The sequence below is a fragment of the Dromiciops gliroides genome, chromosome 1, assembly GCF_019393635.1.
Source record: "Dromiciops gliroides isolate mDroGli1 chromosome 1, mDroGli1.pri, whole genome shotgun sequence".
NCBI lineage: Eukaryota > Metazoa > Chordata > Mammalia > Microbiotheria > Microbiotheriidae > Dromiciops > Dromiciops gliroides.
The window spans coordinates 413,213,372-413,357,550 of record NC_057861.1 but is presented as its reverse complement, the minus strand read 5'-3'; positions in this window follow the sequence as shown (position 1 = coordinate 413,357,550).

Sequence of the window (144,179 nt, the reverse complement as noted above, 5' to 3'; positions counted from 1 at the left end):
ATGCCGCCCCCTCCCCCCAGCCGTGGCTTTCAGGTGATATCAGTTAGCCAAACAGACTTCATTAGCTTTCAAAAAAGAATATTTCCAAAGGTGGTGTAGTAAAAACAGTTAGTACAAAGCATCCTTCCTAAAACTTTGTGACATACACTTTCACAAGTATACACAGGCATACATCATTTTATTGCACTTCACTTTATTGTACTTTGCAGATATTGCATTTTTTACAAATCGAAGGTTTGGGACAACCCTGTGTCAAACAAGTCTGTTGGCACCATTTTTCCAAAAGCATGTGCTCATATTGTGACTCTGTGTTACATTTTGGTAACTCTCACAATATTTCAAACTTTTTCATTATTATATCTGTTATGGTGATCTGTGATCAGTGATCTTTGATGTTACTATTGTAATTGTTTTGTAGTGTTATGAACTGTGAACTTAATCAATAAATGTTGTCTATGTTCTGACTGCTCCATGGGTCCGCTGTTCCTCGTGTCTCTCCCTCTCCTCAGGCCTTCCTATTCCCTAAGACACAATATTAAAGTTAGGCCAATTAGTAACCCTACAATGGCCTCTGAGTATTCAAGTGAAAGGAAGTATTAATCAATGTGGCAAACTTCATTGTTGTCTTACTTTAAAAAACTGTTACAGCCAGCCCAACCTTCAGGAGCCACCACCCTGATCCGTCAGCAGCCATCAACATCAAGGAAAGATCCTCTGCCATCAAAAAGAGGAGGCTCAAATGATGGTTAGTATTTTTTAGCACTAAAATATTTTAATTAATGTATATAAATGTTTTAGATTTTATGCTATTATATACTTAATAGACTATCATATATTATAAATATAACTTTTATATGTACCGGGAAACCAAACAGCTCATGTGACTCACTTTATTGTGGTGGTCTGGAACTGAACCCAAAATATCTCCAAGGTATACTTGTACAGAGTCAGGGGAAAGTGGGCTCAAGCTTAGAAAGTAGATATGGCAAAGGGATAACTCACAACTCCTGGGAGGTTTTTTTGTGTTTGTTTTTTGCTTGAATCTTCAAGGTGTTCTCTTGCAAATTGAGATCTACAAAGAGCCTTGAGAATTCCATTCCTTCTTCTGTCCAGTCTTTTCCTCAGCTCCCAATGAAGACTCTGCCATCAGCTATTAGGGCAACTTTGAGGCATTCCATATCTTTTAGAACTTCACAATGCTCTCCTCCAGCTTAAGGATCTGGGGCAGCAAGAAAGGCAGCTGACTGAGACTAGGTTTGTGTCTCTTCTCCTCTCACCAAGTGTTTCTTTCTTAGAGGCTTGCCTTAAAGGTCTCTCCCTGAGATACCAGAAACTTGAATCTCTGATTCCAAATTAACTTGATGGTTTTATACAACGCCCCGCCCCCAGAGTAATTAAGTCCCTCAATTGATACAAACAGGCTTCTTGTTGACATCTAGTTAAAATGTCTGACAACTTTCCTCTACTTTCAGTGTCTTCAACAAGAACCACTCCAGTATGATAATATAATTGGCAGGTTTTTGTGAGGGAGCCATCTGACTTCCATTTATTGAGTTACTTCTTGAACCCAAGACTAATTGCTTTACTAGATTAACTTAGGCTTCTTGGTTTGGCAAAGTCAGATACAAACTCAATGGTGAGAAAAAGAGGTTAAGACCCTTTTCTGAGACTAAACTCACAGAGTTTTGCTTACTTCAGCTACAAGTCTGAGATTTTTTTCTTTGGGTCTTCTATTCAGGTCAAGCTAAAGCATAATGTATCAGTGTTTTAGACTTCTTTAGAACTCCAAAACACTTTAAAGAGAGCCTCTTTCTACCCTTACACTTTCACACTCAAGAGATGTCAAAGATGAAGGAACAAAACAGTAGACTGTCAAAAGTGCAAGGTCACCTTCTGTGTGAGTGAAGAGGGAACAGTGAGAAGGTGAAATAATATACCCAAGGCAAAAGCAATTCTCTACCCAATAGAATCCCTGGCACAATGGCTGTCTTTGTTTAGCCTTGTGTGGGCTTATGCTATGGCAACAGCCTATCCTTAAGTTCTTGGAAGCAAAACTCCTATAATGTACCTTCACATCGCCTTGGTGCTCATCCAAAATCATACTACAGTTTCAAAGGGGAACATTATGTTCAGCATATGAACACTTGGATCCCAGGAAATAAATGCCAAAGATGGGGGGGCGGGGAGGGAAGGAGGGAGGGAAAGAGAGAGCAAGGGAAGGAAGGAAGGAAGGAAGGAAGGAAGGAAGGAAGGAAGGAAGGAAGGAAGGAAGGAAGGAAGGAAGGAAGGAAGGAAGGAAGGACATTATAAGAATAACAACAATAAAAATACTGAGGTAATACACTCAAGTTGATTATAGCCTGACCATCATCTCCCTTAACACAGCTTAAGATCACTTTAGGTTTCTGGCTGCCCATCACTTTGCTGAATCATATTTAACTTAAAATCTACCCAAAACCCCAGGCTTTTTTCTTACAGACTTTTATCTAGACACATATTTTCCATGCCACACTTATATAGTTTTGGTTTTTTTGGTTGTTGAACCAACCTCAAGACTACATTTATCCCTAATAGGGTTCATCTATTAGATTCAACCCCTTATTCAAAACTGTAAACATTTTTTTGGATCCTAAATCTGTCATCATTGTTCATAACAGTGGCTTGTGTCCCCTAGAAATTCTGCTAAATAGTATTTGTTCTATTAAGACCCAATCATAAGGAGAGGTCCCTTGGAAGGGTCAGGGGTCAAGGGACGGGCATTCTTTATGTGCCCTTACTTTCTACCAGTTAGGTTCATGGTATCATGCTCACCCAGCTGGAGGTGAGGCTGCAAGTTAATTTAGTCCTAGCCTTAGTACACTAATTTATGCTATAAGTAAGGACTTCAAAACAGTCACTGGTTGGGTCAACGTGAATAATGGTGGTTCTTTGGATACTGGCCAGGAAAGCTCATGCTGGCAGCAAGTGGGAAATAATGCATCAATCATACTTTAATAAGGCACAGAGAGTGCAGAGGCAGACAGAGTAGGCATGGCATGGGGAATGGCCTGGGAAAGAGAGACAGCATGGAAGAGAGGCAGGGGAGGGAGAGAGGCATATAGAGTCACATAACTACAGATCAGAGTTGGGAGCACACAGGGCAGCATGGACCCATGAGCAGTGGAGAAGTGTTCAAGGGGCAGGGTTTGGGGGTCCCATTCTTCTAGGCTTCTAGTAGGGGGGCAATGGCCTAACTCTTATTCATACCATAACCTTGGGGTTAGCTCATCAACATATCGCTATCATCTCAAAATTACCAGGACCAGCTTAGTGTTCCCCAATGAGTATAATGTTTCTCTGGTTTTACTGCACATGCCTTCAGACTGAAGGGCAGTTATTGGGCCCAGATGGCTTCTCCTCTAGCAAAAGTCTTTGGATATGGCCTTAATTTAGGAGCTATTTTTTTTTTTTAGCAAATGTCTTCTATGCTCCCCTTCACACTCAATTCCTATTTTGTATTTATTGTTGTTACCTTTACCCTAGCCACTTATATTTTGTTATTGCTGTTCAGTCATTTCAGTCATGTCCAAATCTTCATGACCCCTTCATTTGGGGTTTTCTTGGCAAAAATACTGGAGTGATTTGCCATTTGCTTCTCCAGCTGATTGCCCAGGGTCACATAACTAGTAAATGTCTGAGTCTGGATTTAAAATCAGGTCTTCCTGACTCCAGGCTGGGCACTCCACTGTACCACTTAGCTACTCTGACTTCTTATACACCTACTTATACTTATACTTATACACCTACTTACTGTGCAAACTAGTAAGGTAGTCTGGGGGGACCATAACAAGATACAATTTCAATACAGTAGAAGCAAATTGAAAAAAAATGTTTAATGTTTTAAAGTAGCAAAAAAGAAGAAACCTGATTCTGAAACTAGTTCATACCCTAAGTTCAATGCTACATAATATGCTTAGAGGTTTTTGGTTAGCCATAAAGCTCTTCTGAAATATTCTGCCTTCCTGCCCTTCCCCTGAACTTTCAACTCTAATAATTACCTACACTAAAGAATTGCCTTGATGTCAATCAATTGAGTAATGGCTATAGAAGCTAAAGTATATGATCATGATGGAATATTATTGTGCTATAAGAAATGATGAGCTGGATGATTTCAGAAAGGCCTGGAAAGACTTGTATGAACTGAGGTATAGTGAAGTGAGCAGAACCAGGAGAACATTGTACACAGTAACAACAATATTATATGATGATCAACTGTGAATGATTTAGCTATTCTCAACAAGACAATGATGTAAGACAATCCTGAAGAACTCATGATGAAAAATGCTGTGTACCTCCAGAGAAAGAACCAATGGAGTCTGAATGCAGATCAAAGCATACATTTTTTAAAATTTATTTGTTGGGGGGGGGTGGATTGTGTTTTCTTTCATAATATGACTACTGCAAAAGTGTGTTCTGCATGATTGCACATGTATAACCTATATCAAGTTGCTTGCCTTCTCACTGAGGGGGAAGAGGAAAGAGAAAGGGAGAGAATTTGGAGCTCAAAATATTGAAAAATAATGTTTTTAAAATTGCATGTAATTGGAAAAAAATAAATTATTTGAAAAAGAAAAAAGAAATAAAGGAAACCCACCACATTGGGGAGAGGACTAGCCAAGGAGTAGAGAAAACCTGATTTCAGGTCATGCATCTAACCCAAACCAGCTGGGCAATCATAAAAGTCACTAATATCTCAGCACTCCAGGCAATAAGCAACTCTCTAAAATTTTAACTTACAGAAGAAGGTGACGTTTCCACACCCACAGTTCTCTTTAGAGAAAAAAATCAGATCCAAACCCCAAAAAAGTCCATACAAAGATTAAAATGTGGATTTATGTCCTTTTTAAAAATAATAACTTTGCTAAGTTACAACTTCCTTCTAAGTATCAAGACTCCTGTCAGAGTTTAAATAAAAGGCTGGTGTGGCTATGTAAACATCATAAATATTCCTCCAGTATTAATATTGTAAGATAAGTATGATAATAAGACAAGTGACTGCTTATGAAATTCAGACTAATTGAAGCATGTGAGTTCCAAATGGAGACAGCCATGTTTACCTTCAATAATTTGTCCTGGGGGAAAAAAAGATGATTATTTCAAAACCAATGTGCAGTTACCATGATAATATTGTATATTCAATTCCTTCCATTTGAGTTCTGATGGCAAAAGTTATTAGCCCCATTTTCTTAAAGTATACAAATTCACTCAGAGAAGGAACATAGATTTAGAAATGGAAGGGACCAGGAAAACCATCTAGTCTAATCCCCTTAGTTTATTGATAAGGAACCTGAGACCCAGAGATAAGTAACTTACTTCATGTCATACAACTAAGGAGGGTCTGAGGCAGAATTTACATTCAGGGTCTGACTAAATATCCAGGGTTCTTTTCCAGGGTACCTTTCTGTACCACTCATGTGGAACCTATACTCCATAGGACAAAGTCTTAGTGTTGTAGGCAAGCCCTATATCCCACACTCGCTTAGTTCAGGTTTGAGGTTAGGGTAAAAGGAGGCACTCACAAGGCAATGAACATTTAATAAAGGAGGAGGTTAATTTTGCCTGCATTCCACAAGGACACAGTGGTGCTTGGTTTCTCCGACTGCAGTCCCCATCTTCTCCATCTGGAATTTAGTCTGATCAGTCAGGGAATAATGATTCCAATAGTCTCAGGCACCCAGAAAGTCCACATGGCTTGAGCTTTTGACCAGCCCTAGGCTAGGAAGCTATGTAAGAGAAGCTGAACCCAATCAGGTTCCCTGAGAGAAGCAAGCTTCACCAGGGGAGCTACTAGGAAAGCTGTGGCTGAGACAACTTGTATGATGGGTTGTGTTTGGGGTGAAACCTACGTCAGAATAAGGGGAGTTGTGTCAGGAAACTGTTATCTTTCCATACTTCCGGATAGTAGGTATTTAATAAATGTTTGTTGAATGAATGTTGATGGCATCCAAAAGCATATGCAGCATTCCATACCCATCTGTCTCCTTCACCTCTCCAACAAAATGAGGGCAGCTCCTGATGCCACGTGCTCCTTGTACTACCTTATACATCTTCCTAGGGCAGCTGAGTGGCACAGTGCATAGTGTGCCAGGCCTGGAGTCAGTAAGCCTCGAGTTCAAATCTGGCCTCAGACACTTACTAGCCGTGTGACCGTGAGCAAATCACTTAACCCTGTGTACCTCCGTTTCCTCATCTGGAAAAGGAAATGTCAAAACACTCTAGTATCTTTGGAAAGAAAACCTCAAATGGGGGTCACAAAGAGTTAGACATGACTGAAAATGCCTGAACAACAACATACATGTTCCTATGAGTTTTAGTTCCCTGGATATGCCAGATCAGATGTAAACCATTCCCATATTGCTGTTGACTGGATTCCTCACCATTTTATACATAACTGGGGGAGGTTGGGAAAGAGTAACTTCCAGCTCCCAAATCCCTAAATAAGACATTATCCCTGAATGCCCCCAGTGAAATGAAACATCTCTCTTTGGTGACAAGACTTAATTTTTCTGAGAATCACCTTTCTCCTCCTGAGATAATAAAATACTTCCCTGAGAGGATTGTCATGAGGATAAGAAAGCATAAAGTATTTCAACGTGATTCAAAAACTACAAAATGCCTCACAAAGGTCAAAAGTGATTTTTCTCCCTGAAGGATAAAGTGCTAGGGGAGTTCCAATCATTTATTATGTGGTATCCTTACCACCCTGCCCAGGATGCCTGTTGAAATTCTGCTGAAACGTTGAAAAACACTTTGTTTACTTGATTCTTCTCCAGAGAGTGTTGTGTTCTGTGTCTCACAGCTATACAACACCACAGATAGAATGCCTGGTATTAAAAAGACAGGCCTTTTGTAAAAAAAAAAAAAAATTATTATTATTATTCGCTAGCTAATCTAATCTTGAAAAATGTATATAATTGGACTTATGAAAAATTATAAATATATGAAAAATTATAGGTTCAGAAATATTATAATTGGGCCATAAGTCCTGCCGCGGTCACCATTCAAATGAAAAAATATTTTGACTGATTTGCCTAATTTGGGGGGACTAATCTATGGAGTACTAATCTGGGGACTTTTGACTATTTGGCTATCTGACTATCTGACTGCTAATAATTTAATGTGGGCCATTTATAAAGCTCCACCACACTGCTCCACTCCCAAAATTGATAAGCAAAAGATTAAGAAGCCTCTTAACTAAATAATCAAAGCAGAGTTTATTTATGAGATGAGATTTAAATTAAGAATACAGGGAAATAAAACGTACAACCTGACTGCATTCCAGGGGTCTCTTTCCACCTGCTGGGCCTGGAACTTTTTTAATACAATAAGGACCTTAGCTGCCTCTTGCTTTAGGGTATTTTCCACTCAGGTGCTTTATTCTAACTCTAAGCCCCTTTCACTTTGTAAATCCCCCTGCTTCTAACTTTCCTCTCCTTACTGCCACCACTGAACCCCTGTGTTTCTCTCTCACTGACCTCTCCTTCCATTCTCCTAGTGTTCCAGTCTTTCTGCTCTCTTAATCTCGTCAGCCTCCCTCAGTCTTGTCTGCTGGTCTCCTAATCTTGTCCTTCGGCCTCCTTTTCTCCTGATCCTTTAGCCTTCTCCTGTGTCCTTGTAGCCCCCCATTTATTCTAAACCCCTGGTCTATATATATATATATATATATATATATATATATATATATATATATATATATATATATATATATATCTTTCTTATCTCCACTCAAATCTTGGGGTTCTTTTGCACCCCCACAGACCAAGCTAATCCACCAGCCAGAGCTGCATCTGGGACTGGGGGGACACTCAAGCATCACGTGACTCAGCACAGGCTACACCAGAGCCCAGCCTGGATGAGCCCAGGATCTCTCAGATAGCTCCACTCAGCTGTCTGACCTGGTGTCTTGTACAGCCCACAGGGCTTTTTGGCTCAGCTGAAGCAGAGGGGGAGGGGCACCAGCACCTCCCACACAGAAGAGACCCTGAGGGCCTAAGGCTTTCTAATCTCAGCCTAAAGGTAGGGTCCGGAAATCAAAATAAATGTCCACACTTTGTTTCTGAGAGAATCTCAGCATCATCAAAGGAACCTTATTGTTTCCTGCAGGCAATTCACCCTCCTCTCCTCCTTCTGTTTTATTCTGGCTCATTGTATCCCAGATATACAAACTGATAGACAATATAGATACACATACAAATATATATATAATCTCTATACATGTGTGCATATATATGTATACATATACATGTGCATAGGTTGCCTATTCAGCTACATATAATAATATGAGCATTAGACATTCTTCATCCACTTGGTCTTTCTTTTATGGATTGTAAGACCAAATTTCTTTGAGTGGTTATTAATCTCTTACAAGAGATTCTGCATTCTGGGGCCTGACACAACTATCATTATGCCACCCACAAGAAGCACCTAGAGAACCTCTCCATCCACAAGGAATTCCCCCTTCAACTTGGACTCTGTTTTAGATGTCCTGCATCATAATGGCAAATGTCTCTGGAGAGCACACGTCTCTCTGTTTTATGCCTTACCTTATGATGAGGATCAAAGGATAGTTGAATAGGAATAGTGTTGTTTTATTGCTGTAAGACATGAAAAACAACTGTCATTGAAGATTTAATAATGAATATCACTCAAAGGATAACAAAAAGTGGGAGTGAGTAGGCTATAATTTAGAAACAGAGAAGAACTATATAAAGAAAGGCAATATAAGATGTTATCAGGGAAGTGTGTGAAAGGAAGAAAAGATGGACTGGTCAAATGGTTAGGACAAAGAATGACAAGTAGACAGCATGAGTAAGTCATTAATACCCTCAAATGTCAGGAGAGAGCATGAAAGGCCTCTAGTACATTAGGTTGACTTCCTGTAATGAACTTATGGGAAGGTATAACCAGAGTGACACAGAATGGATTACTTGCTATATGAATTGTCACAGGGAATGCTCAAATCAGTGAAATCACACTTATTAGAAGACTTAAGTAATTTGGTTTCTTAGTTTAAAAAATTAGAAGGGCATCTCTATAAAATACTATTTTTCCTCTAATTTACAAATGAGATGGTCTTCTAAATCATCCCTGGACAATTCACTTTATGATCTCATTATAAAAGGGTTACAGGACATTCCAACACAGTAATTTAAAACTGTGCTTCTTTTGGTGAACATAACGAGTTCTAGGAAATTGAAAGCCATTTGGGTAACAGAGTCAGTTTTGGAAACATTAAGTGAAGCAGGTGGATGAGAGCAATCATGCATGATTGGTCAGGAGATCAAGCTTAAGTTGTTTTTGTTCAGACTGATTAAATTTGATGACCTTCCAAGTGGTATTTTCAAGGGATATGAGTTAAAGATACAAGGCTTGTTTCTCATTTCATTCTTATATTTTTTGATAAAATTGTAAATTTCTTCCTTATGTGTACAATATAATTATACTTGTGAGCATTGCTTTCTTATTCCTCTTTCTGTTGATGCCTTTTGTTTTTACATCAGTCATTTCTGAATACATTCATTTTTCCTCCCTTAAAAAGAGAACTCTCAATCAATCAACAAGTATTTATCAAATATTTATCATAATACAGGCACTATGCCTGGTATGGGGATAAAAATACAGATAATGAAGCAATCCTTACAATGACTGTATATTCTAATTAGAAAGAAAACCACATGCAAAAAAAAAAACAAAATAAAACAAAAAAAAAATCTTCCTTTGTAAAAATGAGGGAAAAGAAGTTTAAGCAAAACCAACTGAAACTGACCAGATCTAAACGTGTATACAACATTCCAGACCCATAGTCCTCCACATCACCAATGAAAGGAGTCTGATATATTTCCTTATTTTGGCTTCAGGACCAAGATGAATCATTATATTACATGAAATCAACTTCATTTTATTATCATTCTTTTCATTTATCTTCTTGTGATCATCATGTACAATGTTTTTATGATTTTCTTTACTTTGCACTATGTCATTTCGTTCCCTTCTTCCAATCATCATTTCTTATGTCATAATTTTTCTAGGTTTTTTTTTCATTTTTTAAAATGATAAATAGGTAAATTGTTGTAAAAAGGAAAGAAAAGAAAAGAAAAGAAAAGAAAAGAAAAGAAAAGAAAAGAAAAGAAAAGAAAAGAAAAGAAAAGAAAAGAAAAGAAAAGAAAAGAAAAGAAAAGAAAAGAAAAGAAAAGAAAAGAAAAGAAAGGAAAAGAAAAAAATATTTAATGACCATGAATCATACCACAGCTCTACCCAGGCCTTTATATCCTTTGATACTCAGATTAGAATCTTTCCTTTCTCCTGCTCCCTGCCTCCATCCCACTGTATTCCCATCCCTCCTACAGGCATGCTCAAATGATATCTAGAGGAACAGAAACAGGGAACAGAACAGGGAACAGAAAAGTAGAGATGATAAAAAGGCTTGGAAACGGGCCTCATGAAGAAGTTGTTGCTGTTGTTGCTTTTGTTGTTGTTCATCCTTCATTACTCAAAGAAGACAAATGATTGACTTGCTTGTAAATTGGATTTAGGTGAGGCAGAGCTGCACAAAGTCAGCAGCCTCACTCTCTCCTCCAGAATCATCACAGTCCAGTAGCAAGGCAAAAGTCAAGATGACTAGCAATGGCCTAGGATGCAGCAGGTTACCTTAGTCTTTCTAAATTAAGGTCTTTTCCCGCCCTCAGTTTCTCTGAGGCAATGCCCATTCAATGACTAAGGGCTAACTAAGAATTGAGACCTGGAGATGGCGTAATTTACCATAAAAAAAATCTCCAAGCCAAAAGAATAAAGCATTGAAATAATAATATTTTTAAAATGAAAATAGTGGATCTCCTGATATTTGAAGATATAAAGGTGATGGTGATCAGTTGAAGTTCTACCATTTCCAATAGCAGGACAATGTTTACTATAGATGGGGTGGGGAGCCTATGTGAGCTATTAGAGTGTATATACAGACCATTCCAGTCGTTTGGCACAATTGCAATACAGAATGAATCATGTATGATCTCAAGGTGTTTAGGATAGCAGGCCTTTCAGAAGACAGTTTAAATCAAATTCTCTCTGAAAACAGGAAAAAAAAAAAAAAACAAGTGACAACCCTTCTAAACTAGCGGTATGATGGTTCGTTGAATTCAGTAGAAGTGAAGCTTCTTGAATGCAGGGACTGTTTCATTTTTGTCCAACCCTAGCTTACATAAAGTAGGCACTTAATAAATGCTTGCTGACTTGAATGGAAACTTTAAAACAAACATCTAGGGTCACATGACAAGCTCTTGTTTAACCATTCACTTCTTGTACACACTTGTGTTATCCTACAGCCATTGTTCCTTCTTGCCCTGCCAATACCCCTTAGGCATTTAACCAAAACTTTATGGAACCATGAAGAACATGAGAACCAAAATCATAATGGATAGCTCTCAAGAGTAGACTTTTGGGGGCCAACTAGGTGGTGCAGTGGATAAAGCACTGGCCCTGGATTCAAGAGGACCTGAGTTCAAATCCAGCCTCAGACACTTGACACTTACTAGCTGTGTGACCCTGGGTAAGTCACTTAACCCTCATTGCCCCCCCCCAAAAAAAAAGAGTAGACATTTTCCTCCGTCTTAAATGCCTTCAATGAAACGATCTTTCTTTCAAATGTGATAGTAAGACTACACAGTAAAGTTGATCTCACAAATCCTCAGAATCTCCCTTGATACAACTTCCAGGAAACATCTTCCCACACATTGAAAAGTCCTTCAAAGAAAGTCAATGCTATAACCCCATGCTCATAGTACAATGAAGTAGAATACATATCAGCATGACTTTCAGAGCAGAGAAAACATTACTTTTGCTTTGTGGAAAGATAGCTAGTTCTGCAGTAACTTCCCTGATGTTGGGCAAGTTGCTTTAACTTCCTTGGACCTCAGTTTCCTCATCTGCAAAATGAAAGGGTTGGACTAGATAGGCCCTCAACAGTCCTTTCAAGTTCTAAATCTGGGGCAGCTAGGTGGTGCAGTGGATAGAGCACCGGCCCTGGAGTCAGGAGTACCTGAGTTCAAATCCAGCCTCAGACACTTAACACTTACTAGCTGTGTGACCCTGGGCAAGTCACTTAACCCCAATTGCCTTACCGAAAACAAAAACAAAAAAACACACAAAAGTTCTAAATCTACAGTACCATGATCCTATCCTATCCTGTGATATCCAGATATGCAAATTAAAAGTTGTTTACCTTTCTAGATACACGCTTTGCTACAATACAAGATGGTACTGTAACCAACCTGCCCCAAACAAACTGGGAACAGTTACTGTGAGGTTCATTCTATAATGACATCGAACTTTTCCTGAGAGAAACCATCATGCTCCTCTCTCCTTCTCCTAAACCACCACTTTCTTCTCATACTCATTTCCATTCCAGAAAAGGCCCTTAGGAGATACCAAGCCAGCAAAACCTAAATCTTCCTTTAAAGGGTTCCCCTAGGGGCCAGCTAGGTGGCACAGTGGATTAAGCACTGACCCTGGATTCAGGAGGACCTGAGTTCAAATTCAACCTCAGACACTTTACTCTTACTAGCTGTGTGATCCTGGGTAAGTCACTTAACCCTCATTGCCCCACTATAAAGAAATATAAAAATGAATTAATTAATTAATAAGTGAATAAATTAATGAATGAACAAAAGAACAAATGAATAAATAAATTCCCACACTAAACTGTGAAGTCCACAAAATATTTTCACACCCCTCAGCTACAATTTGGGAATATTCTACCATCACCTCTCCATGAGCAGTGCTGCCTGGTGTTGACCTGCTTCCAAATTCTGTACTCCCCTGACAGAATCCCTTGCTTCCATCCTTTTCCTTCCTACCCTTCTTCTCTCTGCAATCTGCTTTCCCTGTGCTGTGTTAGATATATACTCTGTCCTTGGGGCTGTTATATGTCACTTAATATGAGTGAAGTTAGATTGAAATATTACTGAGTCATTGCTCCCAAATTCCATATTTATGATTTAAAAGAAAATATCCAATGCCTAAACCCCAAAACTGACCATAATGATGGGCATTTCAGGTATAAGGGTAGGATGGAGGGTAATAATATTTGGGGACATAAAGGCCTTTCAGCCTTATAAGTGGCTTACTAAGCATAGGGTCTATCTTTACCTTCAACTTTTTAACATGGAACTGGAGCAGGGTAGATGTGGCACTTAGGGTGCAGGATAGTTAAGAAAACATTGTGTAGCCTACACAGCATTTCCAAAGTTAGGTGCTACAATGTATAATATGCCAGGTCTGGAGTCAGGAAGTCTCATCTTCCTAAGTTCAAATATGACCTCAGACACTTACTAGCTGTGTGACCCTGGGCAAATCACTTAACCCTGTTTGCCTCAGTTTCCTTCATCTATAAAATGAACTAGAGAAGGAGATGACAAACCACTCCAGTATCTTTACCAAGATAACCCCAAATGGGGTCATGAAGAGCCAGACATTGTTGAAACAACTGAACATTAGAACACATAGCATTCATTTCAGATTCTTTTCCCATTAGCATAGACTAATGAAAAGTTAAATTAAAAGGTTTTCTGGTTATCTAGTCCAATGAGGAAACCAAGGCGCAAAGAGATGAAGACCAAGTCACAGAATTCCATGACTACATGGAGCCTGACCTCAGACATATTGATTCTCCATCCACTACTCTTTCCACTGCCCCATGCAGCCTCAATCAGTATAATTACTATTAAATTTCCTAGTGCCTATTCACATCCACCCTTCAAGTACTCCAGCAGTACCACTAAGCCATTTAAATGGAACAATGAAAACACAGACTAGAATGAACTGGCCCTTCTTGCTAATTGCTTGGTTTCACATGGGTTTTTGTTGTTGTTATTTTGTGTCCCACCACTGCCACCACCATCAATCATTCAATTCTCCTCAACAATAACATCAAATACCACCAGGCTATTTTCTTCTAACTTGACAGCAATATCCCCTCACAAACCCTGGAGAGATTGCAAATGGTCATGGCTCAGTGTCATTTAATTTCCTGGACAGAGGAAGCAAAAAAATGTAGGAGACTTTGGTATATACACAGTTATTTTCAATTTCCTATTTGCCCTTATAAGTGGGTTTTACTGATGTTGTTTTTTAAACTATAATGAGACTTATATAACATATTTTTGCATTGTTTCTTTTTTAAATTTTATTCTGTGAAATAAGTATAAATATTTATAATTATCCATGAAGATAAGGCCAACAACTTTTGTCAGATGAATTTTCTTTTATTCTTTAAAAAGTGAAAATATCAGTTAAGACTGATTTCTCTCCCTGTGACATGCATTCAAATGTTAAGCATATGGGGAAGAAGGGAGATTTTCACCTAAAGTCCCTCTGAATGGTTTATTAATCATGTTCGAGGGTTAAAGAACAAGATGAAGGGTCCAGTGGGTGCTTTAGATTTTTCCATATTTGACAAAAGAAATCTTGCTTGGGCATTTCTAATAGTTAGCCTTTAACCTAAACCCAAAAAACATTTTTGACTCTCAAATTTTTCATGCTCATTAATAGCCCTGAAGTAACTCAGCCCTTTGACCAACCTACAAATAATGCTCATCATCTGTTTCTCAATCTACCCACTGCATGGAGAAATGAATGTTTGGCTGAGGTAGCCACAGCAAGTGAGGAGAAAAGCACAGCTATGACAGAGAAGTACCTTGTCTTAAATTTGGAGTAAAAAAAAAAAAAAAGGCTGTGAGGATAATGGAAGCATAATCCCTTCCCAGGGTGACCTGCTGAGTCTGCTCACCCCATTCTGCAAAAAATTGGCCAAGGCCCCAACGTGATTAAAAGTCTTTGACCCCAACCAAATAAGGAAGGCCTTAAGAAGAACCAAGTCTCTTGGTTTCTAGTTCCTATCAGATCCCGAGTTCCATGCATTCATGCCGAGTCTCATGTCCAGAGATTTTTTTGCTTCTCCTGCTGATAACCAGTCCTGCTAGAAGTGTGAGTCAAACATTCTCTAAAAACTATGTTGTTTATATTCTTTTGACTCCTCACAAAGGGCACAAATGTGGGGAACTAATAAACTCAAAAGAAGTATGTCTTAGAGCTCCTGTGTCCAAATCAATCCTATGCCTGAAAGGACTTCCAAGTTTCAGAAAAGGTGGATGGACTCAAGGCCACTGGAGAGGTGTTTTATTGTGTTATGAACTGTGTTGTTTTTAAGTACTGTTTATTTGTTTATAGCATTTATGCTGAGAAAAAAATCATGTAGCTATCAAGCTTGCGTGCCTGAATCTATGAGAAAATAAAATCTATTGGTCAGGTGACTAGTACTCACTAAAATGTGATGAGATCAAAAGAAGGAAGTGGAATCTCACCAGTGGGAGGGGGAAGGTTCAGAGTTCATTCTGAATAAATCCACAAATCCATCCATCTTTTGACAATGAGGCAGCACAGCCATGTAGACATAGGTAGTGGAAGAGGACTGCCACCCCAGTGGAGCATCCAAACCTCCACAGTGAGCATAGGTTAAGCCCAACCCCCAGTTCTGCTAGAAGTTATACTGATTTAACAACCAGGTGGCATTGATATCTCATCAGGCTCTGGGAAACAGTGTCTTTAGTAGACAAAGCATTGATTTTGGAGGGGGAAGACCTGAGTGTAAATCCTAGCTTTACAACTTGCTATCTGTGTGATTTCAAACAAGTCACTTTATCGCTGTGGCTTCAATTTCATCCCCACAAAATGAGAGGTTTGGAGTAGATGATCTCTAAAGTCCCTTTCGGCTCTAAACAGCTGATCTTTTCTACCAAGAATGCAGAGCACGTGACTTCAGCGGGGAATTTTCTCACCCTGGACTGATCTACCTATCACATTGAATGTACCCCTGGAGTAGATTTTCCAGGGAGCAATGGCAGACTTGAATTTTGCCTATCCATTCTTTTCAATAACTGCTTTTACAAAGAAAAAACAATCTCACTCAGTCATTGCTCTTCATGATTCGCCTTCTGCCTGTGGCCCTTTTCCTCAGATCATTTCCCCTCCGACGTTTTTGCAGGATTCATTTTTAATCCTCCGTAAACCCTTAAGCTGCTGTTTTGTGGGATGGGCCTTGTTCCTCAGGTTTCTTTTGTGATTTTCTTTTCCCATCAAGCCTAATTTGCTGCAGTCTATTTTGGTTTGTCCTAATTCACTTGAGGGGAAAACAGGTGTGTTGGGTGGCACCCTTAGTGAAGTCATTACCAAAATCCAAAATTACCTAAAATGACCTAACCCCGGCCCATTTCACTTTGCCCCCTTAGTTAAATCTGTGGTGGCTGATAACTCCTGGCATCATGATTAAGTTCTTCCAAATTTAAAGACAATCACATATAGTAAGCCCTAAAAAAAGGACTTGCCTCTTGTAAAAGATATGTGCATAGAACCAGATTTAAAACAGAATACCTGCTTTCAAACCTACCTGGGGCCCACCCACTAACTGTGTGGCTATGGGCAAGTTATCTCACCTCTCTGGGCCTTAGCTTCTGAATCTGTAAAATGGGGGTGTTAATAATACCTACAGTGACTACCTTAAAAGGTTGTTGGGGAACTCAAATGAGGTTATGATCTATGTAAAGCACTTTGCAAACTGCAAAATACTTGATAATCTTGTAATAATCTTGATAATAGGATCATAGATTTAGATCTTAAATGCTATTACATCCCTTACTTTATGGATACAGAAACTGAGGCACAAATAGGTTAGTTAATTTGCCCAGGTTCACTGAGCTAGTAAGTGTATAAGGTAGAATTTGAACCCAGATCTTCCTGATTCTAAGTCTAATGAGTAGACTATACCATATTGCCAATTATGATGACGATGACAATGACGACAATGATGATAAATCCATCAAAAAGTATCTATTGCCTATTAGATACATAGCAGCGCACTAGGTATTATTCTGTCAGTTCCTTGGTAATTATTTACTAAGCAGCAGGCACCATGCCAAGCAATAGGGATACAAAGGAAGGCAAAAGAAAGAGCTCACCTTCAGCAAACTCATAGTCTACTGGGGGAGACAACATGCCAACAACTATGCACAAACAAGATGCATACAAGAAAAATCAGAGTCAACAGAGGGATGTCACTAGCAGTAAGGGGATTTGGGAATGGCATCTTGTTGAAGATAGTATTTTATCTGGCACTTGGAGGCAGCCAGGAAAGTCAGGAAATGGAGATGAAGAGAGAGAGCATTCCAAACATGGAAGACAGACAGTGAGAGCGCATGGAGTCAAGACATGGAGGGTCTTGTGTGAGGAACAGCAAGCAGGCCAGTATCACTGGTGAGTAAGGTATAAGAATCTTGGAAATGTAGGAGTGGGCCAGGTTATAAACTGCTTTGATGGGCAGGATTTTACATTTGATCCTACAGTCACTGGAGTTTATTGAATGTGGCAGTGAGATTGACATAATATGATCTATATTTTAGGAATATCAGTTTTATAGCTGAGTAGAGGATGGACTTGATGGGAGAGAGACTGGTAGCAGAAAAAAAACAACCAGCAGGCTATTGCAATAGTCTAAGTATGGGGTCATCAACATGGCAAAGTGCATAAAGCATTGGCCTTGGAGTCAGGAGGACCTGAGTTCAAATCCAGCCTCAGACACTTACTTGCTATGTGACCCTGGGCAAGTCATTTACCCTGATTGCCTCCAAAAAAAAAGCAAACAAATGAACAAACAAACCAATAATCTAAGTATGTGGTGATGAGGACCTAAGCAAAGTTGTTCAGTATCAGAGGAGAAAGGGGGATATATGCAAGAGATGGTATGAAGGTAAAATCAACTGAACTTAGAAACTGATTAGACATGAAAAATGAGAGTCAGGACTTGAGGTTCCCTCAACAATAAACAGATAATTAGGAAGAGAGGAGTTTATGGAGAAAATATTATGTGTTTTGGACAAATACAGTTTAAAATGTCTATGGTGTATGTATATATATATATATATTTATATTTATATTTCAAAATGTCAAATTGATGATTGGAGATTGGAGGGCAAGAAAGAGGTGAGATCTGGACAACTAGATCTGAGATTCATTGGTATATGGATAATAAATTGAATCCATGGGAGCTAATGAAATCAGCAAATGAAATAGTTCAGAGGGAAAAGAGAATAGGGCTCAAGACAGACTTAGGAGACTCCTACTGTTAGTGGATGTAGCCCGGATGAAGACTGAGAAACAGGGATAGAATGACAAAAATGGAGTAGTCCTTTTCTTCAAGGAGCTTTTTGTTGTTCAATCGTGTCCAACTCTTCATGACCCCATTTGGGATTTTCTTGGCAAAGATATTGGAGTGGTTTGCCATTTCCTTCTCCAACTCATTTTATAAATAAGGAAACTGAAGCAAACAGAGTTAAGTGACTTGCCCAGAGTCACACAGCTAGTAAGTGTCTAAGGCCAGATTTGAACTCAGGAAGATGAATCTTCATGACCCCAGACCTGTGCATTATCAACTGCAGCACCCATCTGCCCTATCTTTTAAAAAATAATAATAATAATAAACATTTTTATTTAAAGTTTTGAGTTCCAAATTCTATCCCTCCTTCCCTCCCTCCCCTCCCTTCTCCCTGAGATGGCAAGCAATCAGATATGGGTAATACATGTACAATTTTGTAAAACTACCATATTAGTCATTTTGTATAAGAAAATAAAAAATGGATGAAAATGAAAAATAGCATGCTTCACTCTGTGTTCAATCAATATCAGTTCTTTCTTTGGAGGTGGATAGTATGCTTCATTATCAGTCCTTGGATCATTGTATTGTTGAGAATAGTTAAGTCATTCACAGTTCATCAAACAATGTTGCTGTTTCTGTGCACAATATTCTCTTGGTTCTCTTCACTTCACTATACCTCAATTCATACATGTCTTTCCAGGCCTTTCTGAAGTCATCCTGCTTGTCATTTCTTATAGCACAATAATATTCCATCACTGTCATATACCACAGATTGTTTAGCCGTTCCCCAATTTTGGGGCATTCCTTTGATTTCCAATTCGTAGTCACCACAAAAAGAGCTGAAATAAATATGTTTATACAAATAAGTCTTTTTTCTCTTTTTTGGTATGTCTTTGAGATATAAACCTACCAGTAATATTGCTAGATCAAAGGATATGCAGAGTTTTATAGCCCTTTGGGCATAGTTCCAGAATGACTGAATCCATTCACAACTCCACCAACAATGGCTGTATCTCTGTTTTCCCAGATCCCCTCCAACATCTAGTATTTCCCTTTGGTGTTATATTTGCCACTCTTATAGGTGTGAGGTAATACCTCAGAGTTATTTTAATTTGCATTTCTTTGATCAATAGTGATCGAGAGCATTTTATCATATAACGATAGATACTAGCTGCCCTTTCAAAGAATTTACAATTTATCAGATAACCATTATAGTGAATTTTATGGTGACATAATGATAATAGGATCATCCCTAGAAAAGAGTCCCTCAAAAGCAGTCTGATCAGTCCCAACTGAAAAAGCAAAGCCATAGATGTAGATGTAAAACTTCTCAATCCCTACAATGACAGTAAGGTCTACCTGTCACCTCAAGTGTAGCCCATTGTATACAGACAACACCATTCACAAGGAGTAAGCTTCTGATGTCTCAGTACTACTGGACAGGTGAAACTAAACAAACACCAATGCAGAAGATAAGGAGACTTCAAGGAATAGAGAAATTTATGTTCATCGTAAAACATTAGCTCAAATACAAAGTCAATCATTGCTCAGCATTCTGGAAAATATTCTCTTACCAACATGTCCAAAGCCAGAACCAGAGAATATTCTCCCCTCTTACAATTTAGTGATAAAAGGGACTGAGAAAGAGCTGCCTCTTGTGGGAAGGAAAATGTGGTAGAAACTAAGTAGCTTCAAAACGGCTTACATTTATATAGCATTTACTATGTGCTAGGCACTGTAGTAATCACTTTGCAATTATTATCTCATTTGATCTTCACAACAGCCCTGGGAGGGAAGTGCTCTTATGGTCTCAATTTTACAGATGAAGGAACTGAAGCAAACAGAAGTTAACTGACTTGCCCAGGATCACACAATTAGTTAAGTGTTTGAATCTACATTTGAACTCAGGTTTTCCTGGTTCCAGGTTTAACATTCTATCCACTGAGTCACCTACAGGCCCTCATTAAATACACAGTAGTTAGGGAGGGAGAACTCTAGCATTTCAGGTAATCAGAAGAGGTGTCATGCAGAAAATGGGGCTTGAGCTGTTGCTTAAAGGAAGAGAGTGCCTATATGTATAAGGAAGGGATACATTCCAGGCATGGGGAACAGGTAGTGTAAAGGGACAGAGGCAAGTGATGGAGTGGTGTGTGTGAACAATAGGGAGGCCAGTTTGCCTGCATCACAGGAGATGGAGTCATGTCTAATGAGGCAGGAACAAGAGACGAGGCAGGGTTGTGAAGGGTTTCAAAGTCTAAACAGAGAAGTTTATATTTTATTCTAGAGACTATAGGAAGCCACTGGAGTTGACTGAAGTAGTAGTATCATGTAGCCAAATCAGTGCTTGCCTAAGGAGAATTGCTTTGGCCATAGTGTGTAGGATGCACAGAAGTGGGAGAGAACTGAGGCAGGGAGACCAATTAGGAGACTGCTGCAATAATCCAGGGGAGAGGTGACAAGGGCCTGGATTTAGATGAAAATCCAAGGTCAATGCTCTTTCCATCATTTCCTTACTGCCTCAATTTGAAAGCCTAGGTTCTCATCCTAGTTAGATCACTAACCATATAACCTTGAGAAAGCCACTTCATGGGATTTCAAAATCATAGACACAGAATGGGAATGGGTTCTTAGGGATCAATTATTCCAAACTCTTCCTTTTGCAGTTGAGGACACTGAGGTACAGAGAAATGAAGTGACTTATCCATAGTCACATAACTAGAGAGGAGCAGCACCAAGGTCAAGTTCTCTAAGAATAGACCCAGAATTTTTAAAAAGTTGTTTATAAAGTAATATTACCTTTACTCTATACAATGTTCTCTTGGTTCTGTTTATTTCATTCTTCATTATTTCATGCAAGTCTTTCCATGCTGTTCTGTTTTATAGCAGAGTTCATCCCATTCACATTCATTATTACTAATTGTCTATTCCCCTTCATTCTATTTACCCCCTTTGTACTTCTTCCCCCTTCTTTCACCCTATTCCTCCTCACCGATGTTTTGCTTCTTACCCCTGCCTCCCCCAATCTGCCCTCCCTTTTTATCACCCCCCTCCCTTTTCTTTACCCTTTTCTCCCTTGCTTTTGTCCTTCCTTCTATCAGTCCCCCCCTTTCCCTTCCCCTTTTACTTCCCTAAAGAATGAGCTAAGTTTCTTTATCCCAATGAACATAAATGTTATTCCCTCTTTGAATCAAATCTAATGAGAGTAGGGTTGAAACAATGTTCACCCTTCCTTTCTTTCCCTCTATTGTAATAGGTTTTTTTTCACCTCTTCATATGATATAATTCATCCCATTCTACCTCCCCTTTCCTCTCTTCCCCATAGACTCCCTTTTTAACCCCTTAATTTTCTTTGTATCATCATATCAAAGACAATTTATATTTATACCCTCTGTGTAAAGTCCTTCTCTCTGCCCAAATACATTTAAAATTCTTAAGAGTTATGAGTATTATCTTCCCTTGTAGGGATGTAAACAGTTTAACCTAATTGAATAACTTTTTTTTCCTCTGTTTATTTTTTTAAACTTCTCTTGAGTCTTGTATGTTAAGATCGAATTTTCTATTCAGTTCTGGTCTTTTCATCAGAAAACATTGAAAGTCCTCAATGTCACTGAATGTCCATCTTTTCCTCTGAAAGAGAATGACCATTTTTGCTGGGTAATAGATTCTTGGCTGCAATCCAACCTCCTTTGCCTTCCAGAATATCATATTCCAAGCCTTGCGGTCCTTTAATTTTGAAGCTTCCAGGTCCTGAGCAATCCTGACTGTGGCTCCATGATATTTAAATTGCTTCTTTCTGGCTGCTTGGAGTATTTTCTCCTTCATCTGATAATTCTGGAATTTGGCTACAATATTCCTTGGAGTTTTCCTTTTGGGGTCTCTTTCAGGAAGTGATCAGTAGATTCTTTCAATGATGATTTTATCTTCTGATTGTATAATATCAGGGCAGTTCTCCTTAATAATTTCCTGGAATATGGTGTCTAGATTCTTTTTCTGATCATGGCTTTCAGGCAGTCCAATGATTCTCAAATTGTCTCTCCTGGATCTGTTTTACAGATCAGTTGTCTTTTCAATGAGGTATTTCACATTTTCTTCTATTTTTTCATTCTTTTGATTCTGCTTGACTGATTCCTGGTGTCTCATGGATTCCTTATCTTCCAACTGTCCAATTTTAATTTTTAAGGCATTGTTTTCTTCAATGAGATTATGCACCTTTTTTTTCATTTGGCCAGATGAATTTTTTAAGGCATTGTTTTCTTCAATGAGATTATGTGCCTTTTTTTCCATTTGGCCAGATGAATTTTTTAAGGAATTGTTTTCTGCAGTCAATCTTTGTGCGTCCTTTTCCAAGCTGCTGATTCTTTTTTCATAGTTTTCTTGTTTTGCTTTCATTTCTCTCCCCATTTTTTCTTCTACCTCTCTCAATTGATTTTTAAAATCCTTTTTGAGCTCCTCCAGGAAGGCTTTTTGTTCTTGAGACCAATTCACTTTCCCTCATGAGGCTTCACATGTAGGCAATTTGAGGGTATTGTCCTCATCTGAATTTGTGTTTGCTTCTTCCCTGTTGATACAGAAGCTCTCAATGGAGAGGGCTCTTTTTTGCTTCTTACTCATTATTACAGCTTATTTATTTATTTTTTAAGTTGAGGTCTGCTCTGGGAGAAGCAGGGTCCCTGTTTTGGGCTTCTTATGCAGGGGTATAGGTGCGGTGTGAGGCCTTTATAGTGTGTACAGTCCCCCCCCACACTTCCTGTCTGAGCGGGCTAGGATCAGTGGGCCTAGTCGCGCATATCCTGTTTGTGGCCCTCCAGCTGGCAACTTGCCCTCTCGGCTGGTGCAGGTAGGTTTTTCCACTGTCCTGCTGGGCCACCAGATTTTTGAGCCTGGATCCAGGGGCCTCAGTTGTTCAGCTGTGGCCCGCAGCTTCCTGCTGACTTGCCCTGACCCCCTCGGCCCTGGGCTGCTGCCCTGCGCCACGCCTCCCTTTTGCCTGAGTCAGACCGACCTTTTTCTGAAGTCTTCTAAATTATCTCTGGTTGGAAGACTGTGTCTCTCTGTCTCTTTGCAGGTTCTATAGTTTCAGAATCTGTCCAGAGGCTTGATTTAATGTTCTTTTTGAGGGAACAGAAGGAGAGCTCAGGCAGCTTCCTGATTCCTCTCTGCCATCTTGGCTCCACCGCCCCCCACCCCATGCTTTTCTAAGATCATTTGAGCTCATTATTTTTATAATACAATAATATTCCATCACCATCATATGCCACAACTTGTTTGGCCATTCCCCAATTGATGTACATCCCTGAAATTTCCAGTTCTTTGCCACCACAAAAAGAGCTGCTATAACAATTATAGAATATATAGGGTTTTTTTTTCCTTTTTCCCTAATCATCTTTAGAAATAGAAGTCATAGTGGCATTGCTGGGTCAAGGGGTATAGGCAATATGGGCATAATTCCAAACACTCTCCAAAATGGTTGGATCAATTCACAATTCCACCCAGAATGAGTTAGTGTCCTAGTTCAGGATTCCTTCCATATGGTGCACTACCTCTCACCTCTCTGGACCCCAGCTTCTTCATCTTTAAAATGAAAGATGTGGACCCAATAATTTCCAAAATGTAATGTTTAACTCATTAGACATAGCTCATAGACATAGTCATTAGACATAGCATAGCTCACCAAATGAAAAAGCCAGGACCTGTGATATATGCTGATGGGAATCCAGAAACAGAGGGCTAGATGCTTATGAGGGGTCAGTGGAGCAGTAAAACAACCAGTCAATTATCAGTGAGCATCTGTTAAGCTCCTGCTATGTGTCAAATACAGAGAGACACAACTTAACCATGGACATTTGTGGCCATGATGGTGAAGGCACTTCCTGAGCAAAAGTGGAACAGTCACTTCATATAGTCACTACAAGTCCAGATATTTGGCTATTTGGGTACCTTTAAATCCTGCTTTTGATATTTTCCTGTAAAAGTTCCTTTGGTAGACTATACCTATCTCTGCAATGTAAAAACGTGTGGAAGACTTTCTACTCCCCTGGCAGACCAGAACAAAAGAAGAGCTAGAAAGGCTGTCTGGGGAAAGAAATTCAGAGAACAGACTCCATTACTAGATGTTCTCTTCTGATGCAAAGGGGGGATTAGGAGAATTGGGGGTGAATGGAGGAAGACAAAGTGGAAAAATACTTTTGTGTGATCTGGGGGGAAAATTCAAGAGAAGATGTGAAGTGAGTGAAATGACATCCTGGCAAATTGACAAGAGATATATCTCTTTTTTTTTTTTTTTAATTTTTTTTTTTGTGGGGCAATGAGGGTTAAGTGACTTGCCCAAGGTCACACAGCTAGTAAGTGTCAAGTGTCTGAGACTGGATTTGAACTCAGGTCCTCCTGAATCCAAGGCCAGTGCTTTATCCACTGCGCCACCTAGCTGCCCCCAAGAGATATATCTCTTGCCTAAGTATTGCCTAGAAGTTCTGGCCCATAATAATAATTATAGCAGCCAGCATTTATATGTTATTTCATCTGATCCTCACAACGACCCCAAAAGAGAGGAAGGTGCTATTATGATCCCCATTTGAAAGAGGAGGAAACTGAGGCAGACAGAAGTGAAGTGAGTTGCCAAGGGTCACACAGCTAGTTAGTGTCTGAGGACAGATTTAAACTCAGTTCTTCCTGACTCCAGTTGCAGCACTCAATCCACCATACCACCTAGCTGTGTTCTTTATCCAAGAAAAAGAAATGCCAAATTGATTACCTCCAGTATTCGGAGGGAAGGTATTGTTTTCTATTACTGTTTGGAAGGGCTCAGAGCTCCAAAGTGGACATGAGACTAGGAGGTCTCCTTTGTAGTTATATACCCTTTTACATGGAAGGGAAGATTGGAGCTGAGACTGGCATCTCTCTATCTGGGCTTAAACTTCACAGAAAGAGCCACCAACTTGGACAAAGAGATGGAATTTCTGGGCTGCATTTTTGTCAGCACAACATTTAATCAAATCTAGGCAAGATTTTTAAAACCACAACTGATCTTAAATCCTAACACGATACAAAACAATTTAGATACTTTGGTTTATGGTCACAGAGTTAGCTATATGTGGCTTGGACTTGTCCACTCCCCTACTGCCCTGTTAATACCCCATAAATTAGTTGCTATACATTTCCAGGGTATAATTATGAGGTCAGACCATGGCAAGGTATTTGGGTCAGCCTTCACAGAAGCTTGGCATTGGAAAGAAAAATCAGGATCTTTAGTCCAATTCATAGCTTAGCAGAAAATCAATCTACAACATCTCCTAAAAGGGTCCTACCAGTCTCCCCTTGATGTCTTCTAGCAGGAATCAACCCACTGCTTCCTAAGGCAGTCCATTTCATCTTGGGCTATATCTAATTTTTAAGTTTTTTCTCACACTGAGATAAAAAATACCTGCCTGCAATTTCCACCTGCTGATCCGAGTTCTACCACTTGCGGCCAAGCACCACAAGCCTAAATCCTTTTCCTTTTAGTAATTCTTCAAAGACTTGAGGACATCAGTATCACATGTAAATCTACATCATGAATCCCTTCTTCTCTAAGCTACACATTATGAATCCCTTCAAGTGATCTTCATACAGCATAGTATAGAGGCCTTGATCACCCTGGTCACTATTCCTCTGGGCAGAGTTCAGCTTATCCATTTCTTTCTTAAATTTTAGGGCATAGAACATAATAGTCTTAGTTGAGGGTCTCAGAAGAGCAAAGTAAAGCAGAACTATCACTTCCTTCTTCTGAACACTAAGCTTCTCTTCAAGTAGTCTAAGATCACATTATGGGTCCATCCATCTATCCATCCATTTTACAGTGGATATATATAGTGTAAGGCCTGGAGTCAGGAAGACTCATCTTCCTGAGTTCAAATCTGGCCTCAGACACTTACTAGCTGTGTGACTCTGGGCAAGTCACTTAACCCTGTTTGCCTCAGTTTCAGCATCTGTAAAATGAGGTGGAGAAGGAAAGGGCAAACCACTCCAGTATCTATGCTAAGAAAGCCCCAAATAATGTTTTACATAATCATACATGTATAACCCATATCTGATTGTTCGGTACCTCAGGGAGGGGGGAGGGCAGGGAGGGAAAGAGGAATAAAAACTGGAACCCAAAACTATAAAAAAAAAGTTTATTATTTAAAAAAAGAAAACGCCAAATGGGATTGTGAAGAGTTGAACATGACTGAACAACAGCAAGACTACATTAGCTTTTGTGCTAGCCATGTTACCAGTGACATGTGTTAGCTTCACATTCTATTAAAACCCCAGTTCACAAGGACTCCTAGCCAACCATATCATACCTCCATACTGTACTTGTGAAGTTCATTTTTGAGGATACCTTTATGACTTTATATTTGTCACTACTTAATTTAATCTTATTAGATTCAACCCATAATTTTAGGCTAAGATATTTTTGGATGCTGATTCGATCACAATGTGCTGGTTCTGTGTCCCAGCTTCATGTTATTGGCATTTTTCATAAACAAATATACTACATCTTCATCAATAAAATTAACAAACAATAGAAGACTTAGGGCAGATACCTTGGACACTCCACTGAAGACTTCCCTCCAAGTTGACACCAAGTCACTAATAACTGATAATTAGATTCTAGAATTCAATCAATTCTGAATTAACCTAACTCCCCATCCCACCCCTTACTTCTCCATTTTAACCAAAGTGAAAGCATGAGAGACATTGTCACACATACATTTCATGTATTTCTTTTTTTCTTTGTTTGTGGTTTTTTTGCAGGACAATGAGGGTTAAGTGACTTGCCCAAGGTCACACAGCTAGTAAGTGTCAAGTGTCTGAAACCAGATTTGAACTCAGGCCCTCCTGAATCCAGGGTTGGTGCTTTATCCACTGCACCACGTAGCTGCCCCCAATTTCATGTATTTCTATGGCATTTCCCTGATTAACCAGTGTGCTTTTTATTATCCCACCAGGCTTCACTCCTTTGGATTTCTCAGTCATGCCCCCACAATTTTCATCAACCTGAAAGATCACATCAGCCCTGGTACTCACACAGGGCTCCTCCGAGTTCTCAAGATTTTCAATTAAGGAGGGTGGTTGAACCAACCATCTCTTTATTTTCTGCCTGGCTACACTTCTTTGGACTTCTCAGGTACTTTTCCTCTTCCTTTTCCTTTCAGCTTCCTTTTGTATATTGTCTTCTCCCATTAGAGTATAAACTCCTTGAAGGCAGGGACTTTTTTTTTGTATACCTAACACCTTAGGATAGTGCCTAGCACATAATAGATAATGTTTATTGATTGATTGACAAACTGACTTGATAAAGTCATTCTCACTTTTGGTGATCATTGCTTCCTTTTTTGAAAGCTTGTAAATAATATATTCTAGAATTTTCTCAGAAATCAAACTCACTTAGCTATTGTTTTCAGACTCTATCCTCTTCCTTTAAAAGAAAGGCAATAGTTGTCCTTTTTCAGTCCTGGAGGATCTCTCCCATTCTCCATATTTCAAAGATAGAGGCTCAGTAATCACGTACAGCAAGAGACCTGGCTCCTCTCAATAGGATGTCTGAACAGATACAGATAGGTTGATTTTTATACTTATTTGGATAGAAGCACAGTCCAGGGCAATGCCAGAGAGACTTTAAAATGAAGGCTACCTATATGAATGGCTAAGCTTAGTCTCCTGAACAATTTCTTCCTACTACCTGAAATTACGTTATTTGTCATATTTGGGGGTCCAGATGGCATTTATTTTTGAATTTCAAAAGTTCCCTATCAAAATAGAAATGTTCCTCGAAGAGGTAACTTACTGAGCCTTATTTGGGATGAGTTAACAACTAGCTAAGAAAAAAAACCTGCAAAATTGAGATACAAGGTAAATGTCAAGTGTGTGAGATGGGAAGGGAGACAGAGAGCAGCATCCGAAAAATGGTATTCATCACTTTTTTAATCAGAATCCTTTAAACTCTTCCCTGACCCTAAATGCCTTATGTTCCTGATTCAACAGAAAGAATCCAAAGTTCCTTTTTCAATGTCAACATCTACTGATATATACACTAAAGATTAACCCCAAAACAATGCACATTCTGGGGAAGAAACTGCTGATTTTCAAGGACCTTTTCCTCAGCCCAAGGAATATTGATTACAATCTAGTCACATAAGATGAGGACCAGGCCCATTCTTCTTCAAGTGGCTCTCTTATTAAAATGTATATTAGAGAAGGATGACCAGATTATATTAGAAACATAGACAGACAAATCAGATACTGCTAAGGCAAGAGGATAGCTAGGGAAATTCCAGGATCTCTTGATTTATGGTTAGTGATCCTGAATTCTAAGAACCTCAGGTAGTGGTTTAGATGGGGATTCCACCAAGGACACTGAGAATTACAATAGTTCTGGAAGAGATAGATAGCTTCAGTTTAAGATTTTCAGGAAAATGGTTCAATGTCATTTCTATGGGCACAAATGAAGTTAGAGGAGAAAGCCATTTAAGAGGACCAAATTTCCAGGCTTCTCTTAGCAGAGATTTGAAACACTATGAGAAACACTTTTGGATTATACTGACTACTTTTGTTGGCTTGGAATTTATGGCTACCATCTACAGAGAAACTACCTAGATCAAAAGAAAGAGTTCTGACAAGTCAAGGAACCTGGTTGGAATCATAACTTTGACCCGTACTACCTGTGTGACCATGAAAAAGTTAATAAACTTCTTTAAGCTTCAGCTTCCTCATATGTAAACTGGGGAGATTGGTTTAGATGGATCTCCCTCCTTGTTCTAGCTGTTGTTGTGTTGTTTTTGTTGTTTACTTGCTTTCAGTTGTGTTCTACTCTTTATGACCCAATTTGCAGTTTTCTGGGCAAAGCTACTAGAGTGGTTTGCCAGTTCCTCCTCAACCTCATTTTACAGATGAGGAAACTAGGCAAACAAGGTTAAGTGACTTACCCAAGGTCACAAAGCTAGGAAGTATCTGAAGCCAGAGTTGAATTCAGGACAAGTCATCCTAACTGCAGGTCCAGCATTCTATCCACTGGGCCACCTATCTGGCTTGCAGTTCTAGCTACATGATTGTGTAATTTGTTATTGCAAACAATCCCATCATCAGTGTATTGTAATTAAAAGACCTCTGGATTTTAGTCCAGTGGACTTGAGTCCCTATTCCTACTCAGTGATTTACTCCCTACTTGTGAGACCTTGAGCAAAGATTTTCCATCTAAGTGGGAGAGACAAAATTCAATAACTCTTCCAAATCTAAGTCCTTTGAACTTAAATGATCTAATGTCATCACAAGATCTGGACTATTTCATTTCTTCCTAATTGGAGAACCACAGGTTTTACCTCTAGCAATTTGAACATAGTTGCAAAGGGTATTTGACTTTGGGCATACGGCCATCTGTCTCAAATACCAACAAGCAAAAGCAAAGCTTTTAGTTTCCAACTGCTTAAAAGAATATTTAAATGAGAGGCCCCATGGTTAATGTCTTGTAACCCTCACATGTTCAGTCCATACAAAGCACAACCTCAGATAACTTTTACTGCTGAGAAGGCTAAAGTAAAAGGAGAAGGAGTGCCTATACACCCTAATTTTGTCACAAAACCAGAAACCAATTGCTTTCTTCTATTTGAAGAATTTTGAGGTTCCTGTTTGCCAGAAGAAATGTAACAACAAACTGATAACCACAGCCTTGCGTGATTCTATTTAAAAATTAAAAAAAAAAAATCAAGGAAGTCCCCTGCCCATGTTGAAAATGGTGGCAACATCTCTAGACAGCCATGACTCACAGCAATATCATTTGCTAACTAACAGTCCTGACCACCAAAGGAAGTGTGTTAAAGAGCATATGCCATGAAGGAAGAAAATCCAAACCCAAGAGGGCACATGAAAGTTTGCAGCTCTTGTGTCAGGGTGTGGCCCAGGTTAACAAGGGAAGGGGGGAAACCAGAGTTACTAAAGTTACCTAGACAGTGAAGAGTAAAAACAGTCAGGTCAGTGGGTGACCAAAGTATTGAATTTTTCTGGAACACAGTTTTTAATGAGAAAATAGAAGGAAAAAAAGGATAGTCTCCCTGGATTTTCTATAGTACTTTTCATTAAAAGAAAACATCAATAACAGCAATGCCTCAATCGCTTTTTGCACCATTCAGTGTTCTTAAATGTGCACGCCAATAGAGGATTTTATTATACAGATTTTTCTTGTAGTTGTTGCCTAGAAGCAGCCTAATTCTCTTTTTCCTGGGACTGCAAAACCTCTGAAGTTTCTGGAACAAAAAAGAATGCCTACTTTCCACTTCTGTGGTAGGAGAAACCCAATTTTCTCATTGCACATAAAATTTCAGAGGTTTCCCTTCTGGTGGTTTACCTGTCTCTGGTTCTAAACGGTAGGACAGCGAGTGGGGCTGAAATAAAGAAAAAGAAGTAACACTTTAGGCAAAAGAATCAAAGCCCCAACTATATGTCCCCTCATGGCAAACTAGAGAAAAATAGGAGGGAAAAGAGGCCCAAAGCCTAGATCAGCAGATTATTGCTTTCCTTGGCAGCCTTTAACCTAGTTGAGGTGGAGTGAATCAGATTGTTGTTTTTCCCCCCATCTTGAAAAATAGGTACATCAATTAGCTTCTATTATGCATATATGTCCTGATGCAAATGAGAATCTAGGTTTGGGAGTTCAAAACTAACCTGTAGTACTACCATTGAAGTCATGCCAACAGGGGGAGGAGCCTTATGAAAGTGACTCAGTTTCTGGAAAAGGCTCACATAAATGCAAAGCCCTACTCCCACCCTCCTTGCCAGGACCTGACTTCTTCCTCTCCTTGGCCTCGACCTCTGAAAATAGTCCAGATACCATGGACTAGAGCATCCGAAAAAGCAGGTGAAGAGTCAGAGCAGGAAGGAAAGAAGACCACTAAGTGTGACAAAGGCACTTTCCTCCTTCAACTAAGGAGAAATCCAGATGAGAGATTGGAGTTAGGAGCAGAGTGAGAACTGTAAAACTGGGTTTTGGTTTTGGATTCTTTTTTTCCTCTGAAATTGCCAGTCAGAAAATACCTGATGCCAGCTCAATTGTGTTACCACTTAAAAATTGGATTTAAAAATGCCATTCTACATATTCACTGATTAGAAATAGAAAAAGAAAAAAATGTGGAAGAAATCATAGCCACTGAGCTGCAAGGGACCTTAGAGGTCATCAGAAATTGAGGCCCAAAGATGTGTTATTACTTGTCCAAGGTCACCTGGTTAAAAAATTCCTTATTAGCCTGTTTCCAGATGCACATGGACCTCACTTTATGCAGTTCAAATACAACCAAAACAGAATGTACAAATGAAATCATATGTAATTTTTTTTAATTATTGGAAAACAGACTTTTTAAAGGAATCGGTGCTTAGTACAATGTCTGGCAGAGAGTACGCACTTATTAAAAACTTATTACTTATTGACTAATTGACAGAATCCTATAGTCAATTTTCTTATAAAGCAATGAATTCTTCTGTAAAGCCAATAATCCCTCCCCCCTCGATTTTGTTATTATAATAAAATTACAAAATTTTGAGGTCATCAAATTTGCTTAAGGGAGGCCAAAACTGTATAAAAGAAAATAGGTTGTTTTTTTTTTTTAACAAACAATAAATGCAGTCCTTATTTCTAATTTCTACCTTGCCTAAAAGTAGGTGGTGTTATCAGGACCAGTATAGGCTTTGAGAATTGAAAAAGCAAGAGCTTACTGATTTCCTACAATGTGGAAGAGAGAACAGAACAAACAGAAAGAGGAGGACTTAGAAACTTCACTTTCTTCATAGTTTTGCTAATGACTAACAATGACACAATATTCACACTACCCTAAGTGGAGGAGCCTTGGTAGGTACAGGATGAATACAATTGGCCAGAGTTTAAGGACCATGGAAAAGAGAGTATCTAAGCACTGAATCAGTAATTGTTTCCATTTATTTTAGTTTATTTTGTTTTTTACTCCTTCTATACCAAACAGCTATTCATTTCCCTTATCACAAAAAAAAATGCTTAAAATAGTAAAGAATCATGAGCATTCACTGACAAATACTTAAAACATGAAGAGTTAACTCCTAATTCCTTGTACATGGAAAGAATCCCAAGAGACTTATGGCACTGCTTAAACAGATATTTCACATTCACCTCAGATCTGTACTGGCTAAGCAAGAATTCACGATCCCTAGAGTCTAGCCAATTAGCCATACATGGTTCGTACTTCTGGAGGTGGTCATGTTTTGCTCCAAGAAAAGTATAGTTATAAAGGGAACCTACCATCACTGCCAGTCAATAACCAGAAACTCCCAACCTCTCTAACTCATGGTCATCAGAAGTAGCCTCTGTATGTGCCCATCCCCTTGGAAAGTGCCTCAATCCAGACCCCTAATACATGACACTAAATACTCCCATTTTTGTGGTATGAAAGTTTTTGTTGTAAAATGCGTCTTAGAATAACAATAGTGGAAATCAGGGCAGAGCCAAGATGATGGAGCATAGTTAGCAGCCCAGCTGAACTCTCCCAACATTCCTTTTCTAAACAACTCTTAAACGATGCCCAAATTAAATTCTAGAGTGGCAGAACCAATAAAAAGTTAGGGTAAGATGTTTTTCCAGCCCAAGATAACTTAGGAGGTTGAAAGGAGAGGAGTGTGACACTAGTTTAGGGGCCAACACTGAGTGCATGTGGTTGCAACACCAGCAGCAGGCCTTGAAGGTGGCTATGACAGCAGCCACAGGAAATAGCCAGGAGATAGTAAGGGGATCATACAGCTGATAAGAAAGATGTTATAGGAGACCCTTTGCTGGCATTGGGTGCCAGACCCTGTTGCATTGCCCATACTCATTTCCACACTGAAGATCCAGAGAAAAGAACATTAGTACTTGTAGCTGCCAGAGAACAGAGGCCCTAGATATAGTCCCAGGGTGGAGACTATTTACAAAAATATAAATTGTCCAGATTAACAGGAGAGGAAATAGAATGTTTAAACAAGCATATTTTTTAGGGGGAAAAAATATACAAGCCATGAATGAACTTCCTAAGAAAAAGTCCCCAGTAACACATGAATTCACAAGTGAATTTTATCAAACATTTAAAGAACAATTAATTCCAATTCTACATGAACCATTTGGAAAAGTAGGAATCTTTCCAAATTTCTTTTATGACACAAATATGGTTTTGACACTTAAACAAAAAAGAGCAAAAATGGAAAAAAATACAGCACCATAGATCAATTTCCCTAAATAATATGGAGCAAAAATTTTAAATAAGATACTAGCAAGATTACAGTAATACAACACAAAGATCATATACTATGATCAGGTGAGATTTATACCAGGAATGCAAGGCTGGCTCAATGTTAGAAAAACTATCAGCATAAATGACCATATCAATTACAAAAATCAAATTGAAAAAGATTTAGACAAAAGAAAATACGTATATCTATTAAAAACATTAGAGCATAGGAATAAATGGAGCTTTCCTTAAAATGATAAGTAGTATCTATCTAAATTCATCAGCAAGCATTTTCTGTAATGAGGATTAGCTAGAAACCTTCCCAATAAGATTAGGGGTAAAACAAGGATATCCATTATCACCACTATTTTTCAATATTGTTCTAAAAATGCTAGCTATAGCAATAAGACAAGAAAAACAAGTTGAAGAAATTAGAATAAGCAATAAGGAAACAAAACTATCACTCTGTAGATGATGTGATAGCATACTTAGAGAATCAACTATTCTAAAAACTGGTTGAAATATAACAACTTTAGCAAAGTTGCAAGATGCAAAATAAAACCATAGAAATCATCAGCATTTCTACATATTACCCAAAAAGAAGTCCAACAAGAAGAGATAGAAAGAGAAATTATATTTAAAATAACTGCAGATAATATGAAATACCTGGGAGTCTACCTTCCAAGGTAAACCCAAGAACTATATAAACTCAATTACAAAAATTTTTTTCACACAAATAAGGGCAGTTCGAAACAATTAGAAAAATATCAATCGTGGAAGTTAGGTGGTACAGTGAATAGAGGACTGGCCCTGAAGTTAGGAGAACCTGAGTTCAAATCCATATTCAGATACTTGACACTTACTAGCTATGTGACCCTGGGCAAGTCACAACCCTTATTGGCTTCAAAGGAAAAAATAAAAAGAAAAAATATCAAGTGTTTACAGGTAGGCTGAGCTAATATAATAAAAATGACTATTCTACTGAAATTAACTTACTTATTCAGTGCTATATCAAGCAAGCTACCAAAAATGATTTATAGAGCTAGAAAAAATGAATTAATTTTTATCTGGAAAAACAAAATGTGAAGAATATCAAGGGAATCACTGAAAATATTTTAAAGGAAGGTAGCCTAGCAGTACTTTATTTCAGACTGTATTACAAAGAAGTAATGCTGAAAATAATCTGGTACTGGCTAATAAATAGAGTGGCAAATCAGTAGAAATAATACATAGTATTAAATGACCATAGTAATCTATGTCTTGATAAACCTAAATATCCAAACTTTGGGAATAAGAACTCACTATTTGAAAGAAATTACTAGGAAAACCAGAAAGCAGTTTGGCAAAAACAAGGTATAGACCAACATCTCTCACACCCATATACCAAGATAAGATCAAAATGTTACATGATTGGGACATAAAGGATGGTTTCATGAGCAAATTAGAGGAGTACAAACCATTTTATCTGTAAGATTTATGGACAAGGAAAAAATTTATGACCAAACAAGAAATAGGATCATGGGAAGCAAAATGGATAAATCTGATTACATGAAATTAAACAGCTTTTGCACAAACAAAATCAATGCAGCCAAGGTTGAAAAGAACATAAGAAACTAGAGGATAATTATAACAGATTTCTCTGATAAAGACTTCATTTACCAAATACATAGGAAAATGAGTCAAATTTATAAAAATATGATCCATTATCCAACTGATGAATGGTCAAAGGATATGAACAGGCAGTTTTCAGATGAAGAAATCAAAGGTTTCTATTGCCATATGAAAAAATCACTATTGATTCGAGAAATGCAAATTAAAATAACTCTAGGGGGCAGCTAGATGGTGCAGTAGATAAAGCACTGGCCCTGGACTCAGGAGGACCTGAGTTCAAATGCAGCCTCAGATACTTGACACTTGCTAGCTCTGTGACCCTGGGCAAGTCGCTTAACCCTCATTGCCCCACCAAAAAACAAAACAAAACAACTCTGAGGTACCACCTCATACCTATCAGATTGGATATTATGACAAAAAAAGAAAAATAATAAATGTTGGAGAAGGTGTGGAAAAAATGGAATACTAATATATTGTTGGTGGATTTATGAACTGATCCAACCATTCTGGAGAGCAATTTGGAACTATGACCTAAGAGCTATGGGACTGTACATACCCTTTGACCCAGTAATACCACCATTAGGTCTGTATCCAAAAGAAATCATAGAAGAGGGAAAGGGACCCACATATACAAAAATATTTATAAAAGTTCTCTTTGTGGGGGCAAAGAATTGGAAATCCAGGGAATGCCCATCAATTGGGGAATGGCTGAACAAATTGTGGTATATGAATGTGGTATATGAATGTGCTGTAAGAAACAATGAGCAGGGGCAGCTAGGTGGCACAGTAGATAAAGCACCAGCCCTGAATTCAGGAGTACCTGAGTTCAAATCCGGCCTCAGACACTTGACACTTACTAGCTGTGTGACCCTGGACAAGTCACTTAACCCCCATTGCCCTGCAAAAACAAACAAAAAAGAAAAAGAAACAATGAGCAAGAGGAGTTCAGAGAAACCTGGAAGGACTTATATGAACTGATGCTAAGCAAGATGAGCAGAACCAGGAGAACACTGTACACAGAAATAGCAACATTGTGTGGTGATCAACTGTGATAGACTTGGCTCTTCTCAGAAGTTCAATGACCCAAAACAATTTCAAAGAACTCATAATAGAAAATGTTCTCCACATACAGACAAAAGAATATGGATTCTGAATGCAGATTGAACCATACTGTTTCTACTTTGAAGCTGCTTTTTTTCTTCTTTTTTTTGAGGTTTCTCCCTTGTGTTCTGTTTCTTTCACAATATGATTAATGCAGAAATATGTTTAATGTGATTGTATATATATAACCTATATCAGATTGCTTTCTGTCTTGGGGGTGGGGAGAAGGAAGGAAGGGGAAAGAAAAATCTGGAACCAAAAATCCTATTAAAAAAAATGTTGAAAACTATCTCTACATGTAACTGGAAAATAATAAAATACTTTTATGATTAAAAAAAGAAATCAAATTAAATAACTCTGAGGTGCCACTTAACACCTATCAGATTGGCTAACATGGCAGAAAAGGAAAATAACAAATGCTAGAAAGGATATGAAATAAATTGGGACACTAATGTACTGTTGGTGGTTATGAACAGATTCATACATTCTGGAGAACAATTTGGGACTCTACCCAAAGGGCAATTGAGCTGTCCATACCCTTTGATCTAGTAATACCACTACTAGATCTGTATTACAAAGAGATCAAAGAAAAAGGAAAAGGACCTATATGTACAAAATATTTTAGCAGCTCTTTTTGTGGTAGCAAAGGATTGGAAATTGAAGTGATACTAATCAATTGGGGAATGGCTAAACAAGTTGTGATATATAATTATGGTGGAATACTATTGTGTTATAAGAAATGATGAGCAGGATGGTTTCAGAAACACCTGAGAAGACTTATATGAATTCATGCAAAGTAAAGTGAGCAGAACCAGGAGAACATTGTATACAATAACAGTAATTCTGTATGATGATCAATAGTGAATGACTTAATTATTCTGTTCAGTACAATGATCCAAGACAGTTCCAAAGGACCTTTGATGAAAAAATGCTATCCACCTCTGGAGAGAAAACTGATGAAGTCTGAGTGCAGAATGAAACACAATTTTTTCACTTTATTTTTCTTGTTTGTTTTGGAACATTGGTAATATTAAAATGTGTTTTGCTTGATTGCATATGTATAAATGATATGACATTTCTTGCCTTCTCAATAGGAGGGGGAAGGGAGGGAGGAAGGTGGAGAATTTGGAACTCAATTTTTTTAAACAAATAAAAGATATTTCTTTAAAAAGGAATAACAAGAGAGCCTCCACCATCGTATTATAAGGAAAGTACTTTGTAAACAGTAGAATGCTATAGACCCATGAGTTATTATTGTTTCAGTAACTGTTAATTTGTTTTGTCTTGTAGCACAAAAACTAAAAACCTGAAAGAAGTGAAACCATATAGTACCTCTCTTCACAGGAAGCATATTTATCAATTAGTATGAAATAAGAATGGCTAGATATTTTAGATGCTACTTTATGCATACATACACACATACATACACGATAGTAAAATTATAGGATGCTAGATCAAAAACTAAAAATCATCCGGTTCTACTTTCTCATTTTACAAATTAGGAGACTGAGGTCCAGCTCACTGAGGTGATAAATAGCACAGCTGGGATTTGAACCCAGGTTCCCTGACTCCAAACCCAAAATGCTTTCCCTTGTACTATATGTGTACCTATATAGAAATCACACATTTGTATAGGGAAACAAATACAGTGGAATACTGGGGTATATTAGTATATTGAGGAAAACCCAGACAGCAATCAATATTTATTAAGCACCTATTATATGCCAGCCTTTGTGATAAGTGCTGGAGATACGAAAAAACAAACATAAAAAAGGACAGAAGATAGATAATCTTCCTCCTTTCTTATTACCTATCCCCTACTCCCAACCAGTGACTTACATTCTTTGTTCCCCATATAGATTCCCAGAGCTTCATTAATGTAAAATTCCTGGGTGAATATACAATCGTGGGTGCATGCATCATGCACACATATACCATTTGTACTCAAAGATGACATTGCTGCTGAAGTTGGTTGCTTCCCATGCTAACTACCTATAGACAGTATTTCCTAGGTCATCAGTTATGACCTACATTTGTACTGTATGATGCTCTTTGTGGCTTTGTTTTTTTCCTCTCCTTGGCCCCATGACGCCTTTGCTCCCAGTAGCTTCCCCATCTCTGGCCGCTGCATGACAAGTGACTCCCCAGATGTTTTCATTATTTAACAAATACAGACACATAGTCAAGGACTGGGTAAGCACATGAAACCTGAGCCTAAGCCCTGGATCAGATGGCTATGGCAAGATGATGGAAAGCCTTCAGCAACAGAAGGAGGGCACTTTGTGTGGTTTATACTACAAACCAGATGAGTAATGACTGAAGAGGCTTATTTTCACTCAGAGTCATCACATGGTACTTCTCTTATGTTCTAAATCAACCACATCCACTTTACATCAGTACGCAAAACAAAAGCATTCAAGAAGCACATTATAATGGGCTTTACCATAGCTTTCCCCAAACTCAAACCCCTCCTCACCCTTCCTTCCCACAATATGCCCACACACTGTGTCGCCACTTCTTCCCACAGGTATGATATTAAGGCTATACCTTCACTCACATTCAAATATTTCCATGTTTACTAGGTATTGCCTATTGTTATTATTGTGCAGTTTATTAATCTTTGTTTCTCCCAAATGGAAATATACTTGGCTTGCATGAATGAAGGAATGAATGCAAAAATATTTATAAAGTGATAACTATGTGGCAAACAATGAGGTAAACACTGGGTATAGAAATAGGAAAAAGTGAGACAGTTCCTACTCTCAAAAACTTCACTTTCTGATTAGGAAGGAAAGAGAGAGAGAGAGAGAGAGAGAGAGAGAGAGTGAAGAAGAAGAAGAAGAAGAAGAAGAAGAAGAAGAAGAAGAAGAAGAAGAGAGAGAGAGAAAGGGAAGAAGAAAGAAAGAGAAAGAAAGAAAGAAAGAAAGAAAGAAAGAAAGAAAGAAAGAAAGAAAGAACAAAAGAAAGAAAGAAAGAAAGAAAGAAAGAAAAAAGAAAGAAAAAAGAAAGAAAGAAGGAAGGAAGGAAGGAAGGAAGGAAGGAAGGAAGGAAGGAAGGAAGGAAGGAAGGAAGGAAGGAAGGAAGGAAGGAAGGAAGGAAGGAAGGAAGGTTAACTTTAGGGAAAATGGAAAAGCAGAGAGGTCCTAAGCATGCAGCAGTGGAGGGTCAGATGATGGTGGAGGGCAAAGAACCAAGGCAGATAGTAAAGTCTGGTGGTTTTCCATCTCACAAAGAAAGAATAGAGTTTATAAGCCTCATCTGATCCAAGCCATGTGAGCAGTCAAGCATCCTGGACCTGTGTAACCTAAAAGCTTCTTTTTCCTTTCTCAGATATCCTATTCTACCTTTATTGATACTTTCTTTTTTCCCTTAAATTCTAAAGAATATCCCTTAATCAGTGGCACATGACATACAATGATAAGACATTTTCCATTTAGTTCAGTTCTATTGGCATTTGTTAAGCATCTAATTCATGTTCAGTATTGTCTAACAGTACAACTAAGTCATCTACATAGCTAAGTGATACAGTGGATAGAATGCTGGGCCCAGAGTAAGAAAGACCTGAGTTCAAATCCATACTCACATACTTACTAGTTGTTTGACCTTGGGCAAGTCACTTTAATCTCTTTGCCTCAGTTTCCTTAACAGCAAAATGGAAATAATAATAGAATCTACCTCTCACAGTTGTTGCAAGGATAAAATGAGATATTTGTAAAGTACTTAGCAAAGTGCCTGACACATAGTAAGCACTATATAAATACTATTTTTTTTTCTTTCTCAACATAAGTAAGTACTGGAAGATCACCTGGTAATTCAAGTCTCCAATGCAATCATTTTTACCACATTATGTTGTTCTTTGGCCATGACATCAGGAGGTGATGTCTTGACTTGCAGTGAACTGGATTTAAGTGAGGCAAGGCTATACAAAGGCACCAGCCTCACTCTCTCCTCCAGCGCCATCTTGCTTGTAAGGGGCTAAAATTCTAGCTAAACTATCTAAAATCTAATGAGTGGTCACCAATAAATTATAAGCTTTAGCAAGAGTATTTAAATCTTTAAGTATTTATTAAAGAGCATTAGGATCAGAGAGAAAGGTAAAAATCTAACTATTTCTAAGAGATCCTATCATCCGACCCACCATGGTGAGGTCAGGAACCAAAAGAGACAGCACCCCTTCACTCGCATCTGCTTCCTACTTCGTGTCCTCCCTCCCAGAAATGGAAGGTTCTTCAAGTTGATTGGCTGGTAGCCTTGATAGTCAGTACCCACGAGCAAACGTCATTTCCTGATGCTAAGGACCTTGACCACATGGCTTGCCCTCAGAGGCCTTCACCTCATAGTGGAGCTTTTCTACAGTAAGTCTCCAGCAGGTGGCATCATTCCAGTCATTACAGGGTCCAGTGGCAAGATATATACATCAGGATGACTGGAGATGGCCCAGATGTTTGAGGCAATTGAGGTTAAGTGACTTGCCCAGAGTCACACAGCTAGTAAGTTTCAAGTCCCTGAGACCAGATTTGAACTCAGGTACTCCTCATTCCAGGGCCAATGCTATATCAACTGTGCCACCTAGCTGCCTCTTTCCACATAATAAAATGTATTTGGCAATATGTAATACCTTTGCGGGTATCCTAGAGGCAGTATGGTGTAATGTAATGGTTCCCAACTTTATTTCCCCATGAACCCCTTTCAACAACATTAAAACTGCCTGAGCATCATTTAATATGCTAGTCATAATTTTCTGAAAATATTTATAGCCTACAATATCATTAAAGAATTTTTAATATAAATTCTTTTGAACTGTTGTTCAAAATCCCCAAACAGGTGTGAGAGAGGTGGAGTCAAGATGGCAGAGGAAAGGCAGTGACTTCTTGGAGCACGCCCCCCAAACCCTCCAAATATCTTCAAATAATGCCATAAGATAATTCCTGGAGCAGCAGAACCCACAAAAGGATGGGGTGAGATCATCCAGCCAAAGACGACTTAGGAGATCAGCAGGAAAAGTCCATTGTACTGGAGTGAGAGTGGAGTGCAGACAACTGTACCAGCATAGATCCAGCCCCAGGCAGGCCACTGAAAGCCACCCCAGGCCTCTAGAGCATTTGAATCAGCTGTGTCTGCAGCTGCCTCTGGAATTCAGCTCACAGACTGGTAAGGAGTTTGGGAGGGGTTGAGCGGTTGGCCATGGAGAGATTACAGGGGTCTCTGCTGGCACTGAAGGAGGACTCTGTTGTTTTGTCCATGCTCAGCAGTAGGATAGCAGCCCAGGCAGGGAAGGGGCATGGGAACACCATAGCTTGCAGGCACAGTCAAACAGAATTCTGTTCCTGGGTTAAAGGGCAAGCAGGCCTGTGGTTGCTTGCAGACCAGAGCACAGCCCAGGGGTAGTGGGGAATGAACATCTCCTTAAATAGTATACCCTTAGACCACCTGAAACTTGGAACAGTGTGTCCTGGAAGTAGTACCCCACTTTAAGAAGGAGTTAAAAGTCAAGAAACAGAATAGGAAAATGAGTAGACAGGAAAAAAAAATGCGGACCCTAGAAAGTTTCTTTGGTAACAAGGATGATCAAAATACACCCTCAGAAGAAGATAACAAAGTCAAAGCTGCTACATCTAAAGCTTCCAAGAAAAAGACGGATTGGTCTTAGGCCAGAGAAGCACTCAAAAAGGACTTTGAAAATAAAGTAAGAGAGGTAGAGGAAAAAATGGAAAGAGAAATGAAAGAGATACAGGAAAGTCATGAAAAAAAAGTCAACAGCTTGAAAAGCCAAGTGGAAAAGCTCTCTGAAGACAATAATTGCTTAAGAATTAGGATTAAACAAATTGAAGCTAATGACTTTTTGAGAAATCAAGACACAATAAAGCAAATCCAAATGAATGGAAAAAATAGAGGGCAATGTGAAATGCCTCCTTGGGAAAACAGCTGACCTGGAAAATAGACCCAGGAGAGAGCATTTGAAAATTATTGGACTACCTGAAAACCATGATCAAAAAAAGAGCTTAGACATTGTCCAAGAGATTGTCAGAGATAATTGCCCTGATATTCTAGAAGCAGAATGTAAAAAAAAACTGAAAGAATCCACTGATCACCTCCTGAAAGAGATCCCAAAATGAAAACTTCCAAGAATATTATAGCCAAATTCCAGAACTCCCAGGTGAAGGAGAAAATATTGCAAGCAGCCAGAAAGAAGCCATTCAAATACTGTGGGGCCACAGTAAGGATAGCAGCATCTACATTAAAGGAGTGGAGGGCATGGAATATGATATTCCAGATGGCAAAGGAACTAGGACTACAGCCAAGAATCATGTACCCACCCAGCAAAACTGAGTATAATCTTTCACAGAAAAAAAAAATGGGACTTCAATGAAAAAGATGACTTTCAGGCATTTGTGATGAAAAGACCAAAACTGAATAGAAAATTTGACTTTCAAATACAAGACCCTAGAGAAGCATAAAAAGGTCACACAAGAAAAAGAAACAATGAGGGATATTAAAAGGTTAAACTGTTTATATTCCTACATGAGAAGATGATACATTTAATTCATAAGAACTTTCTCTTAATAGGGCAGTTGAATGGAGTATATTTAGACAGAGGGTACAGGTGTGAGTTGAATATGAAGGGATGATAATTTTAAAGAATTTTATTGTTAATTTTTTTGCATGTGGGGTGGTCAGGGTTCAGTGGCTTGCCCACTCACCATAGCTGGTGAGTGTCAGGTGTCGGAGGCCAGATTTGGGCTCGGGTCCTACTGGGTCCAGGGCTGGTGGTTTGTCCATTGTACCACCTAACTGCCCCCATGATGACATCTTTAAAAAAATTAAGGGGTGAGAGGAATGCACTGGGAGAAAGGGAAAGGGAGAGGTAGAATGGGGTAAATTATCACATAAAAGAAGCAAGAAAAAGCTTATAGATTATAGGAGAATATGGGGGGGGGGGGAGTGAGTGAGCCTTACTCTCATCATTTATAGTAAGTATGACAGAAATTCAGAGAAGGGAAAGACCACCTTGAGTTGGGATGGTCAATTAAAGCTACATGGAACAGGTGAGATATGATATAAATTGGAGATGCAGGAAGGGAGAGCTCATTCCATGTGGGAGGGAAGTACAGTCAAAACAAAAATGTGTAAGAAATGTTTAAGGCACAGAGTGGATCAGTCTGACTGAGTTAGTGGATTCATGTCAGGAAACAGAATCATACATTACCAGTTACTAGCACCCTCAAGGGCTATCTGGTCTAATTCCTTTATTTTACAGTTAAGGAAACTAAAGGCAAGGGAAGGTAAGTGATGTGCCCTAGGTCCTAGCCATAGTAAGCATCAGTGATAAGATTTGAATTCAGGGCTATTCAGGTTGCATGTCAGTGACCTTTTTACCATACCATCTCCCTCAGTAATGGGAAATAAGTTTGGAAAGGTGATTTGGGGCCAGGTGCAGTGGGCCTTGAAGGCCAAGATAAGAAATCTGGACTGTTTCATGTAAGCATTGGAAAGTCAGCCATTGAAGATTTGAGGCCAGGAAAATGAGATAATGAAGGCAATGTTTTTGGAAATAGCACTTTTTGCTATATTACCTTACCTTCATCTGGAAAAATCTCTAATTTATAACTTGATGTCATTGATTTTCAAAAAACTTTTAAGCAACTGCTGATACTATGATCCCTAGCTTGTATCTGGGAAATGAGAATTTGAGAAATTGTCACTCATCTGTACAAAAAATTAATTATTCATGACTATAACCTGGAAAAAATATATAATTTTGGATTTATGAAAAATTATACATATATGAAAAATGATACATTTAGAAAAATTATAATTGGGCCGTAAGTCCCTTCGTGGTCGCCATTAAAATGTAAAATATTTTTGATGACTAACTTAATTTGGGGGGACTAAAGCTGACTGGAGGACTAATCTGGGGATTTTTGACTATTTGGCTATCTGACTTTATTAATTTAATGTGGGCCGTTTATAAAGTTCCACCACACTGCTCCGCTATTGATAATCTAAAGATTAAGAAGCCTCTTAACTAAATAATCAAAGCAGAGTTTATTTATGAGATACTATTTCAAATTAGGAATACAAGGAAATAAAGTACAACCTGACTGCTTTCCTGTGGTCTCTTTCCACTGCGTCTCTTTCCCACCTGCTGAGCTTCAGAACTTCTTGAATACAATAAGGGCCTTAGCTGCCTCCAGCCTGGTTTGTAATAAGGCCTGTAACCTTCTGTCTGTCTGCTCAGTCAGTTTGCCCTTCGGCCTCTCTTTTACCTGCTCCTAGTCCTTCTCGTTTTCTCCTGTGTCCTTGTAACCCCGTCTCTAGTCTCCAATCTTTGCCATCTCTTCAGCTGCCTCTTGACCTCTTCTTGTCCGTCCGAACCCCCGACTCTTGTCTATCTAGTCCGTCCTTGCTCCTACATTTTCTAGTCCGTCCGTCTGTCCTCTTGAGTCTGTCCTCCCTCCTGTCTCACTCCCAGGTCTATATATACCTTTTCTTCTCTCCACTTAAATCTCGGGGCTTCCTTCACCCCCACAGACCAAGCTAATCCGCCAGCCAGAGCTGCAGCAGGTGGGGGGGGGGGGGCAGGGTGCTCTCGAGCCTCATGCCTCAGCACAGGCTATCCGGGATCTTTCAGATAGCTCTGCTCAGGTCGGAGGGAGCTGGGGCTTTTTTTTCCCCCCAGCTGTCTGACCTGGCATCTTCTATAGGCCACGGTCTTCTATAGCCCACAGGGCTTTTTCACTCAGCTGAAGCTGAGGAGGAGGGGGAGAGACCCTGAGGGCCTATGGCTTTCTAATCTCAGCCTAAAGGTAGGGTCCCCAAATCAAAATAAATTTCCACACATCTAACATAAAAAGAGTTTGTTGTAGAACTGAGACAAGCCAGATTCTTCATTCTTAAAATAATTTAAGGTATAGAAAAGTTAAAAGACCTTAGTTTTAGTACCTGTTCTTCTATTATTAATTAGTTGTATAACTGAATCAATCATTGCTTCTCAATGCTTCAGTTTTATCATATGTCAAATGGTGAATAATGATAACTACCATAACAACAATATAGAATTGTTGTTAGGTTAAAATTAGGTAACAATTGCTAACACTTATTAACACCTAGCATCTACATAGCACTTTAATTTTTGCAAAGTTCTTTCCAAATATTGTCTCACTTTATCTTTACAACAACACTGAAAGGTAAATGCTATTATTATTATCCTCATTTTATAAATTAGGAAACTGAGGCAAAGAGTAGTAAGTGAATTGACCAGGTCACACAGCTAGTAAGTGTCCTACAACAGATTTGAACTCAGGTCTTTCTGACTCCAGGTCTAGCCTCATGTATAAGCAAGCTCCCAACCTCATCACTTATGTTACTGATACATAGTAAAGTGTATGATTCTATGTCAGAAAGTAATGCCTATATGTCTGGAAGTAAAAGATTGGACCAAAGGTTGCCTTGTAAGATCTCTTTCAACTATAACATAGTGAAAAATCAAAAGCCTGTATATAAGTGAAAGGCTTATTGCTATGACTTCCTATTGCAAATATTGAAGAATAAAAATCATTTAGTAAATGGTTGGGGTTTTTTTTGCTATTGATTCCTGATTTCAGGTTTGTTTTCTCTACAAATTGCTGAAACTAGGTAATGAACAGTCTAACTGTGTATGTGTGTATTCAGTCAGTTTTCAGTTGTGTCCAATTCTTTGTGACCCCATTTTAGGGTTTTCTTGGCAAAGCTACTAGAATAGTTGGCCATTTCCTTCTCTGACTCATCTTAAAGATGAAGAAACTGAGGCAAAGAACGTTAAGTGACTTGCCCAGGGTCACACAGCTAATAAGTGTCTGAGTCCAGATTTTAACTCAGAAAGGTGTCTTTTTTTTGTTTTTTAACTGGGCAGGGACTGGGGGAGATGGGAGAGTGAAGAGAAGAGAGGTGCCCATGGAGGAGAGGAGGAGGAGGAAGAGCCAGTCCAGGCTGAGCAAGCTGGAAGAGACTCGGGGAGAGACCTATGCTAGCTGCCAGTGGGCGCTCCCGTGCTAGCTTCCTAAACAGCCAAGCTGTAAAGCTCAGGTGCTTCTCAATACAATGATCCAAGACAATCCCAAAGGACTATCGATGAAACATACTATCCACTTCCAAAGAAAGAACTTATATTGATGGACCATAGACTGAAGCATGCTATTTTTCACTTTCTTTCATTTTTTTCTTTTTTTCAAGTTTTCAGATACAAAATAACTAATATAGTAATGTTTTACATAATCATATATGCCCTATATCTGATTGCTTACCACCTCAAGGAAGGGGAAGGGGAGGGAGGGAAGAAGGGATAAAAATTGGAACCCAAAACTATGAATAAAAATATTTATTACTTTAAAAAAAGAAAAGGAAAGAAAGAAAAGTGAGTCTTACTCTGTCCACCATGTCACCTAGCTGCCTACTGATTATATAATTCATTGCTATGGAAAAATCATTCCTTTTTTGTTGTTGTTCTGATTTAAAGATAAATATACTGGAGCAGCTAGATGGCACAGTGGATAGAGCACTGGATCTGGAGTCAGGAGGACCTGAGTTCAAATTCGGCCTCAGACACTTAACACTAGCTGTGTGACCCTAGGCAAGTCACTTAACCCCAATTGCCTCACCAAAAAAAAAAAAAAAAAAGATATGCCAGTGGAATAAGATTTCACCTCTGGTCTTCGGCTTCATCAGTACACCAAGCCATTCACAGTAAGTGATGTCACTAAGCATTCAAATATTCTTTCCATTATTATGGGTTTTGATATTTTTCTAACTCCTCTTACTTCAGGCAGTTTAAGTTCCTAGTCAGTGCCCCTCCATTTTTCCAGAGATATTATTCATTTGTTCCCACTGGCCATTGGAAGGAGTGAACCATTTTTGGAAAATTCAGCAAGACTAGTTTTGTACCACAAAATCTCCCAGTCTTAGATCTACAAATGAGATTCCCAAAAGTTTTCTCAGCCAGTGTAACTCCTCTAAACTGGCATTTTCACTGAACACCTGAGCAGCTGTTTACCTTAGATCAGAATCCATCCTTCCTCTTATATGATAGGCAATTAAGTACTTGGAAATCAGTTAAAGTGAGGCTTAAGTGACTTGTAAATCAATCTCTCTCAGGATAAAGAGATCAGCTAGCTATAGGAGGAGCAGAGAAGAATCCTAGAGGAGGATTTGTGTTCTTAAGATGTCAGTGGAGAAAAGAGTATACTGGATGTCAAAAACTCAGAGACTGGAGTATCCTTGTAGCTCTTTGTGGACTGGAGAAATAACTTGGCTATTTATACATTCTTTAACCTCCAGAGCCCCATCACAGGAGCAGTTCAAAGGCAAACACTATTGATAGTATAGCCATTAGCCTATTATTGGAGGGTTGGATTGCAAGCTATCTTTGACAAATATTAGTGACCTACAATATCAGCCCCACGAAGTCTATTATTATCTTCACCTTATTTTAAAAGGGAATTCAGTGAACTGACAATCATTAGATCTTGAAATAAAAAGATCACTGCCCAGGCATGTTGGTTGTGAGCTTGTTGGTTGTGAAATACAAAGGTTAGGTGGTTTAAAAAAAAAATGGGCTGGGAATAGAAATTGGGTTGACATCATCCATAGCTTAACTAGGCGGCTTCCTTATACCTATCCAAAAAAGGGCAAAGAGGAGCTCCTTTTAAGGATAAGGATCTACTATATCTCACAAAATGCATTTTTCACTTTTTTCTCTTTAAATTTGAAATTAAGGGATCGCTCATCCTTCAGGTAAGATAGAGAAAAGATCTAAATCTTCTCAAATTTACATAGCGTAATTAGGAAAACTTTTGGCTTGCAAACCTTAGTCTAGCCATTCTATTTGAGGGAGAATTGCAATGAATCATTTGTATAACAATTTGAGCTTTTAAAGTAGCAATAGTAGTAGTAGTAGTACTACTACTAATAATAATAATAACTAACATTTATATAGTTCCTTTTATATACCAGGCACTGTGCTAAGTGCTTTACAAGTATTGTCTCATTTGATTCTTACAACAACCCTGGAAGGTAGGTGCTACTATTATTCCCATTTTACAGGTGAGGAAACTGTGACTTTCCCAGGGTCACACAGCTAGTGAGAGTCTGAGGTCAAATTTGAACTCAGGTCTTCCTGTTTCCAGGACCAGCACCCTATCCATGTCACCACCTAGATTAATAGTGATCATGACTGACACATCCTGTCTTCCCTCTTAGAATGTAAATTCCTTAGGAAAGATATCTCTGTATCCTCAACTTTGAGTACCCTGCCTGGCTCATAGTAGTCATTTAATAAAAGTTTCTTTTTTTTAACTGTTGAATGATAGATAGTTTAAAGTTTGGAAAGTCCTTTATATCTGTAATGTAAAATACATCTTAAGAAATACAGTAGCTCTTTATCCTTAAAAGGAGCTGCTTACTCTTTGTCCTTTTTTGGACTAAGGAAATCTAGCCAAGCTTTGAATGATGTCAGCACATCCCTATGGGTTGAATTATGTAATGCAATTAATGCTATCAGGAATCAAATCCAATTATTTGTTACCCAGAAGATAAAAGTTAACTCATTTTACAAGGAAAAAAACAGAGAATATGGACAAATAGGCATCTAATGACTAGAGTAATATCCCAAAGAAAACCTAATAAGGTCTAGACTGCAATCAAACCACTGTATATTCTATGTTCATTAGCCAAAAGTAATCTGTGATAGACAGGAGGACAAAGATGTCCTTTCCTTTCACCTGGGAAGAAGAGAGGTTGTAATTGTCCCTTCCATCCATAGAAGTCAAGTGATGGAAAATGAACCAAAGGACAAACAGTCACAGAGCTTTTTGAATGGGAAAGGTTTGCTCTTAAACATGAGGTCAGGATTTTCCAGATGAGGAAGCCAAGGGAGGAAAGAAGTTAAAGAAGGAGGATGTCAACAATTTTTTGAGTCTGCTTGATAGTTTTTGTTTTTTGGTGTGTGGGGTGGGGGGGGAGGGCGGTTGTTTTTAGCCCAGAATATAATAGTGAAAATCCTTGAGGGAAAAAAAAGACACCCAAAGAGTCTGGAATCTACAGACGAACTGACTTTATGTGAGAATTAAGGAAGTGAAAATGAGAAACACTTGTAGGCATACATTAGTAAAGAAGACATGGAATTTCTGAGGACAAATATAGCAGCAAGGTGATTCAGGGCTATGGTATAGTGAAAAGACTCTTGAACTGAAAGCCAGAAAACCTGGACTCTGATTCAAGCGTTACCACTAGAGATGTAGAGCAAATTATGCAGTATTATTGACCTCAGCAGCAGCCATAACCTTCTGGTTGGTTTCTCTGCCTCAGAGCTCTCCCCAATCCAACTGTCCTCCACTCAGCTGCCAATGATTTGCCTAAAGTCTATTATAAGGCAATTGATGAAAATTTTTAAATAGGTGATACTGATAATCTTCATGATAGAGGGAAAGATTATCTTAAAGTGGGGTGAAGAAAGGCTAAGTGGAGCAGGTGAGATATGATTCCATTAGATGGCAAGGGAGAAGAGAGAGAGAGAGAGAGAGAGAGAGAGAGAGAGAGAGATTTGTCCATGTGAGAAATTCTGCTTTCCTTGAATCTCACCTCCCTCTATCCACAGAAGTTAAGACTCATAAGGATAGGTGATACATATAGAACATCATATAGGTCATTGATCATTTAATTTATCTCTGAAAGCACAGAACGTGATTCCCCACACAAACATCATGGACTTCTATTTGAGAAAACATAAAGCATTTTGAATATTGTTACCAAGCTACAGCCTTTAATCACCTAGGTTTGTCTTTGGCCTACCAAACCATTTTTACTATGATGTAATAAAGGTTTTAAAATGAAGTTTAAACAAACATATCATTCATTGAAATAATACTAGTAATGAAGGGGCAGCTAGGTGGTACAGTGGATAGAGCACTGGCCCTGGATTCAGAAGGACCTGAGTTCAAATCTGACCTCAGACACTTAACACTTACTAGCTGTGTGACCCTGGGCAATTCACTTACCCCCAATTGCCTCACCAAAAATAATAATAATAATAGTTATGTAACATGCCATACAATGATTTTATTTGATTCCACTTAGTTATCTTTAGGAAGCAAAGTAATATAGATCAGAGAGTTCTGGGACTGAGTCAGTATAACAAAATTCAAATCCCATATAAGAACTTATTTTTGATCCTCAGTTTTCTTGTGTAAAATGGGGATAATAATGTACCATCTACCTTACAGGACTAATGGGAGGAAAAAGGATTTTATACATGTTAAAAGGTTATTGTTTTTACTTTTGCTTTATGTTCCCTATTTTTAAAGGGGAAGGAGAATCTGGACCTATAGTTGTATCACTGTGAGGAAACCCCAGGGTAAATCCCTTCCATTGATTCAGTTCCACAAATTGGCAATAACCTACAGTCTTAGTTGCTTGGGAAACCAAGACATTGAAGTGACTCCAGCCACCATCACGCAGCCAGCTTGTGTCAGAGACTTGAACCCAGGTCATCCTGACTCCGAGTCTATCCCTCACTATGCCTTTCAACCTCTATGAACTTCCCTTGCAAGCAAAACCAGAAACAAACAAATCCACTTCTTCATTTCCTGTCTACCCCAGTGTTAGGAAATTTGTTTTGGTGTTTATCAGAGATGAAATCATAGTCATGCCATCAAACTGGGAATATGGCTATGGCAATTGCAAGAATGGGCAAGGGTTTTCCAATGTCATCAATCCACTCTCCGGTATGGGGTGGGCTTCTTTGTGTCCCCACTGTGCCATGACATGAAATGCTTTGTCCATATCTCAAGAAAAATGAAAATGCAATCAGCAATGACTGCCCTCGATGACCTCTAAGCCCCTTCCCTATCAGCTTTTAATCTACGATCCCGGAGCCTATGAAGGGTGTGGTGGGGGATGTTGCAGAGAAAGCAGAGAACTTGCTTTAGTGACCTGATTCTACCCTTCTTACTTCCCCTTTGAATGTTCACAATCTTTGCACCAAAGGAATTGTGATTAGCTCCATTGCTTTATCTCACATGGAGCCTTCTTAGAGAAGGCATGGTAAATGTGATAAAAGGTAAAATATTCTGTACAAAAAGTCAAGTTTTGGGAGCAGCTAGGTGGCACAGTGGATAAAGCACCAGCCCTGGATTCAGGAGGACCTGAGTTCAAGTCCAGGCTCAGACACTTGACACTTACTAGCTGTGTGACCCTATGCAAGTCCCTTAACTCTCATTGCCCCACCAAAACAAACAAAAAGTTAAGTTTTATGACACAAAAATGATTCAGAAGTCCTGTTTTGGTTCAAGTCCAACCTATGGCATAGAGAGATTGTGTGACCCTGGCAAGATCATTTAATTTCTTAGGGCCTTGTCAGTTCCCTAAGAGTGTCCTTAAGTTGAAGAATAGTTTTATGGTCTCCTTACCAGGAGTTTTCTACACTGGTCAAATCACAGATCCTGACACCTGACATCTATAAGAAAGTATATTTTACCTTTCTACTTAAAGCTAAACTTTTAAAGAAGTATCTTAACACAAAGTTTTAAAAAATTGATGTTAAAATTTGTTTTTACATATATTTTGGAAAATAAAATTCTATTTTAAGAGAAAGAAGTATCTTAATATTTTTTTTTCTTCCAAAGCCATAATCCTCTACAAATATGATAGCCCAGTACCTACCCTAGCCTTTGGATCCTTAAAAGCTATGCCAGTGAGACATAAACTCTGGCAGATGCCACCTGCTAGAATGACCTCAGTTATGAAACCATGTGAGGAGCTGTATTCCAACTAAGAACCAGCCCAGGAAAGTTCAGGACTACTCAGCACCTGGCTGTCTGCAGGGTTGATGAATCTTTTGAGAACTCTCAGAAGCCATCTACTAAATCACCACAGTATTGCAACATACATCAGTTGAGGAGGCCCTCATACCAATGAAATGACAGGTCCTTGAACTCAGTAAAGCAATAATCCTCTCCTTGAAAAAGTAAGTCATTTAATACCTTGAAATAAATCATCATCATCAATAAATAAATCGAATTATATTATACCTTGTTTTAGAGAAAAGAAAATCAAACCCAGAAAGATGTTGAAGAGGGACTCAATTCTTTTTCCTGTTTCTTAGTCCTCAGAATACCTATCTACCTATCCATACCTGCCAACCTCAAACATGTACATTTCAGAAGTGTCTGAGTTTAGGTGTGAAATTATGTGATATATGTGGTATATGAATAAGGGTTTTCTATCCCTACTGCCATTTTGTTGTTGTTTTTAAGTTGCTTAGTTGCATATGATTTTTCATAACTCTGTTAACTATGGCATGTTTAACCCTTCTGTTTTACACTATCTCCCAAGTCTATCCAAGCTCATATGCTCAAATATTCACTTGCTTCAAATAGTCACTCAAATATTCTCTTGGGTGTGCTTATTTTTAAATGTTGAAAGTCCTGTGCCTTCTAGTTAGGGCAGAGCCCATAACTGGCACTTCTTTTGTGTCCTTTTGAGTGCTTTGTTGTTGTTGTTTGTCCTTCTTTCCCAAAGAGGACCATGACATTGGGGGGGGGGGGGGTCATGACTTGCAGTGATTTGGATTTAAGTGAAGGAGGGCTATGAAAAGTCACCAGCCTCACTCTCTCCTCTAGAACCATCTGGGTCCAGAGGCAAGATATATTATCAGGACAACTGGAGATGGCCTACTATGTAGGGCTGGACACCTTGGCCTTTTTTAATCTAAGGCTTTTAAAACACCTATTCAGTGATTAAGGCTAGGTTGTTGTTGTTTGTCCTTTTTTCTCAAAGAGGACTGTTACAATGTCATGACTTGAGTGAATTAAATCTAAGTGAGGAAGGGCTATGCAAAGTTACCGGTTTCACTTCTTCCTCTGAAGCCATGTGGCAACATATGTTATCAGGACAACTAGAGCTATCTCTACATGTTTAAGGCAAATGGGATTAAGTGACTTGCCCAGGGTCACACAGCTAGTGTCAGAGGTCAGATTTGAACTCAGGTCCTCCCAACTTCAGGGCCAGTGTTCTATCCACTGTAACAACTAGCTGCCACTTTAGGCTAGGTAAGTTAAGTCCTCTTTTACCTACTCAAAATAAATAAATAAACTGATTGATTGGTGGGGCAGGGGGCCAGACCCTCCAGGTTTCTGACCAAAATAGAAATAATTGCTATTTAGGCTCCCCCTGAGCCATTAAGAGGTCAAATGATGGCCAAATAAGGCCTGGGCTGGGACCTATTGTTGGCCAGTCAATGAGAGCCAGAGTTATTTGGGTTTAAGAAGTTGTCCTTAGAAGAAATCTAGCTGATAAATATTTGCTGATTCATCATTTCCTAGGATTTTTTTTCTTTTTAAATAGAATTTTATTTTCCAAAATATATGCAAAAACAAATTTTAACATCCATTTTTTAAAACTTTGTGTTCCAACTTCTCTTCCTCCCCCCATTCCCACCCCCCACCCACAAGAACTCAAGCAATTCAAAATAAGTTATACATGAGCAGTGATGGGAAACATTCCCATATTAGCTAGGTTGTAAGAGAAAATAGTCCAAAAAAAGCCTCAAAACTTCAGATTAAGGAATTGTCAAAGAGGAAAAAACATTTTTTAAATGTGTTTCCATCTGTTTTCAGATACTATCAGTTCTTTCTCTGTGGATGGGTTGCAATTTTCATAAGTCCTTCAGGGTTATATTGGATCATTGCCTTGCTGAAAATAACCACATGCTTCCCAGCAGATCATCTTACACTATTGCTGTTATTTTGTATACAGTACATTTCACTCTGCTTCAGTTCATGTAGGTCTTTCCAGGTTTTTCTGATAGTATCCTGTTCATCATAACCTATATATAGTATCTTAAGCTTGACAGAGAATGTTCTTCATAATAGCCCAGCAAAGTAGGTACCATACATTTTGCCAATATAATCAATCATCATAACTATTTCCCTCCATCCTATTCCCTTCCCATGATATTTACTCTATTTTCTATCTTCTTTTTACCTATTCCTCCTCAAAAATGTTTTACTTCTGACTATCCTCTTCCCCTGCTCTGTACTCCCTTTTTCACCCTTCCTCCCTTATCCTCTTCCCCTCCTACTTTCCTGTAGGGTTAAATAGATTACTCCTCCCAATTGGGCATGAATGTGATTCTCTCCATGAGCCCACTCTGATGAGATTAAGGTCTTTGAGCTAATTTTGTGTTCTAAACTTTTTTTTCCTCCCTCCCTCCTCAACCCTCAATCCTCAACCTATGAGATCAAGCAATTCAATAAGTCATACTTGTGCAGTAATGCAGAACATCTTCATCTTCCTTGAAAGTGTTTTGCTTTTTACTGCTCTCTCCTCCAATCTGCCCTTCTTCCCCCCTTCCTTTCCCCCCCCCTTTTATTTCCCTCCCCTCCCTCAGGGCAAAAATATATTGCTATACCTACTTGAGTATGTTTGTTAGTCCTTCTTTGAGCCAATTCTGATGATATTAAGGTTCACTCACTCTCCAACTCCTTCCCCCTCTTCCCCTCCCCTCCATAAGCTTTTTTCTTGTTTCTTTCATGTGAACTACCTCTCCCCAGACCATCTCTCCCCTTCCCCCTCCCCCAGTCTATTCCTCCTACACATCAACCCTATTTTAAAGATGTCATCATGGCTTAGTTAGGTGGCACAGTGGACAAAGCACCAGCCCAGGACTCAGGAGGCCCCAAGCCCAAATATGGCCACAGACATAAGACACCCCACCCTGTCTGCCCCACAAAGAACAAAACATAAATGCTTTACAGATATTGTCACTTCATATTCAGTTCAGACTTGTGTCTTCTATGAGTTCCTTACTGAGATAGTTCTTATGAGTTCTAAGTATTATCTTCCCATGTAGGAATGTAAACAGTTTGATCTTTTAATATCCCTCATGAAGTCTTTATTCTATTTACCTTTTTATGCTTCTCTAGGGTCTTGTATTTGAAAGTCAAATTTTCTATTCAGTTCAGGTCTTTTCATCACAAATGCCTGAAAAATCTCTTTCTCATTGAAATCCCATTTTTTCCTCTGAAAGATTATGGTAAGTTTTGCTGGGTACATGATTTTTGACTGTAGTCCCAGTTCCTTTGCCCTCTGGAATATCATATTCCATGCCCTCCGGTCTTTTTTTTTTTTTTTTTGGTAAGGCAATTGGGGTTAAGTGACTTGCCCAGGGTCACACAGCTCTTAAATGTCAAATGTCTGAGGCCGGATTTGAACTCAGGTGCTCCTGAATTCAGGGCTGGTGCTCTATCCACTGTGCCACCTAGCTGCCCCAGCCCTCCAGTCTTTTAATGTAGAAGCTGCTAGATCTTGCTTTATCCTTATTGGAATTCCGCAGTATTTGAATTTCTTTTTTCTAGCTGCTTGTAATATTTTCTCCTTGACCTGGGAGTTCTAGAATTTGACTATAATATTCCTGGAGGTTTTCCTTTTGGGATCGCTTTCAGGAGGTGATCAGTGGGTTCTTTCAATTTCTATCTTTGAAGAGAAAGTAGGAGAAATAGAAGGAAGATGTAGAGAAAGGGAGGAAAGAATGGAAAGAGAAATGAGAGCAATGCAGGAGAATCATGAGAAAAAAGTCAACAGTTTGAAAAGCCAAATGGAAAAGGAGATTAAAAAACTGTCTGATGAAAATAACTGCCTAAGAATTAGGATTGAACAAATGGAAGCTAGTGACCTTATGAGAAACCAAGACACAGTAAAGCAAATCCAAATGAATGAAAAAATAGAGGGCAATGTGAAATATCTCCTTGGAAAAACAGCTGATCTGGAAAATAAATCTAGGAGAGATCATTTGAAAATCATTGGACTACCTGAAAACCATGACCAAAACAAAAGCTTAGACACCATCCTCCAAGAGATTATGAGGGGAAATTTTCCTGATATTCTACAAGCAGAAGCTAAAATAGAAATTGAAAGAATCCACCAGTCACCTCCTGAAAGAGATTTCCTAGGATTATTAAGAAGAAGAAGAAGGAGGAGGAAGAGGAGGGAGGAGGAAAGAAGAAGAAGAAGAAGAAGAAGAAGAAGAAGAAGAAGAAGAAGAAGAAGAAGAAGAAGAAGAAGAAGAAGAAGAAGAAGAAGAAGAAGAAGAAGAAGAAGAAGAAGAAGAAAGAAGAAAGAAGAGATTCTTTATTTTTCGGAAACAGAGGGAAAAGAATGCTGAGTCAGGAGTTGTTGGATGCCTTTGGTGCATAGTAGCTGAATAATGTTAAGCAAAGCATACTGATCTCTTCAGGCTTTAGTTTTCCATTTGTAAACTGAAGATAATAATTCCTGTACTGCCTGTGTTTTTCAAACTTCAAAGTGCTTTTAAAACATGAATTATTATTATCATTATTATTGTTTTTCATTAGACCTCAAAAGGACAGCTGGGTGATGCAGTTGATAGAGTACAGGCCCTGGAGTCAGGAAGAACTGAGTTAAAGCCATACTCAGACACTTACTAGCTGTGTGACCCTGGGCAAGTCACTCAACCCTGCTTGCTTCAGTTTCCTTCTCTGTAAAATGAGCTGGATAAGGAAGTGGCAAATCATTCAAGCATCTTTGTCAAGGAAACCCTAAATAGAGTCACAAAGAGTAAGACACAACTTAAACAACAACAAAAACACCTCAAAAGATATTAAGCCATTTTTCCTAAAAAAAAAAAAAATTAAAAATTGTTCAAGTAGCAATTTGGCCTTGAAGTTCTTGAGCATCACTTTCTCTCAAACTTCCTTTCTCCCATTCATATTCTTCTTTCCCTTCTTTTCCTCTACTCCTGGGGTTCTTAACCTGTGATCCATGAGCCCCTTCAGGATCCATGGGCAGATTTCAAGATGCCTATGAACTTGGGGTGAGGGGGGGAGGGGTGACATCCTTAATTTCACTAATTTCTGACGTTTAACATTCCTTCAGGGACACCTAGGTGGCACAGTGGATAAAGCACCAGCCCTGGATTCAGGAGGACCTGAATTCAAATCCGACCTCAGACACTTGACACTTACTAGCTGTGTGACCCTGGGCAAGTCACTTAACCTTCATTGCCCTGGGTGTGGTGGGGGGGGGGAACATTCCTTCAATTAGGCAACAAACATAATTCTGAGAAGGGGTCTGTATCTTCACCAGATTTTTTCCAATAACAAGTAATAAAAAATTTTTACTATGAGCCAGACACTGTGCTAAGTGCTGCAGATACAGAGAAAGTCAAAAGACAGTCCTTACTCTCAAGAAGCTCACAATCTAAGAGAGGAGACAACAGCTAGGTAGAAACATGATATAAATTAGAGCTAATCTCAGAGGGAAGGGACTAAGATTAAGAAGGACTGGGAAAGACTTTCTGCAGAAGGTAAGATGTTAGCTGGGACTTGCCAATGGAGTCCATGGCACAAAAACAGTCAAGCACCCTTTCTTTAGTTGATCCAATAAAGGAGCTGGCATGTTCAACAGAAAGAACACTATATTTGGAGCTCCAAGATCTCTGATTAAGTCTTCTGCCACTTATTATCCGAGTAGCCTTAAGCAAATCATTTAATTTATCTCAGGCCTCAGTTTCCTCATCTGCAGTGTGAAGGGAGTGAACTAGATCATCTCTAAGATCTCTCTCTGTTCTAAATCTGTGGTCATTGTGGAAGTCTGATCCATTCAGCTGGAAAGAATCAGTTGAACCACCAACATGATGCTGAGTCAATTTTAAACTATTTGATGTTTCTATGTCCTCCTCTAACCCTTTCTTCTTCCTTTAGGAAATGTTGTTTTATAAAATGTTATTTCATTGTGATTGAAAGCCAATGTCAGGGTTGGTTGTTAACCTCAGAGACTGTCCTGCAAGATGTTGACAAGGACATGTCTGATTTAGGGCATGAATGTCATTCTGTGACTTGATCTCACGTAATCAGTGCCACAGAGTGACTTCCTTGCCGTACAGATCATTCCTTGTGCTGTTATATAACAAGAATGAAATTCTGAAGGAGAAAAAATAAAAGCAAGAAAATGAGAATTTGGTGGCATTCAGACATGGTGCCTGTCTAGGCCCCACAATACAAGAGTTAAAAAAAAAATTCAAATTAGTGAGGAGGATGGAATTTTACATTTAATCACTTTGGTTTTCAGGAGCATGCTGTGGCAGGATGACTTTCCAACTGGGAAAACCCAGCAAAAGCCCACCAGAAACATTTCATCATCTCCAGTGACTATTAGTTCATGCATAAATTGAATTATTTTTTAAAGTACTGCAATGCATTTTGAAGCAGAAGGAAGAGAGTAAATGATGGCAGGAATGAAGGATCACAGAGCCAGAAAGGACCTGAGAGTTCGTTTCATTCAATTGCCCAAAGGAATGGTGATTTAGACAGAGTGAGGGAAGTTCCAGCATGGGAGCAGTAAAACTGAGTAGTAAATTTGTTGTGAATAAAAAGGCACTAGAGTGCAACACTAGACAGGAGAAAGTCTGAACTCAAGTCTCCACTCAGCTATTTACCAGCTATGAGTCTCTGGGCCAGTCACTTATCCTATCTAAGCATTGTAAAATGTGCATGATGATCTTTTCTGCCTGATGGGTCAGAGAGACGTCATACATAGAAAATGCTTTGCCCATCTTAAGAACATTATATACAGGCTGTTAACTAATAAAAGAAGCATCTATTAAGCACTTACTGTGTGCTGGGCACTCCGAATACAAAGAAAAAAGCAGAAACAGTGTCTTCAAGGTGTTTACATTCTAATGTACTGGGTAAAGGTAGAGGAGACTGGAGTCAGGAAGACCCAAGTTCAAGTTCATATTCAGCCTCAGACTCTCAATGGCTGTGTGACCCTAGTAAGGGCTCTTAAGTTCTGTTTGCCTCAGTTTCCTCATCTTTAAAATGTGAGGATCAAATGAGATAATAATTGTAAAGCACTTACCATAGTGCTTGACCTAGTAGATGCTATATAATTTTTTAAAATTGTTATTATTTACAACATGTTTAAGAGACCTACAAAGTAACTTTAGAGGGTAATCCAATAGAGAAAATGGAAAAAGTCTCCTACAGAAAGTGACACTTGAGCAGCAGCTTCCTAAAGGAAATCAGAGATTCTAAGAGGCGAAGATAAGGAGGGCTATCGCTCCAGATATATGGGACATCCAGAGCAAAGTCAAAGAAAGAAGATGGAGTATTGTGTGTGAGGAACAGCAAGGAAGCCATTAGGGTCGAACCACAAAATGCATGGAGGGGATTCATAAGAAAAAGAGTAGAAATACAGGAAGGGTCCAGGTTCTGAAGGGATGTAACTATTAAGCAAAGGAGTTGATATTTCATCATAGAGTTAATAGGAATCCACTGGAGTTTATTGAGGAGGAAGGTATCATCATCAGTCCTGTTCATTATGAAAATCACTTTTGCAGTTGTGTGTTGGATGGATTACAGTGGGGAGAGACAAGTCAGGAAGACCAATCAGGAGGCCAATGCAATATTATCTAGATGAGAAAGGATGAGGTGGTAGCTATGTGGTTGAAAAGAAGGAGGTATATGATAGAGATGGTGAGGAGGGAGAAAAGACAAATTATGGCAAATGATTGGGTAAGTAGGGTGATGGAAGAGGAATCAAAGATGAAACTGAGATTGTAGAGCAAAGTGACTATAAAGATAGTGGTGTCATCAGCAGTCATAGGGAAGTTCAGGAAAGTCCTTTTGGGGTAAGGGGGTGATATGAGTTCTGTTTGGGACATTTTTCCCCTTTTCTAAATAGTATTTCATTTTTTTCCAATTGCATGTAAAGACAATTTTTGACATTCATTTTTCAAAAAATTGACTTTCAAATTTTCTTTCTCCCTCACTTACCTCCCCTCTCCCTAAAATGATAAGCAATTTGATGTAGGTTATATATTGTACAATCATATAAAACATATTTCTATGTTAGTGGTACATGTTTTGAGATACAGGATGTCAGCAATTGATAACATGGAACTAGAGCTTGGGAAAGAAACTAGGACTGGATATAGAAACATGGGAGTGAAGGGCATAGAAATGAAAATCAAAGCTGAGAGTTGAGATCATTAATTGAGACAGCATAGAGAGAAAAGAGAAGAAAGCCAGGACAGAGCTTGAGGCTACACTCAGCAATTTCTAGAAGTGATATAAATGAAGATCCGGCAATGGAGAAGTTGCTTCTTATTATTATCAGTCATATAATAGCATGTGATAATGACACGCTAGGCTAGCAGGAGTTACCTAACTGTTGCCTTTTCTTTGCCGTACTTCCCTGCCTCCTACACCTGGAACTTCCTAACTCCACAGTCACCTGCTCCTCTCTGTCTTACTCTGGGTATTTATGACATCTAATAAAGCTAGAGGAAAATAGTATGTTTTGACGGTAGGAACTGTCACCAAGCACATGATGTACTCCTGCCCAAATACTTTAAGTTCTAGGCTCCCAGTAATGAAAAATAAACCATTTGTCTGCTTTATCAATTCTGTGACTTCAAAAGTCAACATATTTGGTTTGCTCAGAATGAAAAACATCTGAGTAAGAATTACTTTCTCTTCTTTTTTTTTTTTTTTAGTGAGGCAATTGGGGTTAAGTGACTTGCCCAAGGTCACACAGCTAGTAAGTGTTATGTGTCTGAAGTCTGAACTCAGGTACTCCTGACTCCAGGGCCGGTGCTCTATCCACTGTGCCACCTAGCTGCCCCCAATTACTTTCTCTTCTACAGAAAACACAGAAAGCAAGTGTTTAGCAGATGGTGATAAAACAGGGGGCGGGGGGAAGAATGATTTTGTTATTTGATTCCATTCAATTATTCCTAGACACTATAACTTCTTTAGTTGCTGTGCAACTCAAAACCGGCCCTCATTTTTTTTTCTTTTCTGTCCTCAAATTAAAAGTGAACCTTGTGTATTTCAATTTGGCTTCTTGGGATTCTAACAGCTTGATGAGAAACTATAGAAAAAGAGCTGGCCTCAGAGTCAGGAAGATGTGAGTTTAAGCTAATATTCTAATGTGTAATAACTGTGACACCCTGTGCAAGTCATCCAGTTTTTCAGTGCCCCCAGTCAACTTTTTAAAGCTGTAAGTAACAGAAAAAGGATACTTCTGCATTGGCAAGGGGAAGTTCCTCTGCTGGGGATGCCCTATGCCAATGACTTTTATAAATTAGATCCAAAACACCCCTTGCCAGTGATTTGCTGTTACAGACTAAGGCACCTGGTTCAGTGACCATGATATAGTCTCCCACTTCAATACCCAAATATACCCAGTTCAGGTTTCAGAAATAGCCAGGGCCATAGTCCATGAATCAATTACCTGGTACAAAGTAAACAAAAAAAATTTTTTTTTAAATCAACATCTTAAACCACAATCCAGAAACATCTCCCAATTTGGCTGGCATATAGGAGGTGCTGAATAAGTGTGTGTTGATTGATTTGAAATTAAAATCTTCAACAAATTATAAAGTCCATTGCCATGCAGAAGTGATACAATTTATAAGTCTGCACAGACCCTGACAAGTCTGTGTTAGCCCATATATATCTTCCTAAACTTTTAATGGTCAAAATAACACAATCTGCTCCAAAGACAGACTTTTCAAAGATTCCCCTCTCTTTGTTTACAAAGTCCAGAAGCTCAGGCATAGTGTTTGCCCTCCTTCCCCTTCATTCAAGGTAGAATCTAGGTCAATGTCAGATCAGCCAAATGCAGTTCCTTTAGTGTTTAGGGCCAGGTATGCAGGATCTGTGTCTTCATGGAAACCACTCCTGGTGCTAAACTATCATATCCAGCTGTGAATTGTCAAACATGTGGAAACATCTGTCTCAGGCATTCACCAATCCTGCCCACCAAACCCAGGATAGGCAGCACTTCAAAGGTGGCTAAATATCTCATTCACTTGTGTAACTTTCCCCAAAGCAATAGCTTTCCTTCCTAACTCTGAACTAAGCTTCCTTTTCATGACGGAAATTGGCGGAGTGATGGGGAAGAATGCAGCTTGGCAGATGACATCACTCCATATCAAGGGTAATGCAAACTCTGGGAAAGAAATCCTGGTCTGTTTACTTAATTTGACACAGATAAGCCACACATTCTCATCAAGTTTCTGACATGTAAGGTCTAGGCCTGTGTTTTGGAGATGGTCAACACCACAGATACTGATTGAATCTTAGGCTCCAACTTTCTGGACCTTGGGACTATCCCTTGATCCAACAGCGGGAGCTTAATCCCACCCTGCACGCTCTATACAAAATTTCCTCCCCTGAGGGAAGGCCACCCACATTGCCTGGCAGAACTAAAGGAGAAAAGGGATGAAGAGGACATAGGGTGAAGCAGAGCTCAATTCTTCCCAGCTGTTTACTCTCAGCTCTCAAACATACCCTAAGGGTGATAGGGAAGAGGCTTAAACAATTATTGTATCAGAGATTCAACTGAATTCAACTCAATAAGCATTTATTATTGTCCTACTCTCTCTCCAAGTCAGAGGTAACTCCCCAGGGGGGAAATTGAAAGCTGACCTGAATCAGGAGGAGGTGGGTTCAATTCTGGCCTCAAACCTAGCTTGAGACTGAGACTAGTCGCTCGAGTCGCCCCCACGCAATCTCTAAAACTCTAAGTTGCTGCTCTGCTTTGGTGGAGGAAGCTTCTTTGGGACTTCCCTATACCAAAGAAACCACAAGTTTTCTAAAAACAAAAACACAGACATTATAGGGACTGGGACCACAATGGCAAAAAAAAAAAAAGCGTTCCCTACCCTTAAGCAGCTTACCATTGTTAGAAACAGGTAAACCAAGGCAAGACTCCCAGTCTGGTGCAAAGCAGGAAAGCCATTTTATTACAATCTTGCAAGAAAGGGCACACTCTTCCAAGGAAATTGTGCAAAGCATACTTGTCATAGTGGGTCCTTATATTATGTCTCTAATTCAAAGATTCCCTCCTCCATTTTATCATTGGCTGGCTATTCTGGAAGCACATTCTTTGAAACACTCCTACTTCATATTAACTCCTAAACATGTACCCCCACCCTGATCATACGATGCATGTCTAATCATAATGTTAAATCTCCACTCAGAGGTGTGTTAGATACTATGCATGAGGATTATTAAGCAAGCACAGTGCAATTTGGAGTTAACTGGGGGGGGGGGGGGGGGGGGGCGGTGCCACAGAGGGACTGGGACTGGTTTGGGTTAGAATCCTAATCTCCCTGATTCTGGTAAAGAGATTGTCCTTGTGGAATAACTTCTGATTGGATGGGGATTTTATGGCCTTCTTGTTATCTTCCCTAGGTAGCTGTAACTTCAAGCTCAGTAGAAGGGGGGAAGAGAGGGGGAGGGGGCTCCGGGACTGGAACAATGTGGCCTGCCCTATCTAAAGGGAACATATACCACTGGTTTCTCTCAATTGTAATTGCTAATTCAGCAGGAAAACGAAGGGAATGAGGAGGTGGGGGGAGGTCAGGGGAAAGAAGCCCCAGCACTTGAATAATGTATCATGCCTGCTAAGGAGGGCACATTTAATTCTTTCACCTTCCACTGAGGGGAGATAAGATGTACACAAATAAGCAAATGTTATACAAAATATATCAAAAGCAATTATTTGGAGGTTGTAATAGTAAGTACTAACAATTGGGAGGATCTGAAAAGTCTATACTTAAGATGGCTACATCATAAATGAAGAGAGGAATTCTAATGGACCAAGGTGGAGGGAGAGAATATTTCGGGTACAGGACATAGTCTATGTGAAAGCAATGGAAGGCAAAGACAGAAACAGCAACTTGAAATCATCAATTTGGCTAGAACATGAGGAAGCGGGAAGGACATGAAATTAGTCTGAAAGGCTAAGTCAGAGCCAGACTGTGAAGGACTTTAGATGCCAAAGAAAGTGGTGTTTTATCTTGCTATTTATTGTTAGTCCTTCCTGTTCAAAGAAGACCTAAATGACATCACGATGTTGGGGTCAATGTGCTGCTGTGGCTGACCATACCAACATTAGCTGAAAAGGCTCTACCATAGGTCAGGCACAAATGACCCACTAGAAGGGAAATGTCTCTAGATTAGCACATGTCATTTTGCTTTTCAGTGGCTGCAACTCTGCATTGCTTATAGAGCACAGCACCTTCTTTGATGCAGGCACACCGTGCTGGATCTTAAAGACAGGTGGAAGCCACTGTAATTTCTTGAGTAGGGAAGAGAGATGGTCAGACCTATGCACTAAGTGACCTAGGGTATCTTCACAAAAGGTCTTATCATCACAGACTCATACTTCACAGGAAAACTCATAACCCCACCAATAGCACTGATGGCTAGTCACAGAAGAAGTTATCAAGTGCTGCCACAGGGCATGATACCTGGGGAAGAGAAAATATAATCACTGGCTACTTCACCAGCTACTTCCCTGTTGATCAACTAAAAGGGAAAATCAGAGTGTGAAAATTTGGGGGCGGGGGGGTTCTCCCCATAATTTTTTTTCACTACTTTCATTCAAGTAAAAGACTCATCCCAGGCCTTGCAAATACCAAGACCCATAGGCTTCCTTGGATCTGCTTTTTCCTCTATACATAATCCAAGGTATCTGAAGGGACCAATTTTGACCAGCTTAACTATCTCTCAGTAACAACTACTCTTCCTTGGGGCAGCCAGTTGATACATCAGTTAGAAAGTCTGCACTAGAGTCAGGAGGACCTGAGTCCAAATCCAGCTTCAGACACTTACTAGCTGTGTGACCTTAGACAAGTAAGTCACTTAAGCCTGTTTGCCTTAGTTCATCATCTGTAAAATGAGCCAGAGAAGAAAATGGCAAACCACTCCAATATCTTTTCCAAGAAAACCCCAAATGGAGTCATCAAAAGCTAACACTAAAAAAGGAATCAACAATGCTTACTAGAGTATAAGGCCTATATCACATACTCTGACTTCAAATTCATCTGCTTAGGGGCAGCTAGATGGTGCAGTGGTTAAAGTAAAGTTAAAGTAAAGTTAAAGTGGTTAAAGCACTGAGTTCAAATCCGGCCTCAGACACTTGACACTTACTAGCTGTGTAACCCTGGGCAAGTCACTTAACCCCCATTGCCTGCAAAAAAACCAAACAAACCAAACAAACAAAAAAAAAAACAAACAAATTCATCTGCTTCCTCCCCACTTCAATGCAAGGTTATTAAGAGAAAACTGTGAAAAAATAGGACAGTCAGAACTTCGTCTCAGGACCTCATGCTTTGCAGGGAGGGGACCCACAATAGGTTGACAGGAGGACAACCTAAATATAATTTGCTTTATGCTGCCTCTAATATATAGTGTCTATCTATACACAAACATACACTTATACCAAATATACTCATATACATGTATATATAATGTGTGTACAAATATACAAATATGTGAATAATATAAATGAAGTGAGGCAGGGAAAAGGCAATGACCTCAACCCTAGGCTTAGTTTTGTTTTTCTGCCTTTATCCCCCTTCACTCATTTACATAGGGAAGCAAAAGAGTTTTGGAACTGAAGAACTGGGGAGCTCTGGATGCCAGAAGCCTTTGATAAGATGCTAGATGAGTAGCCTAAGTAGATTACAAATAATGGCTAGAAATTGTGGGTTTCAGACATCTGTCATAGCTCAAAAAAATAGCCCATTGCAATGTTGTAAACAATGTTTCCTATAAAGAAAAATAAATGCTTGATTATTGATTGATAAATATCAAAAGGTTGGGCATAATTTGTTTAAGAATCTTCTGTTCATTTTTTTTAAATGTTGGGTTTTTTAAAATGTCAGTACTTTGACAAAATACCCCCATAAAATTCAAAATGTCTACCATTTCAAAAATAGATATCTACAAGTGATAATTTTTTCTCTGCACTGCCAGTAGCAAATATATTAGGACAGAATCGTGTTATTTCAGTAGTCTTCCAAGAAAAGTATGGGGCACTTCAAGTTACACATTCATCAGTAATAAAATGCAAAAAAAAAAAAGAATCCTCTGCTCATTTGTTTAAAAAAAGGCCTTCCTCTTTCCATACACACATATATGTATTTTTAATTGGTTGGTGGGTGGATCCTTTGGTTCTAACTGGGTAGATTGGCTTTATTTCCCAATCTCTACACCCCTCACCCTCAGTGTACCCAAGTTGGAAAATTTCCTTTTGTCTCACAAATGAAACAGAAAAGTGCCAGCACCATACTCTGACACTAAAGGTTTGCTCTATAATATCCATGAAGGCAAGGACTGCATCTGTCTTTGGGTTCCCAAGCTCCTAGCACAATACTTTATACTTAGTCTGTAGGTAATAGATATCCATTGAATCAAATTGAATCCATTATTGACCAGGGTGTATAAAAATCCTTGGACCTTGTCTTTGGCCAAGACATGATATGTTCCAAGAAACTTTTATAAAATTTTATTGTTCTTGAACCCATCCCCTTCCATTTTCTCTTGAAGATGTGCCCCCTAATTACTCCTTAATTGTCTTTCATTTTCATTGTCTCCTAATCCATTCTTTACCTACTGCCTACAAAGATTTCCAGACTTCCCCTTATCCTTTAAAACAAAACAAAAACCTTTCAACAGGCTCCAATATTCCTTTAAATCTTCTTTCTCTCTCTCTCTCTCTCTCTCTCTCTCTCTCTCTCTCTCTCTCTCTCTCTCTCTCTCTCTCTCTTTCTCTGTCTTTGTCCCAGACCTTTCACATACAAAATTCTAGAAAGGATTGTTTATGTGTGTGTGTATATAAATATAAAAAATGTATATTTATATTTATATATAAATTTATTTATACTTATATATTTATAAATGTAAATATAAAATATATACACATCTATACATATACTTATATATTTTTATTAAGGCTTGTCTATATTCATCGCTTCCATTTCTTTACCTCCCACTTTCTACTCAACCCCCTTGAAATCTGACTGCTGATGGGACTATTCAATAAAAATTGTTCTCTCTAAGGTGACCAACCAACACTTTCAACTGCTAAATCCATGGGCTTTTCTCAGTTCTCACTCTTCTTGACCTCTCTGTGGCTTTCATACTATAAACTACCCTCTTGTCCTGGATACTCTATCCTCCCACAGTTTCTGACACTGCTTTCTCAGGATTCTCCTCCTGCCTATTGGACCACTTCTGAGTCTCCTTTGCAAGATGATCATCATTATCCTCCCTCTCACTGAGTATGGGCACTCCCCAGGCCTATCCTGGACTTTATTCTCATCCCCCTCTTTACTCTCTTACTTAATGATCTCATCAGTTCCTATAATTAATTTATCATCTTTGAAACTCCTGACCTCTGGCCCCCTGAAAGAATAAGCATTGTCCAATTTTATCATCAAACATTCTTCCCCTACCCACATGGATTTTTCAATTTCTTCTGTCACTGGTTTTGTGGTCCCTATGGTTCTCAACCCCAAGAAAGTGTAACTTAGACTTTGGAATTCTTATCTCTATCCTGTTTAATTTGCTAATTCTGACCTACCATTAAGACTTCATCATTCAACTGTTGTTCTAAGTTATCATCTTGATTGAGTCTTTCCAGGGGTCATGCACAACTTAAATAGCAGACAATATATTTTTGAAACATATCTGATATCAAGAGAGATCTCATGCTTCTTTCTGTTTCAAAGATTAGACACCCTTTTAGATGACACACTAGATTCCTTTTCCATCTGTATGTGAGAGGAACTCCAGCTTTTAGCTGATTGACAGAGCAGAGAAAATTGACATCGACTGAGTCCAATGAATAAAGACTTCCTGAGCTTAAATTAGCAACCCTGCCCATTTTTACCACATGTTGTATTGATGACATCACTCAGATGTAACCAGAGAAGGGGTTTTCCAGGAACCTATTTATCATACAGGGGAAAAAAATGTTCAAAGGAGCATGCATTGAGTGACAAACAAAGCTGCCACCAAGGGAAAATAAGCATTTTGTCATAGAATGTCTACTTTCAAATACAAGATTCTTCAATGTGAATATCCGAAAATATAGTTTTAAATTTTCAACCATCCAATACAACAAATATTTAAGCATTTTATTTGTAGAAAGTGATAGAAATGCAAAGGTGAAAAAAGAAAGCAAACAAGTAAACAAAAAACAACAACAAAGGTCCTGTCCTCAAAAGACTTACATCCTCCTAATGAGATACAACATGAACACAGGTAAACAAAATAAATGCTATAGAGTGAAAGAGGGAAATGGTAGAAAGAGTGAAAAAAGGAGACAGACAGACAGACAGAGACAGAGATATTAGGCAAAGAACTCTAGGAATATTATAGCATGTGCTTAATAAATGTTTGTTACATGAAAAGGAATAGCTATGTAGGTAAAATCAGCAGGGCTTGGCAACCAATTGGATATGAAATGGGAATTGAGGTGAAGAGAAAGGAGAAATCTGAGAGTGCAATCTGGGATGAAGACTGAAACTTAGACTGAATGATAGTCTCCCAGAGAGCAGTTGAACTTATCTAAAAAGAGCTAGTAAAAATGAATTTGTCTGGGGTCTTGCACATCTAATCAACCTGAAAAGGAAAAGGAAAGGAGAAAAGTACCTATGAATATATACCAATCTATAAATCATGGAGAGTAGCTACAGTCAGTCATCAACAAGTATTTATTTAGTGCCTATTGTGTGCCAGGGTTAGAGAAACTCTAGCACAGGGTTAGAGATTATAGATCTCTAGTGATTATTGAATGGAAAGAGAAAGGAGTTTATATTCTCTAAACTGTTAGCACCTTTGCAAAAATTGACCATGCATTAGGGTATAAAGATATCACCAAATATGTAGAAAAAAATACTAAACAGATAATTTATGGATTTCCATGAAATAAAAACTATATTCAATCAAAGTTGCTTAAAGAAAGAATTAGGGGCAGCTAGGTAGATGGTACAGTGGATAAAGCACTGGTCCTGGATTCAGGAAGACCTGAGTTCAAATGTGACCTCAAACACTTGACACTTACTAGCTGTGTGACCCTGGGCAAGTCACTTAACCCTCATTGCTTGCAAAAAGAAAAGGAAAGAAATAAAGAATTTAAAATTTGATAAAAACTAAATAACACAAGTTTAAAGAACTGTTGGACCAAAGAAAAAAATTTTAGAAAAAATTGGAAATTTCATCAAGGAAAATAATAATAATAATAATAATAATAATGAGACAATATACCAAAACTTATGGGATGTAGCTAAAGGAGTTCCATATAAATGGCAAATAACTGTATATAAATATATAGTATGTAATATAGTATATAAATAAATTATATAAAATATAAATAATAAAAATCATTAGCCTGTCAATAGATGCTGAAAAGGCTTTTGACAAAATCAAACAACCATTTCTATTGAAAACTCTAGAAATCATAGGAATAAACAAACTTTTCCTTAATATGGTAAATTATAGTTATCTAAATCCAAGAGCAAGAACTATGTGTAATAGAGGAAAGTTAGAGGCTTTTCTAATAAGATCAGGGATAAAGCAAGATTGTCCATCATCACCATCCTATTTAACACAGTGCTAGAAATTCTAGCTATAGCAATAAGACCAGAAAAATAATTAAAGAAATAACTGTAAACTAAGAGGAAAGGAAATTATCAATTTTTGCAGATGATATTATGGTAAACTCAGAAAACCCTAATGACTCAAGTCAAAAAAATGTCCTTGGTAGGTAAAGCCAATAAAACAAAAATGATAACATTACCTAAATTGACTTATTCAGTGCCATGCCAATCAGGTTATCAAAGGAATATTTTATAGAGCTATAAAAAATTATATAAAGGAACAAATGGTCAAGAATCTCAAATGTTATAATGAAAAAAAGTGGGAAGGAAGTTGGTCTCTCAGTACCAGATTTTAAACTATACTGTAATGCTGTAATCATTAAAATTATTTGGTACTTCTATTAAAAAAAAGAAAGAAAGAAAAGGGAGAGGTAGATCAGCAGAAGATATTAGATATACAACATAAAAAAACAAGCCAACACAATAGTATAGTGTTAGATAACCACTGGGAGAAGGATTCACTATCTAACAAAAATATCTGAGAAAATTGGACAGTAGTATGGCAAAAATTAGGTTTAGACTAATATTTCATACCAAATGCCAAGATAAGCTCCAAATGGATACATGATCAATGAATAGGGGGGAGATCATGACCAGTTAAGTGATAGAGAGGATAACAGAAGGTAAAATAGACTATTTTGATTATATAAAATTTAAAATTGGAAGAGAAACTGGTAACTAGGAAGGGGGAAACTTTGCAGCAAATATTTTTAATATGGTATATTAAGGAAATGATTACATTTTATAAAACAGCTCCATTCCCATATATATATATGTGTGTATGTATGTATAATTCCTATATATAGATGTATAATTCCCATATATACACATAATTCCCATATTATATATATGTATATATACATGTGTGTATGTGTGTGTATATATGTATATATATATATTAGTCCAAAAATAGTTTTCAGAATAAAATCCAAGCTTTCAGGAATCACACAAAAAAAATGCTCTGAATCAGTAACAATCAAAGAAATGTAAATTAAAGCTTTCTTGAGATTCTGCCTCATACCCACTAGACTGGAAAAGATAACAAAGAAGCAAAAGGGCAAATGTTGGAGGGGCTTCATGCAAACAGTTATACTAGTGTACTACTGGTAGAACCATAAATTTGTCCAGCCATTCTGGAAAGAAATTTGGAATTATGCCCCCAAAGTTACTAGAATGTGCATGAACTTTGACTCCACTATACCACTACTATACCCATACCCTCAAAGAAATCAAAGAAAATGGAAAAAAGGATCTATTAGTTCAGAAATATTTATACCAGCTCTTTCACAGTAGCCCAAAAGTAGAAACTAGAGTGTCCTCCTATTGGGAAATGTATAAAAAATTGTGGGTTTTTTATGTAATGCAATATTGTGTTAAGGGCTAAAATTCTAGCTAAACTGTCTAAAACATCTAATGAGTGGTCGCCAATAAATGATAAGCTTTAGCAAGAGTTAGACTTTTAAGCATTTATTAAGGAGAATAAGAATTTGGTAAAGAGAGAAGAAAGGCCTAGATTCCTCTATTAAAGGGAGAGAGCATTTCTAGCTGCCTTCTCCACCAGCATCCCCAGGAAAGAGAGCCAGACCAAGTGCCAGTCTCTTCCTTCTTCCTCCCACTAGCCAGCGTCACTTCCTGATGCCAAAGAAAAGACTCCTGTTCTTGCCCTCAAAGACCTTTGCTTCATGGGCGGAACTCTTCTACAGTAAGTCTCCAGCAGGTGGCATCATTCCAATCGTTACAATTGTTGTACCATAAGAAAAGACGTAATTGATGGTTTCAAAGGAAACTGAGAAAACTTCTATGAATTAATGCAAAGCAAAATGAGCAGATCTAGGAGAACACTTTATACAATGATAACATTCTAGAGAAAAACAACTTTGAAAGACTGTAGAACTCTAATAATAAATGTTATAGTGAACCACAAGTCCAAAGGATGAAGTTGGAACATACCACTCAGCTCCTAAGAAAGAGGTAATGAACTTAAAATTCAGAAAAGTATATTTATGGACATGATTAATGTGGAGATTTATTTTATTATTTGTTTATTTGCAGTACATGGGAAGTAGTAGAAAAGATGGATAAATAAAATAAAAAAATTTGAAAAGAAATGGAGGGAAATTATACAATTGATGTTTTCAGCAATAAACAGTAATCATTCATTGAAAGAAAACCAGGGTCACACAGCTAGTGTCAAGTGTCTGAGGCTGGATTTGAACTCAGGTCCTCCTGAATCCAAGGCCAGTGCTTTATCCACTGCGTCACCTAGCTGCCCTCTTCTTTGATTTCCCAATCCTTTATTTCATACATAAGGCAAATGATGTATGTACATGGGTATGGTATGTATTATTTTAAAACTAAGTGTCTCTTATCACGTTTTGCTCAATATGAAATGGAAATGGAATGGAGAAAACACCCCTTTTTCTCTTACTGGTATGCTCATTCAACTTTTCTTATTTCAACATATTATTTTGCTCTCACTGTTTAAAAAATACAAAACCAAAATTATATCATACCTTGTTTAATTAAATAATTTAAAGGTTTTTCTCTTATCATCATAAAACCAAATGACAAATATGGTCATATCTTATTGTTTGCTGCCTCAGGGAGTAGAGAGGGGAGGGAAGGAAAGAGGAATAAAAATTGGAACCCTAAATATAAATGAAAATGTTTATTATCATCATAAAACTGAAAATGATTTTTTTTACACAGAGGTATTACAAAAAGGACAATCTTTGCCTTTTAATAAGGATTAATCACTAAAAAGATAAAATAACAATCCTAAGATTAACTTTGTTGAAATAAATACCAAAGTTAGGAATGGAGGCCGCTTTGAAAGGAGAAATGACATCCATATCCATCAGTCTTCAAACTTGAGCTTAATCATTTTTCCCAACTAGACTCTCTTATTTGAGGTAGACAATCAATGTATTGAACAAAATTATGAATGTTAAAGAGTTCATAGTAGTCATTCCAATCATTGATTGGACAGTAATCCAAAGAATTATTAAATTGATATGCTAAATCAATAGAAATTTGTTTTCCTTTAACTGTTTACTTAAAGTTGCACTTCTAATGGGGAAAAGTTTATTACTCTATTAACATCTTATGTTAATTTTACTGTGGTTCACTTCTAAGAGCATGAACTGCTCAATATTCCTCTTATTGGGACACTTGTGGAATATTTGGACATTAAAGACACTACATACTTAGGCTGAAGAAATTTTGAATCCCTAGAAAACATGTGAAGATAATATTTGTTCTTTCTTTTCTAATCATAGCATCACATAGCAAGTCTCTAAAGCATATTGGGTGCAACAGTGATTCAGTCTACAAGCTTTTACTAAGTGTTTACTATGTGTCCATGATAAATACTAAGGATACCCCAAAAAACTGAAATTGCAGGCCCTTGCCTATAAGAAGCTCACATTTTAATAGAGACAACATGCAAATAATTGCGTACTTATAAGACTTTCTAAAGAACACGGAATTGGAACTATCTTGAAGGACGCTTAGAGGTGGAGGTGAGATGGGTTGGCATTCCAGGCAGGAAGTACAACCCATAAAAAACCTATAGAGTCCAAGAATCGAAGGTGATATGTGAAGAACAAATAGGCCAGTATCAGCTGAATTGTAGAGTGAATGGAGGGGAATAAAAATATGACTGGAAATTTAGGAAGAGGCCAGGCTTTGTGAGGCTTTAAAAAACCAAACAGAAGATTTTATATTTGATCATGGACATGATAGGGAGAAGCTGAAGTTTTTTTTGAGTAGAGGAAAGACATGGTTAGACCTGTAGTTTAGAAAAATTATTTGTCAGCTGAGTAGAGGATCATCAGAGTGAGGAAAGACTTGAGTCAGGAAGCCCAATTAGAAGACTATATTGCATCAGTCTGACCATTCTCAAGTCTGAAACACTAAATCTGCCTGAATAAGGTCTTGCCCAGAACATAGTGGGGTCAAAGAGATGAGACGGGTCTAAGAGAGACACTATTCTCTTAATTCTCTAATTCTCCTTACCTTTGAAAAACTCACAATATTCCCCTACCTCAACTACAGCATCTCACCATACCTGACCCATGCCACTACTAAATTCTTCATCAGGCACGCAATCAATATAGCCTCTGTTCTTGGTGAATGAATTAATAATTGTATGAATGAATGCCTTACAATTTATCTACACTTGAGCTTTCAGCCCCTTTCTCAAGTAGTTAAATAACCTGTAAACAAATATTTAAGTTCCCTAAAGCAGATCACTATTGAAATGAACTTTGTGATGAATCCTTTTATTAAATAAAGAATCCTGAATTACTAAGAGTTGCCCTTCATTTCAAGGTCTTTTGTATGTAGATTACCTGGGACCGACCTTTGTATTTAAATGGTGTCAATGGTTATACTTTCTGCAACACATTACCTAGACCCTTGTTCTCCTGAGTCACTGAAACCTTTGTACAGTGGGGGAGCCCAGAGGTGTGACCCAGCATGTCCAAAAGCAACTCAGAACGTCAGTGAGTTAAACATTACAATAGGCATGAGTCATATGTGATGGGTAAGCACTGGGTAGAACACCCTCATTTACTGCCATCACCATAAATCATAGCCAGCTGACCTGTGAAAATGGTAAGATGATTAGAAACTTTTTAGTAAGATAAAAATTAGAGGTCCCCCTTTTTTATTCATTTTTTTATATAAAGCATAAGGAAAACCTTTAGCTTCATTTATTCTTAAGGCAACAAAAATGGAAATCACTTGAGTAGAGTCAGTCAATAATAATTTATAGTATTTATTTGTCAGGGACAATTGTTTTTAATTTTTTCAAACCATATTTTTCACTGAATCATCCACAAGACTCTAATGGTTCATCACAACATGGAGGTGACCTTGGTTTTCCTTTGAATTTTTAATACAATTTTATTATACAAAGCATGTTCTAATATATTCTCCGTCCTTCCCTCCCACTCACACTCCCCAGTCATCTCTTGTAACCAAAAAAAAAAAAATTAAAAAGGCAGGAATAGTGAAGAAGTTCAGCCAATTAACCAATGCATCAAAAAGTTGAACATTATGAGAAGTATACCACACCTATAATCCCCCCTCTCTTCAGATAAAAGGAGGGGAAGAAGTTGCCTTCAACATTCCCCTTGGGAGCAGCTTAATCAGATAAATTTTTAGATTCATTTTAAAGGTTTTGTGTTGTGGTTGGTTTCATTTATATCAGAGCATTGATCATGGTTCTGTTTACTTTTGCAGTCAGTTCATTAAAATCTTTACATGGGTTCTCTGCATTTATCTCATTGCACAGTAATATTTCATTAGGCAGTTTTTATTACCTGTTCCACTGGTCAGAGGTCATCTAGTAATGTGTCTAACTCTTTGCTGCTACAAAATAAAAAATGGCTCTATAAGTTTGTTATTGTGCTCTTGTGATATTTGCCTAGCAGTGGAATCTCTGGAGTCACAAGGAATGGATAATTTTGTCATTTTCTTGTAACAAAGAATAAAAAGGGGCAGGGAGGATGTCTATAAGACTAACAACATATCAAAAAAGGCTGCTGGCGGTTATATGAAATGTTGTTACATCTTAGAGTGTCTCCCCTCGCCTCAAGTGGTTTCCAATTTTTTTTTCCATTATAGTTCAATTAATTCACAGATCTGCCAATTAATGCATTCAGGGACCCATTGTTCTACTAGAACTCCAATAACATTGACTTCCTTTTTTGTCATCTTTGCCAAGTTGATAGGTATGAGAGAAAACCTCAATGTTGTTGGGATTCAAATTTCTCTAATTATGGGTGATTTGGAGCATTCTTTTCCATCTCTATGTTGTTAGAGATTAGAGGTTTCCTGCAGAGCCTGAGTTTTAGAAGGGCTCCATGAGCGCAGAAAGTTTATTATCTAAGAACCCAGAGGTTATCACCCTCAGGTGATGAATTTTGCTGCTGCTGCTACTGTTGTTAGAAAAAGTAACGCAACTAACACCTAATAGTAGACACCAATGGAAGGAATACCCACATGAATGAAACTCACATCCTCCAAATGATTAAATTTTTACCTCAATTATCAGCACATCAAACATACATTAAGCCCCTACTGTGTGCAGGGTTTAGGTATTAGTAAAAGACATACCAAGAAGCATAAGACATAGTTCTTATTTCCTTGAAATTTAACTGAGAAGGGGCAGCTAAGTGGCACAGTGGATAAAGTACTGGTCTCTTTAAAATATTTTCTCATTTTATCTTCACAACAACCTTGGGAGGTAAGTGTTAATATTATCCCTATTTTATGGATAAGGAAGTAAGGCAGACAGAAGTGAGGTGACTTACCCACGGTTACATAGATAGTAAGTGTCTGAGGAGGGATTTGAACTCAGATCTTCATCACTCCAAATTTAGCACTCTATCCACTATAGATGTCTCTTGATCTACTATACCATAATGTTTCCATTATGTGTATGTGTGTATGTGTGTGTGTGTGTGTGTGTAGCAATGAGGGTTAAGTGACTTGCCCAGGGTCACACAACTAGTAAGTGTCAAGTGTCTGAAGCCAGATTTGAACTCAGGTCCTCCTGAATCCAGGGCTAGTGCTTTATCTACTAAGCCACCTAGCTGCCCCCTTGAACACTATTTTTTAAAGTAGAAAGCACATTTACTTCTTCCCTGGGGTTTTCTTTCCATTCTCCTACTTTCATCAAGAAATTTAAGTTTACATTCCAACAAGGAGATCATGTTCTCTCCCATGGTTCTACCCTGAACCCTAGCTTCATCCCCAAAACAAGCTAATTTCCATAAACTTGGTTTCCCAAACCTAGAACTTAGAAATAGTGTGATAGATAGATAGCCCTTTCAGATACCACTCTTCAAGGAATGTTACAAACATAGCCTCAACCGTCTTCATGATGACCCTGTGTGGAAAATCCTATCATTTTCAGTATTGCTAAAGAGAGAGGATATCTAGTGGTAAGAACACAATTATGGCTCATATAGATTCTATTCTCAACTCCTCCACTGACTCATTTTGTGATTTGGGTTGTTAAGTCTCTGTGATGTTTCCCAAAATATTAATCCACTCCAGTATTTACCTACCAAGGTGGTATAATGATTGGAATGATGCCACCTACTAGAGACTTGCTGTGGAAAAGCTCCACCATGAGGAAAATGCCTCAGAGGCATTGTGGCTTTTCCTTGGCATCAGGAAATGACGTTTGCTCATGGGTGCTGTCTATCAAGGCTACTAGCCAATCAACTTGAGGAGCCTCCTATGGTCTGGGAGGAGACAGGAAGGAGGAAAGGGAGCCTGCGCAGAGAGCGCTGGCCTTTTTGGCTTCCTGACTTGATGGTGGTGGCACCAGAGGACTTCACAGGAAATTTGAGGAAAGATAGGAATGCCAGGCTGTTAGAATTCTGTTCTCAATCTTTTTTCTTTCTATTTTCCAATAAACCCTTAAAAACCTAAACTCGTTTTATCAGTGATTTTTAGTCAGTTTCCCCCAAACTGGGGGAACAGATTAGAATCCACATTTAGAATCTTAAATTACACAGTGGTAAGACATGATAAATAAACATTTTTTAATCTTAATAGTATTTTTTTTCCAGTTACATGTAAAGATAGTTTTTAACATTTACTTTTATAAGATTTTGAGTTCCAAATTTTTTCCCTCCTTCCCTTTTCCTTTTCCCAAGACAGAAAGCAATCTGATATAGGTTATATATACACAATCACATTGAAAATATTTCTGCATTAGTCATCCTGTAAAAGAAGAATCAGAACAAAAGGGAAAAATCTCAAAAAACAAAAAAGAGTAGAAATAGTATGGGGCAATCAATCTGCATTCAGATTCCACAGTTCTTGTTTCTGGATGTGGAGAGCATTTTCCATTATGAGTCCTTCAGAATTGTCTTGGATCATTGTATTGCTGAGAAGAGTTAAGTCTATCACAATTGATCATCATACAATGTTGCTTGTTACTGTGTACAATGTTCTCCTGGTTCTGCTCACTTCACTCAGTATCAATCCGCTTAAGTCTTTCCAGACTTTTCTGAAATCTGCCAGCTCATCATTTCTTATAGCACAATAGTATTCCATTACATTCATGTACCACAACTTGTTTAGCCATTCCTCAATTGGTGGGCAACCCCTCAATTTCCAATGCTTTTCCATATGAGTCCTTTTCCCTTTTTTATTATCTCTCTGGGATATAGACCTAGTAGTGGTACTACTGAGTCAAAGAGTATGCACAGCCCTATAACCCTTTGGGCATAGTTCCAAATTGCTCTCCAGAATGGCTAGATCAGTTAACAACTCCACCAACAATGCATCAGTGTTCCAATTTTTCCATAGTTTCTCCAATATTTATTATTTTCCTTTGATAAATAAACATTTGCACATCAAAGTCCTTCATTATAAAGTATAATGAAAATATGTATCACAAAGGTAGAAGCTGATTGTGTATATAAGTGGCTTTTCTAGGCCTCAAGTTCAAAGCCATATTTCAAATTTGGAATCAGATATTAGAACCAGAAGCCATCCTAGAGATAATGTATTGTCTGTCTCTCATTTTATGGACAAGGAAACTTTTTAAAAGAAGAATTTCTAGGGCAAAAGAGTATTAAAGGTATTAACATCACTAAAGGTAAAGCAGAAACAATCTTATTTGCAACCAATAAATTTCTTTACTTAGAAAACCCCAGTGAAACAATAAAGATAATCAAAAAATTAATTTATTAATTAATTTATAGTTCAGTTGTTTCAAACTCTTTGTGACCCCATTTGGGGTTTTCTTGACAAAAAAAACCTGGAATGGTTTTCATTTTCTTCTCCAAGTCATTTAAATGAGGAAGCTGAGGCAGAGAGGGTTCAGTGACTTTTCCAGCGTCACATAGCTAGGAAGAGTCTGAGGCCAGATTTGAACTCAAGATGAGTCTTCTGACTTCAGACCTGGTACTCCAACTGCCCTAAGAAAATTAATAGTTAAATTAAATGAGGAAACATAATACAAAAGGAACAGTGGCATTTTTATTTGATTAATTGATCACCATTTATTAAGCATTTATTATGTGCCAGGCAGTATTAACAAAAATAAGAGGAAATGACAAAAAGATATTCTAAGTAACTACAAAATGCATAAAAAATCTGGGAGTTGACCTACCAAGACATACTTAGGATTTCTATAAGTATAGATACAAAACACTTCTTAAAGGAATAAAGAAAGACAAGTAATTAAAGAGATTCAATGTTTATTATTAAGGTATGCCAATACGATAAAAATAACTAGGACTGTGCTACCTAATTAATTTACAGATTTAATACTCTACTAATCAAATCAACAAAAGGTTACTCTAAAGGACCAGTCTGAGTAATAACAAATTTCATTTTGAGGAATGGTCTGGAATCAAAGGAAAATAATGACAAATAAAACAAAAATGAAGAACACATGATAGTATTATATCACCAAATTAATTATAAAGTTGTGATACCTAAAACTATTTTGGTACCATTTTTTTTAAGTAGATAACAGAACTAGATGGATAATAAGAATGAGAGGCAGTAAAATACAGCAGTCCATTGTCTGATACACTCAATAAAAACAAACTACTGGAGGTAAGACTTGCTATTTGTCAAGAACTGTGGAGAGACACCTGGAAGACAGTTTGGTGGAAATTAGATTTAGATCAGATTTTTACACCACATACCTCAATAAATTCCATATGACCTAAATAAAATGTCATATAATTTTTTAAACTGCAGAAGAATAGAAGATGATAACCTTTCAGATCTATTAGAGGGATGATTTTAACCACATAAGGAATAGGTAAGATCATAAAAGATAAAATAGATCATTTTTATTTCATAAAATTAAAAAAATTTTTGAAAAACAAAATCAATGTCCCCAAGATAAAAAGAAAAAGTGTCATTTTGGGGAAAATATTTGCATCAGATAGCACTGATAAAAGTCTGATACCCAAAATATATAGAAACTTAAAGCAAATTTCTATGAATAGGAGCTACTCCCCTAATAGATGTTGTAAGGGGCCTAAAATTCTACCTATGATGTCTAAAATCTAATGAGTGGTTGCCTTAAATTAGAAAACATATAGCACTAATCTTTGGGCATTAAGTATTTATTAAAGTATATTAGGACTTAGTAAAGAGAAACACATGGATAAAGAATTAGATCTGCCTGCTCTCTCTAATCTGCCTCCTCTGTTGCCAAGCCAAAGTCAGGAACCCCAAAAAGCCAAAGCTCCTCCCTCCTCCCCAAAACCTCCTGTGAAACTGGAACAGGGCCATCCACACACGCAGCTCCAAGCTAATTGGCTGGTAGCTCTAATTGACAAGTCCCACAGGTAGTTCTAAAGATGTAACTCCTGGACGCTGGGCAACTTCCAGACGTTGGGTAACTTCTGGACACTAAAGTCACATGGTTTCTAAATCACATGCTTTCTCCTCATGGCGGAGTTCCCCTGCAATATCTTTCCCAGCAGGGGGTGTCATTCCAATTCTCACAATGTGATCAAAGAATATGAACAATTCTTGAAAGGAATGTCCAAAATTCCTGATAAAAATGCAAATAAAAAACTGCTGGATTTCACTTTATACCTAATAAAGTGACAAAAGGCACCATTAATCAGTGCTGGAAAGACTATGAGAAGATATACACACTAATATACTATTCATACAGCTCTGAATTGGTCCAACCATTCTGGACCAATTCTGGTCTAAACCCAGAAAAGCCATTAAACTATTCATATATTTTCATCCAGTGATCCCTCTACTCTAGTGCATATACTCCAAAGAAGTCAAAGACAAAAAAAAAAAAAAGGACAACTTTTTTTGTCATAGCAAAAGACTGGAAACAAAGTGGGTGCCTTTTAATTAGAATTCAGAGAAAGTTTGGAAGAGATATGAATTGGTGCAGAATGAAGAAAGCAGAGCCAAGAGAACAATATGCAAAGATTATGATAATATAGATGGAAAAATGTAAAAAAAATGTCAGGATACAAATTAAATACAATGATAAAATTTGGTTCTACAAAACGGATAATGAAACATTGACAGTGGATTATGGGTTCAGAATATTGCATATGCTATCAAAATGTGTTCACTGTACTGGTGGGTTTTCTTCTTTTTTCTTTTTTCTTTTTTTTAGTGAGGCAATTGGGGTTAAGTGACTTGCCCAGGGTCACACAGCTAGTAAGTGTTAAGTGTCTGAGGCCGGATTTGAACTCAGGTACTCCTGACTCCAGGGCTGGTGCTCTATCCACTGTGCCACCTAACTGCCCACAACTGGTGGGTTTTCTTAATTGGTTGTCTTTGTTACAAAAGAGAATATAAAAGAATGATAGGTTATTGAAAAGTAACTAGTATAAGAGGAAAAGGCATTAATAAAACATTAAAGAACTATAAGGAAAAATAATAAAGGGAATCCCTACTATTCAAAATCTGTCTCTGTTTCTGTAAGTATCTCTCTCTATGTCTATCTCTCTGTCTCTGTCTCTCTGTCTCTCTCTGTTTTGGTCTTTGGGCCTCATTCTGATTAATCACAAGATGCCAAAATGTATTATTCTCTGGTTTCTGTTTACTTTGGCTCTATAAGCATGTCTAAAGGAAGTCTTAGTAGCAATTTTCTCTGTACTTGGGATTCTTTCACTTCCTGAAACCTTTCTTTCCTGTGGCCTATCTGATAGGATCCCTAACAGTAAATGGTCACTTGAGCCAACAGCTGCTCCATTTCACCATCCTGAGTAAGATTTGGTGGCAGTAATCAGAGGATCAGCCATTGCTTTTACAGTATTCTAGATGGAAGTTGTAATTGAATCAATCTCCGTTCCACTCTCAGTAACACCATGATGGAGAATTTCAATTCAATTTAATCCAACAAACCTTTTCTAAGCACCTATTACTACCAAGACAAAATGAAAAGAAGTTTTTTCCCTTAAAAAGCTCACTAGGATACTTAAGAAGAGCAAAAGTATGACTCCATGATAATAGTTTGAGCTTTTGATTAGCAGTGTTGATCAAGATCAACTGGATGGTTTAACAAATGATTAGATTTCTGTATCCAAAAAAAGAAAAAGGATAGGCTGGAATTGGACCTAGAGTTTAGAAAACATAGGTTTAAATCCTCCCTCAGACCCTAATTAGCTGAGTGTCTACCTCAGTTTCCTCATCTGTAAAATTGGGATAATAATAGCATCTACCTCCCAGGGTGGTTGTGAGAATCAAATGAGATAAACGTTGGCAAAGTGCTTTGCAAGCCTTAAAGTGCTACATAAATGCTCACTATTAATATTATTGTTATTAATCACTCACCGACAATTCATGTATCTATAGTACTTGAAATTTCTCATGTAACTCACTTCACAAAATCCCTGTGAGGTAGTAGGCACCACAAGAATGATCATTCCTATATTGTGAATGAGAAAATCAAGGTTCCAAAAAGTTAGGTCTATGATCACATACATACAAGAGAGAACTAAGACGAAATCATCTTCTTACAACTCACTAGGTGAATGGCCACCAAATGGGTATGAAATATGGCTTATGAATATGGAATGTGAAACATGGATGTGAAACTGCTTTTCTTTGTCTGCAAATAGTTATAGGTAAACAAGTCCAGGACACTGTAAGATGGGCAAACATTGTGGTCTTCCCAGTTACCTCTATCTGGGCCCTTTCCCTGCCCCCCATGGTGGCTGCTTTGTTAATCAGTCAAACTCATTAGAAGGCAGCACAAATCCTTCATGCCGAGTCTTCACGGAGAAGGAAAGACCAGAAGGGAAGATAAGACCGGAAATCAGAGTCCTGAAGGAGAAACAACTTTAACTTCTCTGTGTTTGTGTGTGCATACAGCCACAATAAGCAAAAATAGCAATAAAGTCTCTTTTCTTAGTCTATTTTATTCTCTGAAAGAGGCAATGGGATATAGCAGATGAGTCAGAAAGAATTGGGTTCAAGTCCTGCTTTTAACACATAATGGCTGTTAGAGCAAGTCTCGTAACTTCTCAGTGTACCAATCAAATCTCTGAGAGTTCCAGTAGCAGAGAACATGCAATCTGCACTTAGAAAAGAAAGTTCCCTCATCCAGGAATCAATGACATCACAGGTCTAGTCCCCATCCCCTTCATCCCATTTTATTCTTTTTTCCAATATATTTTATTTTTCCCTAATTCCTTTTTGGTGAGGCAATTAGGGTTAAGTGACCTGCTCAGGGTCACACAGCTAGTAAGTGTCAAGTGTCTCTGAGGCCAGATTTGAACTCAGGTCCTCCTGAATCCAGGGCCAGTGCTCCATCCACTGCGCCACCTAGCTGCCCCCCCCAATTACTTTTAAAACAATTTTTAACATTTTTTAAAGTTTTGAGTTCCAAATTCTATCCATCCTTCCTTCCCTTCTCTCCTCTTCCCTCAATAGTAAACAATCCAATATAGGTTATCCATGTGCAATCATGGAAAACATTTCCATATTAGTCATTTTGTATCAGGAGACTAGAATAAAAAAAGAAAGAATAAATGAAAGTGAAAAACAGCACACATCCATCTGTATTCAGACAGTCTAAGTTATTTCTCTGGTGGCAAATAGCAAGATCCATGATGAGTCCTTTGGAATTGTCTTAGTCCTGGAGATTAGGAGAAGGACTGGTGACAGTCTTTACTGAGATGTGGGTTCTGGATTCTGCCAACATTGTCTCATACTATAAAATAGTCTTAGAGAGCTGGGGGTGGAAAGGCCACCCCATACGGCAGAGTGAGGAAGCCCATGTTCCCCTCTTCCTGGCTCTGTCCCAATCTAGCAGTGTGAATGTGGTCAAACACCTCTGGGTCTCAGTTTTCTGAAATGTAAAATGAGCAAGTCTGATGAAATTCTCTCCAAGGCTCCCTCATGTTCTATGTTGCTTTAATTCTATCAGGAAGAAATACCTTTAGGCATTTATGCTTTGAGAAAAGGAATGTTGCAGGTCCAGTGGCTGGGAAACAGTGTTCTCTGGTAGGAAAAGTTGGAAAAGAAACTTCCTGTGACTTCTAGCCCACCTTTCCATTTATCCATCAACAAGCATTTATTAAACACTTACTATTGTGATATTTTAAAATCTAAATGTGGGTCCTAACATGCCCCCTGCAGTTTTGTGGGGGAAACTGGCTAAGATTTACTGATAAATTCAGCAAGAGTTTACGCTTTTAAGGATTTATCAAAGTGTATTAGAAGTTAGTGAAGAGAGAGAATGGAAAACCCTAGTTTAGATCTATTGGATATAGCCAGAGAGAAACCCTTGCTTTTCCTAGCAGTCCACGTGAAGTCCCCTACCATGTGAAGTCCCCCACCACGCCAAAGTCCTGGATGAAAAGGGGGACCCCTCCTTTTCTCTGTCTGCTGCCACCAAGCCAGTTTCAGACAAAAAGAGGCTGATTCAGCAAGTGAGCTTCACCTTCCTACTTCCTGTCTTCCTTCCCAAAAGGGGAGGTCCTCCAAGCTAATTGGTTGAGGGTCGTCTCCTGCTGACATCAGTAGTCCACAGCCTCTGAGAACAACACCCCACTCAGGGCAAGCCAAGTATGGCCTCAATTTAATCACTCTTTTTATTTGTTTGTTTGTTTGTTTGTTTTGGTTTGGTTTGGGGTTTTTTTGTGAGGCAATTGGGGTTAAATAACTTGCCCAGGGTCACACAGCTAGTAAGTGTTAAGTGTCTGAGGCTGGATATGAACTCAGTTCCTCCTGAATCCAGGGCCAGTGCTCTATCCACTGTGCCACATAGCTGCCCTGACTTAATCATTCTTAAGTAGGTACTCAGTCAGTTTCTCAGTCTCACCCAATTCAAACAATTCTAAATCAATCTTCAGGTGGGGCTCCTGGGCATCTGTCAAATCCCATTATTTTATCATACTATATACCAAGTAGGTAACTAGGTGGCACAGTGGATAAAGAGCTGGGCATGGAGTCAGAAAGATTCCTCTTTCCAAGATCAAATCTGGCTTCAGATATTTACTAGCTATGTGACCCTGAGCAAGTCATTTGACCCCAGTTTAGCTCAATTTCCTAATTTATAAAATGAGCTGGAGAAGAAAATGGCAAACCACTCTAATAACTTTACCAAGAAAACCCATAATTGGGGTCACAAAGAGTTGGACACAACCAAAAAATTACTCAACAACAAAAACGTACCAGGTGCTATGTTGAGTGTTGGAGATACCAATAAAATAAATGAAAAAACTCCTACTTGAAAGAATCCTACATTCTAACTAGGAAGACAAATAAATATATAAGTTATATAAAGAATAAGCATAAATATAATAAATACAAATAATTACAGCTTTGAAACACAAGATATTTGGGGAAAGGGGTTGGAAAGAAAGCAGAAAAAAAACTTCATGTAAAAAGATATTATTTGTGACTGGAAGGAAGAGGAGAAGGTGAATATGATATGCTTTATAGGGTGCACCTATAGTTGGGTTTGGTGAAGATCAGGCCAAATCCTCCTCTCCCTACCTTATACCATCCATTTCCCACAGCCCAAACTCTTAATTTTCAATGATTATGAAAACAACACACAGAGAGACAAAACAAATGGGAATATGGTTACAGAGAACAGGAGAAAATAGAGCAATGGAAAATGTAGGTTTCTTTTGTTTTCACCCCTTCAGACACTCAGTGAATAACCTCCCAATCCTACTCCCTTCCTTTCTTATTAACCCAAAGATTTAGCTGATGCCAATTATTTATTTACCTTTGAGTGAGAATAACTAAGGTGAAGAACTGAGCTGCTGAAAGTCCATTTTTAGGAATGGCTGAGGAAAGAACCCTTTATAGGAAAAACTATTTAAGTAGATATTAAATAAGAATCACAGAATTTCAGAGCTTTAAGAAATAGATGTCTCAGACATAATCCAACTTCTTTATTTAACATATGAGGAAACTGAGGTCTAAAGAATTTAACAAATTTGCCCATGGTTACATGTCTGATTAATGGCGGAGCTTATATGACAACTCAGATTTCCTCATTACCAATTGTGTCAATTAAAAATTTATGGGGTCCCCTATCTATGTCCCAAGCATTAGGGAACTTAGCTGGGATTTATGATATATTGCTACTTAGAAATTAGAGGCTAAAGCACCTGTTTGGGGTGTTAAGCATTTATTAAAGCATATAAAATATTAGTAAAGATAGAGCACATGTGGAGGCAGCTAGCTGGCGTAGTAGATAAAGCACTGGCCCTGGATTCAGGAAGACCTGAGTTCAAATCCAGTTTCAGACATTTGCCACTTACTAGCTGTGTGACCCTGGGCAAGTCACTTAACCCTCATTGCCCCGCAAAAAAAAAAAAAAAATAGAACACATGGCTCAGAAAGTTCAGAAGGCCTATCTAGGATAGAGAGCGAGTAAAAAAGTACCTCCAATCCCTTGGCCCACCATTCCAGGGCCAAGAGAGCGGGTCCGAGCAGAAGCTTCCTGAGGGTCTGGAGGAGTGATGGTCTTTCCACACTGCTCAAAGCTAACTGGCTGGCATCATTCAAATCTATTGGTTTACTGGACTTAAGGGTGGTCCAGCGCAGTATGTGCTAAGGTCAAAGTACAAAGGACAGACCCTCTGGAGGGAAAGGCTTTCAGGTAGGTGTGGTTTTAACCTCTATTGTCTGTATTCACAGTCCAAGGTCAAACTTGACTGACTCTGGGCCAGTCTTTTGTTTTTGTTTTTGTTTTTTGTTTTTTAGTGAGGCAATTGGGGTTAAGTGACTTGCCGAGGGTCACACAGCTAGTAAGTGTTAAGTGTCTGAGGCCGGATTTGAACTCAGGTACTCCTGATTCCAGGGCCGGTGCTCTATCCACTGAGCAACCTAGCTGCCCCTTGGGCCAGTCTTCTTTTCTTTTCTTTTTTTTTTATTTTGCAGGACAATGAGGGTTAAGTGACTTGCCCAGGGTCACACAGCTAGTAAGTGTCAAGTGTCTGAGGCTGGCTTTGAACTCAGGTCCTCCTGAATCCAGGGCCAGTGCTTTATCCACTGTGCCACCTAGCTGCCCCCCTTGGGCCAGTCTTAAAAGTTCTGGGAAGGCTTTCTGGGTTAGCCCCTTGAGCGAGGGCCTCTGGGAACCCTAAACCCTAACCCTAACCCTAATTTTCTCATACACTCTAGTTCTTTTCTTATTGGACCACAGGATCATTTCTCCTACTCATTAATTACAAATTTAATTAATTAAATACAGTTCCTAAAATGGACTCAATGAACTCTTGTGGGCTAGCCTAGGAACCTAACTAGTAAATATAACTATTTCTAAAGAGAAATGTGCTCCAAACAATTGACTTGCAATCATACATTTAGAACACAACAATTTTAAATTGGGGATTGTCTTTGCTTTGTATTCTTGCCAGATTAAATGGTAAAGTCTTTTTCCCCACAAACAAAAAATTATTACAACAACAACAACAAATCCCTCTTTCTATAAAACATTGTAGTGAGCTAGTTTCCCTCCTGGTGCTTGTTCATTAATGAACTGTAACATCCTCTGTGGTCTTCTTCATGTCAATGTTCCTGGTTACCTGAATGTCATCTCAACCAGTTTTTCATGTAGTTTAAGCTCCATAAAGCTACAGAAGAGGAATCTATTTGGACCTTCAGGACCATTTTTCCCCCCCTACTAAAAAATGAGCTAAGTGTTCTAACAGGATATAATGGTTTAATTACCAAAAACAAAGAGGTTGTGAAGGAAAGGTCACCCAGACTCCTCAGAGAGAGACCTAAACCACTAGAGTTATATTGTAAAATCTACAATGCAGAGGGGAAAAAAGAAGTTGGGAGGAGAGGGGGGAAAGAAGGTTTTAGGTGTGCTAGTTTGATGTCATATCTTTCTTCCTGTCTTTCTCTTTGCTGGGCCAGTCAGTGAATAAACATTTATTAAGTACCTACTATGTGCCAGGCACTATGCTAAGCACTAGGGATACAAAAAGAGGTAAAACACAATCCCTATCCTCAAGGACCTTATAGCTGAATGAGAGAGACAACATACAAAGAAATATATATAAATTATATACAGGGGGGCAGCTAGGTGACACAACAGAAAAAGCACCAGCCCTGGATTCAGGAGGACCTGAGTTCAAATCCGGTCTCAGACACTTGACACTTAATAACTGTGTAACCCTGGGCAAGTCATTTAATGCTCATTGCCCCACAAAAACAAAACAAAACAAAAACCACCTATATACAAGAAAAATAGAAAATTATTAAGAGAGGGAAGACACTAGAAATAAGAGGATTTCAGAAAAGTTTTCTGTACAAGATGGGATTTTAGTTGGGACTGAAAGGAAGCCAATAGGGAAAGATGAGGAGAGGACAATGCTAACCTATATTCCTCTTTTCCTTTCTCTTCCATTGTCTCCTTCCTCTCTTTACATTTCCATACTGCTCAGTGTTTTTCTCTCCCATATCTTTCTCCCTTCTTTATACCTTATTCTTCAGTTCCTTTTCCCCCTCTTCAATAAGAAGCAAAATCAATGCAATAAACAATTATTAGGCATCTATTCTGTATAAAGTATTGGGATAGATGACGAGGTTAACAGTTTTGAAAAGGGTTACATCTTTGGGGCAACTAAGTGGTGCAGTGGATAAAGCACCTAGATTCAGGAAGACCTGAGTTCAAATCCAGCCTCAGACGCTTGACATATACTAGCTGTGTGACCCTGGGAAACTCACTTAACCCTCACTGCCCCACAAAAAAGGGGGGGTACATCTTCCCCCCACTCTCAATTACATTGCAAATTCCTTGAATGCTGGGATTATGACATAAATATATATAAAATTAAGTGCCACAAAAGTAGAATTTGAAAGTCTCAAAGAGTGTCCTAAGAAACACTAAATCTGAAGTTTTTTAGGAAAGTTTAATCTGATGGGGGAGGGAGGCACACAGGAGTGGGGTTGTCAATAAAGAGTTCATGAAAAAAAAAAAGAGAGAGAGTTCAAGGAGAAGAGGGCATCCAAGCTGAGTCTTTAATCTACTCTGCTATCTACTTCCATTTTATGGGAAAGTTCATCCCATTCACATCACAGTTATGATTACTAACCATGTATTTCTGTGATAAAAATTATTTGTGGTAAAGATATATATCGGAAGTTTTAGCTAAATCATTTGAGAGATTGCGCATGCTACTGAAACGGCTTTTGAAGGACCTCCTTTTTTGGGGAGGAGAACGCGAGGAACTTCCAGTACTCAGACTTAAAAGGGAGGGCAGGAACGGAAGTTCTGATTCTCTGGGTGCTAAACTTAGTCGTGGCAGCGCACATGGGTGAGAGGCATTGAGAAACACGTGGTTGGTGTTCGGCTTTGGGTGTGCTGGTTCTCGCGCTAGCGGGCAGTTTGGATTCAGTGAGTTTTATAAAGGAAAATAGACTAAGTTTAGATCTAAGGTCATTCATCTGTATTTTACTTCCCTATTTCCCTAATTGTATCACCTTTGTTGTCTAATTAATTCCCAAGCAATAAAAACTAATCCCTCACAGAATAAAGCTCAGAGGCTTCTTTTTCTTAGTGGTCTGGAAGATATATATATGTATATATATATATATATATATATATATATAAAAGGGAAAAGTTAAAAGGGGGCGTTTAATGTTCCGTATATCCAATTTTGAATCTCACATTTCCAAGCTCAGTCTTAAAGCAAGAAAAAGGATTTGAACATGTAGAAATGTGGAGGAAGTTGATTCTTGGCATGGAGGGGGTGAAAAACATACACAGAAAGGCAGGAAAGAGCAAGATAAGAATAGAAACAACTGATAATTCAATGTGGCTGGAATGGAGGGCATGAAATGGAGAGAATGAAGGGGAAAAGTGTAAAATAGAACAGAAAAGGTAGACTGGGTCCAGGTTATGGAGAGTCCCAAATGCCAAATCAAGGAATTTGTATTTTAACCCATGGGAAAGGGGCAGCCAGGTGGTGCAGTGGATAGAGCACCGGCCCTGGATTCAGGAGGACCTGAGTTCAAATCCAGCCTCAGACACTTAACAATTACTAGCTGTGTGACCTTGGGCAAGTCACTTCACCCCAATTGCCTCACAAAAAAAAAACCTATGGGAAAGAGGGAGTCACTGAATGCCTGACCACCCTCTCATATACTGGATGTACCTTCTTTAATGCCCCACTTCCCATCTAGGGAACTGAACTATAAGAAAGGAGTAGCCAAGGGATTTCTAACGTTTTCTGTATCATGGACCACTTTGGCAATCAGATAAAGGCTATGCTGCCTCTATTCATAGTTGAAGGAAATGTTAGATTTCAGTTAGAAGTTATTGAAAACAAAAATGTAATTTTTCCCATCCAAGTTTATGTTCTCCCTTAAGCACCTCTGGGCTTCTTGTGCTTCTCCAGGCTCTCCCTCTGCCCTCACCACCTAGCAATTTTTTGTTATATGAAGTTCACTTTATCCATCTACCTCCTTATCCAGACCCTGCTTGCTATTATCTCCTAGCCACAAGGCTATCTTTCTTGCTTTGTCAAGATCTTCAGCAAAGGACTCACACTCTTCTACCTTCAACTCATTGTCATATTTGAGGTTCCTAGAATCCACATTGATGTCCCTCAAATATACTGACCTCACAGTTCACCAGCCTCTTCAATTCCCATGATCTGTACCTTCATTCCACCATAGACACACCATAATATTCATACCCTTGATCTCACCACCAGCTATAACTGGCCTTCATGATCCAGGGCTCTGAAATTCCTCTATTTGACCACAACTTCTTATTCATACATTTTCCCAACTGCCTGCTCCTCTTAAAACTCTTCTTTGTCCTTATCTTCATCATGATCTCAGTCACTCCATCCCCTCTCCTTCTTCTTAGTCCATTACCCTGCTCAGCCTCATATTCTTCCCACTGGAATTTTGACCCTGGATATAGTGGTTTGGGTTTTTTTTGTTTTTTGGGTTGTTTTTTTTTTGGGGGGGGGGGGTTGCTGTTCTCTACACTCAAATCCTTTGTCTTATTCCTGTCATTGCTTTTTAAACACCAGCTCTGAATTTTTCCCACAATCTTCTGTCGGTGTTCCTATTCAGAGTCAAAACGACACCTTGAAAAGAGTGCTGAATTTGGAGTCAGAAGACCTGAATTTAAGTCTGCTTGGCATTGTCTATATCTCCTTTGGCAAATCATTTAACCTCTCTGGGCCTCAGTTTCCTCATTCATAAAATGAAAGGATTAGACTATCTGACTTCTGAGGTCACTTACAGCTCTAAATCTATGACCCTGTATGGTGCTGCACCAGTGAAGAAGTTACGTGATCACACTGAGTGTGCTACAAATATATTTTATCCCACCTCAGTTGGGCCCTCACTGTTGCATTGGCAGTCATTTTAGTTTTTCCTATTTGATTGCTTATCATACTTTCCACACTGTTCTGAAACTTCCCCTCTTTCCTCAGTCCACCTATCTCATTCCTTTTCCCATTTTCAGTAGAGGACCTTATTTCCTATTCTTCTAAGAAAATAGAGGTTATCCATCTTTGCCCCCTCTTTTCCCTATCTAAACTGCAAAACACCTTAATATCAGATTAGAAGTGGCTAGATGACAAAGTGGATAGAGCACCAGGCCTGGAGTCAGGAAGATTTTAGTTCAAATCCTCCCTCAGACCTTTACCAGGTGTGTAACGCTGGGAAAGTCACTTAACCTATGTTTACCTCAGTTTTCTCAAGTGTAAAATGGGCATAATATTAGTATCTCCCTGCCATGGTTGTTGTGAGACTCAAATGGCATAATATTTGTAAAACATTTAGCATAGGGGCAGCTAGATGGCGCAGTGGTTAAAGCACCAGCCCTGGATTCAGGAGTACCTGAGTTCAAATCCGGCCTCAGACACCTGACACTTACTAGCTGTGTGACCCTGGGCAAGTCACTTAACCCCCATTGCCTGCAAAAAAAAAAAAAAAACATTTAGCATAGTCTGGCAACATAGTAGATGCTTAATAAATGTTTATTCCATGTTATCCCTTTTTTCTCATGCTTTCTTCTGATTTCTGACAGAGAGGTGGCCCCTCCTTTGCCAAGTCAAGCTTCCAACTTGTTCAGTTGATCCCTTCATCTAGAAAGGAATCCTGTCTTGCCATCCTGTCTCTTTTATGGACTGACTTCTTTGATCATCTTCTCTTTTCTCCTATTTTTAATTTCCCTTTATCTATTGTTCCTTCCACTTCTGCCTACAAATATTTGATATTACTCATCCTTTCAAAACAAAAATTTTCTCAATTCTGCCATTTTCTCAAACTTGTCATCTTCTCTCTTGGTTTCCTTTCACAGTCTAAGCCCTGGAAAAAGTCACATACTTCCTGCTTCTACACCTTCACCTCCTACTCCCTTCTCAAATTTTTGTAGTCTGGCTTCTGATATCACCATTTTACTGAAACTGCTCTTTGTGAGGCTATAAATAATGTCTAAATTGTTCAATCCAATGGCCTTTTCTTTTTGACACTGTTGACCAACATCCTCTATTGGATTTTTGTGACACTTCTCTTTGTTGATTGTCCTCCTACTTTTGTGATATTTTCCTCTCAGTGTCCTTTGCTGGATAATCCATGCCTCCCCCTTCCCTACATATGGGTTTTAACCTGAGGTGCTGGGTCCCTTTCCTCTCTGTCTCTTGCTGACTCTCTCTCTCTCTCTCTCTCTCTCTCTCTCTCTCTCTCTCTCTCTCTCTCTCTCTGTCTCTTTTCTTTCTTTCTCTGTCACTCTGCTTCTCTGGCTCTGTCTCTCCCTTCCTTTCTCTAAGACGCACAGATGCACACACTTACACATACACACACACATACACATACACACACAAGATCCTAAAGTTCCAATTATTCTCTCTCTGAACATGATTCCCAAATCTATATTGTGAGATTTAAAATTGGATACTAGAGCATTAATCTCCCCTCTTTAACCTTTCCCTTAATTTATCTCCCAGACTAGTAAATGGAAGAAGCCTCTAGTCTCTAGTTAGAGCTTTTATTGTTTGGAAATTACAAGGTGATGTTGATTAGAGGGATAGAAAAGTAGAAATACAAAACAAATAGTCTTAAGTCTAAGATTAGTCTATATTCCATATAAAACTCACCAAAAACCCAAGGCCACCTTTGGGGAGGAGAGCCGCGTCAGGCACGTGCTGCTAACAGCGAGCCAGGCCGTGTCCAACTCCAGTCAGCATCTGTCTGTGTGTCGCACCAGTCCTCAGACCAGGAGAGCAGGAAAGAGATCTCACTTCCATTCTCTCCTTGCCTTTTAAGCTCGCACCCCGGAAGTGGAGTGCTTAGCAGCCGGACTGACGTGCGTAGCCCATGCACGGCCGTCGGTCTCCTCCCCAAAAGGGTGGTCCTTCAAAAACTGGGTGTCTTTCCATATTCACTAACCGACTAATAAAAACTTTTTACCACAATATGCACAGTCCTCATCTCTTCCCTGTATCATGTCTGCTAGTCATCTCCACTAGGATGGCCTATAGTTGTCTCGCATTGAATACATCCAAAACAGAACTCATTATCTTTCCCTTAAAAAAAAAAAAAAACCCTAAGCTTCCTCCTAATTTCCTTATGTCTTTTGACAACAGATATAGAAATATAAATTTTACTCAGCCTCAACTCGTCTCTTTTCCTCACCTCCGATATCCAATCAGTTGCTGTCTTACAGATTCTATCTCTACACCATCTCTCATATCCATCCTCTTTTCTACACTCTCACAATCATTACCCTCTCCAAGTCCATACCATCATCAACTCTCATCAGGACATAAAAATGGCCTCTTAATTGGTCTCCTGCCATCAAGTTTCTCCCCTGTCTAATCCATCCTCCACACAGTTGTAAAATTACCATTACTAAAGCTAAGTTTAGACCATGTCAGTTTCCTGCTCAAAAACTTTCCATGGCTCCCTATTATAGACTCTAGATTAAAATACAAACTCCTTTGTTTGGCATTTAAAGCTCTTCAGAATCTGAGTCCAAACTCCTTTTTTAAACTAACTTCACATGAACCTCTCATACCCCACATTCTACCCAAATTGCACTACTTACTCTTCCTGATACACAGCATTCCATTTCCCACTTCTCTTACCTGGAATGCTTGCTTTCCTTCCTCATTCTCTCTCTTGGAATCCTTGTCTCCTTTCAAGACTCGGCTTAAGAAACTACCCAAGGACTTTCCTGATTCCCCTAATATCACAACTCCCAAAAAATATTTGTACTAACTTTGTATCTACTGTATATTTGCATATCTCTATGCATATTGTATTCTGCCCAGCAAAACACAGTTCAATATTCCTTTATTAAGCATGTAATACATGCAGGTTCTTTTGAAGCAATATCTATTTCCCAATAAAAACTTTTTGATTTGAATTGAACTTCTCTCCCTCTTCTCCTTAATTAGGAATAAGAATGAACTAATTTGTAAGATATATTGTTTGACTCACTGTATTATCTTTTATATCTTCTTTTCTTGCTTTAAAATGCAGGTGGCTTAAAGTATGTATATTTTAATTTCTCTAAAAAGAAAAAAAAAACCTGTTGAATTTGTAATTTCTGTGGTCCTCAAATTGAGTCTATTCCCCATTGTGGGTCAATAGCTTTCCATTGCACCAACAAATATAGTATATCTTTGTAATATTTATACTACATTGTACATATCCATTTAAAAGTATGCAAGTTATGGGGCAGCTAGGTGGCACAGTGGATGGAGCACATGACAAGCTCTTGTTTAACCATTCACCTCTTGTACACACTTGTGTTATCCTACAGCCATTGTTCCTTCTCGCCCTGCCAATACCCCTTAGGCATTTAACCAAAACTTTATGGAACCATGAAGAACAAGAGAACCAAAATCATAATGGATAGCTCTCAAGAGTAGACTTTTGGGGGGCAGCTAGATGGCGCAGTGGATAGAGCACCGGCCCTGGAGTCAGGAGGACCTGAGTTCAAATCCAGCCTCAGACACTTAACACTTACTAGCTGTGTGACCCTAGGCAAGTCACTTAACCCCAACTGCCTAACAAAAAAAGAAAGAAAGAAAGTATGCAAGTTATAAAATAGAAAGAGAACCTACATGTCCACAAATATTTATAGTGGCTATTTTAAAGATGACTCAAAAGTGAAATTAAAAAGGTACCCTCTTATTGCTAAACAAACTATGTTATACCAATTTAACGGGATATTATATACCATAAGAAATGCCAAAATGGACAGCTTCAGAGGAGCTAAATTATAAACTGACACAGAGAGAAATGAGCAGAATAAGGACAATGCATACAATGACATTATAGAAAAAAACTTTTGAATGACTTTGAAACTCTGATTATTGCAATGATAAATCATAAATCCAAAGGAATGGAGATGAAACACACCATCTACCTCCTGTCAAGAGACAAAGAACTTAATTTGCACAGTGAGACATACATTTTGGGGCATGGCTAACATGAGAATTTATTTTGCTTGATTATTCATATTTGTCATGAGGGTTTTATTTTTCATTTTTAATTGTTCAATGGAGAAAATAAAAGGAATATATAATAAATGTTCATAAAGTTGATATTTTTAGAAGGATACAAGTTGTATCTATAAAATGAGATGACCTTATAACAACTTATGTACCTAAGTGTATCTTGCCTAATAGGGACCTTAAGAGGCTAATATTGCTCAGGATGTCTTTATAGCATCTCCCCTTGGGATTGCATTCAATGCCTGGAGAATATTTGGTAAATATCCTGAGGGGTGATAAACATTCTAGGCTTTCTTCAGAGGCAGTATAATATAGTAGGGAAAATAGTAGACTTGGCATCAGGAGAGTCCTGTTTGGATTCAACCAATGATGTTTGTTAGCTGATGTATGTCACATAGAGGCCTGGATAAATGTCCTTATTATCCATCATTCTTTAAGAGTGAATTTGACTCTCAAAAATAGCCCAAAATCATCTAAAATAAAGCCTGACTTTGTGCCAGGAGATTAAGGAAATGGAAACTCCTTGAGAGCAGGCACTATTTTTCCTTTGTATCTGCAGTGTCTAGTGTGGTGCCTTGTGATTAATAAATGCTTATTAAAAGGAATAGATCAAAGTAGGCCATACTAGATTTGATAGTAGATAGAGCACTGGGCCTGGAGTCAGGAAGAACTGAAGTCAAATAACCCTGTTTACCTCAGTTTCCTCATATGTAAAATGAGCTGGAGAAGGAAATGGAAAACGACTTCAGTATCTTTGCCAACATAACCCCAAATGAGGCCATGAAGAGTCTGAACAGTAATAGTAATAGCTGTAAGGTAATGATTCTCTAGTCTGACTGATAAATTCAACAGTTCCCAAAGTGGCACTCCAAAAAAAGTTCTGAAGACTGACAAACTATTAGTAGAAAAAGTATTTGGCCCTCCATGGGGCCCAGTTGAAAGTGCAATATCCATTTGGAGACATAACATATAGTATGTTCATTCATATATACATATATGTGTGTGTGTTTGTATATATGTATGTATGTATATATATATATATATATATGTACATATCTATAGTCAGCAAACATTTATTAAATGCCCACTGTGTACCAGGAACTATACTACAGACATTTTATTACTATACAGTGATACTTTATATTTTGGAGCAATACCTAAATAACACCTTTAAAAGAATGTTTTGGGGCAGCTAGATGGTGCAGTGGATAGAGCACCATCCCTGGAATCAGGAGTACCTGAGTTCAAATCCGGCCTCAGACACTTAACACTTACTAGCTGTGTGACCCTGGGCAAGTCACTTAACCCCAATTGCCTCACTAAAAAAAATAAAAAATAAAAAAAATAAATAAATGTTTTGGCTCACACCTGGGATTTCATCAGTGAAAGGAGCTCCCAGGAAAAGAAACTCGACCTAAGTGGATGGGCAGTTTTTCTGCAACTTAGAATCTTGAGGACTCGTTTGGGTCATTGAGAGGTTAAATGACTTGCTTAGTGACTAGACTTGAACCCAGATCCAGTTCTCTAATATCCCTCTTTGCCTTTCCACCATTTTTAAACATTCAAGAAAGTTCTAAAAAGTCTTTCAAGGACCAAGTTTAAGCAGGACCTTCAGCAGCTAAACAAACTTGTCTAAGGCTATAGCCCTTTGAAAAGATTCTGGAATGGAAAGATGCCAGATGTACCTCCTTCTTCACTGAGAAGATGATTTAAAGATGTATCCCCAAGACCATCTATCCAGCACCTTCTTCTTCACTAAGATAGAATCAAGCAGAGATTTCTAGAGTGGGGACATGGGCAAGTGCACTCAGGAACAATCCTAAAATATTAAAAGAGGGGAGACAGGGAACTAACTTGTCAACAACAACAACAACAAAATTAGTGCCCTTCTCTTGGCAACTTTTACTTACTCATTTTTAGCTCAATATGTACAATAAAAAGTGCACCATAAATATGAATTACTGTTATCAAAAAATTTTTAATGCAAAAGCAGGGGGCAGCTAGTTGGCGCAATGGATAGAGCCCCAGCCCTGGATTCAGGAGGACCTGAATTCAAATCGGCCTCAGACACTTGACACTTATTAGCTGTGTGACCCGGGGCAAGTCACTTAACACCAATTGCCTCACCAAAAAAAAAAAAAAAAAATGCAAAAACAAATAGCCTTTAAGGATTTATTTTAGGCTAGTAGCTTTTCTTAACTCTGTAACTGAAAAATTCACAGTAGTTTCATATTTTAGGATATACACAGCATTGAAAGCACTGCTAGACTTTTATTTCTGGAGATTTTTCCTTTGATGATTACTGCTCTAGAACAAGAGTTAAAATCAAAGGGAGAACATTTTGATTCCCACCCACTTTGGGGCTTGGGTATATACCACAGGACAATTCCACTTAACCACTTTCCTGGTAAAGCTGGTTCATAGATTATGTTTCTAATTAACAACATTCTTCCAGTGAGAAAAAGCCTGCAGGCACATTTGTGGTAGCCTTGGGCTAGCAGGCACAGCATGGTTTGGGGCTGTTATTTTTTTAAAACATTACTGCTGTGTCAAGTCTTATTGCAAAACTGCATCTAGGAAAGCACCAGATGAAAATTTCATTGTCTTGGAGATGTTGCAAGAATATGCAAAACTAGAAAATTGTCTGCTATGTTTCCATATTTAATAACTTAAGAATTATTTTAGGGTTGGGAATGCAAGGATCAAACATGTCTACAGCCACCTCACTGAGACTGCCAATGTTTGACTTTTACTGAGGCACTGGAGGCTAGACTATTGTCTCACAGAAAAGAGAACTAAGACCAGATCAGCTTTGAGATCAGAGTGTAGTAGGGTTTAAGAAGGAAGGGATTTTTCCCTTCCCCTCTGCCCTGCCCTGGGAAAAAATTAATGAAAAATATAGGAAAAATGCACACACTAACTCACATAGCCCTAAAAGTTCTAGATTCTAAAGTTCATGGATTCTAGGTTCATGGACCTAGAGTTCCCAGCTAGAGTCTGCCTTCCTTTTCTCAGCACAAATATAAGACAAGATTTCCTGAGAATGGACTTTCCCTGACCAAGACATGGTAGCAGCCATTGATAAGACAGACCAAAAAAAGATATGACATTAGTGGTTATGTGATTGCACAGCCTAAGACAAAGATTCTGCAAGTTTATTTTCTGAGCATTAGGGATTACCTCATGCATCATCCCAAATCTGAGAGTTCTCAAGTTTCAAGAGTTTCAAGAGAAGAACAGTTCCTGAGGTTGAATGTTGAACATTGGCCTCCTAGGATCAATGGGTTTTCTCAACAATGTGCTTCTTTGAGAAGAAAAAAAGATTGATGTGCCCCAATGCCAAAAAACTGGAGTCATGTTATGAGAGCTAGGAGGTCTGGTCCTTACCGACCTCTTACTCTTGCTATGAGTGCACAGAGAGTGGAGGTCTAATATGAAGGGGAATTGTTCAATCAGCAGCCTCCCAAAGTGATTACCTTTGGGGAAGAATCCAATGTAGTGTTCTCCAAACGTTTTTTTAATCACATACCCCTATTTAAAAAAACATTTTTAACATGTACCCTCAATATCTGCATAATTAATTTATTTATAAATTATTTTTCATGAAGTATCATACTAATAATAGAGGTACCATTATAAAACACACAAAACAGATTTTTAAAAGCCTGACCTAAAGATGATCCTTGAGTCGATAAGGAACTACTAGAATTTAATGGGGGGGGGGGAAGGAGTGAAATTGTCAAACCTGCTCTTTCAAAATTTATTTTATTTTATTTTATATTTCAGGGCAATAAGGGTTAAATGACTTGCCCAGGGTCACACAGTTAGTCAAATGTCAAGTGTCTGAAGTCATATTTGAACTCAAGTCCTTCTGAATCCAGGGCCAGTGCTTTATCTACTGTACCACCTAGCTGCCCCCTCAAACCTGGTCTTTAAGAAAATTATTTGGGTAGATGTTTGTACAATAAATTGGAGACAAGAGAGACTTGAAGCAAGGAGACCAATTGGAATGTTGTTATAACAGCACATGTAAAAGGTAATGAGATTTTGAACTAGGGTGGGGAGGCCATGTGAGAGGAAAGAAGGGTCCAGACTCAGGACTTGTTATGGAGGTAAAAATGACAAGATTTGACAACTAATTTGATATGTTAGATGAGGGAGAGTGAAGAGTCATAGATGACATTGAAATTGTCACTTAGAAAATGATGGTACCTTTGAGAAAAATAGGAAATTTTTTAAGTAAAGGTGGGTTTGGGGAAAGAGATAATGTAATGAAATTTAAGATGGAGTTGCAACCAATCCATGCCTGCTAAATCGTTTGAAAATCACTGTCACACCCTAAATGAAAAGGCTAGAGAGGGGAAGGAGGGCTTTTACTTATTGGTCATTCACTGCCCTGGAGTGCAGAGTCATTTCCCAAGGGTTGTCTGCAGACCTGGGATGTATGGGCAACATAGTGTAGGTTTAAACTCAGAAGTGGTGGATGGGAGCTTGCACAGTAGAAGTAAGCAGCAAAGTATGGAAGTACTGGGGGCTACTCAGAGTTATGGTTGTGTTGGAGATAAGTTCCATGACTGGTTACCACACAGAGGGTAAGATAGGGCCCATCTTGCCACTTTCTGATTGGTTGATCACAACTTTTGTGGTTAAGTCACTAGACTCTACTTTGTGGACCACTAGACTAATAGTTTAGGGAGTACTTTCTATAATCTTTATCTGTTTATAGGAGAACTTCCCTCTCCTGTCCCAATAATTGAGCTACCAGCAGTTATCACCATATAGAGGTAAGAACTGTCTCACCACCCACAATACCTTAACAGGTAGCCACAGGTCAAGGAATAGCAACCACAGTGTTTCCTTTCCACGGTCAAAAGTCATTGGTCCATTGCTCTTTTCTCTCCCCAAAACAGGATATCCTTTGTCAGACAACCCTACTACTTCCCCAACCCTGCTAAGGGTCTACCAAAATCCATTTTATTTGACCTTTGTATCTACTGGCCTCTTGTCATTTACAGAAAGCCTTAAAATTTGCAACTGCTTTGCCTACATCATCTCATTTGATCCCAAAAATAACCCAAAAATGTAGGTACCAAATATATTATTATTCCTATTTTACAGATAATGAAACAAAGTCTTATAAAGTTTGAATGAATTGTCCGTGGTCATACAGCTAGTAAATGAAAGTCACAGAATCAGAATTCAGTACTTCCAGCACTCTACCCATTATAATACGTTGCCTCTAGAGTGTTAATATTCAGCCAATATGAAAACATAAATATTATCTTTTAATCAAGAATGTATTCTATTTAATGAAAAAACTCAAAAGCTTCTCTCTGACATCTCAGCAGAGGTAGTACAATTCATCACATTGACAATTCTGGTGATATTTAGATTGATGGGGAGGAAAGAGGATGGTTTGCAATAATATGGATATAATATTAAATTATAAGATCTATTAGGTTGGAGAAGGTTTCTTATAAATCTTTGAACTCAGGTCCTCCTGAATCCAGGGCCAGTGCTTTATCTACTGTACCACCTAGCTGCCCCCTCAAACCTGGTCTTTAAGAAAATTATTTGGGTAGATGTTTGTACAATAAATTGGAGACAAGAGAGACTTGAAGCAAGGAGACCAATTGGAATGTTGTTATAATAGCAACCCCTAACAGTATTTTGTGCATTGTAGGGCTTAATCTATGTTTATTATTAGTTGGATGCAGACCTGGGTGTAATAAATGGGGGGCAGAATCTTTGACCCAGTTAAACTGTGTCACATTAAAATAACATTGCTCCAAGTGCCACCCACCCTAACCTTGAAAACAATTTCATTTGCAGGTAATTCACACATGCACAGGTGTGGGCTAGACAAAAACAGACTAGACTCGTTTTGCCTACCCAAATTCCCTAAATCCTTCTGGTCCTGTAACCTTGCAGGGGATGATGAAAGTTTAGTGGACTATTCACCCACTGATGTCTCACAGGATATGATATGGTGCTAGACCCAAGGACTTTTTTTTAAATGGGGGTGGGGGGTGGAAAATACTTACAATTCATTGTCTCAGTAAGTATTGATTATATAACCTTAATGATCTGCCTAGAAAATATAGGATATGGACCACAAAAATTATAAAAGCAGATTTGGGATTAAAACACTGAGAGGAAAAGTAGGAATTTAGGAAAATCAATAGGAAGAAAGCTAAAGCATAGGATGAAGAGTGAATGGTTGTTGAAGGATCCATTTGCCTACTTTGGAGACTCTAGTTCTTCATCATACTTCTCTCACCTTAATTAGAAAGAAAATGTGGTTTCAAAGCTCACTCCTCTCTCCTCCAACTCCCATATCCATCCAAAAAGCTGCCAAGGCTTGTCAATGCTGCCTTTACAATATCTCTCACATGTGTGCCCTTCTCTCCATCCACAGAAACTCTAGCTTAGCTCAGGTCCTCTTTGCCTCTTGCTTCATCTATTATGATGGTCTTTCTGCTTCCAAATTCTTCCCACTATAATCCAGCCTCCACATAATCGACAAAACAGTTTTGCTAAAGCATAAGTCTAAACTTGTTACTCCTTATAGTCAAGCAGTTTAAGTGGCTCTCTATTCCATCTAGGATACAATACAAACTTCTTTCTTTTGCATTTAAAGACTTTCACAATTTGGCTTCAGCTTACCCTACCAGTATAACACTTTTTCCACAGACACTCCCCCAACCTGTACTCATACTCACAGTTTGAATGCCCAGAGGGTAGCTACTAATGCTCTCAGGGCTGTACTTTTAAAATACTACAATAGGGCTACATTTTTTAATATTGGAGCACCTAAGCTCCCACCAGTATGTTTCCCATTAATAATCAGCCAGTAGTCACAATTATCTTTTAGCAAAGGCATTTACTAAGAAGATATAACAAGTATATTTATTGGTAGTGGTGTTCAGACATTTCAGTAGTGTCTGACTCTTCATGACCCCATTAGGGGTTTTCTTGGCAAAGATATTTCAGTGGTTTGCCATTTCCTTCTCCAGCTTATTTTGACAGATGAGGAAACTGAGGTAAAGAGAGTCAAGTGACTTGTCCAGGATAACACAAGTAGTAAGTATCTGAGGCCAGACTTGAAGATGAGACTTCCTCACTGCAAACCTGGTGTTTGCATCTACTATGCCACCTCACTACCAATAAAAAGGTATAAAAACCTATCTCTCCCAACTACTTCCAAAAGTCTGAGGCATATTCTATCACAAATCCAAAATGAGTACATGGGAAAACTGGGCTCAAACTGAGAGTATATATGGTACATGTGTGGTGAAGGTGTAATTTATAACTCGTAGTACCAAGAGTGCTTCCTTCCTTTGAAGAGTACTCAAAAAGTAACCCTTAAGTACAGCTGTCTGATGGCCTCTGAGGGTCTACACCCCTCTAAAGTCCATAATCACTTTTCTAAGTCACAAAGGATCATTGTCCTGGAGCTACTATATCCTTTGGGTGACTAGTTTTCTCTTTCCATGTTTGTTCTCAAGATGTTATTCTAAGGAAAAGGGAAACAGTCATTCATTAAGCACTTATGTGCCATGCACTGTGCTAAGTAAGCACTTTGCAAATATTATCTTATTTGATTATCATATTGTAGTGGATAGAGAGCTGGCCTTGGAGTTGAGAAGATCTGACACATACTATGGGTCCCTGGGCAACTCACTTAGCTTTGTAGAGTAACTCTCTAGTTTTATAAGTGGTAGAAAAATTTCAGATTAGCATAAGAATGGGGAGTTTCCTCAGGGACATTCTTTTTATCAATGAACTCAAAGTTCTGATCCCTAGACATGTATATCCCTAATATTTACTGGTAGGCATATGTCCTTTTCGCTGTATAATGTAAGCTCCTTGAGGATGGCTACTTGCAATATTTTCTCCCTAACCTTGGGGCTCTAGAATTTGGCTATAATATTCCTGGGAGTTTTGATTTGGGCATCTCTTTTAGGAGGTGACCAGTGGATTTTTTTTCAATTTCTATTTTACCTTCCAGTTCTAGAATATCAAGGCAGTTTTCCTTGATAATTTTTTTGAAAGATGATGTCTAGGCCCCTTTTTTGTTTGTTTGTTTTGTTTTGTTTTTTGGGAGGTTTTTTTTTTTTGTGGGGCAATGGGGGTTAAGTTACTTGCCCAGGGTCACACAGCTAGTAAGTGTCAAGTGTCTGAGGCAGGATTTGAACTCAGGTCCTCCTGAATCCAGGGCTGGTGTTTTATCCACTGCGCCACCTAGCTGCCCCTAGGCTCCTTTTTAAATCATGGCTTTCAGAAAGTCTAATAATCCTTAAATTATCTCTTCTCAATCATTTTCTGGGTTCATTTTTTCCAATGAGGTATTTCATATTTTCTTGTATTATTTCATTCTTTTTATTTTGTTTCATTATTTCTTGCTGTCTCATAGTCATTAGCTTCCACTTGCCCAATTCTAATTTTTAAGAAATAATTTCCTTCAGTGGGCTTTTGTACCTCCTTTTCTGTTTGCCCTATTCTGGTTTTTAAAGTGTGTTTTTTTTTTTCTTAAAGTATAATTTTTGTGCTTCCTTTACCAAGACATTGACTTTTTTTTCATGTTTTTCTCATATCACTTTCATTTCTCTCTAAAAATTTTCCTCTACCTCTCTTACTTGATTTTCAAAATCCTTTTTGACTGATTCCATGGCCTGAAACCAATTCATAATTTTATTGGAGGCTTTGGATGCAGGAGTTTTTATTTTGTTGTCTTCTTCTGAGTTTGTATTTTGATCTTCCTTGTCACCATTATAACCTTTCTTCTATTTGCTAATTTTTCTAGTTTATTTCTTAACTTTTAAGTCTATTCTAAATTGCAGTTCTGCTTCTTGAGTGCAGGGGGGACTATCCCAAGCTTCAGGTTTTTTGTTCAGCTTTTTTCAGAGATAATTCTGGGTATAAGTAAGTTTTCAGTTCTTCTAAAGTGGTATGATGTAGGGAGAGGTGTTTACTACTCTGCTGGCCTGTGCTCTGGTCTGTGAATGACCATAAGCACTCTCTTCCACCCTGGAACTGTGACTAGAGTCTCAGTTCCCCCATGGCCACAAGCTCTGGTACCCTAGTGCTCCTTCATACTCTGGGACTGAGATCTGCAATCCAGATCCAAATATAGGCAATGCAACAGAGTCCTGCCCTCTAGTGCCAGGAAAAGGACTCCAGGAATCACCTTCTGATCATTTGTCTGACCCCTTACAGTCTATGGGCTATATCCAGAAATTGCCACTGTTGCCACTGATTCAGTAGCCCCCAAGGCCTACTACCTGCTTCCTGGGACATGACCTGCATTGGACTGTGATCCATCCTCACCCTGGTGCAACAGATCTTTCTTGTCAAACTTCTAAGTGACCTTGGGATGGAAAATTATTTCACCCCATTCTTTTATAGGTTCTGCCACTCCAGGATTTGTTTTGAAGTATTATTTAAAGTTATTTAGAGAGGGTTGGAGAATAACTTAGGCAAGTCCCTGCCTTTTCTCTGCCATCTAGACTCCATCTCCCATACTTTTTTTTTCTCCAAAAAGTAGCCTGTGCATGCCTGCCTACTTATCAGGCACACATTAAAGTTCACTTTTTTTTTTTGAGGGGCAATGAGGGTTAAGTGACTTGCCCAGGGTCACACAGCTAGTAAGTGTCAAGTGTCTGAGGCTGGATTTGAACTCAGGTCCTCCTGATTCCAGGGTCTGTGCCATATCCAGTGTGCCACATAGCTGACCGCAATTCTAGACTCTAGACAGATGGAATTATGGACCTTCCCCCAAGCAACTTATCCCCTCCCAATGTTTCCCCTGGACTTTATGATTATTATGTAAAAGAGTCCATCTACATTAAGTAGTTTCTATTTAGAGTTTGTAGTGTTTATACTTAACTTAGGAGAAGTTCTATTGTTTCCCTTGTTAAATTGTTAAATTTGTTAAATTGTTAAATTTATATTAGTGACTCTGAAGCAGTCTTTTGGTTCCCTTTTTTTGTTCTGTTACCCCATAAAAACCCTGTCCTCTGTTCCCCTCTTTGGGTATTCCTAGCTTCTGAGCTTTGGATACCATGAGCTATAGTTCCTCTGCCCCGATTAAAGACTTTATTTCTCCTGTTATGGGGGAAATGGGGTATGGGGTTTGGATTAGGGGTAGGGGTTCTTAGGAATTCCTCTTTAAAGAATTACACCCTCTTGCACACAAAAGCAGTTAGAATAAGATGGTAGTTTATTTAGGGGCAAGGGAAGGGAAGTGGGGAGGGAAGGGAAACCATGAAAGAAATCCCTGGACTTCTCATGGGGAAATAGGTATGGAACAAAGCACATGGCTCTGAGATACCAATCTCCTCGAGCAGGAGACTGGCAGGTACTTTTATAAAGGACTGATGGGGGGAGGGGGTAACCATTTGACTCTGGAAAGTTCCTTTAGTGAGGGAGGACCATCCCCCACTGGTGGTGGCTAGACGAATTGGGTGAGGGGTGGCTACATCTCTCAAGCCATCTCTCTCTTCAGGATACAAAGGCTGCAGCCACACCCAAAGTTATCTCTCCAGGAGTAAGGGAGATCAGAATGAGGGTGGAGGTCCTGAAGCTAGCTCAATCTGATCTGGTTCCGTTTATCTCTCTAGGAGTATCTGTCCTCTGGTTTAGTTTCTCAAGGAGAAGATTCCTTGATGTACCCCAGAGAACTTCTGGGGTACTCTGCACCCTCAACACTCCTATACTGATTTTTTCCTTAATTTCCAGGTTAACAATCATAGTAATTATATGAAATGCTGAATATGTTTAAATCACTGGACAATATCTAATAAAATGTTATATGTGTCCCAGCATTTGGTTTAGAGAAAATAGAAACTAATCTCTTCTCCCATCACGTATTAGCCAAATAACCTTGAGCAAGTCACTTGGCTTCAATTTCCTCATCTGTAAAATATCCTACTTAGAGAGGCCTGTGGGCTAAGAACTTACATGTGCTGCAAACACTCCAGGCCATTTGGTAAGAGCTAAATTTATGTTTCTAAGAAGATGAAGAATTGCAAGGCTCTTGCTGCAAAGCCCCAATTCCACCACCCTACACACAGTTCTGTCTTCATATCTCAAGTAGACTCCCTTCTATTTGCCTAGCACTCTGCCAACAATTGTGAGGGGGTACAAAAGAAAGACATACTCCCTGGTCTCAAAGAGCTTTGGGAGAAAAGAGATGCTGGTGTTATGGGCCCAGAGCACCCCAGAAATTCTCTAGAGTACATCAAAGAACCTTCTCTTTGAGAAACTAATCCAAAGGAAGACACACCTAAAGAGAAAAGTGGAACCAGATCAGGACTGAGCTAGCTCTGCGACCCCCACCCTTCATTGCAGTCTCCTCCACCCCTGGGGCGATAAGATTAGGTGTGGCTGCTGCCTTTGTGTCCTGAGAGATGGCTTGAGAGATCTGCAGCCACCCCTCACCCAACTCCTTCAGCCACCACCAGTGGGGATGGTCCTCCCACACTAAGGGAAACTTTCCACAGTCAGATGGTCACCCCCATCAGTCCTCTATAAAAGTACCTGCCTGTCTCCTGCTCAAGGAGATTGGTATCTCAGAGGCCACAATCTGTGCCATGCCTTTCTCCCCATGAGAAGTCCAAGGATTTCTCTCATGGTTTCCCTTCCCTTTCCCAGCCCCTAAATAAACTACTATCTTATTCTAATTGCTTTTGCTTGCAAGAGGGTATAATTCTTTAAAGAGGAATTCCTAAGGACCACAAACTCCTAACCCCTACCCCCAAACCCCCTACCCTTTTCCCCCCATGTCACTGGGAAGACACAATGCAAAAACTGTATGTGATTAAATGTCAGCACTTGTGGCCATTGACAATAAAGACAGTAGGAGATCTGAAGAAGGAGAATCTGGTATGTATTGAAGTTATCAGAAAAGAAATAGAACATGATCTGGCCCTTAAAAGAATTTGGGTTTGGATTTGTATAAATTCAAAGCCTTCTGGGCTGGGAAAACAAAGACAGGAATGAGCCTACATCTCTCAAGTACTAAGTCCTCACCATTTGACTAGCACACTGCTAGAGACTGTAAGGGCTACAAAACAATTTAAAGTATTTTCCCTGCCCTCAGGGAACTGAGTTCTATGGGTATGTTCAAAGGATGATAAAAAGACTAGCTGACAGTTACTGTAAGGCAAAGGGAGAGAAGGCTGGATTGGTAAATTGGAACTTTGACTTCTAAAATAGGCCCCTATATTTGATTTTGTGAGGAAGCGTGGAAAGAGATTATACTAGGAAATGACTTGTGGTATAAAAGCAAAAAGCACCAATAAAACAGGCTCTAAAAGATATGTATTGATAAGATTGAAAACACAGATAAGACTTTAGAATCTCTAGCATGTATTCTGCATCTGCTAAAATGTCCTTGTTTTGGAACCATTGAGAAAGCTTCTTTGCCATCACTGTGGTTTACAGACCAGCTTCTGCAGGCCACTTAATGGAATATTTAACCAGCAACAAACTTCCGGGTAGATATATTTATGATGTCCAAAACTAAACTTGCATAGTATTTAGATGCACAAAATAGCTCTAATTTCCCCACATCCTGCCATTCACACGAGACATATGGTTGATGTTTGGGGGAAGGGGGTGTATTTTTATTATTTTGTTTCATACTTAACTGCTTTAAGAAAACAAAACACCCTAACCAGAAACAAGCTCCCTAAATAAAGCAATGGGACACCAAAAGGAACACAGGATAATTCGCACTCATCTTTAAACCCTACTCAAAAGGCAATGGGAGGGTCTGAGACTCAGCTGATGTTTTCTCCTCTTATAGACTATATTAACACTCTATGGGAATAGGATTATTTCATGAGCTCTATAGCTGTTTCTTGCTTTTAAAGACAGTGGAGGGGACAGCTAGGGTGGGCACAGTGATAGAGCACCGGCCCTGGAGTTGGGAGGACCTGAATTCAAATCTGGCCTTAGACACTAGACATCGTATTAGCTGTGTACCCTGGGCAAGTCACTTAACCCCCAATTGCCTCACCAAAAAAAAAGACAGTGGAGAGGAAAAAATGAGCTCTTGCTTTAGAAGACTATACAAAGCAGATGAGTCCTTCCAACTATTTGTCTAGTAAATGTGTATTTTATTACTGCAAGGTTTACTTCACATATTAAGGACCTTTGTCCTGGTTTGTTTTGACACTGCTCAGAATACTCTGTACAGAATTATATTTACTAACAGATGGAAAGGCTATTACCATAATATTTCAATGCTTGTGAATGCACAGCAAATATTCCATTGAAAGGTGGGTACAGCTGAGGATAAAAGGAAAGAATACAAAAAGCTCCTGGCTGGTGGGAACATAACTCTTGGTCTGGACCCACTGTTGGTGAGGGCTCCCCTCTTAAGACAGGATAAGTTGTTAGGACATGTGTTCTCTCAGAAATACAGCACTAGGGGGTTTTGGCTTGTGTTAACTGCCACACAGTCAATACTTTTCTAATATTTAATTTAATTTAGTTAATAAATTATTTCTGCCCAAATGGTGCAATAGTCATTATTAAACAAATAGCAATTAATATATAAGTAGCAATAATTTTAGAAAACCCTGCTCTTGGCCACATTGATAAACAGTCCATTTCCTCAAGGTCAGGTCAAGTTGACAAGCATAATTATTTACTATATGCCAGGCTTTGTGCTAAGGGATACAAAACAGAGGTAGGATATAGATTAGTGGATGGTCGGCATTATCAGGGAATGGGTGAGGGGAGGGGCCCTTACCTTACCATGCGGTAGTGTCCTCTCTGACACATGCAATAATATACCATTGTTTTGGGGAATGAGGCATAATCTATAAAGGAGAATCCATGAGGGTAAGGCCTACGAGTATGGCAGCAAGTTTCCTAGAAAGGAGATAAAAGAGTGAAAGAAATCCTTTTTGGAAGAGGAGCACAGACACAAAAAGAAAATTAAAAGCCAATGAACATGACTGGGCTGAAAGGGATGAGAGAAAGGTAAAATCTACTTGTCTGAGGAGGAAACAACGAGGAGAAATAAATAATAATCATATCAAAGTAGGAAGACAAAGATATCTCCAAGAAGAGAAGAAAGACCATATTTGTACAAAAATATTTATAGCAGCTCTTTATGTAGTGTCTAAGAATTGAAATCAAAGGAATGTTCAACAATTGGGGAATGGTTAAAACAAGCTGTGGTATATGATGTTGATGGAATATTATTGTGCTGTAAGAAATGACAAGCAGGATGACTTCAGAAAGGCCTGGAAAAAATTATATGATCTAATGTACAGTAAAGTGAGCAGAACCAGGAGAACATTGTACACAGTGACAACAATATTTCTTGATAAAGAATTGTAAATGACTTAACTGTTCTCAGCAATAGAATAATTCAAGACAATCCCAAAGGACTAATGATGAAGCATACTCTCTACCTCCAAAGAAAGAAGTGGTATTGACTGAACACAGACTGAAGAATGCTATTTTTCACTTACTTCCCTTTTTTTAAATTTTATTCAACTTTTTAATAGAAAATTATTAATATGGTACTGCTTTACATAATTGCACACATATAACCTATATCTGCTTACTACCTCTGGGAGGAAGGAAGGGAGGGATACAGTAGAACAGGGAAAATCATGACTTAAAAAAATATATTTTAGGGACAGTTGGAGGAAAAGAAAAGCCAACTTATAACTTTAAATGCAAATGGGTTAAACAAGTCAATAAATGAAAAAGGAGTGACAGACTGGATAAAAAAAAATATTCCCTAAAATCTGTTTCTTACAAGAAACATTTTTTTTAAAAAAACAGACATACACTAAATAAAAATAAGGAGATGTAAAAAATTTACTATATGTCAAGTGAATGCCAAGAAACAGGACTTGTCTTTATGCTATCCGACAAAATTTTTAAAAATTCAAAAATAAAAATGGATAAAGTAACTTTATTAAACTGAAAGAAGCCATAGACAATAAACCAATGTTAGTAATAAGCTTATATACCTTAGCATCGAAATTCATGAAGAAAAATTATCTAAGCTTCAAAAAGACATAGACAGTAACAATAGCGACAGAGACTTCAATATCCCTCTATCAGTTTTAGGTAAGTCTAACAAAAAAACAAGTAATAGGGAAAATATGGAAATATATAAACTTCTGGAGAAACTAAAATTAAAAATATATGGTGGGGGCGGCTAGGTGGAGCAGTGGATAAAACACCGGCCCTGGATTCAGGAGTACCTGAGTTCAAATCCAGCCTCAGACACTTGACACTTACTAGCTGTGTGACCCCAGGCAAGTCACTTAACATCCATTGCCCTGCAAAATATATATATATATATATATATATATATATATATATGGCATCTACTAAATGGAACAGTAAAAGAACATACATGTTTCTCTAAACAATATTGAATTTTTATAATAATTGACCATGTACTAAGGCACAAAGATACTGCAAACAAATATAAGAAGGCAAAAGTAGACAATTTATATTTTACAGAGTGAAAATTGGTTCAGCAACCACAAACAAAAGATACAGACTCAAATGGAGACAATGAAATCTTAATTAATGAGTGTGTCAAGGAAGAAATTATAGTAACAACTAATACCTATATAAAAGAAAATTATAGTGATGACAAAACCAACTAAAATTTTTTGGATTCAAATAAAACAGTACTGGAGGAGGGAGGATAATATCTTTATAACCATACACTGACAAAATTCTAAAAAGAGAATTAATAAGCTGAATGCATATTTTTTAAAAAGAAAATAAACCTGAAGTAATCAGAAAAAAGGAAATTTTAAAGTTAGAGGAGAAATAGATAAATAGGAACAAAAACATAAAAATGATATATAAAACTAAGAATTGGTTCTTTTTAAAGACAAATAAAATTGATAAACATTAGATAATTTGATTAAAAAGAGGAGAGCAGAAAAACAACTCAACAAAATAGAAAATGAGTGAGGAAGTAACAGCAAAACCAGAAGAAATAAAAAGAATAATCAGAACATATGATGCACAGTTTTATGCTAACAAAACTGGGGAAATGAAAGATATAGAGGAATGCCTTATAAAATAACCAAACTATCAAAAGAGCTGATAGAGATCTTCAATAAACCAATCTCATAAAAGGAAATAGATCTAGCTGAAGAAACTACCAAAGAAAAAAACTGATCTAATAAATTCACAGAATTCTATCAAACTTTTAAAGAATAATTAGTATGCACACTTCACAGAGTATTCTCAAAAATACTGAGAAAGTTTTTTATGAGACAAATACCTACCAGAAACCTTTATGAGACAAATATAATCCTAATATATAAATGAGGGGAAGATAAGACACAGGAAAAAAAAAAACCATAGGTAATATCATTTATGAACATTAACTCAATTTTTTTAAACAAAATCATATCAAACTCTAATGACTTATTCAAGAAATCATTCATTATGATAAAGTGGAATTTATGCCAGGATGCAAGTATGATTCAACATCAGGAAAACAATCAACATACTTAGAATCAGAAAAAGCCTTTGACAGAGTACAATGCTGTTTTATGCTAAAAATCCTACATAGTATAGGCAGAGGAGGGCTTTTTTGAGGGGGAAATATCATAAAAAGTTATTTATCTAAAACCAAAAGCAAGCATCATATGCAATAAGGATATACTAAAACCTTTTCCATGATAAATGTAATGAAGCAAGGATGTCCATTCTCCACATTATTTCCTGGTATAGAGTTCTGGAAATGCAAGCAAAAACAATAATAAAAGAGAAAGGAATTAAAGGAATAAAGATAGGTAAAGAAGAAATAAAAATTAACCCTGTTTGCTGACAATATAAGGGTTTACTTGGAAAATCCTAGAGAAACAACAAAAATACTAATTGAGAAAATAGCTTCACCAAAGTTGCAGGCTACAAAATAAATCCTTAGACATAAATAGTATTTCTATATTACAATAATGAAATATAAGAAGTAATCATAGAAAGGGAAATCTCCACAAATAAGTACAAAATCCATAAAATATTTGAGAATCAATCTCATAAAGCACACAAAGGACTTGTATATATTCAATTACAAAGTACTCCTTAAAACAATAAAGAACAATCTAACTAGCTAGAGGACTATTCAGTACTCATTACTAGACTGTACCAATATAGCAAAAATGACAATACTACCAAAATTAATTTATACTTTTTTTTTTTATTTTTCTTTGGTTTTGTGAGGCAATTGGGGTTAAGTGACTTGCCCAGGGTCACACAGCTAGTAAGTGTCTGAGGCCAGATTTGAACTCAGGTCCTCCTGAATCCAGGGCCAGTGCTCTATCCACTGAGCCACCTAGCTGCCCCAATTTATACTTTTAATGTTATACCAATCCAATTATCAAGAGGACATTTTACAGAATTTGATAAAATAATAACAAAATTCATTTGGAAAAATAAAAGATCTAGAATATTAAGAGAAGTGAGGAAAAAATAAGGAAAAGGGGGGAATAGAATTTCCAGGCTTCAAACTATATTAAAAAGCAACAGTCAAAAAAAATAATAGAGAAAATGATGAATGGAACAGACTAAGCAAGGGAGAATCAGAAATACTAGAACTCAATAAGCCAGTGTTTGATAAATACAAACCATAAATTGACTAGGGGAAAATGCCCTACTTGATTAAAAAAAAAAAAGTTGAAAAAACTAAAAAGCAGGCTTAGGGCAACACTTTAGACCATATTCCATAATATATTCTAAATGGATACACAACTTTAATATCAAATGTCATAATATTAAAAAAAATTAGAAGAGAAACAAATTATATGCTTCTTACAGCTATGGATAGGAGATGTATTCTTAACCAAAGAAGAGATAGAAAAAATTGATGTTTGTTGTTGTTCACTCATCCAATTGTATCCAATTCTTTTTTGTTCATAAAAGTATTTTATTATTTTCCAGTTACATATAGAGATAGTTTTCAACATTTGCTTTTATAAGATTTCTAGTTTCAAATTTTTCTCCCTCCCTCCCTAAGACAGCAAGCACTCTGATATAGGTTATATATTTACAATCACATTAAACATATTTCTGCATTAGTCATGTTGTGAAAGAAGAATCAAAGCAAAAGGGGAAAACCTCAAAATAGAAAAACAAAAAAGTAGAAATAGTATGGTTCAATCTGACTCTATATTCCATAGTTTTGTTTTGTTTTTCCTGGATTTGGAGAGCATTTTACATCATGAGTCCCTTGGAACTAACTTGGACCATTGTATTACTGAGAAGAGTAAAGTCTATCACAGTTGATCAACACACAATGTTGTTGATACTGTGTACAATGTTCTCCTGGTTCTACTCATCTCACTCAGCATCGATTCATGTAAGTCCTTCCAGGTTTCTCTGAAATCCTCCTACTCATTGTTTAACAAGAGAAATGCAAATTAAAAAAAAACAAAACCTCTGAATTTTTATCTCACATCCTGAATAGAGGCAAAAATGACCAAAAAACAAAACAAAACAGCAACAGTCAATATTGAAGTGGTTATGAAAAGAAAGGCACACTAATACAGTATTCATGGAGCTGTAAAATGACATGACCATTTTGGAAAGCCATTTGGAATAATACAAATAAAGTGACTAAACTGTTTTTATTCTTTGAATTCCTTTACTGGACTTATACTCCAAAGAAGCCATTGATTTTTTTTTTCATTTACATTTACTCTACTCTAAAATATTTATAGCATCACTTTTGTGATAGCTAAAATAGCTAAACAAATTGTGGTAGTGGTACATGGAATATTACTAGTTATAAGATATTAAATGTGTGGTGGATACAGAGAAGCATGAAAAAAATCTATGCAAATTGATGTAGAGTGAAGTAAGCAGAACCAAAAAACAACATACACTGAGAATAAAACAATATAAATAGAACAACCTATGCAACAAAAAAATCACAAGTAAATGTAACAAAATTATAAATGTCAAACAGAACTTGAATAAAGATATATAAGCACAACGTACTCTTTCTCAGAGGTAGAAGGTCCACAGGTGTTAAACACTTAACATGTTTTTGAACTTATTCAATGAATTGATCAATTGTGCTGACTTTTTTTCCCCTCTAAAAAAAGATTATTTGTCATATGGGATGGCTTTCTGGAAGAGGGAGGGTAAGGAAGAGGGAAACATGAGATAACTGTGGTGATACAGAAAACAGTACAAACTTATTTTTTAAGAAGGAAGGAAGGGAGGAACAGAGGGAGGGAGGGAAGAAAAGGGAGGAAGGAAGAAAGGAAGAAGAGAAAGGGATGACTCTTCCAAACAGAGCCCATCTTCAAGGGTACTCTGCAAATCTTCTTGGGGATTATTCCTAGTCAATGAAATTTAATCTGGAATTGTCTTCTATTCTCTTGAATTGTCAAAGGACATGTCTGCATTCTTTAGGAAAAGAGTCTTAGACAATCCTAGGTTCTAAACAAAGTGTTACCTTCCACTAAATTCATGAATTTAATTGGGGGAAATCACATTTATCAACCCCACTTTACAACATATAGTTCAGTGTGTGTTGGGGTGTGTGTGTGTGTGTGTGTGTGTGTGTGTGTGTGTGTGTGTGTGTGTGTGTGAGTGAGAGAGAGAGAGAGAGAGATGGACAGAGAAACAGAAACAGGGAGAAACAGAGAGAGGGGGGAGGGAGGGAGAGGAAAAGGGAGAGAAAGGGAGGGAGGGAAAGGGAAGGAGGGCGGGAGAGAGGGACTTTAGTCTTAGGGATCCAGGAGTTTCACGCTCTATAGACTTACTTGTCCAATACTCCCAATTTTTCAAGTTGACAATAAATGTGAGTCCGCTTAGATTTCCATTAATGTATACTATCATTATTTATTGCAGAAATTGCTATGCTTAATAATTTATATGTTGTTATTGCTCTGTTGGGTTTTGGCTTTTTGTTTTGGTTTTTGTTTTTTGCAAGGCATACAGACACCTAATAGCAAATACTTATTCAGGATTCAGTACTCCAGTTAACTGTCACCAATCTGGTGGCACAGGAAGATATTCAACAACTTCTAAAACCTCTAAAATGTGTCCAGGAAGGTTTACAGGTAGGATAACTTCAATTTGCTTTAGTGGTTTAAAGGTGCCTCTGGTGTAGTTTGCTTAGGACTCAGTAGACAATATAAGCTGACCTTTAGTTTCCTCTATTTTCACAATAATTGGAACCTTTAATTTGCATCACATTAACTCATTTGGAGTGAGCAAACAGGAATCATGGGAAAAGACTACTCTTTGGGGAACACATAGTAAAAACAAAACCTCAATCTGATCCCACTGAATCAAAGAATCTCAGAGTTGAAAGAGATCTCAGAGGCCGTCTAGCCCCACCTCTACCTGGCTGAGAATCCCCTTTGGAATGATGCCAAAATCTGTTCATTCAGCTTCCCTTCAAGATTTTACAGTGAGAAGGAACCAGGAATATGCTGATAAATGTATAACAACTAGCTCCCTGAGGGGGGGAAAACATAATTAACATTTTGTTCATCTTTTCTTAAGTCTAGACAATTAATAAAACAATAAATCAAGCCCTGACTTGTAGCATTTGCTGATTTTCTTCTTTTATCCAAGCCCAACATCTCTATTTTTTAACCATATGAGCATTAATTAAGCTTCAATTAGTCCTCATTCAACCTGTTTTTAAGGCCCTTCACCTTCCTGCTTGCTAAAAAAAAAAAAAAAGAAAAGAAAAGCTCCAGTTTATCAATATCCTTCCTAAGCTGAACACAATCCTTCCCAAGCCAAACACAATACTCCAGATAAGGCCTGACTAGGACAGAGTCCAGAGTCTGTGACCAAGATTTTATTTTTAAATAAATTTTGCCTATTTTCTGAATTTTAATGCATGTTAAATATTTCTTCATAATCATTTAGATTTCTGAAAGTCTAGTCTGAGCAAGTTCTTTCCTTTTTTAAATATTTTTTTTTTTTAGTGAGGCAATTGGGGGTTAAGTGACTTGCCCAGGTTTAAATAAATGTTTTATTGACCCTTTAAAAAAAAATTACTGTCCCTTACCCGTAACTTCTTTCTCCCACTCACATAAAACACTCCTTTTATAACAAAGAAGTACAATGAAGCAAAAAAAAAAAAATCAATACAGTGGGCATGTGCACCAAGTTATGCTTCGTCCCCACACCTATAATTTACTACCTCTCTGTTGAGAGGAGTGGGGTATCTTTTGCCTTTAGGTCCCATAAAGTCCAGACTGCTTAGAATTCTGATATGTTTAGATTTTTTAAAAACATTGTTGTTATCAGGGGCAGCTAGATGGCGCAGTGGATAGAGCACCGGCCCTGGAGTTAGGAGTACCTGAGTTCAAATCCGGCCTCAGACACTTAACACTTACTAGCTGTGTGACCCTGGGCAAGTCACTTAACCCCAATTGCCTCACTAAAAAAAAAAAAAACAAAAAAACCATTGTTGTTATCATGATATAAATTCTTCTCCAGGCTCTCCTTACTTCATTCTCCACCAGTTCATCCAAGTCTTCCCAGTTTTCTCTGCATTCTTATTATTCATCATTTCCTTCGGCAATATTCCTACTACACTATTCCACTGTTATGTAACAATTGGAATGACGCCACCTGCTGGAGACTTACTGTAGAAGAGTTCCGCCCATGAAGCGAAGGTCTTTGAGGGCAAGACCAGGAGTCTTTTCTTTGGCGTCAGGAAGTGACTCGGGTGAGTGGGAGGAGGAAGGAAGAGACTGGCGCTAGCTCTCACACTCTTTCCTGAGGACTCCGGCAGAGAAGGGAGCTAGAAATGCGCACTCCCTTTAATAGATAGGAATCTAGGCCTTTCTCTCTCTCTTTATCAAATTCTTATTCCTTAATAAATGCTTAAAAGTCTAACTCTTGCTAAAGCTTATAATTTATTGGCGGCCACTCATTAGATATTTTAGACAGTTTAGCTAGAATTTTAGCCCTTAACAGTTTATATGCCACAGTTTGTTCAACTATTCTCCAGTCAATGGCCACCCACTTTACTTTAATATTGTTTGCTACCACAAAAAGTACATTTATAAATATTTTGCATATATGACGTAGGAATTCTGTCTTTGACCTCCCCAGGGCATATGCCCAAATTGTGGTCTTGCAGCAGGGTAAGGGAGAAAGTAAATACAGTTTGATCATAATATAGTTCCAAATTGTTTTCCAAAATAATTGGATGAATATACCGTTCCCCCAAGACTGTTATGCAACTTTTGAATGGACCTTATTTATAGTACTCATTGAGGTATTTCTTTTCCTTCATTTAGCCCTGACCACCTCCTCCATTCTTGGATCATGATAAAAAGGGCAGCCAAGATATTTTCTGACTGTTGACTGTGTGGTCAGGACAGGAACCCTCATTGCACTCTAAGGTTACTCCTATGGCCTTGGGGTTTGGTCATTCTTATTCTTATTGCAGCAAAAGGCAGCTGGTATGACTCTAAAGAGTCATCTGACCCTACCATCTCTGGCTGGGAGAATTGGGATGCTGTGGCTTTTTGGTGGTCAAAGACTGGCTTGGAATTGGCTTGTCACATTCTTTTGAAAGTTAATAAGGCTGTGGCTTAATGAGTCATTCACACATACTGCCCTGCCCCCCAACAGTAGTTCTGAGCCTTCACTGGTGAAGTAACTTTCCACAGCCAAGTCACACACATCATATTGACCAGAAATCTTAGGAATTGTTATTTCTCAAAAAACTGACCACAAAAAAAAAAAGACTATTTCACAGGATTGAAAATCCATAGGTTAAATTCAGAACTGGAAGGGACTTTAGCAGCCACCTAATCCAGCCCTTTCATATTACAGATGAGAAAAGGGAGACCCAGAGAGATGAAGTAATTTTCTCAAGTTTGGACCAGATGGCAGATTATTTTTTTCCCTATTCCTTGTTCCTATATCTATGCCTTATGTTTACCTCAACTTCCAATTCCATTATCCCTTCTTCCTCTCCCAGTCTATGAGACCTACTGCAGCCTCACTTTCCTGCTTATGAAATCTTGGCATGGGTATTCAATTCAAATATACTTTGTTTTTTACTCTTGGAAGTCTTATCACTGCTCATCCCTTTCCAAAACCCAGTACTCAGTTATCCACCATCCAAGCTCTCTGTTCCCAATTGGACACTGCTGAAGGAAGTTACCAAAGTGCTGATTTTGGCAAATTGCAGAAACTCCAAGTATTTCATTCCTGTACTCTTTACTCTTCCTTGAATGATTCTCTCAGGGACAAGCAGTGGGGAAAAAGCCATGGAGTCTGGAGATGGAATGGAATGTTTGATTCTCTTCAAGAGATAGTAAAGCTAGATTGGAGAGTACATAATGGGAAATAAAATGTAGGAAGACTGGAAGGGGACAAATTGTAAAGAGCTTTAAACTCCAAAAAGAGGATATTGTATTTGATCTTGAAGATAACAGGGGGCCATTGATATTTCTTGAGTAGGTGGGTGACATTGTACGTTGGGACTTGTACTTTGAGAAAATCACCTTGACCATTAATAAAGAATGCATTGGGAGAAAAAAGGTAGGGAGACCAAACAGAACACTACTTTGATAGTTCAGGTATAAAAATGGTGAAAGCCTGCATGAGGGTAGTGGCTGTGTAAGAAGAGAAAAAGGGATATATATGAGATTAAGTGATAGTAGAAACAAGAAGACTTGGTAATAAATGGATAAGTGAGATGAGTGGATATGAATGAGGAGACAAGGATGACACTGAGTCTGGGTGTCTAGAAGAATGGTAGTGCCCTTGACAGTAATAACAAAGTTCAGGGGGTGTGTTGGTAGGGGCAGGAGAATAATGAGCTCCATTTTAGACATGTTCAATTTAAGATGCATATAGGATATCCAGTTTGAGATGTCTAAGAGTCAGCTGGTAATTTGAGATTGGAGCTCAGAAGAGTAGTTAGAATTGGATATATAGAAGTAGGAATCATCTATACCGAAATGATCATTGAGCCCATATGAGTTGCTGAAATCACCAAGGGAGATATTATAGAAGTAGAAGAAAAAAGAGAACAGAACAGAGTCCTGGGGGAATTTACCATTAGTGAGTGTGACCTGGATGAAGATTCAGCAAAAGAATCTTAGACAGTGTGATCAAACAGGAGAATCAGGAAAAAGCACCATCATAATGTAACGATTGGAATGACGCCAACTGCTGGGGAGTTACTGTAGGAAAGCTCTGCCATGAGGAGAAGGCGTCTGAGAGCAAGCCATGTGGTCAAGTTCCTTGGCCTCAGGAAGTGACGTTTGCTCATGGGTACTATCTATCAAAACTACCAGCCAATCAACTTGAGGAGCCTTCCATTTATGGGAGGAGAACATGAAATAGGAAGCAGATGCTGGTGGAGGGCTTCTTCCTCTTTTGGTTCCTGACCTCACCATGGCAGGTTGGATATTGGGGTCTCTTAGAAATAGTTAGATTTTTACCTTTCTCTCTGATCCTAATGCTCTTTAATAAATAATTAAACACTTAAATACTCTTGCTAAAGCTTATAATTTATTGGTGATCACTCATTAGATTTTAGATAGTATAGCTAGAATTTTAGCCCCTTACAATAAAAACCTATAGAAAAGAATATAGCCAGGAGAATAGGGTAATCAACAGTGCCTAAGTCTGAAAAGAGGTCAAGAAGGATGATGATTCAGAAAAGGCATTAGATTTGGTGATGAAGAGGTCATTGGTAATTTTGGAAAGAACAGTTTCAGTTAATTTGCTGAGAGTGAAGGCCAAATTTACAGAACATTTAAAAGTGAATGAGAGGAGAGTTAGTGGCACTGAGTGTTAATGACTTTCTCAAAGAGTTTAGCCATGAAGAGAAGAAGAGTTATAATAGAAATGGTCAGATTAAGTGAGGGGTTTGTTTTTTTTTAAGGATGGGGGAGTTTGTATGCATCAGGGAAGCAGCCAGTAGATAGAAATAAAAGATTATTAGTATTAGTAGGGATGGGAGAGGGGGTAATTTGCTACAGAAGACATGATGGAATGAGATCAAATGTAGAAGAGCTGGCATTAAGGAAAAGGACCGTCTCTTCATGTGAAATAGGAGTAAAATAAAATATAGTGGGAGAAGGCATCTGAATGATGTGAAATGAAGAGTAAGCAAGAAAATGGAACCTTCAGAGAAGAGCCTCAATTTTTTTTCAGGGAAGTATGAGATCAGGTACTCAGCTGAGAAGGTGGGAGGAGAGGATACCAAAGGAGACACTTTGATGAATAGTGAATCAATTAAGAACATAACAATTGCCTTACTACATCAAGGATATAGATAGGATTATCTAACAAATGTATAGTGAGCCTTGTTAATGGTTTTGCGATTTTATCCATCTGTGTCCAAAAGCACATAAAATAAGAGCAAAGGCAGTGGATAGTGAGAGTAATTCAAGGCATGACAAGGCATGATCAGTGATAAGACAAGGGGACAAAAGACTCAGTGTAGAAGATAGTATAATGTTGACATGATTCACCATAGGGTAAAGATAGGGAAAGGAGAAGAGTGTAGCTTGTACAGGGTTGATGACCTGTGAAAGAACCGAAGACTGGTATGATTGGAGATCTTAAAGAGGATGAAGAACAGGTGCCAACATGTTTATGACAGAGGGAAAATGGAATGCTAAAGGATTATGATCAAATGTAGTATGTTAGTTTATTAACATAGAGGTAGAACGCTTGTGGGTAATGGCAAGATCAAAGGTATGATCATTTCTCTGTGCAGCTAAGGTAGAGGGGAATAGTTCATTGAATTTAGTAAATTGAAGAACTAACAAGTTAAGGTACTTGAGGGAATATCAATATTTATGTTGAAGTCTCTGAGTTGGGATGGAGAGAAATATTGTGAGCTAATCAATGAACTCCATGAGGAAGGAAGGAGAATATCATGTATGTTGGTAGATAACAGAATCTTGATTGGGTTATAAATTTGGGTTTAATGAACCTCAAGGGAGACAAAATTACTGAGAAATGGTAGTAGAAGGAAAGCCTGAAAATTATATTAATATACCCTTGCCATGATAAGTGTGTTTGGTGAAAGTACTAGAAAAGGTGGCCAGGGATGTAATCTCGGCTGGAGAAAGCCAAGTCTCATTCAGAGTCAGGAGATGGAGAAAGTAGGAAAGAAAAAGGTTCAAGGTGAAAACATGCTTGCTCATTATGAAGTAAGCATTCCAGAGAGCACAATAGAAAGGGGAGTAGATCTGGAGTGGGACATGGCAGGGAGGGGATGTAGAGGGTAATGAGAGTAAAGGAGCAAGCAGTGGAGGGTGAGGAATGGTGTTTGTACAAAGCTAATTGTTCATAATTATTGGGAGGGGTGAATTAGAATGAGTCTAGCCCTAGTTTCAGTGGCTAGAGAGAGGGTTCTTTGAGGGAGATAGGTGATTAGATTGTTTCCCTGATCAAAGCCCAACCAAGTAAGTGATGGTGATGTATCTTGCAAGGCACAGGACAGCTTGCTTCATAGCAGGCAAGAGCAGGTGAAGATATGGCCTGGGAGAGTTCTGACAGGAGGCAAGATCTGGCAAATCTATACCTCAAATCCCCTTGATATCATGCCCCACTCTCTCCCCCTTCTGCATCCATGAAAAAAGAGTTCTCATTGTCAAAGCCAAGTCCTCTACTTATGCCCTTGATCCTGTCCTCTCCCATCTCCTTCAGAAGAGATCCCTCTCTCCCTCTCTTCAGGCTTTTTCCCTGCTGCCTGACAAGTATACCCAGAATACCATTCCCCTATAAACAACAATCATTTGATCCCATCATCCTTTCAAACTATTGTCCAAATCTCTTTTCCTTTTCAGGATAACAATTAGAAAAGACTATGGGGGTGGGGGGCAGCTAGGTGGTGCAGTAGATAAAGTGTTGTCCCTAGATCAGGACCTGACTTCAAATCCAGTCTCAAACACTTGATACTTACTAGCTGTATGACCCTGAGCAAGTCACTTAACCCTCATTGCCCGGGGGAGGAGGGGGGAGCTATCTGGCTAAACTCTGTTACCACTTCCTTTCCTCTTACTCATTTCTCAATTCCTTGCAATCTGGTTTCTGACCTCATCCATCCAGTTAAAAGTGACCTTTCCAAAGTTACCAAAGGTCTCAATTGCTAAACCCTAAAGCTTTTTTTAGTTCTTGTCCTTCTTGACCTCTCTGCAGCATTTGACACTGACTGTGTCCTTTTCCTAGACAATCTCTCCTACCTTTATGAGATTTCTCTCTCCTACTTCACCTCCCACTTATTTGGTCTTTAGTTTCCTTTGCCAGATCACAGTTGAAGACAAAGACACCAGCAAGCCCAATTCTGTTATTTTATAGTTGAGGGAATTGAGGCCTAGCAAAATCAGGTAATTTGCCTAAGGTCACAAAGATAGTAAGTGACAGAACTAAGATTTGAATTAAGGTTTTCTGACTACAAGTTTAAGGTTTTCCCCCCTCTATATTGTATTGTTTCTCTGAATTCAATTGTCACCTTTAGACAGATGAGTCCCACATCTGTATAGCCAATCTTGATCTCTCTCTACTTCTATAGCAGCAAATCAATTGCCTATTGGAAATCTCCATATGATATGTCCCATAGACATATCAAATTCAACTCAGTGTCTTGCCACTAGAATCCCATAACTCTGGAAGAGAGAGTGGGACTGATGACTTTGCAGAGCTCTGCCTCACTTAAATTCAATTGACCTACAAGTCAAAACATCAAAGAATAACAACCACCAAAATCGAACTTCTTCCTCCACCCTGTGAGAGTTGGAATGAGTCCCCCTGCTGGAAGGAACACTGTGAACTCTGGCCTGAGGACAAGCCATGTGACATTAGCATCCGGAATTGACCTTTGCTAGGATTTCGAAGGTCAGCCTGGCATCCAGAAGTTGCTTCTGTAGAACCACCTGTGGGACTTGTCAAAGTTGCCAGCCAATTAGCTTGGTTGGGGCTGTGTGTGGCTACTCCTGTTTCGCAGGAGGTTTCGGGAGGAAGCTCAGGAGGAGGGCTCACTCTTGCACCTGGGACCTCATGTGTAGTGGAGCAGAGATGCTGGCTCCCTTAGATAGATGAAGACAATATTGGCCTCTTTCTCTCTGATCACTAGATTCTAATGCACCTTAATAAAATTCTTAAAAGTCTAAACTCTTGCTAATGCTTCTAATTTGGGGTGACCAGTCATTAGATTTTAGACATCATAGCTAGAATTTTAGCCCCTTACAACCCCAACCACAAAGAGGTTCCAACTGATGCTAACTACCTGTATAACATTGGTTAAGTTGCTTAAGCTCCATGGGACTCAAGTTCTTCATCTGTAAAATGAGAGGATTAAACTAAATAGTCTCTGGGGTCTCTTCTAGCATTAGATCTATTAGCTTATGATGCCAGTTTTTGTTGAGGACAATACCATCCTTCCAGCCAACTGCTGTGGAAACCTTGTAGATATCCTCAACTTTTCTCTCTCCTTTAGCTGCCATACCCGGTTGCTAAGTCCAGGGATGTGCTGGTAAATGTTTAACAATCACCTTTCTTGGGGGAAAAATGTATATATTACGCTTTTTAAATTTTTTTATTTAATATTTCCCCCCAATTACTTGTAAAAACAATCTTTAACATTCTTTTTTTGTTAATTGTTCACTTCCAAATTCTCTCCCTACCTCTCCTACCCCTCACTGAGAAGGCAAGCAATTTGATATAGGTTATGCATGTGTAGTTATGCAAATAATACCTTTAAATTTAATCTGTATTATATTCTCTCTATCACTTTCTTAAGTGATGGAGTTGTACCAGAGGCTGACAAACTACGGCCTGAAGGCTAAATCAGGCCTATTGCCTATTTTTGTAAAATGCCCTTGAGCTAAGAATGGTTTTTTTCCATTTTTAACTACAGCAAAACTTGATTTTAAAATGTAAAAACCAGAACTATACAAGAACAGGCCTCTGACTGAATTTAATTTGTTGACCCCTATCGAGAAAATCAACAAAGCCATAACTCAAGCCTTGATTTATAGATAGTGTTTGCTGATTCCAAAGGTTTAAATACTAACACTGAAGATTTAGCAATGATTGGGTTCCACTTGACTCCAGCACACTCCTGGCCAAGTTCTATAGAATCTACCTCTTGTCATTCAGTCATTTTTCAGTCATGTCCCACTCTTTATGACCCCATTTTGGGTTTTCTTGGCAAAGATACTGAAGTGGTTTGCCATTTCCTTCTCCAGCTCATTTTACAGGTGAGGAAATTGAAGCAAACAGGGCTAAGTGACTAGCCTAGGATCACACAACTAATAAGTGTCTGAGGACAAATTTGAACTCAGGTTTTCCTGAATCCAGGCCCAAGTACTATACCCACTATGCCATGTAGCTGTTCTTAGAATCTACCTCTGAGACATACACACACACAGGCACACACACACACACACACACACACACACACAGAGTGCAGTGGGATAGAGTGCTGGGCCTGGAGTCAGAAAGAACTGAGTTTAAATCCATCCTCAGATACTTACTAGCTGTATGATCATGAGCAAGTCACTTAAACCCTGTTTGCCTCAGTTTCTTCATCTGTAAAATGAACTGGAGAAGGAAATGGCAAATCACTCCAGTATCTTTGCCAAGAAAATCCCAAATGAAGTTACAAAGAGTGGGACACAAGTGAAATAGATGAACAACAAAAACAATACACACAAGGGGCAGCTAGGTGGCGCAGTGGATAGAGCATCGGCCCTGGATTCAGGAGGACCTGAGTTCAAATCCGGTGTCAGACACTTGACACTTACTAGCTGTGTGACCCTGGGCAAGTCACTTAACCCCAATTGCCTCACCAAAAAAAAAAAAAAACCAATACACACACACACGCGCACACACATATCCACCCTTTTCTCTCTAGTTATTCAGTCACACACACAACCCTGCAACTTAGGCCTTCTTCAACTCCTACCGGAGCTATTGCAATGGGTTCCTAATTGGGACCCCAGCTCCCAGGCTGTCTCCTTCCTAATCTATCCTCCACACAGATGCCAAAAATAGTCTTCCTGAAGCACAAGTCTGACCATGTAACTTCTTTGCTTAGAAACCTCATTGGTTCCCTATCACGTCTAGGATAAAATACCGACTCCTCATCTTGGCATGAAACAGCCTTTACAATCTAGCTCCAGGCTGCCCTTCCAGGTTTATTTCAAATTACTCTCCTGGATGCAGTCAGCTAAAATCTTGTCAAATGTATCTTTCTGTTGCTCAAGGTCAGTATTACATCTCTCATCTCCCTACCTTTGCACAAGTTGTTCCCCATGCCAGGAATGGACTCTCCTCCTCACCTCAGCCTCTTAAAATGCCTAATTCAGGGGCATCTGGATGGAGCAGTGGATAAAGCACCAGCCCTGGATTCAGAAGGACCTGAATTCAAATATGGTCTCAAACACTTGACACTTATTAGCTGTGTGACCCTGGGCAAGTCACTTAACCCTCATTGCCCTGGGGGAAAAAAAAGCCTATTTATTTCAAAAATCAACTTAATTGCTATGTCCTAAGGGGAGCCTTTCTTGTCCTTGGGGTGAATAGTGCCATTTCCCTCCTCAAATTATCATGTATATCTTTATCTATGTACATATGGCATTTTCCCCAACCCCAGTGGAATGTAAACTCCTTGAGGACAGAGTCAATTTTTCATTTTGTCTTTATTTGCCTAGCACCATACCTATAGCACAACTGGTCCTTAATACATTGTTGTAATGGACGCCAGAGAAAAGCATGAATAACAAAGAGGAGAAAAGTCAACTTTGGAAGAAGAGGATAATCCTGCAGTAGATTTACAGTGAGCAAATGACGTTTCTTGGGAAATAAGCTTCCTCTCAAAGGAAATAGTTACTTCTACCTTCACAGATCTTGGCTCATCAGCAGCCTGTGTCAGATAGCTTGCTGATTGTACTCCATTACCTGCACAGCAGAAAGGGAAAGTTAGTGACATAAAGGGCAAGTGGTGGACACAAGTCATTGGCAGCCACCTTGTGACCAAGCTATAGCCATTAGGACAAACATATCATCTTTCCCCCAGGGAAGGCAAAGGGTTGAGGCTCCAGGAGGGCAAAAAAGCACCTTGACTCTGGAAATTAATTTAGTGATCGGTATCAGATGCCATTACAAAAACAGCTCTATATTCAAATGGGATTGCCTTGGTCGAATTAACTCCATTCAAGGTGAAGAGGAAGGTCAGAAAATTCAAGACCAAGGTTTCCTACCGTCCTGTTTGATCAAAAGACTCAAAGCTGGAAGGAGCCTTAAATAGCATGGACTATTGGACTTGGAGTGGGAAGGGAATATGAAGGACAACCGGTCCAACACCCTCATTTTTCAGAGAAACAAACCAGTCTAGGAATCTAAACAAGATCATGCAGCATGACTAGTGCCGAGATTTGAAAGTAAGTCCCTGGAAAATCAGAGGATATTGGAAACAGCATGGCATAGTGGAAGAAATGATGGACTTGGAATTTGGAATTAAAGGCCCTCACTGGGTTCAAATTCTAGCTCTGTGTGATCATTCACCCTCTTTGGGCTTCAATTTTTAACTGGAAAATGAGAGGGTTGAACTAGTTGCCTACACTCCTATCATTCTGCAATCCTATAGAGGAATACTCAGATGCCATTTGGTCCAAGCTGTATGTGTACAGCAATACCCTCTAAAATATCCCTAGCAAGTGGTCATCGGACTTTTGCTGAAAAAACCCTGGTTAAGAGGAGCCCCTCAAAGCAATTAATTCTACTACTGGGGGCAGCTAGGTGGTGTAGTGGATACAGCACCAGCCCTGGATTCAGGAGGACCTGAGTTCAAATCCGACCTCAGACACTTGACACTAGCTATGTGACCCTGGGCAAGTCACTTAACCCCAATTGCCTCAAAAAAAAAAAAATTCTTCTATTGGACAGTGCTGTTAAGTTTCCTTAAATCATAACAACTGCCTCCCCTACAACCTCAGCCCATTGTTCTGATTTCTTTCCCCTACACACAAATCAAAACAAGTCTAACCTCTCTTCCACATGATGGCCCCTCCCAACACTGAAAATAGTTATTGTATTCCCACTTTCTTCCTTTCTTTAAAATAAACAGCTCCAATTCTTTCAACCAGTCTTCCCATGGATACTCTCTCCTCTCTGGGTTTTTGTGATATTAGCCTCTCCTGATTTGTTTGTTTGTTTGTTTGTTTTCTCCTATCTGCTCGTTCCATCTCAGCTTCCTTTGCTAAATTATCATGCATTTTAACCCTCCCAACTGTGAGTCATCCTCAAGTTTCTGCCCTGAGCCCTCTTCTCTCTATACTTTCTTTCTCTTGGTGACTTCATTAGCTACCAAAGGTTTATAATCTATATATAGATGACTCCCAGATACACACATACACACACATACATAATATATATGTGTATGTATGTATAAATGTATGCATATGTATGCATGTCTGTGTGCATATACACGCATGCATTTATACATCTAGAGTGTATATATGCATTGTGTGAATACATACATATGTATATGTATGTATATATTAGTCCAACATCACCAACCAGCATATGAGACACATTTCAAACTGAATATCCCAGAGACATCTCAAACACAACATATCCAAAACAGATTTCATTCTCATTCACCCCAAATTAAAAGCTGTTACAAACTTTCCTGATCTGTAAAGGACATGGCCATTGTTCATTTCTCTAGTTCATATCCTCAATTCCTCACTCTCCCACATCCCACATATCCATTCAGTTGCCAAATCTTGCCATTTCAACCTTTGCACCATCTCTTGTATTTCATCTCTTTTCTCTTCTCACAAAATCATTATTTTATCTCTCATCCAAACTATCGTAATAGTCTCTTGATTGGTTTCCCTGTCTCAAGTCTTTTCCTTCTCTAATCCATTCCCTACACAGTTATCAAAGTGATTTTTTTTCCCTAAGCAAAGATGAAATCATGTCATTCCTTCTGCTCAATAAATTCTACTGGTTCCCTATTGCCCCTAAAATAGGAGTTCTTACTCTGGAATCTGTGGACTTGTATGTATGTGTGCATGCACGCCTGTGCATACATGCACATATATGTACACATATATCTTATGCTTCTATTTTACACATATATATGTTTTATACATATTATATAACATAATATATAACACAAGTTCACCAATATATATATACACATATACATACAGATAGTCCATCACTAACCCACATATTAGTATTGTGTCCTATGTATATATATGTATATGTATGCATATATACAAATATGTGTGTATATACATAAATATATTTTAACTTTTCAATATATTTCTTTTGCTTTGTAATTCTATGTATTTTATCTTATGCATTTAAAGCCACTGTTCTAAAAAAAGAGTCCACAGGCTTCACCAGACTGTCAAAGAGGTATGTCACCAAAAAAGGCTAATAAGCCCTACTCTGAAATAAAATACAAACTTCTGTTTTGCTTTTTTTTTTTTTTTTAGTGAGGCAATTGGGGTTAAGTGACTTGTCCAAGGTCACACAGCTAGTAAGTGTTAAGTGTCTGAGGCCGGATTTGAACTCACGTACTCCTGACTCCAGGGCCAGTGCTCTATCCACTGCACCACCTAGCTGCCCTTCTGTTTTGCTTTTAATGACCTTCACGATCTGACCCCATCATATCTTTCTAGCCTCATTATACATTAATCCCTTCTCCATTCTCTATGATTCAGCCCAACTGTCCTTTCTTTTTCACATAATTGCCTATGAGACATCTCATGGCTTTTCACTGGCCATTCCTAACACCTGGAATGTACTCCCTCCTACCCCACAGAATCCCTATCTTCTTTCAAGATGCTTCTCAAATGCCATCTACTGCAGAAGCCTCTCTGGATCAATTGCTAAAAGCCTCCCTCTCTAAATATTGTGTATTTATTTTGTGTTTATTCTGCATATATTTATTCTTTATATATTTATAAATGTGTATCTTGTCTACTTTGATAGAACATAAGCCCTTTGAGGGGCAGCTGGGTGACGTAGTGGTTAGGGAACTGAACCTGAAGTCAGGAAGACTAATCCTCCTGAGTTCAAATTTGGCCCCTGACACTTACTGACTGTGTGACCCTAGGAAAGTCACTTAACCCTGTTTGTCTCAGTTTCCTCATCTGCAAAATGAGCTGGAAAGGAAATGGCAAAGCACCCCAGTATCTTTGCCAAGAAAACCTAAACTGGAGTCATGAAGAGTCGGACATGACTAAAATGACTGAACAACAACAAAAGCCCCTTGATAAAAGGGACTGAGTCTTTTTCTTTCTTGATTTGTATCCCCAGCAGTTGTCACAGTGCCTGGCACTTAACAAATGTTTTCTGATGATTCCATACATGATCCCAGGGTATTTTGCCATGTGATTACTCTACCTTGCCAATGTTTTTCCTAAAATGTACACCCTGAATGAAAAACAACACTCCACAGATGGTAAGACTAGGACAGAACAGATCATCATCTCATATTCTGAATTTTATCTCATAGACTCATAGGCTTATAGATTTAAAGTTGGAAGGGACCTTAAAGGTTATCTAACCCAGCTCTCTCATTTTAAAGATTAACTAACTGAGGTACAGACAGATTGAATGCTACTTGCTGGAAATCACTCGTAGTAAGTAGCAGAACCAGGATTTGGGGCCAGCTCTCAAAGGCTTCCAAGAGGCAAAAATATTTACACCTAAGAAATTGATAAATCACTACAAAGTAGGACTAGATTTATTATTTTGTAGATTGTCTAGACTTTAGAAAGTATTAATAATGCAGATTAAACTTAAAAGTGCATGTGCATATAGTTTTATTTTTTTTCTTGGAGAGCTGGTCATTAAATATTTAACAGAATACCCATGTATTGATCTATACACTTTGCTTGAGCTCAGCCTGACTGCAGTAGAAGGCTTATGGAATGAAGTCATCATTAGACCAAGGCCTGATCACTATAGGCTAGTAATAATAATAATAATAACAACAACAACCAATATGTATATAGTGCTTTAAGGTTTGAAAAGTGTTTTACATCCATTATATAACTGAAGCCTTACAAAACCCCTGATTTGAATCCAGTTCTTCTGATTCTTAACTCCTTCAAGTCTCCAAATCAATGCTCTTTATACCTCACAAGGTTGATTCTTTCTCTTTCTCTCTGTCTCTGTCATTTTCTTTCTCTGTCTTTCTGTCTCTTTGTCTCTGTCTCTGTCTCTGTCTCTGCCTGTCATTCTCTCCATCTCTCTCTTTCTCTCTGCCTTAGACAAAATTAAACTCTATGTCTGATGCTCTTTCACCTTGAACTGTTCTTCAAGGTCTTCTACCAACCCTAGTTAAATAGAAGTTACTGTAGTAGAATGTAGGATGCTTTAAGAAAGTGATTGTTTAGCTTTTAGTCACTGGCTCCTCAGTGCCTAGCACAGTGCCTGACACACTTTTGTCAGATCTGTGATTTCATTGGTCTAGGGAACTCCCAGGAAGGAGCCTCTTCCATTAGGAGTAGATGGGCACTCATTCTGTAATTTATAGAATTAGATAGCTCCCTGGGGCCCTGAGAGGATAAGTGACTTGCTCAGGTGTCAGAAGCAGTATTTGAATCTAGGTCATTCTGACTCTGAGACCAGCTCTCTACCCATTAATCCACACATCCACATATTCCTGGCACATCACGGGGCTTTAACTGCTTACTGAATTGAATTCTGTTCACTCATTTCACTGATCTCCCTCTTATTAATTTGTTGCTGTTCAGTTGTATTCCCAGGACCAATTTTCATCTAGAAGGAAATAAATCTCCTTGCTATCTCTCTATCACACACACACACACACACACACACACACACACACACACACACACACACACACACACACATTCTTGTACAGAACTCCACTAAAGATAACTGATTTTGAAGCCTCTCTGAGCCTACTTAAATTTTTATGAAACCACATACTCTAGCCTTGCAAGATAGCTCAGTCCTAGAACCTGAAAATGGACTCCAACTGAAAGAAATTGGGCTAGAGGCAAAGATTTGTTTCTCCAGTGTATGGTCAGTTTTATGTCTCGGGCTATTTGTACATCACCATTAGAGGCATCAACAATAAGCTAATTCAAGTGGGGAAAAAAAGTGTGGGGGTGGGTAGAAAAAGGAAGATGGTGACAGGTTGATTAAAAACTTATGAAACTGCTTAGAAGCATAAAGTGATGTTGCAACTGATATCAACACTCAATAAATTGATGTTCAATTGCATTCTTTTTTTTTCCTACTAGATAAATAATAACTAAGCCAAGCACATTAATTCAGCATTTAACTCTTCAAGGTTAAGAGGTCCCTTCTGCTCTCTGGGGTATCACAGTGGGTTGATTTCTTGGCCTGAAATCAGGAAAACTCATCTTCATGAGTTCAAATCTGGCCTCGGACTCTTACTAGCTGTGTGACTATGGGCAAGTCCCTTAACATTATTTACCTCAGTTTCCTCATTTGTAAAATGAGTTGGAAAAGGAAATGGCAAACCACTCCAGTAGCTTTTCCAAGAAAATCCAAAGGGGGAAACAACGATTCAGACATGACTGAAATGACTCAACAACAATAACATCATCATCAAAAACAACAAAGCTGGAAACAAAGGGACGATGGCCTCCCAAACTCGCTCGTTCTGCTTCAATGTTTCTTCACATTAATAGGTCAAATCTAATTTCTCTTGCAAGACTATTCACTACAATCAGTTCACCTTACTCACGTCAGTGCCAAAGTTGTAACAAGCCCCATGTATGGTAAATTGACCATCAAGAATTGACAAGGACGGGGGCGGCTAGGTGACGCAGTGGATAGAGCACCGGCCCTGGAGTCAGGAGGACCTGGGTTCAAATCCAGCCTCAGACACTTGACATTTACTAGCTGTGTGACCCCGGGCAAGTCACTTAACCCCCAATTGCCTCACTAAAAAAAAAAAAATATTAATAATTGACAAGGTTGTTCATTGATGAATGAGGAGGTTAGAGACATTCTCTGAACTGTGGGCACTGAATACTGCTTGCCTTCCCCCAAGATATATTTCTTACTTCTCTGAAATATATTTCCATCTCTGATTTCTGGCAGAGAACAAGAGACCAAAATTTATCATTTGGATGATAACAGATGAGATTTCATCAAATTTCTACCATTTCTCACTCACTTCTTCTACCACCTCTTATACTCCCATGGGCTCAGGGTTCTGACCAGTCAACAGAGCTCAGAAGCAATAACCAGGATAACAATGTCTTTTATAACTTGTGATTTTCTCAGCTACTCTAGGTGAAGACATGAAGACTTCAGATGTTGCTGCAGTACTCTGTTCCACAAATAATCCAGTTTTCAGGTTGATGGGGCTTAGTTAAGCTTTTCACATAGGATATGATAGTAACATGCCTGAAAAAAATCAGGTTTGAATTTTGGAAATATGATTCATATCTCAAACACATTTGTTAACTAGAATCTTGTATAATTTTTTTTAGGTAAGGGAGGAATAATAGCTGCCATTATTATTTCATTTTACTGTAATACACGGCACAAATACAATCTCATTTCATTTTCTTTTTTTTTTTTTTAGTGAGGCAATTGGGGTTAAGTGACTTGCCCAGGGTCACACAGCTAGTAAGTGTTAAGTGTCTGAGGCCGGATTTGAACTCAGGTACTCCTGATTCCAGGGCCAGTGCTCTATCCACTGTGCCACCTAGCTACCCCCTCATTTCATTTTCTTAATGGCCCTGTGAAATTGCTATAACATCAACCTTGTTTTGCAGATGAGGAAACTGAGGTTCCAGAAGGTTGATCTTCTCAAGGTCACATGGCTGGTCCATGGCAGAATCAGGACTTGGATGAGAATTATAGGATTTCAGCACTGGAAGAGACATTAGAGAGAACCTCATCCAAGTCCTGAATTTTAGGAGCCAGCTACGTGACAGAGTGGAAAATGCAATAGACTTGGAATTAAGAGCTCTGGGCTCTGATCCCATCATCAGGACTTAATAGTTCTTAATCAACCCTGAAGGCAATGCCACAGCAAGGCCCTAGTACAGTCCCCTGGATTCACTTTAGCATTTGCAAAATCTTTAAGGAGGAATCTAATTCAATTCAACAAACATGGTCAAACACCTAGGCACAAAAAGCTGCAGATATAAAATACAGGTCCCAAACTTGCTTCTCATTAAGGAAGAAAAGGGATGTAAACAAATACCTGTGGGAGGATGAGAAATGAGAAAAGGGAAAAGGACAGGTGCAGGTTAAATGTTGGGAGGACTAGGAGAAGGAAGAAATGACTTTTAGCCAGGCAGAAGGGATCAAGGATAAAGTCACTGAAGAAATGTCATCCAAGCAGGGCCTCAAAAGCAGAGAGGGACTTCAAGGCTGAGGTGAGGGAAGGAGAAAAGACCGTTAGACGCATGGAAGATAGCATGACCAAAAACATGGAAGTAGAGGGTGGGGTGTGGGGGGTCAGGATGATATTGGAGGACACAGAACACTTTATCTATAATCAAAGAATATAGAACAGGGGTGATATGAAACAAGGCCAGAAGGGTAGATCTGAAGGAAGACTGTAGAGTGCTAAAACACTAGGATCAGGAGTTCAAACTTTATTCCTTAAGCCATAGGGAGACATGGAAGATTTCGGAGTGGAAGAATGACATGACTGGAATTAGGAAGATCACTTGGGAAGCAAGTGATGGTTTGGAGAAAGGATAGAGTGGATGGGGAAGGTTATAATTCCAAATAATGCAAAAAGAAATGAGCCTATCTCTGTTTTTCTTATTTAACTCCCTCAATACATTCTAAGGTTCTAAAGGGACATTTGTTTTCCCCTCAGCATGTTATCACTCCAATGCCATGTAGCTATTCAAATTGTTCAAATAAATGTGTCTTTTTTAGGTTTCTATTGACTTCTGTGTTTTCACTTCAGTGTTTCTACACAGCTCAGGTCTTTTCATGAGAAATGCTTAAAAGTTTTCTATTCTATTAAAACCCATTTCTGCCCAGCATTATTATACCCTACTTTGCAGGGTAAATTCTTTTTGATTGTAAGACTCTTTATTTTCCCTTTCAGAATACTGCATTCATAGATCTCCTCTAATTTATGCTAGTAGCTATCAGGTATGTGATCTTGATTGGGGTTCCTTAGTAACTGGGGAAGGGGAGAATGCTTGCACTATTTTATCTTTGATGTTGGAGCCATTGATTTTAGCTATGACATTTCTAGGATCTTTCTTTTTGTGGTTTCTTTGAGGAGGTGATCAATGAAGTCTTTCTATCTTTGCCTCTGTTTCCACTACACCTAGGCAGTTTTCATTTCTTATTTCTTGAAATAAAATGTCTGGACTCTAGGTTTGATTATGTCCTCTCCTTGATGTTTATAAATATTTTTTTTTAAAGAAATGAGCCTAGGGCATCTAGGTGGTGCAGTGGATAGAGCATCGGCCCTAGAGTCAGGAGTACCTGAGTTCAAATCCAGCCTCAGACACTTAACACTTACTAGCTGTGTGACCCTGGGCAAGTCACTTAACCCCAATTGCCTCACTTAAAAAAAAAAAAGAAAGAAATGAGCCTAAATAGATTACCTTCTGTTCCCTTAACTGATTCTTTCTCTCTAATTTTCTCTCAGAATAACCCCTAAAACAAAGTATTAGATCTTAAACTCAGGCAACATAAAGAGTTCCATTTAGAGGAAGGAGACCCCTCCATTGGAGCCTGTTTTCCTGGGTGCTCACTGGGGGGCCTTGGGCAAGTGGCATAACTTTTCCAAGCCTCAGTTTCTTCATCTGCAAAATGAGGGGGGTGGGGAATGGACTAGATGATTTTTAATGTCTTTTCCAACTCTAAATCCTATATCATTTGTCACATCCTGGAATTCATGTACAACAGGTTAAACAGTGTTTCTACTCACAGACGGCATGCCAACTAGACACCCCTTAAGTGGCTACTTGGTATTACCCATGCAAGAACATAGCAGTACTCTCTGGGTACATCAACCATCTAAAAGTTTAAAAGCTTAAAGTATCACAGCACCAAAACATGAGGTGGTTGAGATCAAGGTGTAGCTAGCACTGTCTCATTTAAGTCATCTTTACATGAATGACAGAGACAGAGGAAAACTCAAGTTTCTTATTTCTCCCCACTATCCGCTGAATCAAGTTATGTTGATTCAGTCTATCACTCAAATCCTCCGTACCCTGGCGCCAATCCTGCCTTTTCTGTCTTGTTTTCACATTCTTCCCTTCTACTCTGAGCAGAACAACTCTCTGTTTCCTATACAGGTTCCACATTTGAGGGGGAGGGTTGGGGGACCCTGTATTCACACTGTATACCCTGTGTCTGGAATGCTTTCACACCTCAGGCTCCTGCTGCCCACTTAAATCTTTATTGAGTTGAATTCTGATGCCACTTCTCCTTAAAAGGCTACTTTGAGCCCCCCTGTCAGTGATTCTCTCTTCTGCCACCTCACAGAGCTCTCTTACTTCTATTAGCACTTATATCACACTACATTCTAGATTACATGTTACATCTCCTAATGGATTATAAGATTCATGGATTTAACTCTTCTAGAAATACTGAAATTCCTTAAGGACAGGACCCATCTCGATTCTGAATGTGTAACTCTAACCCCTAGAACAATGACTGACAGAGTAGGTTGTTTAATAAGTGCTTGTTGATTGTTTGAAGATAAGGAAGAAACATAGCTGTATCCCCCCAGGCAGCATACAAAAATAAATTAATTCATTCATTAAAAGGATTGAATATGAAATCACAAGACATGGGTTTGAATCCTACATCTGCTGCTTATTAGCCATGTGACCTTAGGCAAGTCACAGCTTCTCTGAGGCTTAATTATCTTTTCTATAAAGTGGGAATACAGTTGGACCACTTACCTTACAAGGTTATGATTAGCAAAGGAAATGAATACACAAAATAATTTTGGAAGATGAATGAACTATTATGACTAATATAGCTGCTTGGTAAGGATAGATGAGGATTGTCAAAATCATTACAGCAGGTTGTGGTAGGTCAAATCCTCCCGCCAGCCTCCTTTTTTTAGGCCTAGCTTCTCTTGCAGCAGGCTACCTCTGCTCTGGGAACACCCCAGTTCCTGGCATTTTCTGTAAAAACGTAAAAATGGTAGATTCCATGCCTTGTGCTTATAGGACTAGGGTTTCACTTGAACAGTCCTTGGCATATCTTTGCTTATGACATCAGGAGTGGGAAATCAGATCAAATGGATTGAGAGAGACCTCCATTTTCGTTAAAACCTATGGCTCTCACCTCCTGGTTATTTTGACATCTGACTCCTCAGACTCTTATAGGTCAGGAGGAATTTATCTGGGTGAACACAAGCAGTAGGCACCTTAATGATTAAAAGCTTGAAATACAAATAAACTCACCTAGTTTGCAATTGCCCCCAAATTCCAGTTTGCTTATGGTAAGAGAGGGGAATGGAATAGGGCTTATATTCTCAGAAAATGGACTTATTTGTACTTTTACCTCATCATCAGTATAAATAATCTACCCTCAAATATAGATCTGGACACCTCTGGGATCAAGTTTCAGTGATTTTTGTCTAGCCTATTTAGGTCCCCAGTGAGTAGGTGAATTCTCTGGTGGTTCTGTCAGACTCTGAAGGCTCTAAAAGTTCAAAGAACCACCAGTGCAGAGAAAGAGGGAGTAGATGGAAGTAGAAGAAAACAGAGGATGAACTACAAACTTATAATTTTAATGGATTAATTCCCAAGCTTTGCCAAAGTTCTAATATTCCATACTGAAATTTCAGAGCACTTTCTGGAGCTATAAGAAGATTCCTTTATACTTTTACTGTAGTTACACAACAAATTTACAAGGATTCAACATAGCAAAAGGAGGAGTCACAAATGAGACACAATACCTGGTACCCTGAGCTGCTTAGCTCTTCTTCACTATATCTACTCTAAGTACTTTAAGTATCTGACACTTTAAGTATCAGAAAAGTTAATAAGTTTACTCTTTCATCTTTTCCTTTAATGACATCCGTCTTTTACTTAATTCTCACTGCTAGCAAACCTTTATTTTTAAAAAGGACATAGTCAAAGATCATATTTTAGTGCAGAAAGTAAGAAAGAATTAATAAGTATTATAAAAAGATTAAATACACTCACCTGCAAGGTAGTGAACGTAATTCCCTGTTCCCCAAGCTAGAGATATGGATCCATTAGATCCTTGATGAAATGTATTTTGGATCCTAAATCCTGATCCTGTCAAGAGAAAAATGTGCCACATTATTTACTGTCATTTACTGTTCATTGTCATTCTCTCCTCTGCATCTATACTAAAAAAAAAAAAAAGGAAAATGAAAAGAGATACAGAAAGAAAAGATGACTTTGATCTAAATGAGATGATAAACGAATAGCCTAAAAGAAAATGAGACACTAGATTGGCATATAAAAAATTATGAACTTATTCACATAGCCAAAGTTCTGCACAGTACCAAACAGTACCAGAATATTAGAGCTAGAACAAATCCCAGAGGTTAACTAGTCCAACCCTCCCATTTTCAGAGGAGAAAACTGGTGACTTCTCCCATGCCCCAAAAAAGGTGAAATAACTTTCCCAAGGTCACTCAGGTAGAAAATGGCAGACAATACTTTTATTCACATCCTCTGATCCCAAATCCAGGACTTTCTGTTCTCTACTACCTTGACCCTCAACTCAGAATTGAAAGGAAAAAGGCTTTCTTCTTTTTGACTCTTTCAACTTAACCTAAACCAGGTCTAAAAGTAGTAAAGAATGTTTATTCTGCTGTTTTACTTCTTAAAACTAACTTTGAAGAATGAAAGTTTTGCTATATACATCTGCAAGTTCTCTGTGCCCCAATTTCTCTATAATTACAGATAACTGCTAAAAAGGTAAAAATTTTCTGGGGATTAAAGAATTGTTAAAATGTAATGAATTTTAGGATTAAAAAAATTAAGACTGAATTTATTATGTCGTCCATCCTCAACTGTCAAGGGAGTAATGTTTTGAGAAAATGGGAGTGTTTGGAGAACACTTTTACAAATACTTTCCTCCCTTTTATAGTTATGAACTCACATGCGTCACAATTCTAATTGTATCTCTACATTTTTGCAGAGCTACAATGAAAACAAAGTAACTGGGGGCAGTGGATAAAGCACAGGCCCTGGATTCAAATCTGGCCTGACACTTGACACTTACTAGTTGTGTGACCCTGGGCAAATCACTTAACCTTCATTGCCCAGCAAAAAAGCAAAAACAAAAACAAAACAAAACCATGAAGTAAAATCATATGAGAATGCTTGAAATCAAGAAAGTTAAACTCATGAACCTTGAGAATTAACATTTTTTTCCTTCCTTAAGAGGATAGGTATAAGAAAGAGGGTAAAGGAAACCAAAGACACTTTCTCTATTTCCCCATTTTGCCAAATATCAGTCCTGCTCAACCCACCTACTTTAAAAATCTTATTACTTTAAACTTTTAAAATTTTCCTTAAATAACAAATGGCAAAGCTAGTCACCTAGCTTATAGCGCCACATATAAGAAAACAGGAAACAGGTCATCCATGGACCACAAGAAGTCTTCCTGAACTGTAGCAAGGACATTTTGAGATATCTCTTCAAAAGTCTGTTGGACAACTTTGTCTGATGGAGGAAATGCCATGCTGTTATAAAAAAGTAAAAGAAACATGTCACTATTTCTAACTGCTAAAGATAAAAACCATGCTTCTATCATATACATTTGGTGTTCAAAGGTCTTAAAATAGGTGTCTTATCAGATAAAAGGGACTCTAAGTCTCTCTACCCAATAAAACATAGTTTTCCCCATCTGCCAATATAGAACCTTAATTTTCTGCCATATCATCTCTAAATTTGACCAGTTTTACACAGTCTTAAGGTATATTTGCATGGATAAATAAAATGTTCATAGAAAAGTCTCTCAAATTCTCAGGAAGTGTCAAGTATTGCCTTTCCATTTATTGCTTACTATGTGGCAAGACACAAGGCCAAATGCAATGGAGAATAACAATATAGGGGCCAAATTTAATATGGGGAGAGTTAATTGGGTGGCTCGCCATAATATCGAGGTTCAGAAAATAATGAGGGACCTCTAGGTCCAAAATTTCCTCCCCTCCAAACTGCCTTTTTTAGTTATTTCTCCCAGGCCAGTAAGAAAGGAGATTAACAGCCTCTTTTCCACAAACAAATCAGGTTTTATTCATGGGAATAAAGTACACAGTAAAGGTACAATTAATTAAGCCAATGACAAGGGAATAGGGAAAGAGGAAAATAGATAAGCTCCCTGGATCTAGCAAAGTCTGACACAATCCCCAAACTTGCTTCCAACTCAGCTAATTCAAAGAGCCTGACTCATTTTTTATTAACTCACTACCTGGGGGGGGGGGTGTCCATAGTTTCAATAGGAAACAGCTGTGCAGCCTCTCAGCAGTCTGCTCCCTGAAGCTCACCAACAGGAAAGATGACCTCCCCTCAGCGAGCATTCCCTTTTCTACTTTTACTCTCCCTCCCCCAAAAGGGAGGTCCTTCAAGCTGGATGTGGAGAGTGGTTCCCCTGCTGACATTAGCAGCATGCATCACTCAGGGCAGGCCAGGTGTGGCCCATATCCAATCATCCTTAGCTGGTTTCCCAAGCAGTACTAGATCATTCAGGTGGGACCCCTGGGCATCTGCCAAATTCCATTATTTTATCACAACAAGGAGAAGAAACTATTTCTATCCTCAGAGAGCTTCTAGTCTAGGAGAAAAAAATGAGACATATATATATATATATATATATATATATATATATATATATATATATATATATATATATATATGAATAATTACAATATAATACAAAATGTGAATGCAATAAAAAACTCAGAAGGCAAATTAATTACTTCTGTCTTAGAGATAGGGAAAATCAAGGAAGGCTTTATAAAGGAAGTATCTTTTGAATTTGTTGTGGGTCTTAAAGGAAGAGAAATAAGTAGAGGTAGATAGGTAGATAAGTGGTAGATAGGTTATAATTTTGTCAGGGAAGGAACAGTATGAATCAGGGGTAGAAAAACAAATTATAACAAGCAAACTTATAGGGCCAGAGCACAGGAGATGCAAAAGAGAAGAGTGGAAGATAAGGCTAGAAAGGCTGGTTGTGGCCAAATCATGGAAGGGTCTTCAAGACCAGGCCAAAGATTTCATATTTTAATTTGTAGGTAATAAGAAACCACTGAAGTTTTAGAGCAGGGGGAAAAAATTACCATGAATGGAGCTATGTTTTGGGGAGACTAATCTGATAATAATGTGCAGTTTGGAAGGATAAGAAACTGGAGGAAGTGAGACCAGATTTAGAAGACTTTAGTAATAAAGACAAGAACTAGGGTGATGACAATGGGAATGAAATGAGAAAACATAGGTCTTCACTGATTTAGGATATAAGATCACCTACATTTCTCAGGAAGCTTCACTAATTACAGTGTTGCTTTATGTGTTGATGTTAGAGTCAGGCAACAAACATTTATTACATACTTACCTTATTCCAGACACTGTGCTAAGTGCTGGGTAATACCAAGAAAGTTAAAAAAAGTTCCTGTCCTAAAAGGGCTCACTCTAATTGAATGGAAGGGGATTTATAAATACCAAAAAATAGGCAAAATTTATACAAAGTAGGTAAATGCAGTCTAAGAAGGGGAAACACTAGCATATGGGGAGATGGAGAATAATCTTCTCAAGAAAATGAGATTTGGGGCAGAGAAACTAAGAGGCAGAGGTGAATAAAGGACTAGATCCATCCAGGACAGCTAGAGTGCAAAGATACAGAAGTGAGAGATAGAGCAACCTATTCAAGGAACTGCAAGTAGGGCAGTGGAGATAGATTGTTAAATGCATGCAGGAAAGTTGTTGCTCATCTTTTGTTTTGAAGAGGACCAATGACATTATGGGGTGAAGTCTTGACTGGCATATGAATTGGCTTTAAGTGAGGCAGAGCCACACAAAGTCATGATCCTCACTCTCTCTTCCAGAATCATCAAAGTCCAGGGGCAAGACAAAAGTCAGGATGATTGGCAGTGCCCCAGGATATGGTGAATGACCTTGGAGTCTTCATCTTCAATGTCTGATTAAGCTCTTAGTTCTCCATAACATCTTCTTCAGCCACCTTCACAGCCTTTGGAACAGTGTTTTCATCCACCCATTCCTTCAAGGGAAATCTTCACATGCTTAGAGTAGACAGCCCCTATCTCACCAACAGGTTTGAGGTCTGTTGGTCACCCTCAACCTGGTTTAGCTCATCTGCAGAGACAATTTAACTAGGAAGTGGCTGCTGCACATGCTCCAGCTTCTTGGAGACACAGGTAAGAGTTGGATAAAAGGTGGACACCAAAAGTGGATGAACAGACCTAAAAAGGGCTCAGCAAACCTTCACACCAGAGGTGCCAGTCCTCCTGAACACCCCAAACACCCCATGCACCCCATGAAGGAAAGGAAGGTATAGAGGAAGGGTTCAGATTATGAAAAGCTTAAAATGCAGCCAGAGGAGACTATATTTTACTTTGCAGGTAACAGGGAATTTCTGTAATTTATTAAATGGGGTTTTGGGGTGGGTGATAGCTCCAGATGTATATTTTATCAAGAATAGACTAGCATGGGGAGCCACTTGAGGCAAGGAGACCAAACATCAGGCTACTGCAGTAATCCAGAAGTGGGGGGGGGCTTGTTCTCAAATTCTTTGAAGGGTTTGAATTCATTTCATTGACATTTCTTCTTATAGACTTCATCTTTAGCTCTTCAGGACAATGACTATTCTAGGGTGTAGTTTTGTATCCCCAATACCTCACACACATAGCAGGTACTTTTTTAAAAAGTTTGTGGGATTTCATTAAATCTATAAAAAAAAAGGGGGGTTAGAACCAGATCGTTTTTAAGATTGCTTTCAATTCTAATAAAGATATGCAAGTCAATCAAGAAGTGGTTTGGGGATTCCAACCATATGAGAACTCTGCATGAGACCCCAAGATAAGATGCAAGAGAAAGGGAAAACATGAGAAAACCTAGGTTAGATTCAATAAAGGCAACCCCTAAGAAAGCACAATAAAATAGCCTTTCCCAGACCCCAATTGCCTCACAAAAAAAAAAAAAAAAAAAAACCAACAACCTATGTGAACTATGAAATATGGAATGGAATTTTATTTATTATCTAGAATTTGAGGTTTCCAAAGTGCTTATTTCATTTGATCCTCATGATGATCCTATGTAGTGGTATTATTATCTGAGACTTTGAGAAATGGGGGCATTCTCGAGCACTTTTCCCCTTACTTTAACTTTTGGAAGTATAACAGTGATTATGAAAAAATGACAAGGAAATGCTGAAGCTCAATGCCAGGTGGAACAGGAATAAAGGACATGGCGGAGTTTTGTCCTCTGATGAATACAGTTCTAAATGACTCATTTATGCTGCCCATGGAATCCTATCCTTCCCAGCCCTCCCCAAGGCCATCGAGCAGTGAGGGGTGGAGTACCTGATGAAATGCAGGTCAAAAGGGGAAGGCAGATCAGACTGGGAACATCTGGGGCCCTGAAATACAGAGAGATTCTCTAGACAGACCCACCAAGGTTGCGGTAACAATCAGGAAGAATCCAACAGTGAGTGCTAAGACGAAGTCTAAAAAGGATGTTGAGGTCTTGTGGGAACAAAGTAGTCAGCAATATGTATAGATTCAGATAGGCAGCACCAAAGTTGGCGAAAAGAGGCAGAATTCTAGCAAGCAAAAGGCAAACAGAGGTCCGGATAGGTAGGTATTAGGCATCTCAGGGAGGTTTGGCATCAGGTTGGTAGAGGATGGGAACATAAGAGCTATGCTTCTATAATTAGTATAGGGGTCCTACAGGCACCAGCTGAAGAAGCAAATGAGATAAATTACTTAGAAAATTTTAAGCAATGTGAATTCTGTTATTCTCATTTTTCTTAATATCATTATTAGTATTAAAGCAGTTCTCTGGAACTGTGATTCAGAGCAAGATATTAAAATAGGAAATGGATGTAGGTCAGAGGAACAAGACAGTCTTTCAATCTAGGATTCAAGGTGGAGGCTTAATCTATAGTTGATAAGGCAAAGGTCAATTGCTAGAACCAGGATAGGTCAGTATGAGATTAATCAGAAAAAAAAAAAAGACTTACATTCCCCAATTGATAAATGGTCAAAGGATATGAATAAACAGTTTTCAGACAAAGAAATCACAGCTATCGATAATCACATGGGAAAATGCTCGGGATCACTGTTGATCAGAGAAATGCAAATTAAAACAACTCTGAGGTATCACCTCAAACCTATCAGAGTGGCAAATATAACAAAAAAGGAAAATACTGGGTGTTGGAGGGGATGTGGGAAAACTGGGACACTAATCCACTGTTGGTGGAGTTGTGGAAAGATCCAGCCATTCTGGAGAGCAATTTGGAACTATGCCCAAAAGACTATAGAACTGTGCATTCCGTTTGATCCAGCAATACTACTGCTGGGCTTATATCCATCCCAAAGACATCGCAAAAAAGGAGAAAAAGACCTTTTTGTACAAAAATATTTCTAGCAGTTCTTTTTGTGGTGGCTAAGAATTGGAAACAAAAGAAATACCCATCAATTGGGGAATAGCTAAACAAGCTATGGTATATGATGGTGATTAAATATTATTGTGCTATAAGAAATGACAAGCAGGATGATTTCAGAAAGGCCTGGAAAGACTTGTATAAACTGATGTATAGCAAAGTGAGCAGAACCAAGAGAATGTTGTGCACAGAGACAGAAATATTGTTTGATGAAGAACTGTGCATGACAACTATTTTCAACAATACAATGATCCAAGACAATCCCAAAGGACTATTGATGAAACATACTATCCACCTCCAAAGAAAGAACTGATATTAATGGAACTCAGACTGAAGCATGCTATTTTTTTACTGTCTTTCATTTTTTCTTTTATTCAAGTTTTCTTGTACAAAATGACTAATATGGTAAAGTTTTACATAATTGCACTTGTATAACCCATAT